Source organism: Anas platyrhynchos, chromosome 4 (assembly GCF_047663525.1).
Source record: "Anas platyrhynchos isolate ZD024472 breed Pekin duck chromosome 4, IASCAAS_PekinDuck_T2T, whole genome shotgun sequence".
NCBI classification, from domain to species: domain Eukaryota; kingdom Metazoa; phylum Chordata; class Aves; order Anseriformes; family Anatidae; genus Anas; species Anas platyrhynchos.
Window position 1 is genome coordinate 38,401,272 of NC_092590.1, and position 144,179 is coordinate 38,545,450.

The 144,179-nt window shown below is 37.2% G+C and overlaps 1 protein-coding gene across 1 annotated transcript; it reads right to left on the reverse strand.

Moving 5' to 3' along the window:
• Window positions 1-2,445: 2,445 nt before the first annotated feature.
• On the reverse strand, window positions 2,446-81,474 carry HHIP (hedgehog interacting protein). Its single transcript, XM_027455772.3, has 13 exons — window positions 80,544-81,474; window positions 73,919-74,114; window positions 66,440-66,596; window positions 65,649-65,850; window positions 29,963-30,114; window positions 29,349-29,522; window positions 28,124-28,267; window positions 27,093-27,214; window positions 25,038-25,161; window positions 24,214-24,344; window positions 23,536-23,617; window positions 13,145-13,293; window positions 2,446-10,657 (listed from the first exon to the last, which is right to left on the reverse strand). The coding sequence occupies exons 1-13, from the start codon at window positions 80,808-80,810 to the stop codon at window positions 10,464-10,466; spliced, it is 2,094 nt and encodes a 697-aa protein (XP_027311573.2). The 5' UTR covers window positions 80,811-81,474; the 3' UTR covers window positions 2,446-10,463.
• Between the last annotated feature and the right edge of the window lie 62,705 nt (window positions 81,475-144,179).

Consider the following 144,179-nt stretch of genomic DNA (forward strand, 5'->3'; position numbering starts at 1 on the left):
GCATACTGCTAATGGAGAGGACCAGCATTCAACTCTTACATTCCTTTCCTCAGTTAATCCATCTCCGAGTAATCAAACCTACATAGTGAACGATGAAACATTTAGAAGTGTGTGTGTAAATAGAGCGAATTCTGCTAGTACAATGACACTGGCTTCATTGTGGGAAGTACAATGATGGTACTGATATCAGCAAATTTGTATTAATGTAAGATGAGTGACAGTTGGAAATCTCCTAAGTAATAAAAGATAAATTTTAAATGCTGAATGTTCAACCAGGATAGGAACCCTTCATTCAACTGTTTCAGCCCAAAATTTTGGATATCAGACAAATGCCAGCCTAGCTTTGAAAAACAAAATCTCAGAAAAAAAAAATTAAAGAAAAACAGAAACCACCCCAAACCAACCAAACAAGAAAGCCAGTGTTCAGTGAGGTTTTTCAAAACCAAAGCTATGTCCCACTTTGCCCAATTCTGCCAGAGATGTATGTCATATGTAGACATGTCATCAAACATGACTCAAACCAACCCTTCCCCCAAAATAAATAAATGTAACCACATAGACCAAAATGATTCATTGGCATTTTAAAGATTCTACCCTACTTGCTTGTGGTGCATTTTTAATTTTGAGTTAAAACAGGAGTTGATCTCTTACTTAGTATTTTTGTTAAAACGGAAAAAAACAACCACTTATGCCATAATCAATCTTCTTAAAAACTTGTAAGTATTTAGTAAATTTATTGCAATGGAATGGAGCAGAATGTCTCTATAAGAGAACAAATAAGAACAAAAGAATTAAAGAATGGAGCTATATGTGGAAATAAAGAGAATGTAATAAAATGAGAGAAGCTAATTTGAAGTATATATTTTGGGGACAGTGGTTAAATACTGAAGCAAAGATATTATTAGTGACTACATTACTAAAATGAAATGCTTCAGAATTGTGCATTTAAGGACTGAATTCAGTTTGAAAGTTGTGATGACACTGACAAACCACACAAGCCACATTCAGGGGGCCAATATTTCATCTAATTCGTTTAACAGCAGAACAGAATTTAGCCCTTTATATTTAGGATGTCATCAGAAGCTCTAGATAGAATTACAATCTTGCTGTGCATGGTTGAGTATATGTAATTCTTTATATAACATTCATGTGTTATGTGTTGTAAAAGAAATGAAAGGTAGCTGTTAATTCCAAGGCTTATAAATATGTCAGTGGGTTTTCATAATGTCTTAATAAATTATAAGAACAAACTGAAATGACTCATGATGTCACCAGAACTACATGCTGTACTGTATTTTTTTACAATTATGTACTATACCTCGCAGGATTCTTTTACTTTCTACATGAATATGTAGATCCCACTGAAAAGATAAAACAATCCTTGTTGATTTCTTTGTTCTTTTTTATTTGCCATCTTTTGGCTGTTTTCTTGTTCTGAGCCCTTCTTCAAATTACAAAAATTAATCTCTTTATGAAGATGTGTTTAAAAAATTATTGCTGCAACTGATGTATTTATTCATTGAGAAACTGAAGTAAAATACAGTTTCCAAATATCCTCAAATTTGGGTGAAGTTCAAATTTTCCTTGGATCTTAGTTCTCTGGCTGGCCACCATTCTGTATCACTAGTGGTATAACTAGCTGAAAAGAAACCCTTGGTTCTTTAGTGCTCCCCATTTAAACTCTCACAGGTATAAGTTACAAGTGCAGTTTGCAATTATGTGTCCTGATTAAATGTTCCTACATAAAAAAAACACATATGTATATATATATAGAGAGAGAGAGTGATCCTGCTCCCACTGATATGCTTAGCTGTTGATTCAAAGGAACAGAACCTGTTACTTGAGATGGGGAGAAATGGAAAGAATCCAGTATTACTTTCATTTTTTGTGACCCTTACTTAAATCACTGGAAATGATACATCTGAATTTAACATATATTTATCTGATGACTTGCTTCTCTGCAGAGAGAATCTTCTCTGAAGATATTAAATAAAGAAAGCAAAGAAATATCCTCCAGTGTTTCTCTTGTATGTACTGAACTAGTTCTTCAACATATATATACTCAAAAAGCCTGTACTGGAAATTCCCTTGTTCAAGCTATCTGTCCGTTCACATACTGCTTGCAATGAAACAGGTATCTTTTCAAGATGGAGGTCTTTTTGCTCTCATTTATCCAGAAGCAAACAGGAAACCCCATTCCAAACTTCCCATTCCAAGAATAATAGCAGTGTTCAGTCACATTTTATAAAAGCATCTTAGAATTTATATAAATAAAACTAGGGTACATTTCAAAGAATATATAAAATGCTGGCATTTAGCTTTTACTGCAAAGATCAAAGAGCCGATTTAAAATTAAAATTGTCATGAATTTAAATTATGCATTTAGTCATAATAAAAAATATTAAAGAAAAAAATAAAGCAGCACATATACCTTATATTGTAAGATAAAGTTTAATATATTTTATTAGCTTAAGGGACACAGAATAACTATCTATCCAGAACTTCAGGCATGCATTTACATAAATATATTAAATTAAGAAAAGCAATTATACACTTAAACATCCTTTTGTCTAAAAAATCATTAAATCCACAGATTAACAATAAATCCAACTCTATGCATTTATCACTTCCAGATACAACTGTTCCATTTCTCAGATATTACACAAATACATTTGTTAGAATTTATATGCATTATACATATATTATATATTACATAATAGTGTGTATACATACATGGTGTTCAATAATATAATAATAATTTGTACTTTTTATAGCACTTTTCATTTGAAGAGCTCAAAGCGCTTTACAAAGATTGGTTTCACTAATTTTTAGATGGAGAGTGGAGACACAAAGATGCAATTATTTAAGGTTATATAGAATTTGTGACACGCAGTAACTGAATTCTCTTGCTTTGAACTTCAGCCATGCTGTCTCCCTAAAAAGAATACACATATAGCATACGTAATCTACATAGGTAGACCTGCAAAGGCTTGTAAGGTCTCAAACCAAGAAAGCACTTAATTATATTAATAATGTTAAGCACATGACTTCAGTGAGATTCATATGCTTAAAATTACTTGTGTGTTCCAGTGCTCTGCTAGATTGGTGCCTGTATATGCTTAGTAGTATAGTACAGTCTATAGAAGATAATTAAACATAGTTTGAATGGTATTTTCTAAACTAGTTTCCCACATTTCAAATGTACATACAGTACCTGATGGCTACTATAAAATAAAACTACTTGAACAGAGGAATATCAGAACAGTTATGTTCTCAAGTGACAGATTTTTGTTATTTCCTTTTCCTTTCCTGCTTGGCTCCCATTAAAATCTAATTGTTCTCAAAAGGGAATTGAAGTTTTCATTCTGTAGTATATTTTGTGGGGGACAGCTAATAGCATTTCTGGATAATTCACAGGGTAGAATTACTGCTTCTGGTATTAACGGTGACCACTACAAGATACATCTGGTGACTTCATACCAGATGGTTTCTGGTCTCAGTATATCCTGATAGGAATTCAGAGCATTTTGCACACCAAAGTTGACTCCACCTAGAGTGTTTTTCTTTTAGTGACTCCTCTTAGGAGCATTCAGCAAATGGGATTTGGTTGTCACTGCCTCATCATGCAAACCTCCTTTTTCTTGTACAACAAAATGCATCCTACACACAAGAACACAAAAACCAAACAGCCACCTCTCTGCTTTCTTCCCACTCAAAAAGATTATGAATGCAGCCACCGCATATATTCACATGCTTTAGCTGGCACCTTCTTTCTGAAATTTCCAGGAATTTAAACATTTTTTATTGAAAGATTTTTTCACTTTTCTTTTAATTTCAAAATGAAAATAAATGGGGACATCTCATTTATTGTAAATGGAACTTAACTATATGATATGTGGCACCCTACTGATCACTTGTAACAGATGGAAAGTTGTTTTTTTTAATCATAGAAATAAAACTCTTTTCCAACAATGCGACTTGCTGTTTGAGCACATTCTTAGCAATAATTTCCAATATTTTTGGTTGTGGAAGCCAGTGTGTGTACAGTATGCAGTAGGCAAAAACACACATTAAATTGATATTATATAAAATAGTAATTTTTGTGACTTCCTATGGCATGAAATGATCACTAGAATTATGTGGCTTTGGTGCGTGGAGTTCTGGTAAGCAGGTGTGCTACTTGGCTTTCAAATCAAACTGTACAGTATAAAGTAAAGAAAAAGCTCCCATGGAAACCTGTGAGAGTTTTATTTGGGTTAGGGGATAACACGATAATCCTTTCCCAATATGTAGACCAAATTAGTAATTATTAGTAACTCATGAGTGAACTGAAGGAAAAAGGTTGATGTGTCCGTTGAACTATTTATACAGAGCTATAAAATAGTAATGTTTCCCATATGGAAGATAAGGCATTACTAATACTGTCCGATTAGTCAATCTACACAGTGTAAATCTATGCAGAATTGCCATATTGTTTTCTGTTGTGTATTTTACATCATGATAAATCCCTAGTGCACAGCCGTAACTGAAGTCAATGAGTACAAAGGCAAGCAGATAGATCCTTTGCCTGTAGAATACCTACTCAAGTCTAATCCTGCACTTGCTTACATCTGTTATTTCACTACTTTGAGTAGTGTCATCGCTTTCAGTATTGCCATTTTTATTAGTAAGGATGGGAACAAAATTTTTTGTTGGATTAAGGTACAATCTTGATTGAAATATTACCCACTCGTATTTAACATGTGAAGAAAGGTTTGAAAATATGCCGTATGTTGAATGGAGCCTTTGTAATACTGGACTCAGAACAGTTGCAGGAACTCATCCGTTGATGTCTGTGAGCACTGGGATCCATCCCCTCTGTGGGGGCACTCTGGGGCCCTGTCTTATTATGTCTATTTCATAAAATGGGACCACTGACTTATTTAAATTCCTTTCCTGCTTAGTGGCATACACTTAAACATTTGAAATACGCACATACGTGTGAAAGAGAAGAGATGTGAGCTAATTGCTCAGCGCTTTTGAAGAAGTAACAAAATGTTTGGCAGATTTAACAGGATGCTTTGTGTAGCAGTTGGCAGTACCTGTAAGGAAACTCAACAGGATCGGATATGCTCACTACTTAAAGACAGGCCTGAAACTGCAGTCTTACTCTGGAAAACCTGAGTGAGTCTAATGACTACAGATGCTGACAGAGAGGCAATGGGTGCAGTGATGTCTGTAGCGAAGTTCTTCTGCCAGCTAAGTGTCCATCTTTGAAGGACATTATCCTATAATTAACGAAGTCAATTGGAGATTTTCAGTTGACATCAATGGACATCAAGTTGGGCTCTCAAAGAAAGTTTGAGGTAATCCTGCACTGAGCTTTCAGGTAGCTTCTGCTGTTTCACACCTATATCCTGTAAAGTAAGCTAGTAGTATTTCACTGAATTGCTACCCTTTTGAAAGCAAGGAAAATTTTAGCAAAACTTTTTTTAGCGTTTCAACATCATTTTTCTGTGAAATTAATGGAAATATTTATCAGGTTTTTGTAGCCCAAATTCAGATTATTTGGTAGGTCTTTACTGCAAATTTGGGTCAGAATAAATTTAAGATGTTGACTGCCTTTTTGGCAAAGTTCTTAGTGATAATACATATATTTTTTAATTTGACAAATGTGAAATGTTGGTCATTTTTTAGTATAATGAAAAGGGAAAAGTTAGTTTCGATTTACTTCATGACTCCCTTCCCTTTCTTCTAAGACACTAATCACCCTGGCCAGAAGATCAATATGGTATTATTCCTAACTGAACTGATTCACAGTTAAAATAAAGGATAGTAGATTAAAATACTTCAGCATCTTTTAAAGGATTTATGCAGTTAAGGAAAACTAAGCAGAGCAGGATGTCCTCAGAACTATTTTTTCCATGTGGGCCCAATCTTCTAAATGCCCATTTCATAGATGCATGTAGAAATCACACATATGAGTATTTTTATTTTAATGGGACTCCACACCTGTGAAAGATTACTTGAGCTGAAGTGTTTTTAGAATCTCACTTTTGCATATTTGTACATGAAAAAGTCCTCATTTCTGATCCCAAATTAGAGAAAGAGTATAATGAAAAGCAACATTTCATCATCTTGGGAATGTTGTTCTGCTTTTTACTTGAGGCATCTGGTTACTGTATTGAAATTGGTAACTTTCTGAACAGTGCAGTCAGTGACTGTATAGTGAACAATGCTTTCTCCCTTCTTCCATCTTCAGTATAGCTGATGCTGAGCAGCTGGAGGCTGTTACTTCTGAATCGTTATACACAGTTAATGGCCAGTCTCCAGCCAAACTATGGCATTAGAAGTCACTATAAAATGACAAGATTCTGTGGGGCAATCAAAAGATAATAAACTCAGTCTACTGGGAAGTCCCTTTGATGCATATATACAGTTTGGGAAAAAAAAAAAAAAAAAGAGAAAGAAAAAGCAACACCTGCAGCAACCAATTATTGATCTTTGCTATAGTTCTAGGAAGGAAGGAGATACAAAACTGAAATGTAGAGAAGTGAACAAAAGGAGATAAACAAAGAGCTGTCATGGTTGCCAATATAGAACTTATATTCTTATTTATACCTAGCTTATACTTTGGATGCATGAAACAGAATAACTTGTGAGGCTTTAAAGGTACAAGGAGTCTGTATCTGTGTCCCTGACTGTTAATAGAAGAAATACGTTTCCTTGAGGGGAAGGGTTTGGGATAATATTTCTTAATGGAAACATTAGAAAAGTGTGCTTAATGTTTTTTTGATAGTTTGTTTGTTTGTTTTTCTGAAATGGAGTAAACCAATTTGGAGCTGATTTTGCATCTTTTTGTCTCAATACTTATCTATGGACTAAGAACGTTTCTCCTTATATTCAAATAATATGCCTTTTTTTCTGATCGGTAGCATCTTAAAAAGAGAAGGATGAAGGCTTACCATCCTGAAATAATAAAATGAGGGTTGAAAACTAGCATACATCAGGAATAGAATTACTTTTTTTGCAACAGGTATATTTATTCTTTTTTTAACAGTAGAAAGCCTGAAAGAATGCTTGAAATGTACCATGTATTGGGACACAGAGAGGGCAGTATCTCACAATAAAGGAAAAAGTGAATGGAATAAAAGATTAGGAGAGAGAGAGACAGAGGCAGAGACAACTTGAACACATACATAAAATCCTTTCTGGAGGCCCTTATCTAATTGCCTCATTTATCTAGTTTCATTTATAAGCTCAGTTTTATTCTGGGACACTCGCAGAGATTGTGTGAGAATGGCTGTAGAATGACCTAACTGGCAACAGGCTTTCTACAAACCTTTTTTTTTTTTTTTTTTGTATGCCAATTCTCAGGGCAATTACTGCAGTTGCCCTTTTTATATTAGCATCTTGGGTGGTTAGGCCTGGGGTTTACTCACTCTTTTTAATAGTATAATTTCTTTTGATAAATAAGCAGTTGGGATTTTTGTGTCTTTTTTTTTGAGAATACTTCTTTTCCACTGGGACTTCCTATGTATCCATGTGGGCTTAAAGCAGATGCCTGCTTTCACATGATACAAAAGATGATTTAAAAATGAAGCAGAACACTTTCCATAAGCTATTTCCCCTTTCTCTCTATTCTTCACTTAGATTACTTCTTAGTTTTGAATTTTTGATTGAAAGACTGAAACATTTTATTTTTTTTTAAGAAATCAACTGAAATATTTGCCTCAGTTTTAAAAGTGATTTTGTGGCTGCAGTGCAGTTGATGAGAGGGTTTTTTTTTATGCCATTGATTTGAATGAGCTCTGGATTTAATTCTTAACCTTTAATGAAGTTTAATTTTCTGATTCCACTAGTAAACTAAATTGTCTTTATTATGAAGATGAACTGTATGTTATCCCTTCTTTTCACAACTGTGGCATATACTGGCTATATACATGACTATAGAATATACATTACTGGGGATCTTCAATTTAGGTGGTACAGCCCACATTTTTTTTTTATTGTTTTTTTTTTAGTCTCTAGGAACGAAGCAGTGAGAAATGAACTATCACATATCTCCCTGGCCAGTTGTTGAGAGTATTATGAACTAAAGTGGGGTATATTTTTTTTAATATATTCATTAAAGAAAGTGTTAAAGATGTTATCTCTGTCAGATATTTAAATGTTGCAAAAATACTTGAGTGACTTTCTTGCTTTGCTGATTATGAAGAGTGCAATAAAACTGCACTATCTGACAGATTTAGACAGCTGGCTCATTCATGAGAAGTTCACATTTTTGTCACCCACGTTGAATAAGGGAAGATTAGATGGTAAGGTCAATTTACAAAAATGGTTGTCAGGACATTTTTTAATTGTAAAACTTTTTGTGATGGAATTCAGGAAAAAGACTAAAGGCAGAAAGCAGTGGAGACAAAGAGCTGCTATTAACCTACAGATGCTACTGCAGGGTTCATTTTAAGATTGGTCACACTGCTTAGCCAATGAAGTGTTGGTGTGACTATAAGGGACCACCCTTTTCTGGGGTGAGAGGGCAATTTGGTCTTCATGCTCATTTAATCCTGAGACGTCTTTCAATGGACTGTCAGTTGAATCTACATTGTGCAAAATTATGCATGCACTTTTTAATGCAGACCATTGTTCACTAAGCACTTAACCAAGATCTCTCAACCAATTTCCATTTGGCATGAGGTCACTAGAAACCCAAGCAAACATATATGGAAGGCAAGTGTAATTTTCTGTTCCTCTCAGCAGGAATACTGAATAGAGATAAATACAAGTAACAGTTTTGCTGTACTTAAAGATTTAATATTTATTAAATGAAGGCTGACAACTTTCCATAAAGGAAAATTCATTACATGTCACTACCCTGGAAAGAGAATTTTGCTACTAGAGAGCAATATGGCTAGAATATGCTATAAGTTATTGCCTAAAGTGTTGTAAACTGTTGACGCATGAGTAGCTGCATGTAAGAACCATTAGCGTGTGCATGCTGTGGCTACTCTACTCTTTTTTTACAGGCAAGTTTTATAAAAGCCAGGTAGTGCAAAGGAAATCTGATAGCTAGAAAACAGTGAACAAAGAAACTGCCAATAACGTCCCAGAGCTCGCCAGCTCTGGGCATAACAGGGCACCGATTCTGAAGATACATCTAATTAGAATATTAATACTTTAGAAAACCTGACTAGAGCATGTACACCATATTTATTGATACATTTACAAAAATTCAATTTTATGTTAGCTCTTCAAGGAACATTTACATTTAAAACCATATTTGGCAATAATTGTTATACGTTTTGTACAAGTGACATCTTACACAGCCAACACGTGCTAATGTGAGCTTTTGTCCAGTGAAGTTCCATTCAGTGTGAAATCTGTAGCAGTCTAATCATGTATAATCTGGCCCGTCCTGTTATAGTGAAAATCACTTTATGAACACTTCTAACATGTGCTGGAATTTTATTAGGACTGGTTGGTGGTTGTTTTTTCATCCGTCGTAAATGAATACAAGTTGACACAAGGATACATTTCTAGATTAGATCCACAACACAATAAAGAGTGTGTTTGCTCTCTCTTTCCCCGTCTTTCCAATTAAGTTGGTGAAAAATGTAACTTTAGTATTATACAGGACATGGCAAAGCTGTCTCATCTAGGTGATGTCTATATTATAAAAATAAAATAAAATAAAATAATATAAATATGTAACATGAACCCAGTGCCCATTGTTAAATAAAATATATGATAAAAAGCAGACCTTCTAGGATGACTGGTTTTGAAATATGCGAGTATAATTTAATTATTAAACACTCGAAACAATCTTGATATTAAGCTGCGATAACCAGATTTTTGCATCTATGCTAGATAAAGAAATGCGTAACATTCTGTAATAGAGTTACATTGATGAAGGTGAAGGTTACAGTCTTACAATGAATTGCCTAGATAGGAATGCATTAAGGAGATCTGAAATATTCTCTCATAACGTAGATCATTTCGCCTTTAAAACTGTTACAACTGGATTTCATTAAGTCCAGCAGTTTATACAGTGATGGTTCCAAACTGCTCTCTTATTGCTATAATCAGGCAGTTGCAGACACAAGGTTTCTGGGATGTCAGTGAATCCAAAATGACATCAGGAAAGTCCTTTGACGAAATTGTGGTTTGCAGTGGAATTGCTTTGTAAACTATTTCTCATGAAGAAATGTACATAAAAAAAATTCCACTACCTGTAAAACCGTATTTGTGATAGTGCCTGCCCGTGTATGCGTGCATGTATTGGGTATCTGTACATCAGTGGGGATGTACAGGAATATTTACACACATACAACAAATTTATTGGCACATTTCTGGATACTATATTTAAATTAATAAAGTAAATCAAATCACCGTTCTTTGCTGCGGGATAACCAACCGTCTTTTAAAAATGACAGGATTCAAAACAAATGCCCGTTGAAAGTGTAGTTTCCAAATAGTCCCAGAAACTATACAATATAGCTGGTTAGGTCCAGCAAATAGGATGTCATGTCTAGGATCTGATCAAGAATACCTGCCCTTGTCACTCTTCGGATGTTTCTATCCACTTGTTCACACTGGGGGCCGAGATAGCCTTTTTTACATAAGCATTTATTGGGCCTTACACAGACACCTCCATGTCGACACGCCGGGTCACACTTTGCTGTGGGTAAAAAAAGAGCAGTTTTCTAATTTCTTTCAAGTATCACAAAGCAAAAAGATACAATATGTATTCATTAAGAACTACTTCTCTGAACTTATAATGGTAAAGCACATAAATTAAAAACAAAATAGAAAGGATGAAATATTGGATGTTTCAAAACTGTATTTTTTAAAGTTGTAGAATAGTAGGGAGAGGAAGTATTTTTTTATGTCTGTTAGAATATCTCCCAGGACAGACTGTGAAAATCAAATAGCAAATTTTTGAAAATATATGATTCCTGTATTTGGGTGGGATTTTAGAGTGCATTGGCAACTCAACTCAAAAGATTTTAGGCTTCAAATATCATATGACTTAAAAGAAGACATGCAAAATTGCTAGAAGTTTAGATAGTGGTGGCCTACGTCATCTCATTTCTTATGATGGCAAGCCAAAAAATTACTGAAGTTGTAGAGACATATCAGCACCTGACCACATCCAAACTGGCAAGAACTATATCATAGATAAACTTCTTACTCTGTACATGCAGAGTTCTGTACTATGCAATTGAGGCACAAAATGGTGCCTGTTTGGCTCCTGAATAACTTAATCTTGGAAAAAAACTGAATTACCATTAAAAAAAAGAACAAGAATATATTTTACACGGCTTTTATCAGTTAAGCTTGGAAGATTCACCCTATCTCTTTAGTCGATATTTGACAATTTACCAGTAGAGTTCTAGGTCAATCATCTTGCCCAAGGTTTTCAGATTTAAATGCTATATCAAGTTGTAGTCAATGTTAGCAAAAACAGTATTCATAACTTCCAGTTTTTAAAGTGGTCTCTTCTATGGCACAGTCACTGCACTGTGATACAGGAAAGCTACAATATCTATTTACAAAGATTTAAAATACACTATACAAATCAAGTTTCATTATTCATGAATTTCTTAATTACCTTAGATGGAAACTGATGCCTTGTAACTATTTTTTCTTACTTATATTATGTTTATAGCTTGAGATTCAAGCTAGAACACCTCTGCTAAGTGCTGTGTGGGATACAATGATGAAAACTCCTTAGTCTACATGTTTTTTTGCAGCTTTCTTGTGCAAACCTGTATCTAACAAACTATCTATCAAAGAACAATAAGTTTTTAAACAAAACAGATTATTCAAGACACATTTATGGTCACACTGGAGATGTTTTTTGCTTTGAATTCCACTTGGATAAGGGCTGTAGAATGGACCTCATTCTCCAAATCTAGGCAATATCTGACTGACAAGTGGGGACAACCGAAGCTGGGCTATCTGGCTGGATTGCCTCATCCATTTCTCCAGCCTGCTTTTCTTGCACAGCTGTGTGATGCTCGGCTTATGCATCTTGTCAGTAGGATATATCGTGAGCGATTTCATCCATTGCATTTCAACCCAAACTACGTCACTCCTGCTCATCAGTAAGAACTGCAAGGCTGCTGGAATTTACACTCCAGTCTGTAAGGGCTGCATGTCAACCTCTGCAGGGCCCTCCTGAGTGCCTTTCCAACCTGAAGTATCCTGGGGTCCATTGCCAGATCCTTGCTTTGTCTTACTCTACAATTCTTTTCCTCTTTTGTTATACCTCTGCATATTGACATCTGGTCAAACTCTGAGCAAATATGAGTCAGAAGACTGTGCTAATACACTAATAGCAGCTTCTGGTTCTCAGGCTTGCTCTGGATGATCTGTTAGGCCAGAGTTACGTGGCTCAGCCACAGTAAGCACAGTCTCTGTGAGACACTGATAGCACAACTGTGGCACTCAAGGTCACTTGTTCGTTCCTCTCTCCCCTTTGGTGGCATACATCACATTTGCCATCCATCAGGTTTGATCACTGCCACTTTTTCAAGTGACTCTTCAAAGACAGCTACAGCAACAAGATGGGACTTAATGAAAGCACCACAGTTATTTATGTTGGATCACAATTACTTTCCAATTATTAGTTGCTTTGTGACAAGTTGTGCACAGAATTCTCTAGAATTCTCATTTTAGTCTTTAGGATCAAAACTAAGAATGTACCAAAACTAAGTTAGTTGTATTAATTCACTATGTGCAAAATATGCAATAGTGGCCTGCAGGCCTGATTTTAGTATCTTTCCTGACCAGGTACTCCTATTTGACACAGATAGTATAAGATCGCAGGCAGGAGCTCCATGTCCAACAGTGGAGCAATCAATATTATTGATTGCACTTCCTTTTATTTTACAGAATTGGTATAAAAATAAGAATGCCGCTGTCTGTCATACTTCTGCTCTTACCTGCATTCTGAGGTGGTTCCCATTGCATGAGACATTTTGATTTTAACTGTTGGACTCACCTAAAGACTTATTCTGCTCCTACACCTCATGAGATCAGTATCTCTTTTATGATGTCTGAGGACTAACTGTCAATGAAAATTTCTCCTAGCAAATTATTAAAAGCAAATTATGCCATGTCATTGCTTTATTCACTTGTTGCTATGAATCTATATACAAACCAGCTCTGCAGAACTCTCCTTCCCAGCCTTGATTACAGCAGCATTTTCCTGTGGGAGTGCAGTGCCCATTCCGACAGTGCCTTGAGCATTCAGATGTCAGTGTCTGTGCAGACTGAGCTGTTCTTTTGCATTCTTCAGGGACTAAAGGCCTGTATAAAAATATACGAACCAAGCATATAGTTAAAAGTCAGGGTCAAGGAGAAAAACTGCTTTTGCACATGAAATTGAAAGTTGTAATTTTCACTCAGTATTATTATAGTTGTTTTAAGTGGCTTCTATAGGAACATGTACAGCTTTCCACAGAAAGTATATTGATACAAAAGAAAAATCCAAATCTCATTTAATGCTCTTAGTTGGAAGCGTGCATACTTTATCATGAAGGACATTCATTTCCTTGTATTTAGAAAAATACTGGCAATGAACATAGAATACAAACTTTACTTTTTTATTGAAGGCCTGATTCTCATGCTATTATCAGCAGCGTAAATCGGTGTTCTTAGAGGACTTTTTTTTCTTTTTTTTTTTCTTTTCTCCAGGACACCAGTAAAATAAAGATGGTATGTTACATTGCAGAAAAATATGGTGTTACTTGCTATTCTTTCATATAACTGCCTTCAGAGGTCTTTTACAAGATTAAATAATAGTCCTTGAAACTTCCTGAAGCGTGAGCATGGTAAAAAGAGCATCCCGAAGATCTAATCATGGGCAGCATGTATCTCTATACATTCAGTTGGGAACTGAATTGCCTCTCGGCAGATTTCTTACGGTACTCAAGGTGTTGACTTCAGGCAGGCAGGCCCACAGTAAATGTTTGTAATAAACATGAAAAGCTCTCTTGCTTCCAGAGAACACTTTCACTAAGGGTAACAGCACTGGCACAGGTTGCCCAGAGAAGTTGTGGGAACAGCTCCCACCTTGGAGCTGTTCAAAACCCACCTGGACAACCTGCTGTAGGTGTTCCTGATTGGGCAAGGTGTTGGGCCAGATGACCTATAAAATATTTTTTGTCCTATGAGATATTTTGGATGTCCAGTAGCTTTTTTATTTACAAAAGCACAGCATTATATTCCTTAAAAATGAAGTAGCTGTAGCGCTTTAACTTAAGTCTGTCTTAACTGTTGATAGAATTACAAAGCCTTTTTTACATGGTTTTTGAATTGAGCTGCTTGTCATCATGCTGACCACTTATTTTGTTTGTGATTTGAATTCAGCAGCTAGAGACTGATAGGATCACCACAAAGCTACAGGTTCCAGGGACAGGTATCATTATTTGTCTGCGGCGTGGGTTTGATTGCACAGCAATAAATTGAGAAAAGAATGTCAGGATCTCCCAAGAGTTCTAAACAAGTAACTGAATGGAATTGTAATGGCAATTAAGTTAATTACTGACAAATACTAAATGACTCATTGTCAAAGAAATAGTTTGAACTACTGCCATGCATTCCTAAACTTGAAATTTGTAGGAAGAAGATTCTACCAGATTTATGGAGAGCTCAGTGAAACCTTGGCTAAGTGTCCAGCTAGAATTCAAAGAAAACAAAACAAAATTGTACAAGATAGTAAGAACAGAATAGAAGAGTACTAACATAAGTATTAAACCCCCAGCTATATGCAAGTAGCTGGAATAGCAACTTGTGTTCTGGCTACCCTATCAAATATTAAAAGTCTAGACTGAAACCCCTCTGTGAGCAAAGTGAAAGATCTTGATAGTCTTTGGAGTACGAGAAAGAAAGGGTGGAGAACAATGTGGAAATTAGTATGTGGAAAACAATGGTGGAAAAAAAAAAAACAAAACAGGAGGAAAATTGGGGATTCTTGTTTACTTCCCATTTCAATGTCAGAACTATTGAGGAAAAAAATTAAGCTCAAGAAAATAAAATGAACTAGTTGAACCCATGGCTTCTAAGGTATCAACGAAGCCCATGTTCTAGCAGCATTTTAAAAAGATATTTCTAAGCACAATGGGACCATTCAAGTATTATTAGATAGGGTAAAAATTTGTAAGAAAAATAAGCACATATACCTAATGTCACAGAATTCCCTTATTAGCTGACTGGACTTATATTTTTACCCTATTTTGGCATGCGGCTTTTTAATGGTACATTACAGAGTTTCTTGCATTCTTCTTTGAAACAGAATAATAGAGTACAGGATCACTGGTTTGTTTCACCCTAGCACTTTCTCTGCTCAGGCTTAATTGCTAAGATGATTATTTAAACATCCATTCAGAACTGGTTGCCCAATGACATTAAGGACAGAAAGAATGTGTAGCTGCATCTTTCAGTGTAGCACCAAGTTCTGATTTCAAAAGCACTTTTGAGAATCAGATTCAAGCTCCTGTATTATTTAAGGTCTTTGAAGTATGCTTTGACACCTTTCGCGCAGCACATTTGAAACCCTTTTTTGTGTTCATGTATTTCCACAGCTGTCTTTTAAATATAATGCTTTTTTTTTTTTTTGGACCTGTAAGGAATTTCACTTCTATAGTAATGAGTGCATTACATATGATCTGGTTAGGTAAGTTCCTACACTTAAAAATTATATGTGAGTTTCACAGACAGCACTGTTTTGGAAAGAGCTGTACAAAATGACAAGATTTTCAGTTGAGACTTACTGAGGTTTAAAGTAAAAAGAATCTGTCTTCTAATTGCTACGTGTGGAAAAGAAAGGTGTAAATTTGTGTTGATTTCTTTACAACCATCTGCATAGCAGGCAACATTTTTTAATTCATCTGTCTCAAAGCCCATTTCTTTCAGGTTGTTTTAAACGGAGTCTTCTCTTTTTCTTGCTCAAAGACAAGTACAGTACGGTGTTCATCAGGAAGAATAACTTCAGGTTCCTGGAGCATCTCTTAGAAAAGAGCTCCAGTAGTATATCTTCAGCAAAAAACGACCTCACAAGTCACAGAGGTATTTTATTTATGAAGACAATGATTTATTTTCTTAATAGATGCAAACTATTTATCTATGATAGTGCTGGAATATTTGGGTTCTTTCTATTCATATTTCATGAGGGAGGCAGAAATCATACTTTTTTTTTTTTTTTGTATCCAGCACAGCATGGCTGGCCACTTTTATGATTTAAAGCTTTCTAATGCTCGTGGTGCTTGTGAATATAACCTTGCCTTTTATTCTACCATCAATCAATAACTTGCACTCATCAGCCTTGGATAATATTTATTAAAGGTGGGGTGGAGTAGAAACAAAGATGGAAAAAATTCTGGTTGGCAGAGTGCCTTAGGAGAAGAGTAATACAAATGCAGCTGCAGCAGAATCCTTTTTGTGTGTGAGAAGAATTACTGTTTTTCCTTATTTGTACTATGGGAAAAGCCACACTTCTTTCTCAGGATTTGAATGCCATTCTGGTACAAACACATATCATGAGAAAGTCTCTGCCCCACAATACTTACACTTTGCATTCTTAAGGCTTAAAGGGGTGGAAATTTTCAGGCTCAGTGTAAGTGTTTTGAACTGAATCTCACAAAGATAACATAAATCTCGAAACTGACTGCCGGGACTTGATCTTTCCAGCACTTAGACAGCGTATGATTTTGTTTATACAACTAGTGCTTCACTCTGTCTCTTGACGTGGAAAATGGAGGGGAATAGATGTAGCCACACCATGGGCTGGAGAGAATTTTGTTACTTGTCTCCCTCAATCTATAAAACTCTAAAGGGTACAGCTTGATTACTCTTACAGTAAGCAGTATTTGGTCCGCAGAAAGTCAGCCAAAAATGTAGCTGATAATGACTATTTATATGGTCTGTACAATTCTAGTTATCTTAAAGAGCTGTTCATATATACAGTACAGTACAGTATATCTTGCTTGTTAAAACATGCTTTCATGAAACTGTGTAACAACTCTAAATGTATGGAACATGGAGGAGAAGTTGTACTGGGGGCTGGGGCCCTTGCTGGGTCCCTTCACTGCCATGGTTAGTGAACTGAGAATTCCTGACTGTGCAATACATAAAATTATTCTGACTATGTTACTGCAGCTGGTGTAGGAAAGTAGACTCTACTGTTAGTTTCGAGGCATACAAAAGTCTGACATGCTCTATTAGATTAGGGTTCATCATATAATTGCTTAGAATTCCATGCTTTCCTTCCTCCAGCTTTTCCCAGCTCCACTAAGCGTGCAGTGATGTGCTTGTTGTATGCACCAGCCTGTAACTCAGACATATGGAATCAATGCAAATGGAGGGTCAAATTCAGCAGTAATACAATGGTACTGAACACAGCATAATTCCTCCATCAGGCCTTTGACACTATATTGAAAATCTCTACTATCCTGCTAAAGCGAAGAAAAAAAAACACAACAGAAAAAGAGACAAAATTCCTGGATGTTCGAATTCGAACAAGAGACGTGGCCATAGAAATCCTGATTGTGGTACAAAATATGTGGAAGAACCTTATACTTCAATTAGCTGCACACAAGATACTAGGTATCAGAAAGATGCCTAAGTATATCACCAAAGCTTGTGCGCTAGTTTATTTTTTTTCCTTTATAAGGGAAAATGTCAAGAAAAAATAATTTTACTTCCCTGTAATTTACTACTTGTCATAGAATAAATATAGCATCTCTTCAGGTACAGTTTCTAAAATTAAAAAGTATACCTTTAGTCCTGGGAGAGATGCCAAAAGCTCGTTACTTGTCTCCAGATTTACTACATGGGAATAATGTGGAAAAAACTCACAGCTTTTAAGATTTAAACTCAGCAGCATATCAAATTTATTCTTATATGGTATACTTGTTCATGACCTCTAGTCTTAAGAAATTCTGTCATGTTTGAAAACTAGTCCCTAGTGAAGCCTGTATCAATGTTAATAGCTAAGAGGTCAATGCAACTGCTAAACAGTTTGTATTACTGTCAGGGTGGTCATGAAAACAACACCTGCTGCATGAGCACTTGGCAGCTGGGTCAACAGGCACTGTGGGAATTTATCAATTTAGGGGGCCACTTGCATAACACTTTGACTGATGAATTGGGAAAGACTGGCTTACTGGGCTAAAGCTGCTCTATTATGTATGACTTTCTTTAGGATGGCAGAGGCTTCCTGCAGGCTCCAGAAAATAAGCAAAAGATAAACTGAGCTGTTTTTTTTCCTTATAAAGTGATAAAAAGTGAGAACTCCTTAATAGCCAGCGCTAGAAAGACTTAGAAAAATGGAAAAAAATCCCAAACCAAAACAAAAACTTTTACAGTCAGTGAGCTGTGATGTGATTGAAAAAAATCCTTAGGTTTTTCCATCGTGGTTACAAAGGAGTTTTTGTGAAGTACTTCTGTAAAGTGAAACTCTCTAGACTGGTATTCGCAAAAAGCTCTAATTTCTCTTTAGTGTCTCTTATGGGAATAGTAACTGCATGTGGGTAGGTAAATGAGATAAGAATTTTGCATGCTATGGCTAAACTAAACATAATTAGACATTAATTCTGGCTTTCCATTCCCTCAAATGACTTAAGGGATAGTAACTTTCTGAACAGAAAGAAATCACATGGCCCACCTGGGTTGGTGAGAGCATTCAACAACAAAATTGGCTCATTCGACAGTCAGCTTTAAGTAGTAGCTTCACAATATTTCTATAACCCATCAGAACGATGTTGATGCAGATTAGTCTAGTGCTGTATGTTTCTGACTTGCCATTTCTATAGTAATTAAAGTCTTCAAGAAGGCTACACTTTCATAAATGCTGCTCTTACATCTTACCATCTAACGCTCCTGACTCATGCTAAAAAGTAAAATCACAACCATTCTTGTAAAGAGCCTGAACAATGTCAACATGAGATATAGCCTAGATAGAGTCCCTTAATGTTTGAAATCATTCTGTTTGGAAAGACTCTGGTAGTGGATATCCCAACAGTGGTGATGGAAAGGATGATAAATGGAATTACATACTCTGGAGGGGCATGAAAGAGGAGGGAGATGGTTTGAATCAAGTTCAAGTTTCAATCCAGCGGAAAGCAGCTATTCTGGCTGTTGATACAAAACATATTGAAATCCAGATCTATAAGGTGTTAAACATATGGAGAGGAAGAGGAATTCTTACACGTGCAAGGAAACTTACTAAGCTCCGCCTTCTTTTGTAAATATTAGCTGCTAGCTCCAGTGAGCCATGCTGGTCAAAACAATTATTCTTCAGCTTTAGAGTCATGGTATAGGCAGTGGCAAAAACTTGTAACTTCATAGGGATTACAGCGGTGCATGAGTGTCCTTCTAGCTTCTCTGGTTTTAGTCTCATCTTTTAAACAGAAATCTCTTGCATTGTCTGTCACTTTAACTATTCTTCTCTGAATCTTTTTCATTTTATCTAGAATTTGCTTAGAAGTGAACATGATCATAGTGTAAGTATTCTAACAGAAGACTTAAAAAGCCAAACTGTCACTGTTCTGCCAACTTCCCAACTTCCAAAGTTTATTTTCTTTCTATCTTTCCTTTTTTTCCCCCCCTATGGTTTTCATATAACAGCTGGTAATAAGTTTGTATCAGCTATAATTTAAACATTATCAACAGATATTTTTTATTTAAATACGCATTTTTAGTACTGCCTACATTTAATTTTCTACTCTCATGCTACATTTTCTTTCCTAATAGTTTTGTCTCCTATTTTCTCTATTACTGACTAACAAGAATATTTGGGCTTATATACATGTTCTATATCAATGTTTACCCAATAATTTTCTCTTTTTTTAACATAAATATTTTCTCATTCATTCCTAGCCCTTGAAAGTGTTTTACTTCTCACAACGTAGCATTTTTTGATAGTCATCAACTAATAGCTATATTTTTCAGAGGCATAGTTTTAACTTAGGAAATTTTAGTCTGTTGGTTTAACCAATTTACCTAATATTAAATGTTTGTAATCTTTAAGGTTTCCCTCATCTCCTGCAATCTGAGAGCTAAATATGGTATTACCTATGTTCTCCACTGTATTCAGTTGTGGTATTAGGTAATATATTTGTCATACGCCTGGTCTTTAATTTGTTTTTAATTTTTCTTTTTTTGACTTATCACGGCATTGCCTGATAGTTCCCACACACCAATGTGTCATTATAACAACCTTGCTTTGAAGAGAAGGATTATTTAATTCTGGGCTTTTCATGGGAGGATATTTAGTTATTGATGTAAAGTATTTGGAGACCTGTTGGAGGGGTGAGGAACTAAAAAGAGGTTTCCCGTGGTACCTTGTATTCTATGTTTCAAACCGCCTTGATGGAGGGATTCAGAACCTCTGCGTTGATCCTATTTATAATCAATTTTCATATACCACCTCAGTTTAACACCTAATGTTTATCACATCTGAAGGATTGTTTTAGGAAAGGACCTTCCTATTGCTAATTATTGAAGCTTCATGCAAAAGGTTCTCTGGATTACTCTCATTCTCTGATCTTCTAATGTTTTAAACATGCTATCTCTTTTGAAAATTTTCTACTGCTAGCAATATCAAAATAATAGGTTTCTTAAGCTCTGTTTGAGATGAAGAAATCAGGCTCAGTTATGTTTGAGAACAAGTTTGTTTACGCAGTGGTTTCCTACAAAGATCAAAAGAAACAAAATCCTGCACCTCTATATAACATTTATTATTTAGAATAAAAGAGTAATTACGTACTCTTATAGCAGCTTATAAGCACTAGCAGAAGATTGTTTTTTGCATGAAGTTTTAAATTTCCAGCAAGGGGTCACCACAAGGAATGATAATTGTATTCTGCACTGTCCCATGCATGGAAGGCTCACTCTGCAAATAGATTAGTCTGCCAGGGCCACCCCTCACTGGACTTTGTTATGTTAGTAATGAATTTCTACGATGTGACAAATCAATACCTTGATGATTGTATACCTGATGCGCATAGCCAACTTGTAGCATCTTCACTTTATGTTTTAGAAAGTTCACTGTGCTAGGGTTTGCACTTTTTTTTTGATGTAGTTGTATGGTATGTAACATGAGGAAGGCATTAAACAGCAAAGCAAAATAACAGTATGCAAAAAGTATTAGCATGTGATTAACAATTACTATTTTGCTAATAAAGCGTTACATGAACATTTGTCAAAGCCATGGAATTTTTAAATTGTTTATAAGTGTAACGTGAAATCAGCGTGAAATGGTAAGTAGAGCTGCTATGCTCTTTTGTGGAAGTAATTAGTCATCTTGCACTTAAAAATCATCAATAGTATGAGATTAAAAAACAGCGAAACTCAAAACTTTGGCTGAATGAAAATTGTCCCATGTTTCTAGAAAGTGTTACCAAAAACTATATCCCTTTGCCACAGTCTGTTTAATTTCAAAGGTATGCCAATTTACAAAAGTATTTTATAGTTTTCTGGTTACTTTCACCAGTAACCAAACACAGTCTTGACCCTTTTCCATACATGAAAACAGCCAACCGTGAGTGCAGCAATGGGAGGTCTGGCCTTTCAGGTATGTCAGCTGAAGACCACCCTACTGGAAGAGGTAACAAGAACAAAAAGCCGAGGTCAAACAAGGCAGCCCCATGTAATTAGATACTAATAGTGGATTTAGGGTGTAAAATTCACTTAAAACCATATACCAACAGACTAAACAATCCCAATAAGAATGGCAAGTTTTGTTCTAAAACAATGTTTTTAATACCAGAAAGCATAAATAAAACATACATAATAACCTTGACTGACAGACTGCACTAACCTGCAGTAACATCTGCTTCCAAACTAGTTGCCATAGGTTTGGGTAGCAGAATCAAAAAACTCTGAAACTCTACTGTAATTTACAGAACAGTGTGCACCCAGTTTCATGGGTTTATTATTGATTTCACATGTTGTTCCATAACAATTTTTAGAATTTAAATTCTGACAAGAAAACAAATTCCTCTCTTAAACAGTCAACAGCAAAATCAATAATGATGTCTGTATGTGATGTTAAAGGATAAACATGCTGAAGTAGGTACTGAACTAATAGACATACTAATCTAGGTTGTTCTCATGGGAATGATGAGGTCAAATTAATTATTTTAACAGAATTTATTTCTGTTGGCCCTTTAATTTTGTGTTAATTTTTGATGCTTTTGCAGGATGCATGTGGTAGCTTTATACGCCGTGAACTTGGTCTGATGGAGCAGAATGATCCATCATGAAGAAAGTGGTATTTCACCAGCCAAAGTAAGTGTCTGCTAGTCACTTTCTCTTATTACTGCTGGGCACACTGGACTGCGTATGGGACTGGCTTTGTGCAGTCTTTCCATGTCCCCTGGTATTTCCATGGCTGTAGCTGCTCTGCAAAGATCTTGAAGGTGATCAGACCTCAAGAAATTCTGGTTTGGTAATTTTCATTTATTCTCATTTTACAGCTGGTAAATTAGTTTAAATAACTGTACTGATCATATTAATTCAGCATCTTATAAATCATTTGGGTGTGATTCATAAGCTGTGGTTTAAGAAAAGTTAATGAAGAACATGAGAACATTAAGAAATAAGTAGATTTAAGAAATGTTAATGACTTGAGTGTATTTTTGGCACACAGTCCAAGGACAGAAGTTTTCCTTCCTTAGATTCTCTCTTTGTGCTCCAAACCTCCCTAAGGAGAGACAGGTGAGTGCTGGAATGTGGAAGGATCTTGAAACCTAGTAAGCAATAACAATGCACACCTGCTGACGATTCAGTCCTCTGTGTACTTCTCAGTTGGTGGTGTCTCCTATACAACACCAGAGATGTTTGGGAAAGAATGAATTTGTCCCTCAGATAAGTTTACTTATGGCAAAACTGAAATTGTGAGGAAGTGAGACTGGAACTGACCAGGTAGTAGCCAAAGAAATTACTGACCTAAAGCTAGTACCGTCAAATTATTTCTGTAGTAGCTTTTCAGTATGCAGAGTAGATATTGTCAGCCAGCACTAACCTTTTTAGCCAGCTCCCTTTGTGAACTGTCACACTGCAGTGGCAGCTAAGGCAGCAGCAGCACTAGGGGGAATTCCAGCATTCTGCCTTCCATAGACCCTGTATAACCTCTGTGGTACCTACAAGGCATTCGGTTTCAGAACTACCAGAAGCATCTTTTACCCTTACTGGTCCATATAGTTGCACTTTAAATGTGTCTAAACTTCTAAGAAAATATACAAAGAATGTGAATCTAAGAGGGAAAGTGGGCAGCATTTATCATAACGTTGAAGAGTAAAAATTAGTGGTGGCTACACTTCTACTGTTCAGAAAGTCACTTTCTATGAGACAGTGACTACTTTTAGTGAATCTATTTAGTTTGCTGCTGATGGTACATTGGCTTTTAGGAAACCCTTGCACTAAGAATTTTCCTTCTTATTTAATGTAAGTATTGCACAATACAGCTACATGAAAGAACTACACTTACCTTTTGGATTTTAACCTGTTGAAAGGAAGATTGATCTTAGGGAGTAGTGCAATGCTCACCTTTTCGGGTCAATGATCTTGTAGAGCTTTCCATTGTGAGACTGCGTCATACTTTTACTGCTTGATAATATGTAAATCTCACCTGTTAAAGAAAACAACACAATGAAATTGTTCCTCTTTCCTAAGATGTCAAACGTTTTTGTGATCTAGATGTGTTTGCAAGATGAGGTTAAAAAACACTTGGGAGACAACTCACCTTACTGAAATATACAACAGAATCATTGCTACCTGAAAATTTAAATAAGCACTTTTCCCAAATTGATGCTAAAATGTGAAATATACTTTATCATTAATGTTTTCTATTTCATATTGTTCATACATATTCATAAAATATATAATTGGGGAATTATAAAGAGGGATCCATCTGTTCATGCAATACCTTTACCCATCTGTAACATGGGGAATTAAAACAGGCATATGAGTTGTGTCATAGTGAGTGACATGGTTCAAAGAATGTGAGAGAAAATAAGGACCTTTGACCCTTCCAACAACCCTTTCTCTTCTCAATTCTTCTTACACAGCTGGTAAGGTGTAGCTGAAACAGCAGCGAAGAAAGCTTTGGCAAAGGAGAGCTAGCCTTCAGATTTCTTCTTTTGAAACGTTTACTATGATTTTTAATAGCTTAGCAGGCAATACTGATAAGACTTATAATTTAATAACATAGTTTTTTCTATTTACCTAATTCGTCTTCACCAAATCCCAAGACAGGGCCTGAAAAGAAACCTCTACATGAACCGCTGTTGCCAAGACAGAGGGGTTTCTCTTGCCACTGTTTAGTTGCAGGATTCTGTTGCAGTGTTAAAAAATTTCTATAATCAAAAATACATAAAAGAAATTGTTATATTACATTTTAAATATAGATTTTTCACTGTCCATATAAATAAGTACACATTTACGGGAAAAAGCTCCATAGATGCATATATGCAGTTCATCACATCTTATTTCCTGCCTGTTATTTTTCAGATGTTTAAAAAGCATAGCATTTCCCTTCCTTTCATTTAAACATTGCAAAATTGGGTTCAAGCCATACTATAGATAATCATTTGTGAATACTGAGCTATTTGGCATGGGAAAACTATACCCATTTATTTAAAAATACTTCTTTTGCTCCATCAATGATGTTTCCATAAAACCCCAGAAGTTCTCCTTATCTCATCATTTAGACCTGTTTGGCAAACAATTCCATGATTAACATTTATTCCCATTATAATGTAAATGATATATGTAAGTGTTTGTAGAACTAAAATCTTTAGAAAGCTGTGATGTTAGTGTCTTTGTCTGTACTTTATTCCAAGGATTAGACATGTTATGTATGCTGCCGTTCATTAGAATGTCATGCTGTTTGATTTCCAAATCTTGAATTTAATCTGTATCGTCACATTGCTACATGGGCAAAGTGACACAATTTAAAATGATTGTTGCTGTTCTTTTATACAAGAAGCTCATAACTAAATACACCTTATGTTCACTTTTGTTTAAGGCTGAGATTATAAGAAACCTACCCATTGCGGTCTCCAAATACATAACTTCCGTAGAGTCTTTCAGACTGGCAACCTCGATAGACAAATCCACCAACCAAGGCTCCACTGCTGAATGGTTTGAATTCTAAAAGTGAAGGCTCACTTTCTAAAAAGGAACTACCATAGCATTAGATCATATGCAGTTTCATATTTTGATTCATATTTATGAAAAGTATTATTACTTCAAGAAATAGGTTAATTCTCTTTAAATGTACTTTAAAATTCAAGATGTGTAGCTGGAAAGAAAGCATTAGGAAAATCAGAACATTGCAACAAAAGCTGTGTGTGAAACAATGAGTTAGGGATTTAGATAGGAGACACTATAATTACCTTCTTCCATGCACAAGCCAAGAGAATAAAACTGTATCAGGATTAGGTCAGACTTCCATTGAAGTTAATGTGATTACAGCTATTAACTTTTTTGTGTCAATACAGTCTACAGAATAGATCTCTTGAATGTCAGGAATATAATTAAACCCCCTTCACTGAAAAGGGTGCTCAGATTTTTTACCAGTACCTAAGAGCATGAATTCCTGTGATTTTCAGCAGAACTTATTTTCAAAGCTATTCAATGGTTTGAGAAAGTCTTTCAAAATCACAGTTTTAAATACAGTTTGTCTCTTACTTCCCATAAAACATTAGTATTGCTGGATGTAGCTACTTATGGTAATTTTTCCTGCTGCTATTATAATTTCAGTTCCTACACTTTTTTTTTTTTTTTTTTTTTTTTTTCAGAACTGCAGAGTTTAGTCACATCAAATCATGTCTTTGAGGAAGTTTCAATGCAAATGTTCCTATGCATGCAATCAAATATTGCTTAGGGTAAAAGCAGGCTCAGATTGAAATCCTAACTTCATAACTTTAAATTAAAGCCACAGCCAACAGACTTTTTTGTTTCATAGGAACTTTATTTTTAGTTGCAGTACTGTCTGCAGGTCTTTGATAAATGAATTTCCTAGATTATTCTACATGAGAAAGAGCTGAAATTTTAAATGTGGGAGAAAAGGATGATGAGCTCTTTTTATTTAAGCAGTCAACCCACAGCCTAGTATTAATATTGGCAAGCTGTTCTGGATAGACACAATATTGCTTAGTTTACTCTACAATAAAGATGCAGTCAAAATTCCATTGGAGCAGTGGTTTACCAAATATTATTCTTTGGTTTGGCTTTTATAAAATGCACACAGAAAATACATGCAATAACTAAAGTAGAACAATTGCATTACACGTTGAGACTGTGCTACTAGCCAGTGCAGCTGCTTTGCTTTTAAGTACAGTACAGGTGGAAGAACTGGAGATGTGAATAAAACCTGAAAACATTATGTTCCAGGAAATATGTCAGTCCTTGATCCCTTTAAACACCTTTGAAACTTACCACCTTTTACCACCATGTATTTAGAAGCTGGGAAATGGTCAACCAAGGCAGGGGATAGCTCAGAGTAACTACCACCTGGCTTCCCTGAACAAGCAAGTGATTTTAGTAGGTATCAGAGTTAAACATTAAATTAAAATTGTGAGTGGCAATCATACTGATTCAGAGAGCACATAAAACATTCTAAAATTTTAAGTTCCTAATTGAGTATGTTTATTCTATTGCAATCTAAACTAGTCTTTTATTATGAAGTAGTAGCATAGTGCATTTCTCTAAGTTGTTCATTTTTAGTAACATTTAAACAGAGCTCAGTCATTTCCCTGTTTGGTTTTGTTCTGTTGTTGTCTATCTCATTTTTTCCATTATAGAAGGCACATTACATGAGATTTCCATTCTGTACCTTAAAAGGTTATTTGTGAATGACTAAGAATACATTTTCATCACTTCCTGATATTCCAAAATCTTTTCTTTATGAGCCATCATTTGCAATTACAGTAAGATCTTAGAGAGACTAGCAACTAGCATATTTCTTGAATCTTATTTACATGATATTCTGCAAAAACAAGAACAAAGTTCAGTCATTTAAATTTTGTTTCATCTTTCATCTTTTATCTGCTTGTACTGTACTTTCTATTCCCAGTAGCTTTACCCTGGATGGAACTTACCATAGTCTTTACCCTTTATTATCTGTAAGATTCTTGCTGAAGATCTGTTCTTTCCATTTGAATCTGAGCAAAGTATTGTTAAATTGATGTTTACATCTGTTGGATGGCGATCCACAGCACAGCTGTAAGACAAGACAATAGAAGAAAATTCATGAGATACATGGATTCAGTAGAATGGCTTCAATAGTGTGAAGTGTCACATTTTGAGGGATTACTGTTTCATTGTGGCTTATATGCATTTGAGGGACCTGCTTCATAATGAGCCAAAATATCTGAGAGATGCATCAGATTTGAATATAAGAGAGAATATCTTTCCCATCCCTGCACAATTTTTATATAACATGGACTAAAACTATACTTTTACGTAGTGCTGGAATCTGCTCTGCTCAACAATGCTGGAAATAAGCAATACTTTAACCAAACTAAATGAGTTGACTTACATGGTGTAGAAATTTTTGATTTTTAAGAAGTCTGATGGTCAACTCTTGTCTGAACAGCTTCTGAATTTCTGATTTTTTTAAACCATGACTTTAAATGTCACTTCAGTACTACCACCCACCTAATTTGCTGAATTATGTGTTGTTTAGTTAAAGTGTTGCTCTCCTCCTTGTTATTGTTTAGATTTCACCAGATGTTCTCATTTGTTTTCTATGTGCCTTTTTTTCTCAATCAAGATTCTACTGTTCTAATTTCTCAGATTCCCATCGCAGCTGTGTTTTACCAGCTCCCTGCTTTAAGTTCTCGTGCTTCATAAAGAAAAAAATATAGAGGGAAAAAAAAAAAGCCAGTACGTTGTTTCTTCCATTTCAGTCTTGACTTGCAATAGCTGTGCATTCTCTTCTCCTTCCTTCCCCTTTTCCAATACACATTTGTTTCTAACTGTGACATATATGTGAAGATGGAGGAGTGGCTGTTAAAAAGGTTCATGAGTGCCTTTATCATGAAAATTTTGTTACCAGACTAGGTAAACTATTTCTGGCTGAAAACGGTACCTGCTCCAGAGTAATTCAATTTAACTGTAATTTACTTACCGGCCTGGATTGTGGAGTCCATGTGCAAAGATTTCTGGAGGTTGGTTTGTGCTATTAAAATGTGGGTTGCTCCGTGGTATGGAATAAGGGACACTGCACAGGTCAGTATTTACGTCAAGGCGTAATACAGAACCTGTAAAATCACTGAGAAAGTTGGAGGATAAAATAATTGTCTTTTGAAAGTATTTTCCTAGTATATTTAACCCATATAATACTACAGTGAACCAGCAAAAGAAACCATGTACTTTACTTAATATTCATGTCCAGACTGGTCTTTTATGGTATGTGATAGTCCTAAGAATTGTAGCAGAACCCATCAAAGATTAATTTTGGCCAACATGTTGCCTCGTTATATCTATACTAGAACTCCTCTGACCATTCTGCTGGGGTGCAACGTGATAACAAGAATAACTTTCTGTATCACAGCATCTGTTTCAGTCACCCCCCTTATTCTATATTAATTTAAAATAATTACTCTCTGGTCTTGGTGTTAAGGATATCCTCATTGTAAGGTTCAGGAGCATCTGCTATTCTGCTGAACCAAAGAAGCCTTTGAGCATAGCAACTACTTTTAGGTCTGTAAAGGCTCAGTTATCACGCTTTCTCTAAACTAAAGCAATATTGGGCCAACTCTTTGCAACTCTAACATAGGATAGGGCTTTGGGCAACCTGATCTAGTGAAAGGTATCCCTGCCCCTGGCATAGGAGTTGGAACTGAATCATCTTTAAGGTCCCTTCAAATCCAAATCATTCTATGATTCTATAATGTAATAAAACAGGGTCAAAGCTGGTTGAGAAAACTGTATAGGTAGAACCAAAGCAGGATTGCTTCATAAATTCTCTAGACATTTTCTTAAGGGATACAGTGTTGTTATTGACTCTGGTATGTGTCTGTTAGAACATTTGCTCAATAAAGTTGTCCTGTTCATAGAATAATAGTTTGTAAAAAAAAAAAGTCTAACTGCTGTTTAAATAGAATTACATGTACTGGTGATGATGAAACCCAGTATTTATGGGGTCTGATAGCACACAACTACAAGATGTTTCTAAGTAGTAAGACTGTTCTGAAAATTAACTGCTAAATTCAGGAGTTGAAAATACTGAGGTAATGCAGTAAAGAAAGTGTAAGATTTGTGCTGACAACTGTTGATCATTTTTGTTTCTGACCGAAATATTGTGCAAAAAGAGAAGACCACATAAATCTATACATTGGTGGTTTTTGTACCTTAATCCATCCATCTCTTCCATATCATCTAGAGTAATCATGCCATCTCCAAGAAAGATGTATAGGAAGCCATCTGGGCCAAACAGAAGCTGTCCTCCTAGGTGTTTTCGATGTAGTTCTGCTACTTCTAAAAATACTCTTGCTGTTCTCATATCAACTTGGTGTGGGTTTTTCCTGCAATACAAAGATATGAAAACAGTTTTCACAGCTCACTATCATAAGTTTTCTTTCTAAAAATAAACTGGAGTCATTCAAATTATACTTTAAGAGGCGGATGTTTTAACTTGGTAAAAAAAATGCCCAACAATAATTTCTGAGAAATTTAATTTTTCAGCATTCACAAAAATTATTTTGCTGTCCATACACAAGTAGGAAATAAATATAATTTTATAATGACAGAATAATTAAAAAGAAGTCTTAAAAAGCATAAATCATTATACTTACTGGTATTCCAAAAATACTGTTTGAAATAAATATCAGCAATAATTTTTCTGCAAGTGCCCAAGTATGTGCTTTGTACATGTAAATGAGTTCATTTTAGAAATAGGATACACAAAATTGAAGAAGATTGCTGATAAATACAAAATTTGTGAATTTTAGACTTCTAATGATACCTGGATACTGTGTATTCTACGACCCTAAGGATGTGATCATGAGGTCCAATAGCCCACCGTTCTTGGTTGGTGGTATAAGACACATACAGCTTTCCATTTTTCTTGTAATTGGGATGGAATGCAAGGCTTAACAGTCCTCTTTCATCTCCTCCCTGCAGTCAAATGAAAAACACAAAGAATTGTGAAGTTAATTATGTTCCTTATTGTGTTGCAGCTGGAACCCAAAAAAAAGTTTCTTTCTTGTGGATAATCTCTGCCCAAACTCTTTTATTTCTTTCCTGACTACTGCACAAAAAGGATTATAAAACATTTCACTTTGGAGAACTCTTTAAGAGTTAGAACAAGACAATTGTCTTATGTAGTTATCTATGCACAAGTCTCTTGCACCACTTTTGTGGAGTGATTTGTGTATGTAATCTTTGGGAAGCCATGAAGACAAGTTTAAGTGCTGCAAAGGATTCTTTGCTGGGTTACTAGGTTGCTTGTAATTCGTAGAGGACAAATAAAAAGGTCTATAATCAGCAGTCAGTTCTAATCCAAGTATCCAAAACCTAAAACACAGTGCTGGCTGCCAACTCCCACTGTCTTGGCAATATGTTTAGAAAACAGTTAAATTGCTTGTGTAATATGTAAACCTTTGTTTTACCCTGGAGGCAGCAACATCAGTTGTCACAACTATGGTGGTCTGTTCATCATAGCTAGTATACTGTAGGTAATAAGCAGCCTTGGTCTCTGTGCAGAGAAACCATAGTTTTTACATGTGGTCCTTCAATAGAAACGTTTTTGTTATTTTTTTTTTAAATAAAAATAGAAAAATCTCCAAACAACTTTCTTTTGTTATTACATTTGCCACAAAGATTAGTACAGTTATATGTTAAACATCAGATCTATGTAATGTACTGTGACAATGCAAAAACCCTGTGTACTTAAATAGAAGGCAATTTTCTCCTTTGGCTTCTAAAAAAGTATCAAATATTACTATGACTAAAATTTTAGTTGTATAAACTAAGAACAAAATTTAACTTCATTTGTTTCTCCAGAGGTAATATAGGGGAGGGAAGCTGAGGCATAGAAATAAAACAGAATATTTAATTAACAATTCAAATTCAGTTTGTATATGTGATTATTCACAAGCCGACAGTTGTTCTAGAGTTTAACTCAGGGTTTGCCAACCTCTTAAAACCAGTGACTCTGTTATAGATTTGAGCACTCCGACTGTACACATAAGCACACAACATTTTGCAACTCTACCACACCCATGATAACTAATTATGAAATTTTAAATTATAAGAGAGAATGAAGCTTTTAAAATGTATTTGCAATTCAGACTGATGGATGGGCCTGTCTTCCTGATGAAAGATGTCCCACAAAAGGCCTAATTGGGAAAGTGCACAGCTTTAATTTATTTTAATTCAACATGATAGCCATGCTTCCTATTTAATCACAACAACCAACAAGAAACATGATTCTGAAACGGAGATGTAAATAGGTCAAGAGATTTCCATACAAAGAGATTTGTGCAATGAAATCTGAATCCTCCTAATTTAGAGGCAGACAAAATTTGCTAATTTGTTTGCTTAAAAAGTTTAGTTTCAGGGGGTTATCAGAAAGGTTAGTTTTGAAAGTCTAGTTAGAGCTGCCAAATCAGTTGCAGTCATTGTGGATGAAGAGACTGGTAATCTAGCTCTTTCTCCTTTACAAGCCAAAAACAATCCTGCAGCTGAGTCTGAACTGATTGTAGATATTATTACATAAGTTTCTAAGAGTTTTGACCAAGTTACTCAGATAAAGTCTGAAGCAAACAGAGGCAAATCTGTTGCTTTGGGAACAGTAAGGCGTATTGCAAAGTTTCCTGATGAATGTTTCTATCTGTTGTGCCCAGACAAAGACAGTCCTATTTCTTCTCCTGAGAGTTGAGTTTGAGTCATTTAAGGGCCCAGGAATGTCAATGAGTCACACTAGGCCTGCCATTCAAGGTGAGTTATTGCAAGTATTAGTAAGAGAAGATCATTCCGTTATTAAGCTGAGGATTTTATTTAGCACTTGATGTCATGGAAGCAGTCTCACTGTGAAAGTGAAGTTGTTGATAGAGCAAACAGGTGAAAATTGAATTAAGAGCTTTTAATGAAGTACACATGAAGCAAGAACTTGACAAATGAATGAACCACAAGACCTGTGAGGTAGTTAGTATGGCCAGTTGCATTCATAGGATCAGGACAGTATTTCTACTAATTTCTGTTTTGCATTATTCCAGCAGACTGCAATATATTACTTTCTTTGTATCTAGAATGCATTTATACTTCCTGAAAAGTCATGTTGCTTTCTGTTTTTCAAAGTCAGCCAATTCCACTGTACTCTAAAAAGTCAATTTACTATTGCATTTAATAAAAACTTTTGAAACATTCCTCTAAGACATGGAAATCTGTGCAGCATCAAGCCATTAGGTGACTTACAATCAATTAGAAATCTAGCTTTTTCCATACTAATTTTTTTCTGGGTTTGGAAAACAATTGTTCATGTGGATTTTCCACATTATTACTAATTGACAAACCTGTTATTTCCAATTTCATCACTGCCACAATTTCCATAGCTTTTGAAATTATCCCTATTGTGTGAGAAAGTGTATAGCTTTCCATAGTGTTGTATCTCTTAAGTTGTGATAATTGACAGATAGCTTGTAAAATCCATTAGGAGCGTTCATTTCAGTACTGTCAAACTGAGTAATTGTATACCAAATTTCAGATTTTCCCTTGCAGAATTATTCTCGTTATTATTTTTAGTTATTTAATTTATTTAATTATGAAATTAAATGATAGATTTCTGATGTTGTGAAACCAGCAACCCAGCCTTTATATTTCATTTGTGGCTTTTTAGAATTGGATACCACATGTCCAACTTCTGTATCTTTCTCTTGACATCTTAACAACCTCCTGGCATCCTTCACTTTTTAAGTTTCCCCTTGGGTGAAACCAGCACCAAAAATCTGTACATGACATGTTAACTTGTAGGACATTCCGCACTACACTGTTTGAAGGAATAACCTTTAACAGTTATATAAGGAAGGGAGAGAAGAATGAGACATATCTTTTTATTCCATTGGGGTGTCTGCTGAAAACAAAGAATGATGGTTGGCTGAAATGAAGATTTATTATTCAGACTGTGACTTAGATCCCTGTGCAATCTCTTATCATAACTAAACCTGGAAGCTCACACTTCCAATGTCTGCCTATGAAGTTCTTTACCTTGAACTCTTTTCTACTCATGGTAATTGCAGATTTTGCATCGATCCTATATTTGTTTCAGAACTGATTTTCCTTAGGCCAGATTATAAACTTCAGCTAAGGAAAACACATTTTTAAAAAAACTAGTTTGATCTAATTTAGGATGACAAATATTTTAATCAGAATTACATTATTGTAAGTCAGTATGAAGCTGGGTAAAAGATTAATTGTAAGCATTGAACTTAAAATGTTTATTTATTTTTTATTTTCCAATGGTTGGTTACCTACATTATGTTAGCCCTATATTTCACCCATAAGTAGTGATATTATGTACTGGTGTTATATACTGAAGTGTTATTAAGGTATTATACTTTAATACAGAAACACATGCTGCAGTTATTCTTAAGAGATGCTGGCATTTCATTGTACCAATAAATGTATTATTTCCTATAGTATATATAATAATACATGGGAGTATTTTAACTGGTATTGCTAACTAGCTCATTTAAAGTAGATCGTATTTTAAGCATGACCCTTAATCAAGTAACCTTAATAATACTTCATTTTAGTATGCAAACCAGACATATCAATTTATTTTCATTATTCTGTATGGCTTCATAGTAAACAATATGGGTAGCAGATTCAGAGTATTCCTTTAAAATAGATTTCACAATTCATTCATTCATATAAAATTGTGATATTTATACATAATATCTTTTTCATTTACACAATCCCACATTCATGTTGTAAATGAGTAGCAGCTCTTTAAAAAGGCTTAAAGTGCCTTTTAAAACATGTTTCAAATATATATATTACGGATCATTATCATTGGTGGTGTAAAATATTAACTCTAATGTCTTTATATCATTTGTTTTCATCTACTGTTATAAAATAAATGCTGGGTAACTTGTTCAGGCAGTTTGATCACCCTTCATTTACTTTATTTCCTATGTAATAAATACCATAACATGCATTACCACGTGTTTGATCTTAAGGAGTTTTATTTGTTAAGGACATGGGGAAGAGGTCATGGAACATCTAAATCAGACTGTACCATATGAACTCTTCAAACAGATTTCTAATTAGGAGATCCCAAAAGGATCTCAGCTTATTTGAACCTTCCTTTACTGGACCTTACTATAGAGCTGAAGATCAATGTCAAGTATTTTTCTCAGAGGCAATTATTTGCTTAATTGACATGTTTTGGAAATTTGGCTCCAACACAGGATGGAAATTTGACTACAGCAAAAGTAGAAACTAGAAAACAGGTTTGCTGCAAGGGCACACCTTGCCTTTCAAAGCTTTATCAACTATTTTGAGAAAGACAAGGAGGAGTTCTCTCTGACAGGTGAAAGAGGACAAGAAATATAGAATGAGAAAAGCAGAAACTGGTTGGGCTGTAGCTATGGTACAGCAGTGGAGCTCCCATAGACCTCTTGGGTGTTGAAAACTCAAGTGCTTTGCTATCTGAACATCTGTGGGGCCTGAGGCCTCTGGCAAGGGAAGAATTTGTAACATAAGACATTTACCTTAGGGAAAAATAATTACACTGATGTCATGGCTGAGTATAGTGTATATACACTAGACCCTATCTCCAAAGCATTTCCTTTTTCCTGTTGTGCTGCAGGTTTGTTTTTTTTTTTTTAATGGGCTTTGCCGTTATCTAAGGATTTTTTGTAAAAAAATATTAGCAATATTTTTAACTGATTTAACCAATGCACTGTTTTAATACTTCAATTTAAAACAGTTTTAGATACAGAAACGCTTTACATTTATATTTAAACAGGAAAAAGAGGGCCATATTTGAGTTTAAGCACAAGTTCTACTGAAGCAAAAGCTGGTTTTTTTCCAGTTATGTGCAGGGCAGGATTTGGCTGAAAAATGATGATGGCCAAAGTGTACCCTCCACAAAAAGGAGGTTTTCTGCTCTGATGTCTTCAGTGTCATTAAAAAGCTCATTTTTTACAGGAAAATTGAAATCTCCAATAAAATAATGAAATTCCACTCCTCTAGTGCCTATCAAAAGGTAGTAAGATGACGATACATAAACATAATTCTGCATGGATTTTGAGTGGGGCTTTTCTGGAACTGGGGAAAAGTCAGAGCACCCATTTACAGGAATTATGCATGTGTATTTATTATGCAGGATAATTTTTCAGCAAAGGAAAACACTGGAGTGACGAGAACAGAAGTGACTTGAACAGAAATAAGTAAAAATAGTTAAAGATCTAAAGGTAGCACTGAAACTTAGAACTGAATTCTTACTTTCTTCTTACTTTTGTTGCAGCAAATACAAAATTTCGACATGGCCTTGATCATTTTTTCCTTTTCCTTACCTCCATAGTCCTTTCAAGAAGCCAGCCACTAAATGCAGGACCTTTCACAGTCCCTTTTTTTTTTTTTTTTTTTTTTTTTTTTTTTTTTTTAATTCCTCAACTCCAGAGTTTGCTGTACTGCTGGGCAAGTCTTTAGTTTAATCCAAATGAAAATCCTTGTCCCGTGATAACACAATTCTTTCTTCCCGTCCTCCTAAAGAAAGTATATGAAACTTATAAATGCAGATACCACCCCAGCACAAACCCACAGCTTGCCTCCTTCACACTCTTCTAGTAAGACATGAATCCTGCTTTGACAACTCTCCCAATTATTGGTTAGAAGCAGCTAAAAGCTTTGAGACTGCCAAAAGCCAGCCAATAATTGAGAGGTTTTGGGCAGAGTGACATACGACTGTGAGTGTGCTTGCAAGGAGGTGGCCATGAGCCCATGTGAGGTCTGCATCTGGACTGGGAAACTTTATGTACTGTACTACTTTAGGAGAATTGGAATAACAGAAGACAGTGGAAATCAGTCCCGGAAGAGGGAGATTCAAATAAAGACCAGATGATTATTGCATTCAGTAAAGCTGGCTCAAGAAGGTGTGAATTACACACTTTCCTGCACCACAGAGGCCTCTTGAGCTGTAAGCAGCATTCATCCTCTGGGAACACAGGTGGTGATTCCACCTCTGTCCCCAGCTGGATTTATTTTCAAGGAAGCTTTACATTCCACCAGCAATTCAGTGAGTGGTTCACCAGTGGAGGCCACTAAGGGAAGGTAAAAAATAAGCATACTCCTTCTTATTTCCCTGGCACTCCTCCATTTTCTGGTCATTATTTATTTATTTAGTTAGTCAGTTGGCCTGTCTCCTCTCCTGTACTTTTCATGTTCGGTATTCTTCCACTGTAGACTGTCTTCTCCTAACAGCTTTTTAGCTGCATTGGTTTGGTCTTTGTGCTGTAGAACCAGCCTTCTAGGAAAGTGATAAAGCTTCGTTCAAGTGAACAAGGGTGCAGTAAGTATTAAGAAATTTATTGACTAGAAAAATCCTTTATTAGTTGGGAGAAAAGACTTGATGACCTTTCCATTTTTTCTTGTTCTTTCTGTTACTTCTAGACTTTACACACGTTCTGTGATAAAGGCAAATTTTGCCACTATTTTTCAGTGGATAGTTCAATAAAATGGGTTCAGATGATACCCCAAAGAAAACAGACTACATTACATTAGCTTTCACAAATACATCACATGATGACAAAATGCTAATAATTTTTTTTTTTTGTTCACCAGTACTGTGACCTCTTTCAATCAAGAAAGTTTTTTTTCTTTCTTTTCTAACTTGGAGTTTTAATGTTTTAAAACCGTTTTAATGCCACCAAACATTATTTCTGTAGACACATAAACAATACCAATTAATCCTATTGGTGATTTACTGTTCTACCAATTCTTTTATTTGACCATGGTCCTCTCAGCCATCTCCTTGGGTAGTCTCATGTTCTCATTCCTTGACTATGTATCTAAAACATATCTTCATTTTTCAATAGCACATTTCATAAAATCTCCTTTTTGCTTAAAACACAGAATCTAATGACAGAGAGCTGTCAAAAAAAACTTTGTTAAGAATTATAATTCAATAGATAAGATGCTTTTAAATGGCATGACATTTCAGAAGATCAGTGCTGCTTTCGTCATTGCTGGAGATAAAAATATGACATGAAAAGAAATCTTACAATGCTGCAAAGATCTCCCTAGGCTGCTAAAGTAAGACTTTTCGTAAGTGTCCACAAAAAAGTCTACAGCACTTCAAACTGAGTTGTAAGACTTTTTGTGCTGAGAGAGGGAAAAAAAAGAGGATGTATGGTGACACATAGCAAATTTGACAGTGCTTATGTAAAATGAACCAACCTACAACAAATTCTATACTCCGATAATTGAAAACAAATTCATGCTGTTTTACCGTGACCACTTTATATGGAAATTTAGGGATATAATTCAGAACAGAATAACAGTAATTATCATACTCTCTGCATTAAATTAAAACCAGAAATGTTGATCTGTCTAATTGTAGACATTAAAAAATAACTAGTTTCAAAAAAAGAGAGATGCAAATGGAAAGATGCCCTGATGACATTATTCTGTCTTGCAAACAATTCGGCCTTTCTCCTGTGGCTCTTGGTAGTGAACTGTTGTCTGTTAAAGCAGGTACTTGCCTTTTCTCATAGCAAGGGGAATGCTGCACTCGTATGAGGTATATATTTAAATACTGTGAGGCAGGGGTAGAAAGCAGCAAACCACACCCAACTAGAAGGGAAAAGCTACAGATTTACATTTAGATGGGTTCCCATATCTTTGCTGTTGTATGTATGCTAATGTGTATTAAAACTTGCTCAGTGAGTTGTAAAAGTAAGTTGCTAGCAGTCTGCATCTTGCCAAAGAAAAAAAGAAAAAAAACACACGCACCTTAAAGAAGGCACCATTTGCCAGAGTATAATAGAGACTAGAGGCGCTTCTTTACATACACCCCATGTCCTACTACATTACTACAGTAATCACTCATATTTGCAACATAACCTTGATTTAACTGTGGTCCTTATGAGTATGGCTGCCACTGTTTTAAGAGAAGAGTGATTTCTGTGGCTTATAAAACTGATACTAATCTACAATGTACAATACAAAGGTCTTCTTCACTGAAGGTTATTTCTTTAGCAGATTTCTTTTAGGCTCTGAAGCTACGTAACAAAGGTAGGATAGTGTTTTCTTCAAGACAGCTCACAATGCCTTTCTTTTTATTTTTAGAAACTGGAAAATCTTATTATCTGAATATTTTTTGATTGGGAAATTGAAGGCAATTCATAGCAGAAAAGTTCAGGTGCCTTAAAAACATGGGACAGAGACAGGAAGCATATGAAAGGATAACTGTAATGGATGCTTATCTTGCACCTCTCCGCTTGTCTTGGATTCTCTCAAGACAGAACCACCATGGAAGAGTGTGAGGCTTTCCTGCAGGCACAGAAAATGGGAACACATCACTATTTTTCAGTTGCCAAAGAATGTGTGTTCAAATTCTAGAGATAAACCAAATGCTATTCTGTTCCCTAACATCCAAGGAACTTTTGGACTGCTGAAATCCAGGTGCATGGAAAGGGATATTTCAGCCTATATTTAGCATCAGCATCCAGCATAGTTTTGATAATGACGTGTCATATCTTCAAAGCAAATGCTGGTTGCATATGTTACTGGTTTTCTCAGTAGATGATTATGCTAAACATAATAGACAAAATCAGAATTTTTATTCTTAGAAGCTCTGTAAGTATTCTTCAACATTTTACCATCAGACATACAACAGATCTACTGTATGAAGTCTAGACAACTGTTATGTCTATTTACTCCAATTTTAATTTGTTTATACCTGTGTTCTTTGTCCATTCAGTTGTTTCAAACAGTAAACAATCTTATATTATTGGCACAAATGCAAACAGAAAAGAAATTTAGAAGCATCTGCTACTGAGTTTTAAGCTTCCACATGCTAGCACATCAGAAGAGTATTCGTTGCCCGAAATCAAACTGTTTGAAATATAAGGATTGCACTTGCTGGAGTCCTGATGCAAAGGCAGACAGGAAAAAAAAAAAAAAAGCTATTATTTCATCTTTTTTCAACAAAAACTGTACATGCGCATCATGTTTTGTATCTGGGTCAAAAACATACTTAAGTGACCGCACCCTTGTGTTCCTGAAAAAGTACTGAATGGGAGCTAAGGACCAAAAAAAAAAAAAAAAAAAGCATTCACATTCTCTGGGTACCATCTAAGCATTTTTCTCACTGTTATCTTGCCAATCCCATTGGCCTAGCAGCGCTTCAGGGATGGGCAGCCAGGGAGAGGGCAGAAGGGCTATCATGCAAGTTACCTAAATTGTTGTAGCTTAGCAAAAAGCTTGGATTTCAAATACTGACTCAAGTAATCAATAATTTGAGTTCTTTCAGTAGGTCTTAAAAAGTATATGTAATTTGCCAGCAACATGAAAATAAGGAGTAAATAAATCCAGAGAAATCCAGATTTTTTCACCAACATTTTGTGAGCATCAGGGCAAGCCAAAATAATCAAGTATTTTTGTGGATCGCTCATATAGATCTTGTCTGTACTTCTCAACTAAAATTGTACAAAAATATTAATAATTTGAAGACAGACATGAATATTTTTATGAAATGTGCCAAATGGAAAAACCAGCGTGGTGGAGGATATACGGTTTGCTCTTCATGACTAGAATCTGTACATAAGAGGAGAATGATGGCAATCCACAGCCGTGTTGACAATTCAGACATACAGGAAATACCCTTGTAGGAAACTAATACCATCTGGGTTTGGCCCAAGATGTGTGAATGAGAAATATGTTTCTTGTTGAGAATGCAAAGATAGTTTTGGACATTGCAGAGAAGGAATGCGTTAAGCATGCACAGTTATAAAAATGAAATAGGGTGAGGCATTGCATGCATATGGAATAATTAGAGGAATATGTTTATGTGCGTCAATAGTTGATGCAGACACAGAACTGCAGAATTCAGTTGTCCTAAGACAACCAGTAAATTATTATGAAAAATATTTTCAGTGTAAGTGGTCAGGAGCTTTCTGAGTAAAGGCTGTGTTTGAAAATGCTGATTTGACTAAGCCACTGTGTTCCCAGATAGAAAGGGAGGTTTGCTTGTGATAAGTTATATTTTGGGAAAAAAAGAATAGTTTTGAAATTGTTGAAACATCCAGTTCTAATATTTGTAAAAATGGGAATTTGGATTATTTTGGTGGGTTGTTTTCAGTTTGGAAATTAGTTTTAGTTAAAAGAATGTCAACACTGAAATGGAATATTTCATTTGGCCCATCCTGAGAACCTTTCAGTCCACACTTGGTGAGAGTATGTTTTCAAAATCTCAGAATATTCTCACTCCTCTCTATCCTGTTCTTGCATTAACTGTCTGAGATTTTAGTGTCTGTTCTTGGCATAGGAAAGCTTTCTGGTTTCTAACGAAGCCACTGCCAGCATTCTGAGGTTCCTGAGACTCGCTGCCTGCGGGATGGATTTTTGCCGCTCCCTTGACACCCTCATCTACTTGTGAAAGCCCTAGCAGTGCTGATTTTTTGGTTATTTGTGAGGCTAATGAATGCCTTGCATGGGCAGGAAAAAGTTCCAGGCTCTCTTTTTGGTGCACATTAGACTTCTCCAGACTAGCCAGGAGTACTATCATCCTTTCACTAAGTCCAGTCTCTAAATGCTCTTTTTAAAGGAAGTTATTGCAAATAAAAAGTTTTTCATGTTTTTCATGTCTATCAAGATCCTGGATTAACCCTGTAACAGGTTCAAAGACACTCATTAAAGAGGTTACCTGTTCCTTAACTGAGCAGTGCTCATACCATGACAGTAAACTGTCTGTTATTGTATCTTTGGTCTTCATTTGTTTTTCAGCAGATGTTTGACATACCTGCACAGGATTATTTTTATCACTGCCAAACACTGCTGAAGGCACTTATTTAAGATGTATTCATCGTTTTAGTGCTTACCTGCAAGGCACAATGCAAAAAAGGATGGAAAATCAAAGTGGCCAGTTTGAATCTTTTATTTTCCATCCATTCTTAGTATGTATTGAACCTGCGTAGCACCCAAGATCTTTGGACAGAATGATCAAGGTCAATAGAATAAAATGTTATTAATGCACCGATGGTGCACCATTGCATATCTCTTGACTGATGGATTACATTCAGGTTGGTACAGGCTACCTGACGAAGCAGGCAGGCTGGAGATGGGAATAGCAGCCCATTGCAGAGTTCATTACAGCTTCAAGTTTGAGCAGACCAGCAGTGTTGAGTTCGGTGCTTGCTAGTTAATAGACAATGAATACCTGACTTGATGGTAAATCCATTCCTTGTTCTTTCAAAATGAATTATTAGTACTTTTGCCTTCATTATAGAATTGTGTTATTACTAGTTCTAACTTTGCTAGGCTGTACTCAAAGCATTGCTTTCATTTCTATCTGCTATGGAACATGTGCACATCTGCCTCTCAAGTGAGAATTTATGCCTGTACAAGGCTTGAATTTTCCAAGTTGTTTATGCTTATACATATGCTCACTACATACACATATAAACATACACATGCATCCAGCATTTACGTGAACACAGAGTTGCTTGTCCCTATAATTTCCCCAAATTCTCCCTATATTTTTATATATATATATATATATATATAAATTGTCCCTATAATTGTCCCCAAATTCTCATCAAATTTGATTCTTTCTTGTTAACCCAAAAGGCTTAAGTGAACAGATACAAACCGTGCATACATTCTTGATTTGCATATCATAAGACTTAGATAAATGGTGTTTGAACTACCTAAAATAACTTATTTTATTGTATAGAATAACTTAACATTCTTAGGCCTAGGATGTTGAATTCCAGTGTTGGGGAAACATAGTTTTGAAGGATGTGCATTTCACGTATGTGCTTTTTTTTTTTTTAAAAGAACTCATTAAATTATGGTCATACTACTTATGTTAAATATTGACATTTCTGAGAGGGGTTTAATTTTTATTCTGCCAAGCGTTGTAAATTCGTGTTTTGGATCCTGAGGGTTTTGGTGGAGGTGGAAAACCACTAATAATTTCTTCTTCTTGTTCTTGCAACTTGTGTTCACTTGCATGTTTTAACTTGAAGCAGGCTTTTTCTGTTGATGCTGATAACACTGTTCTGAGTCTCCACTGGAGTAGTAAAGAGTCAAATTTCCTCTATGTAATGGAAATGATAATTACCTTAGTACAAAATTTTGCTTCATAAAGCTCTAATTCATCAAGTATTCAGGCACGTGCGCAAATTCCACAGATTTTTTTTTTTTTTCTGGTGCTAAAACAGGGTACCATGTGGCAGCTGATTCTTTGGAGTTTAGATGACTTTTGGTGCCAGTAAATGAGATCTGATACAATAGTGATGAGGGATTTTACCAATCAAGAATGCTTCTGATTGGGGGGAGGGAAATGACTGGAAAAAATTGAGATTTTTCTCTTAATGAATCTGACCCTGTGATTTCATAAAGATTTCTTTATGGTCTGTAGCTAATGTGGTGGTTATGCAGCTAAAGGCATTATCTTCACATCATTATAATGAAACATAACACTGGTATCCCTGACTTTATTAGCCAGGCTTCATTGGTATCTGACGTTATATATTTCCTATCATAAATCTAAATAAGAACTTACATTGAACTGCATTAGACCAAACATTAAACAATTTACTAAGATTACAACTTTGAAAGGGAACTTTTTTTTTTTTTTTTTTTAAAAAAAAAGTCTTTTAGACCACCAAGAAACAACCATAAATTTAAGGAAATATGAGGTTTCCACCATGTGACTTCCCCTGCAGAGTTATGCAACAGACTGCTGTTACTTAAAGGTCATACATAAAAAATTTATGGTACATTTTTTAAGAGATTTATAGTGTTTCTATTTATACAACTTATATGTCAACAATTTAAAGGTATAGTGTACTAAAATAACAAATTAAGTCTAATCCCTTTGAATCCTTGATAAAATAGAATGCTATGTCATACATATATAAGGGGGTTAATACATGTATCTATATTAATTGATGCGATATGTGTGATGTTATGATTAGCTGTTTATTATCTATTACAGATCATTTATGCTTACCCTGAAATTCATTTGCAAATAGAGTTCATTAGGGCAGCATTCTTTGTCTCATATATCCTTCTACTGTTGATATGTAGAAGCTCTTCCATCTTTGCAGACGAGCTCTGCAAATCATTCTCAGAACTAACTTCCAGTGTTGAGATTAATGATGCCGTGGCCACTATCTAGACCTCTTGTTTTGGGATGTCTTTGAACTCAAATACATATCATTTACCCAAGATGTTGCTGGATTCCCTGGAGGCAAAATTTTGTAGTGCTATATGAAGATACCACCTTCTTTGCTGAGCTTTATTCACTTTGCACTGAAATGAAGTGGAAGCAGTTGCACGTTTACTCAGTCTAAGCTGAGGCAAGAGAGAACACTGAGAGGGGGTAATTTCTCATATCAGTACAGCTGCTTTACCAGTAGTGTTTGGTCTCAGCATAGAGTCATGTTTTCAACCTTGCCTTTGCACACTTAATCCATATAGTTATGTATATTTACATGGGAGTTGAAACTGCAAATGCATCATTTAACTCCAAGAGTCTAAATCCTAAACATAGGTCTGTCAGTGATTATTGATGCTGAATTCATCCCTGGATTTTGCATATTGAAATAATGCATGAATGTGAAGACTCCATTAGAGCACAGTATTTTAAGCACCCTAATTTGTGTGAGCACTTTGACACCATAAATATTCATTTATTGTGAAAACAAGTGTTCTTAGATATATAAAGGTCCTAGTACGTGAAACCCCTACGGACATGCTCAATCATAAGCATTTTCATAAATCCATTGCCTTCAAAGTCAAATACAAACACCCTGCTTAATGAGACATAAGTATGTGGAGGAATATACTAACATGTGGTCATGCAATAAAGACAGATATGGTCATGGAGGTTTGTCTCTACCTGGTATTATGGCCTAATCTTGTCCTCAGCAAAGAACCTAAGAACGCAATCCATTGGTGGAAAGTTCGTAAGTACAGGGAGGGGAGTTCTCCACAGGAGACAACCTTTGGGTTGCTGTGCCAACAACCAGATTTAAGTTATGGAGTCTCTACTGTCTTGAATCATCATGTCGTGTCCATTGATGACCCTCACAATATTTTTGTAGGGATGCCCTTCATTTGGACTTATTTGGAAAATAATGTTCCTTACCTTGCTGTGGGAGATAATGTTCTGTTGGTCTCCCTGTCTACTGCTGTCTCCAGCTCTGAAGATAACATAAAAAGCCTAAGCAGCCCTTCAGAGCTGGAGCTGGAGTATTTGTTGGTAAGTGGTCCTCAGCAAAACTGTCCATTAAATGGATTACTTGGATTACTGCATTTTTGCTGTAAAACAGAATTACACTGGTTCTGTGGATTTTGTGTGTTTCTAAAGCTCTGGCACCCTGTGATTTGCCTTTGCTGACTGAAGAAACATATCATTATTCCTAGGCTGGTCATCACCCCTTCATCAGCATAATTCATTTCCATAGTAAGCGATTGTTGTCAAGAAATTAGGTTACAACTATTCCAGCAGAGTTTATAGGTTCACGGGCCAACCCAAGCAGCAATTAATTTAAAAGAAGATGTGGTCATTTCCTATCTTTTATGAGCATCAAATAACACAAATTCTTTTCGACAAAAAAAATTTGATACGTCAAATGACTAGAATAAGAACTGATCTATGGGATTTTTAAATACTAACATCTTTTACAAATAAGAAAATCATAAAATGATAGAAAAGAATAACAGGTACAGCATTTTACAAGCTGTTTTTCTTTATAACTGTAAGTCTAGAGTTTTGGAGAGAAAACACTAATAAAAATTAGTCAGTCATCATTATGATGTCATTCTCATAATTTCCCTTGAAGTAAACTAGCAAGTACAAATAATATTTGTAATGTCTGACATCATCTATGTAGCTTTCCATTGCTCAAACTTTGGGTTAAATTTAGTGATGTTTCCCATTTGTTAGAGAGAACACCTTCTGGGTGGAATGGATTCCATTAAGAAAATTTTTCTGAAGTTAAGCCATCTTTGTAAGTTGTTTGAAGAATTAAAAATAATAGTATCATGCCAGGAATGATAGGAGTACAGCGGTAGCAATTTGTCAAAAATGTAATCACCTGTAACAACCACAGTTTCAGTCTTGTTTTGATAAAGTCTGAGTGCTCACATGAAAAAAAAAAAAAAAAGTTTTTCTGTGATGTTCTCTTTAAAAATAAGTAAGCATCATCATAATTGTTTTACACAGGAAACAATAGTGCCTTCCATATGATGTATGTTTATTTATCATAGTTTGACCTGCAGAGGGTTATAATCACTCAAACTATAAAAATGTTTCAGAATAGCCCCTGACTCATGTTTTGTTGCTTCTGCTTTCAGATGTTAAGCATTAAAGGACATTTCTAAAAATTATTCCTTGTTTTTAAGGTTTAATTTAAAGAAGCTAAAAGTGCATAGGAACTATATATAGAAAGAGGGATCAATATTTCCTGAAAACTAGTCCCAGGCTGACCACAAACACTAACTCACATTTACAAATCTTAGTGTTATGTTTACATTAATTAGAATACTGTTTATAAAATAGCCAGCCACTGCCTTTCATATTCCTTTTTCATTCTTAAGTTTTCCACAATTTTAAAATGGTAATTTCATTTCACCATTGCTCTATTGGTGACAGGAATTAGATCAGTACCACAATATTATTGCAATTCTATGCAAATCATATGCTAATAACATGCATAGGTGGTGACAAAGGTGACATAAAACAAGTCTTGTTCCATTTGTGGAACGCACAGTCTTGCTCCTTCTGCCTTTTGTCCACTGTGTCCTTTCCCAGATGAAGGCCGGTGATGTCTGAGCCATCTCTCCAAGAAAGGAGCAGAGGAACAGGAGAGAGGTTGGTGAGACATGGATCCCCACTGCCTTGCCAAGACCATCTCTGCTATTCTGGTATATACCATCATGGGTTTAACAGCTCGTTTCTCCTTAACTTTCAAGCTAGACAAATAAGTACTAACTGAACTCATTTTAAATGAATTTATCAACTAGAATTATACTTTTCATTACTATTTTTCACAAATAAGCAGTACACAGATGACTTCTACCTATTTAATCCTAACACCCCTGATAACCTTTTCAAAATAAGCCATTGTAATACTTAATACAAACTTGAAAGTTATGAAAATATTGCTCATTATTACTGTTTTATTTTTTTTCTCTGCGAAGACTTGGGCATCTGTTTTAAATGGTGTCATTGTTTACTCTTGGTGTCTACTGAAAGGCTATTAGCTAAACATGACAGTTATTCAAATTCAAAGTAGAAAAAATGATTAGTGTCAGAATGTTGTGATAGTTTAATTCATTATTCTCTGATAAATGTTTCCTTCTACAAATGCTTCAAATGCCAAAATTTAGTATTATGCCACCACCTCCCAAAAAAAAAGAAATAAGGAATTCATCCATTTACAATCTATACTCAAGAACTGAATGGCACGTTTCCTTAAAGCAAAATAGTTAAAATAGCTAAAATATTCATAGAATCATAGAGTATCCTGAGTTGGAAGGGACCCATAAGGATCATGGAGTCCAGCTCCTGAATAATTTCTTCTTTAGAAATATGAGGTACGTGAGAATTAAAAGTGCTTCACTGAGTTATGAAAATCATATTCCCTTGGAAGAAAAAGAACAATGACTACTGAAAAAAAAATGACAGGTTATACACAATTTGTATATTTGCTGGAGAATACAAACAAATATATATTTAAAAAGTCATAAATTCACTTCCTCCACAAATTCATAAACTCAAAAATGTTTCCTTACAATTGTTCTTGGAACTGATAGAGGAAAATCTCCCAGGGACACATGAAATGTAACAAGTATAATATAAAAATTGCCCTTTCTCTTACGAAGATTAAAAAAAAAAAGACAACACAAACGTTCTCCAGAAAACCAGTAGGTTTCTCTGCTCATATGCTCTCTTCCCACAGTCTCAGTGCATGAAGGACTCATGAACTTCATCAGAGTTGAGTGTATGGAAGGAATGTGCACTCAAACTTTTGAAGGCATGCCACAGAACCTCAGCAATCCAGTCTCTTGTTAATTACAACTAATATTTCATTATGTTGTGGAATTTTCAGCTACGTAGATGTGTGTGCACATCTTAGTATGTAGTGTAGCCAATGCTTGCAATTATATTACAAGTCTTGCAAAGCATTTTCTTGAAAGCAGAAGTTAGAATAAAACATTGCAGTAGGTTTTCAGCTATTTAATTTGAAACTTTCAGACTTCATGATTGCAGGAAGAAGTTTGAGAACACAAATCAAGTGAAAGAGTGAGAAGGCAGTGAATTTCCACTCCCCTTGTTTCCAAATGGATTTTTTAAGCACATGGCTTTTAAGCCAATTTCATGATTTTGGAGTCTGCCTCATGAGTGTCTGAATGGACAGGATTGAAGGTACTTTATATGGCTTATTCAAAAATAACATCCTAACCCAAGCTATAAATCAACCATAAGTATTTAATGCCTTATGTATATAATAAATATTCAAGTCTAAGTATCTGGTTACAGCAGTGATTAAGAGTTCTGAAAATCAACCCCTTAAAAGTCACTCTTCAGTGGAAATGCTCGCAGTGGTGAGGCTTCTGTCACACCCTTCTATGTACTTGTACAGCTGGCAGCCAGTAAGTCAACAGCAGAACAACATCTGTTATTTCTGAGGTGCTATGTACTTCTGTACACTTGCAAATCTTATTTGAGTATCATTTTTTGAAAAAAAAAATTTAAAACCCTTATGAGAGAGAGGAGCCAGTCTGATATGGAGCAACAGCTCTCTATCTTACAGTGATTAAATCAGCTGGATGGGATTTTAAGCAGGAAGAGGGACAGAAGGGTAAGAAAGACATCTCAGGGGAGGCTAACTTAGATTAAGACTTTAATGAGAAAGCTCAACCTTCATTGAAGTGGGGAAGAACTACTTCTGGCTGCAAGGTAATATAGAGAAGGTATGTTTTTGGACTACAGATACAGATTTCTGCACTTTCCTTTTTCTTTTTCAAATCCTATTCTATTTGCATCAATGCAGGCAGAGGAGTGGCTCTGCTGAAAGGGACTTTGGGGTCTCAGCAGACTGAACATCAGCCAGCGGTGTGCCTGACAGCAGAGAAGACCAACACCCTCCTGGGCTGTAGTAACAAGAGCACAACCAGTAGAGCATGTGATGGCCCTCCCACTAGTCTGCACTCATTGTCTGCACCTAGAGTACTGCATTGGTTTATGTAGGCTCCGCAGCAGCAGAATGATACTGATACACCAGTATGAGGTCAGTGAAGGGTGGCAGAGGCTGGAGCATTTTTCCAACGTGGACAGACCAAAAGATCAGTGTTTGTTCAGCCTGGCAAAAGGAGGCTTTTGGAGCCTGCTTTGCAAGTGGAGCAGTAAAGTATAGCACCCAGTACAGATAATTACTAGTGATGGTCTAGGATTTTTGGCAAAACATTTCTGTGGTAGCTATTGTTGGAAAATCCTAGTCAGTCAAAGAGTTACTGATTTTGGCTATTGTTTGCAACTGTTACCGGAGTTCTGATAGTCCCAGAGTAGAAGACACATGAATACCTAATATCCCAGTACCTCCTGATTCAAACTAGATGGCTACACTTCCAGTTCACCTAACCCATGTAAAGACTTAATCTATCAAGTTATTAGTTATAGTAGTTATGGTGTACTAGACTTTTTTTTTTTTTTTTTTGCTGTTTTTACTAGAATTTCTACTCTTGACCTGAGAAGCTTTCTGAACAACAGTTTCCTTAACATTAAAAGAGGAATTCTGCAAGAAATTCATGGCAGGCACTACAATCTGTAACTTGCATATGCTGAATAACTTCCTCAATCAGCAATGAGTCTCTTTTACCAAACAATATTTAATTTCTTGCACACAGTAGGACAGCAGGTCTCTTTAAGAGCATTGACTTATATGTGCCTTTGGAGCTGCTTCTCTGAATTTCATGTATCTTACTGTATATTGTGTCCAGTATTTTACAATTTTACAACTGTCCCCAGAAGTATTTCTTGACAGTTCCTAGTCACAGTTGATAGCCTTGGAAATGCTTACTGTTGCATCTAACCCTCATATAATGCAGACTTTAGATGTGGGTCTGGCAGCCTAAATGAGTTCCCAAGTCACCCAGCTTTGCAGAATATTCAGAGTTTCTCATAAAAGATAATTTTGAGAGGTCTTAATTTTGCTCCCCACAGAAAAAAAAAGAAAAAAAGAAACATTCCAGACAAGGAATCTGAAGCACGTATTAAAGGTGATTGATAGTTGTATAGACTATGATACTAGCAGAGCTAGGACCTCCTTGCAGCCAGTTTTTATAGAATCATAGATTTTTTTTTATTGACATATGACCTGATTCCCTAACAGGAAGCCTACAATGGCCACTGTATTTTTTTTAGACAACGGGACAGTAAATTATGATAGTAAGAAAGCTAAAAGCAAATCCTTCGTTAATTGGTGTTGAATCAAAACTATCAAAGCAGCAGCATTTAACAGAAAAGTGATTATGTTGCTTAAGTGTCATTCCTTTTATCAGTGACATTTCCATTTGTTAAACTTTTCATCAGTGAAAATGAGAATAAAAATGCAATATTGCCTTCTCTGAAATTCATTACTTTACCCATTTCTGGTAGATCTTATTTTTTTTCCAACTTATATTTTTATATGCATTAAACAAGAACCCTTTTTAACCCTAGCTAACTTACTGAGTCTTGCTGAACTCCTGAACATGCTGCTGATTGTGTAGTGACAGTGTTCATTCTCCAAAGTACTTCAAACCCTATTTTATACTGCTTAATATCTGCTTTTTTTGTAGTTGGGTAGCTACCCTGAGTTGTCATTCATGCTTCTCAAATGTTTTTCAGGAGTGAATACAATAAGGTGAGAACTCTGTGTGTGTTTAAAGATTCTTCCTGAGGTACGTTATACTGAATGTAGTGTTGCATTTCATGACCTAGATTTATAAAATTTCTCTAGACTTCTTACGAATGCATACTAAACTTGTATCACCAGCAAATTCTGCCACCTAGTTAATCATGAACTCTTCAAATCATTAGTGAGCGTACTGAGAAGTACTACCCAATTTCTAGAAAAAGAAGCCTTGATTATGCATTTTTTATTTATTTCCAAGATATCTGTCAATTATTTCTTCTATTTGTTTTTCACCTCCTGATTTGTCAGTATGCCAATTCTGGAGGCCCGTGTGAGGCATTAGTATAGAGCTGTTCTTCCTGAGTGCATTCTGAATCATAACTAGCATGTTCTTATACTTCTTTATTCAGAGACACTGTATAAAAACTTATAAAAATCTAAACTATGTTATTCTTCATTATCTTACTAATTCTTTGACAGAATTATGTTTGTGGCAGCAAATTAACACTTAAGATGCTTTTCTGACTTAATTTTACAATTCCCTTAATTTTTCTCATGCAGGGTTTTTCTAGGTTCTCATTTCTTTGTAGTCTATGAGATGATCTTCAGAGCTCTTGTATAGCCAAGCTCACAGATATTGGTTATTTTTTTGTAAAAATAATTAGTACAACTTTGTTATCTCAACTGCTCTGATTTTCAGTTTTAATTTCCTTTACAGCACTTATTTTTTGGGTGTTTTCCACCACTTCTATCTCTCTCCTTTCTTCATGTCATCCCACAGTTAGAGAAACAGAAAACGTTAAACACAAACTATAGCGTTTGTCTTTCCCAGTCTCTCTTATGCAAGGAAATCCAGCTTTATCTTTTGCTTTTATACTCTGTTAGTCTAGTTAAGTAGCCTCTGCCAAAGACCGTCATCTAGGCTAAGGAAGTTCTTCTTTTATCACAATTTATTAAAAATTTCTTTATATTTTTCCCCATTTGTTCTTTAAATTTCCTCTCAAACCTCAGAATGTTGTTCTACCATAAATGTTTATGGGAAACTCCTACTTACTTTGCCAGTGAAACAATGGCAGGATATAACCCTTACTCTGGTGTTCTTAATTTATATTCTGCTCTATTAGTGTCGCTTGAGTTGGATTTCCATTTTATTATAGGATTATTATTTTTGGGGGGCCTGAACATTCCCTTGTACCTTGCTATATTTCTCACCTTCTTGATTCCTAATTGTTCCAGTATATACATACTTTCTCTGAGTCTAATAAGGTACTTTTAAACAACCTCCATGCTGCTTCTACGGATTTTAATTTCCTAACTTTCCCCTTCAGGCTATTTCTAACTTCCTCAATATAAAAATCTTCCTTTTTTGAAAAGTACTGTAATATTATTACCTCATGGTAGGATCCCACGGGAGGATGTTGAAGTTAATTATATTATGGTCACTTTTATTTAGTGGCTCAACCACGTTAACTTCCTGAATCAACTCATGTGTTTACTCAAGACTTGCATCAAGAGTAGATTCTCCCTTTCAGTATTCCAAGAATTTTTGTAACAAGTGATTGTCTTTGGTGTCTGCACGTTATTCCAGTAATATACTGAGAAGGCTAAAAATATGTGCCTGTGATATACATGAACAAGTCACCAGGAAATATTTGTTTATTCAATGCACTTTTAAGAGTGTAAGAAGTCTAAAGGGCTTAATTGTCAGTGAAACCACATAGAGTTTTGTAAATTCAGAATTTGTTCTGTGTGCATTAATCAATCTGTATATTTAGTAGGTCAGTTACACACCTCAGTGTTGAAATTCAGGTTTGTTCAGCATGAATGCTTACAGTTTAAATATCCTCTGATTATGTAAAGTCAACACATACAAATTACTGATTCTGAGAGCCTAAGCCCATTGAAACAGCTGTTGGTTCATTATGTTATTATTTTTTTCCCACGTAAACCTGAAACCCAAACTGTAAATCAATGATTTCATGATCTGTAGTAAATAGAAATTGTGACACCTTACAACTGAAAGCACATTACAGTGTCCAGCAATGTATCCCAGTTGTTGTTAGGCTAAGATTCAACTGTAAACAAAAGTTGGTAATGAACTATATGGTAATTCTGAATAGCAGATTGAAATAGGGTTTGTCTTTGAACTAGATCCACTGCTTCTCTGAACTTATAAACATGACTTTGAAAGAATGTACACTGTTTTCCTGATTAGAAGTCCCCTTTTTTTTTTTCCATTACTCATTTATTTCAATCCCAATTTTAAAATCTCACTCATTAGAAAAGCATTCTCTGTAACAGAAGTTGAAACAGAGATGTGTATTCTCATTCAGCACAGTACGAGACAGCTATTACTATTACATGTTACACGAACACTACTATTTGTAATAGACTAAATTTCTTTATTGTTTTAAGTCCAAATGTGATTACTCTTAAATGTAACCTTTACTTAGATTTGCCAAGTGAGAAATTTTTGCTTCATTAATGTTGTAACTTATGGTTCATGTTTCCAAAGAAAGCTAAAAATAATTTCTGAATCGGTGTGTCTTGCTGACATAAACACAGTTAACTTAAAGTTTTTGCAGTTTCCAGGATTGTTTCACTTTTATAAAGCAGTAAAAGTATTCCACTCTTTCCATTTTTCTAGTACTATAAGAACCAAGAAAGCAGGAATTTGTTTAGCTCATTGGCTCCATTTATCCTGAGCCAAGACCATGATCTTGGAAACCCTTTAACTTGGCTGAATCCAGTACAAAGTTCTTTTCAAAAAGCCAGTGCAATTAGAACAACACAGTGTATGTTCAGTTTCAAAATTAAGACGATAAAGTTTCAAACAGCTAGAACTGAAACACAGAGTATCATGGCTTAGACCTTTAATCAGTTAAACACAAACCCTAATTCCACCAGTTTTTGATCAAATGAAGAATTGTGTAGTTGAGAACAGCATTAAAAAAGCTCTATTCTACTTTTTGCAAATGGATAGAACAATTAACACAAAACCCAAGGAAACATAATGGAAGAGTAGGAGCTTCTGTAAATGCTTCAGACAGAATGATACTATAATACAAGAAATGTCTTTTGTACTCTATTTTGTCACTGGTTACTGCTAAATATACATTTGCTAACAAATTGGTACATTGCAGAGTCTTTTGAAATCTGGTGCTTCATTTTTGGAGTTTTTTTTTCTTTTTTGTTTTCCAAAACCTTTTCTTTAGTACATATCTATTATATCAAACGTGAATCAGATATGCTCTTCATTTCTTATGAAAACGTCAATAATTGGTATTTTTATGAATTACAGCACCTAAGAAAGAAATCAAATTCAGTACTAAGGATTCTAGTTAATTGTGTCTAATTTTGCCTTCTAAATTGTTCACCAGTAATAAAAGGTTCTTTTTTTTTTTTTTTCCTTTGAACAAAGGTAGGAATTCTCAGATCTTATAAAAAGATAAATTTTTAACTTTTAATAGCTCTACAATTGATAGTAGAGTAGTAGTTTCTTTCATGCATTTTTTTAAACCATTCATATAAAGTGATTCAGAAGCTACTAGTTAGTAAGTAGCTAATTAAACTAATTTCCCTTAGACATTTGTCAGTGTTTTTCACTTAGAATACTTCCTGGAAGTTGAAATATTTATGCAGAGAGTAAAATACAATTAATTTTATGCAAATTGATAAAATGCATATAGATTTTGTACAAAATAGTCTTATAACTATAACTATGCCCTGTTTGTTCTTTAAACTGCACAACATATATTCATATACTTAACACATTATTTCATAAGTGAAATTATTATAAGGTCTATGCAATTCATAAGGAGAAGGTATCCCTAGAAGAAATGCAAAATGTTGCAAGCTGCAAAATACTGGCATATTAAACTACAACAAAAACACAGTTTTGAATGCTTCTTCTTCAAGCACTTAATTTACTTCTAAACTAACTGATTTTTTTGTTTGTTTGTTTTTTACATTCAGAAATACAGGGATTTATCCATTTTAATCTGTGACACACAGGCCTTTGGAGAAACATGGCGACTGGCTGCCAAATGGTTCTAATTTACCCTTGCAAGGGGCAGACTAGTGGAGGGGGTAAAAACTGACAAGAGACCAGTTTCTATTAGGCAGTTCCCTAATATTTGCTGCTTTGGGACTTGCCTGTTGATTCAAACTTTTGAAACAACATTTGGAACTCTACTCTGTTTGGCAGGGCTGTATACTGTTTCAGTGACCTGTAAGTAACTGTAGGGGCAAATTTGTGTAATCTCATAGGTGGCTTGTTAAGTTTTATTTGATCTTACTGACTTATTTACACATGCACACACATGCTTTTTAGATGAGACCACTGATTCTTGCTCCTTCCCTCAAAAAGTCACTGTAGCAATATTGTCCCGTCATATCCTGTAAGACAGTAACAGGGGAGCAAAATTGCAGTAATGGATCCTGCCAACATTGTGCATTACCTTTCTTCTCGACTGAAATTCTATTTAGCTAGATCTGTAAAGCATTCAAGGTTTTATTGTCTGCATTAATGTACCTAGACTATGTTTTATACCTGATAAGCAGTCAATAGTGCTTTTTTACATCTTCAGCTAGGCTGCTATGAAGTGTACAATATTATTTAACATTTATAACGCGCAATTAAGCATTCAAAATGTAAGGGAGAGGCATATGTTTTCTATAAGGAAGAGCTTGAAATGATGACCTTAAAGGAGCTAACTTCCTTCTAACATGGTTTCTCATGAAAACTGATTACACTTCCAAAAATTATATGGGCAGTTCAAATTTAAGTAAGTACTACTTTTCTTACGCAGTCTGATATTAAAAAAAAAAATCTCTTCTTCATACTACCAATGTGACTCAGATCCATTCATCTATTAGCACTTCTGGTATGTTGTCTCTGGGCTGTTGAGAATCTAGCTGATAGAAATTCACAGATTTTTTAGGAATGACAAAATATAAAAGCCTTTGGTGAACTACTCCCTCTTTCAGGGCATTCAGTTAGCATAGAAGTAATGATTATTACATAAATTAAAGTTGCTGCAATTCAGCTGTAGGGACTGAGATTCAATGCCAGTGAAGATAGATCAAGGTTTTAAAAAATATCTGCTGTAAATTAAAAACAAATGGTTGAAAGTATTTTGCAGACCTCTCTCCCACAGATCGTATATTCCATTTTCCAAATTAAATCTAAGAGAGAATATTACTTTATTGAGATTTATGGAATAATTTCTTTTAAAATTCCAGCAATATGAGAATACAGGCAGACACTGACAGGGCTGACAAAAATAAGTGTCAGCTACTAAGTAGTTTCATCTTCTGGAGGATTTTTTTTTTTCAGTAATGGGAAAAATTAGTTCTGACTTTTTTAAAACTAAAATTATATGCAAACCATTAAATTAAGGACAGATCACTTTGTCCAATTTGAACTGCAAAGGGGATAAAATGGGTGGAAAACATGATAATATAGCAGTGATCCATTGAAGGAAGTGTTCCTCCTGCAGTTCAACTTGCTGAGCCTGTCTAAGGAATAGGACTTAAAAGCTTGTGAGAAAACGTGTAAGAGGATATAGAGGAAAATTGTTCTGTGGCATCTGGGAGAAGTACATGTAGGCAGAGCAGTTGGGCTGTATTAACTATGAAAGCATGTATGTTATTCAACTCTGGTTCTCTCTGAAGACAAAGAAATGACCTGTTTTCTATAAGGCATAGTATAAGGGGTATGACACCAGAGGGAATCACACAGCTCTGATGGACAGGAAGGTACACAGAAGTCCCAAGTACACTGGGTACTGTTTCTGAGAGCTCCAATCCGTATTCAAGAACCTCATTACAGAATTTGGGGTGTCCAAGAGCTTAAAGGGATGATGAATCTTGGAGCCTTAGTGGACTGTTAAGCCTCCTCCCATTAAAGAAAAACATGTGGTTGAAACTGTGTTGGCTAAAAACCACGGAATTTTCTGCGTAACTTTATTCCTTCTTTGCCATTTTGTGTTGGATATCATGATCTGCCTGTTGTATTTCAGCAAATGCAATAATTTTCTTTTAATTAGATAATTACCATGTTTCTCATTGGTTTTGATCACTTCTAAATTCACCTTTTGGTTTTAACAAATGCAGTTTCATAAGATGATGGATTTTTACATTTTTAAAACCGCTAAATGTTCAAAAAGGATTTGTACACATAACAAAATTAAAGTAGGGATTATCTAGCACTGTGTGTGGGATACAGCTATAATCTATACAGTGCATGGAAAAGAAACTGGCACTCTCAATTGCACTACACACATCTCAGTAATAACAGGGTATGAGGCATACAATTTCATGGAACACCCACAATGAAAATTATTCTTTCCAAACAGAGAATTGTTTTGGAATAAGTTAGGTTAATTGGCACCATGGGATTCCTCTCAAGGAAACACAGAACATTAAAATCTACACATGTGCATGTAAAATGATAAAGTATTATCTTCTTTCCCCTCTCAGCTCCTCAAATCTAAGACACGCTACCCAAAATCAACAGAAACAATTATGTTTTGTTGATTCAAATTTCCTTAGAATAAACTGGCAATTCTTCATCTGGTCAGCTTACAACCTGAGAGTCACTGCTGCACTGTTCCACAACTGCTAGCTTGGGTATGGTTATCTACTTCATTCTTTCACACAAAAATAGATGCCTCTAGAGCATTTGGCGCATGCTTTACAGAATTGTAAGAATCTTTATTTTCCTTGCAGGCGACATAGCTATATCATGATAAGATAACAGCCTCTTTCAGAGGACTATTGTGCGCCCTTTAGGATTAGAACCAAAATCTACAAATGGTTAATGGGAAATCCAGGCATATTTCACGGTCATTATGCAGTCCTCAGTTAAAACACTGACTGTATTTTACAGTTTCTGAATGCTGTTGGAAGTATATTAAGTCCTCACAAAAGTATTATCAACCTCTCAAAATCGTAATTATAAAAAGGACTTATGACTAATAAAGAAAAAAAATCCTTTTAATGGAGAAGGCTGAATTCTCGTGCAGGCTGTTAAGTGTTGTGCTGTGTGCATTTGACTATTTCATTAATGTTTAAGGTCATCATAAACGAGGACATTGGTTTTGGCTTGTTTATGTCCTTTACTTTGAAATTTGGGCATATGTACAACTCAACCATTATTTGTTTCCTAGCCTTCTACCCAAATTATGGTAACATATTTAAAACTAACTAATTGTGTGATTCCTAGTGGGCAGGTCACAGATGAGGTGTGGCCACAGACATGCTGTCTGTCTGTGTGTTACAAGTCTGGCTGAATCTGTTCTGGCCTCTTGAATGAATGAGAAACTGCTGTGTCCTGTGACCCCAGATGACTTCACATATAAGTCCTGTGCTGAAGAACAGCCTTCGTCACTTCCCAACCTGCAGTCTCCTAGTCGAAAATTGAGGTGTATAATGATTGCCATATCATTTTTTGCCCAGCCTCAGAAGAAAAGCAGCACCATGTACAACACAGCATTTCAGCTTCTCACCAAAGACATTCCAGAGCCTGCCATTACATTACTCTGAAATAGGAGTTCCAAGAAACCAAAGAATACCCCAGAACTTACCATTCTTCTATGCCAATAATATTATTTCCTTTGCCACTCTGCCTGGGCCTACTCACGTATCTTAACCCGACTTACTATTTAATTATTCTCTGTTAGGAGTAGAGGAAAAAGACAGCAAATAGAATTTACACTTAGCATAGGTGGAATTTATTCTAGAATGAAATGAAAATTAAATCTTACACTACCCATAACAGGATATATGTCATATTTATATTCTATACTATAACATTATTATTTTAGAAGACTATCCATGTTCTTTGTAGAGAGATGTAAGCTTGGTCTGGTAGACTGAAGTGGGTTTACTTTCCAGAGTTTTCATAGACAATGCTTCTGAATAACTCTGAAAAGTTGCAGGCCCACTGGGTTGCAGAAGGAAAAAATTTAGATAGGATCTCCCAATCCTCCTCCCAGTCCTAAAGTCTGGAGAGAAATACACCCTTTTCACTCCATGCACCAAAATAATCCCCTGTTTGAGAGTAATTGGTCACAAATTTAGTAGCCACTATAAATTTAGCTTTCCAGGGAATAGATGGCAGAAGATAACCTTTGCCAGGAGTATAAACTATTGCTTAATGAAGCAGAGCCCAGCTTGTTCTGTGGTGTCAAGGCAAAGATGAAGCTTAAGAAAGCTTCATTGATTACATCTTAATCCACACAAGAATTCAGAAGAAAATAAATTCATTAAAATTAATTTGTGTACAAGGGAGGATTACTGTGAATTGTGTCTTTTGTCAGTAACATAAATCCTGTCTATACTGATGGACAACGTATGCGCTAAGTGAGGTTTTGTGCCTCAACATGATGAAAAATTGTATATATCCAGTCTCAAGACTAATGTGTAGGAGGCTTTAGAAATGATAAAATTGAGCACAGAATTTAGCAAATAATACAGTCAATCTGATTGTATTCACACACTAAGGTTTAAATAAATGTTATCACTAGTTTCTTGTAGTTTTCTGTAGCAGCACCCCTCACTGCAGAGGCAGTGCAACCTATCGTAAGCTCTATGAAATATGTTGTGTCAGTGCTGGAGGTAGTAGTATTTTCTTTTCTGTGTTTTGATTTGCATTTTATACTGAATGATCTGAGTAATGTGTAATTATGTAATTAAAAGTTATGTTATGATGCAAACGCACTTGAAGGCATAGTAAAAGTTTCACTACTAATCCTGCATTCCTGCAAAAAGCTGCCTATGGTGACAAGGTACTCATTTCACCCTGAGAAGCTCTGGAATAACTGATGTTTTAGCATCACAGTTAGCAGATTTAGTACCTGAAGGGCTACTTTCATAGTCTTATACTGTCCCTGAAAATTATGGAAAATGGGTTTACTGCATGTTCCATGCCACTCCTCATTGCATCACCTTGAAAATCCTTTCCTGTATATCCACTCATAGACAATTCCTGTCTGAATCACTGGATCACCTATGAGGAAGACTTTGTAGGACTGCAAGTAATTATGCTCTGTTATAAAAAACAACCAACATACAGTAAGGAATACATCTTACTTATAACTGTTCTTGAGACTGTTACTCAGAAACTTGCTATGCATGTGCATACACTTAAAATAATGGTTGTTGATATTTCTACATATTTTCATTGTAAAGAGAACTGGCTGTTAAAATATTTACAAGGAATTATATAGGAATTTAAAAAACTTTGGAGATAAAAAAACACACCAAGTTAGTTTTACTGATTATTTGAAAGTAAGATAAAATAAAAAGGTTAATGTGGCTTAGGATTTAGGGGAAGTTTCTGTTAAAAATTAAGTGCTTGTGACTAGGAAAACCATAGTCTTAGAGCAGAGAAGGTGACTGAAGTCAAGGAGTCAAGTATTCTTAACATTAATCTTCAATCCTATTTCACTGAGGTTTTCTGTCCCTTCTCCCTTCCCTTCCTTCTCCTGCCCTGCCCTTTCCTTCCTCAAAGCCTTTGCCATTTATCACAATATGCCCATGAGATGAACTATGAACACTTTACTAGTTCAAGAGAGAAAAAAAATCCCTACACAAGTAAAAGTGGTAGTTCCATAAGGGCAATTTTAAGTTTTTACCCCATTTTGCAAGGGTTTCTACTCTAGGAATCATGTTTGCAAAGGCCAACAAATTGCAGCCCTCCTTGCTGGCTGTATAATCTGTGACCCCACAGACAGCAGATACACGCCAGAACAACACAACATCTACAGTTACAGGCAACAACAGTAACAGTATACTCAAAATTACTTAAGGATCAGAAATGACAAGCAATGAACATGAAGCCCAAGTGAAATACTGTACTTCAAGAACTAATTCAGTCAATGGATTTATAAATAGGAAAGTACCAAGTAGATAACAGGGACCTAATCTTACCATTGATGGTCATGAGATGTAAACTTGGCTCTTGTGTATGGTTCTGAGGTCCTTCATTTTAAAAGGATGTTGAAAAAGTGGAATGATTGTAGGGAAGGACCACAAAAAAGCTTTAATGACTGGACGAAGCTCTCTACAATGATAGCCCTAAAGGCACTTAGCTTTTCAGAAAGTATATTGATGGGTGATTACAGTGTGTGACTCCTAGGAGAAGCAGTAGGCTCTTCCTTTTTTGTTGCCAAATCACTCTTGGATGCTTTCCAAACAATATACTTTAGACCAATATATGTTATTGAGCTCAGGAGACAAGAGAGTGAGTGAAAATTAATGTAATAGGTTATGCTACATTTTATGGTGGCTTCTACTGATCTAATGGCTTCAATATCTAAGGAAATAATATGGTTAATAACATAAAATACAGCCACAGGAGTAAGGAAATTTGGAGAGCTGCTAGTGCATTTTTCAGCATTTTTCTGTAAGTTAGATATACTCTGCAGTACAAGGGGACTGATCTGATAATAACATGTTCAGCTTTGCTACAGCTCATTAAATTCAAATATTTCAAATATTTTGATGTATTTTTATTTTTTTTCTGCTGAATATATTATGGGCTAAATTCCTATTTGCTTGATGCATTTAATTATTTTGTTCAACATTTTGACAATATATTCAGATAATCAAGACTTTTTCTTGAAAGCTAATTAAGGGTTCCTTAAACACCTGTGAAATCAAAGTACTACCATTATTAATTCAACAGCTTTTCACACAAACTTTACACCTCCGTTCTACTTGGGAATAATTTAAGACAAAGAAAACTGCAGTGAAAGTCAGTCCAAAAGTATAATAATAATAATAATAATGTTTTCATATTAAAATTGTCTTTCCTACATAATTTTGAAGGAACAACTGTAGAGTATTGCTGTGTGACTGACACCTGTCTTCACCTTAACATAATGGTGAAGTAAATTCAACAGATCAAGGAAGCTGACTTTTAGAGTATGGTTATTTTTTCAAGTAATGCTTACCCTATTCCCCTTCATATATGCCACATATTGAGGGTACTTTGCAATGTCAGTGGGCACAGGTGATGCAATCAGAGAGTATTTTCTTTACTTTGCTGGAATATATATTCCTAAATGTTTGAGCCCAGATGGATGTCCTAGATTCAAGTTACAGGTGCATGCCCCTTATGTCTTTACTCACCTTTGGGGCAAGACTGAGGTACACAGCTCCCTCCTTTTCACCACATTCTTGAGATAGAGAAGAAAAGGCCGAAAGTGACAGGAGGGACTTGGCCAAGTGCCTAATCCATCTGCATGTAGTGCACCACTTATGTAGCCAGTGTGACCTAAAATAAGTTGGGGAGGGCCAAAGATGCTGAATTAGCAACTTCTTGATTAAGATCCATCCATGTGTTCCAACAACTCAGTTGAAAAATAAAAGATCAAAAAGGCATCCCTGATAACTGTGCTGTCAAGAGGGATTAGCAACTGGGAGATGTGCAAAGAAGAATTGTTTCTTAGAGCTTCAGAACATTTTTTTTAAGGGATTCTGCATCTAATTTCTGCTAGTAGGACATCCAGGAAGAACAAAATGCAATCATCAAGGCATCTCTCTTATGAAGTACTTCTACATGTTTGCACTAATTCCTCTGAGATGCTGACAACACATAAAATTGGCACTTCTTCTCTTTTACTTGAAATTCTAAAAATTGAATCACCTGCCAAGAATCACCTGCCAATAGGTTTTGTTGCAACAGTGATTTTTATGCAGAGATCCCAATGACTTCAATGGCTATTGGAAGTTAATGGAACAATAAAACATACATCAGGTTTTGCCGCTCTTCTTACTTAATTTCCATTTATATTCACATGGAATAGGATAGGACTATTCCTAAATTGCACCTTCACAGGAGCACTTCACTGCCAAGGAACAACTCTAGGTAATCCTATCTGTGTGCTTAGGTTAGGAAAACCAGGGAAGAAGCCTATGGAGCTCATTTGCAGCTACATCGGGGTTCCAAATGAATTTAATCAACACAGGGACCATTAGTTCCACTACAGAGACAAAATAGCATCATTTTATGACAGTATCATGGCTGAATCCTACACAATGCAGTCCCTTCTCTTCCTCTTTTCTTGGTATGCTGTTTCCTTCCTTATCTGACTGCCAGTGCTGTGATGAGGGAAGTGATGTTAATGAGGTCAGAACTAAAGGCCAACATTATTTTATGAAGGATATATCTTATTTTTGTTTATATCTGTCTGAAGATAGTTTTAAGAATATTTTTTGGAAAATCATGATGCAACAGACTTGGTGCTCTGTGACAATGTAATGATTTTATCACCCCAAAATTTCCTCTTGACATTAGAAAAAAAAAAGAGAAAGTCATCCACCACTATTTTACTCCATCCATCAACACAAGAAGTATCTTCTTGGGATAGCTGTCCAAAACACTTTTCAGAGGTATCAGTTTATATTACCTGTCATTCAACCATAGCTGTATTTTTGTTTTTATTTACTGGACACAACTGATATCTAAGAAAGTTTGAAAAAATATTTGACTATTGTCAGTAGAGTTAAGTATTTGTTAGTACTTCACATACAAGTACAAAATGGAAAGAAACTGCTACCTTTAATATGGGATATAAAAGAAAAATTACACACTTAAAGTCCTAACTCCATATTTTTATGGAAAAGGAATAATTTGCCTTGTCTTGCTAAGATTGCTCCAAGCTTTGAAAAAAGGTGAAGAGTTTTTGTTTATTTCAGTGAACAGTCTTGATGTTAAGTCAGGAATAATGTTGTGTGGATGATGTTACACAGGAACTGACTAGATGTTTGGATTAACATCTATGAATGTGTGTAAATGAAGAGAGAATTAAAAAAATACACAACATGTTACCTTGGCAAAACATTTCACTGCAACATATGGGCCAGAGTTTGACAACTAAAGGACTTTGGGGACAACTAAAACTTTGTTAATTTCATTTTACTTTTTCACTTGCGTTGCTATATGAGAATAAGGCATATTGGGCAAAATGTATGCATACAACTTAATCTACTTTACATTAGAAGCATGTCTGAACTAGACACAGAGGAGACATTCTGTGATTCGCACACCTTGCATGTGGATGCAATGTTTTGCATGGTGTCTTTGTAAATTGCTGCAGACTATCTTCACTGCCAGCTAGAGAATTGTCTATCCACATAGTATTCTCCATTACCAATTTCTAGTTTTAAACTGTATAAAAGGCAAATAAAATCAAATTTCCATCAAGTACTTTATTTTGATAAAATAATTAGAATAGAATAGAATAGAATAGAATAGAATAGAATAGAATAGAATAGAACAGAATAGAACAGAACAGAACAGAATAGAACAGAACAGAACAGAACAGAACAGAACAGAATAGAATAGAATAGAATAGAATAGAATAGAATAGAATAGAATAGAATAGAATAGAATAGAATAGAATAGAATAGAACAGAACAGAACAGAATAGAATAAAACAGAACAGAATAGTTCAGTTGGAAAGGACCTAGAAAGATCCCCTAGTCCACCTGTCTGACCACTTCAGGGCCAACCAAAAATTAAGGTGTATCATTGAGGGCATTGTCCAAATGCCTTTTGAACATTGACTGGCCTGGGGCTTGAACCACCTTTCTAGGAAGCCTGTTCCAATGTTTGACCAATTGTTACTTTCATCAAAGTGGTCTTGTATCCTTGTAGGTAAAGGACAATAATTATAGCAATCAGGCTGCAGGGGATAAACATAAAAATGTTTGAGAACCCTTGTTTTAAAAAAAACATTTGGGTTATGTGGTTTTTGTTTTATTCTATTTATTTATTTACTATTTTATATAATGTACTAATTCCTCAAATTCTTTTCCATTCCTCTTTCTACTTAAAAGCTGGTGTTTTGCTTCTAGGCACATTCCCTTTCTCCTTATCTGTGAAGTACATAGAGCCTCTATTCTTGCCAGCCTGCATTAAACACTGCAATACAATTATCCTTAACCACTGGACTGTTATCTGAGGGAACTGAATTAGACTTTCTAGCTAAAAGAACATCACATTATTTACACAAAATGTTACTGTTGAAACAGATTCACTTTAGAGTATTATATAATGGTTAGGGTAGTAAAGACTAAAAAGATCAGATCACTGATTTAAAACAGAACAAGAAGTTGTGTCTGAATTGGAGGGTAGCTGTTGAGGGTCTTCCCAACTAGGCTATTGCCTATTCAGAAGCATGGAAAATCAGTTTTGCATTTAGTCTTGCTTCTGAGTTCCAGCTGGAAAAGCTTCCTCAAGGAAGGTTTATTTGGGGCTGAAAGAAGTTCTGCAGGAAGTTTCAGTGTCAGTTTTTCACAAGCAAAAGCTATCAGAATTTTCACATAAAAAATACAAATCAGCTTTAAATTGGTTTTCAAAAAGATCCCTCACAGGATCTCTTTTGGTTTGGTATCTTGGACGTAATGGCAAGAGGCAGAAAGGGAAGTGTTCAAGAAATCACAGTGTCATATAAATTGCTTCTTTTCCTTTAAAAAGTGTAATATATTCCATTTATCTCTTGTTTCGGCATAGAAGAAAACCATTTCCCTCAGAAAAGGCTATCTTAAATTAGTTTAGTGATCTTATAGCTGAAATACAAAATAACGAGTTAGCATGTGCTATGCATTTTAAATATCTTGAATATAGTTTGCCACAAGTATTATTTAAAATTACTGTGTCAATAGTATGTCAGTATACCTTTCATCTATGACATCAGATTGTGACTGATCTATACAAAACCTCGTTACAATTTAAATTTGTTGTTTATATCTGCATTTTACTTGTATTACCACTCTAAAATGTGACAAGAAATCATCATGGAACAGCACTTAAGACATTTCATGACTAAAATATCAGCCAATATACTTAGGAGTTTTCCAGTAGAAGTCACCCCATACCTAGATTTGATTTCTTACCTCCACCCTCGTATGGATTCCCATCATTGCCCATTCACAATCACACCCTTGACCATGAAAGCCAGAAGCAGTCTAGCCATTAAGCATCACAAATGCTGTTTCACCAATCCACCCACATGTTCAAATTTAGTGTCAGTGACTTTTTATGAGCATCTCAAATATGAACTGTTTGGTGGCAGCCTCCCATCAAAGACAGCGAGCAGCCCTGCCCCTCTCCCAGCATCCCCAAGTGTTCCCCAGGCCCTCTCCTGCCCCTGGCTCCCGGGGCCTCACCGAGCACCCACAGGTCAGGTGATGCTCCAGGCCAAACTTGCTCCCACTGGAATCACAGTGAAACTCAACCAAATTCAGTTGAAATGAGCACATAGGGTGAAAATACAAACATAATGCTACATGTTGCCGGTGTTGCATAGTTTCTTCCAAATTTGAAGTGAGGAAAAAATGAAGGGAAAGATAAAAATGTGAAGACAGTTGCTATCTTTTCTCTTTGTGAATTAAGGAAGAGTTTTCATTTCTTTGCCAGATAGAGCTGTAGTGACTGTTGTCCTTACTCTTCTTTTTATTATGTAAATTAAAATAATTTCTGAATAAAAGTTCCTTCCCTTATTCCCCATATACAGGCTAAAATATAAACAGAAAGAGATAAGTAAAAATTCCAACCTTTATTCCACTCTGAACAAGCTTGTGTATATCCAAAAAAGGTTCCTTGATTATGTCTCCTTCAGGACTGAAAATCTTCACGTATCCTTCTTTTTCAAGTATAAAGAGGCGATGAGATCCATCCCCACAATGTACTGCTCCAACAGGCTGCCTTAGTCCACTCACAACCTCCTGAATACAGAAGCAGTTGTGCTTGTGTTTTCTAAAAAAAATTGAAAAAAACAGTGAGAAATTTCTTCTTTGTCGTAACCATGACACAACAATGTCCCTAAAAGATAAAATGACTGCTCTGTAATGATAGTACAAACACAGTCATACAATTCAGAATAAATTGTTTCCTTGAATGTATGCACACAGATAATACTGAAAATGAATTTATGCTTCACTCAAGCAAAATTTGGCTTGTATACAAGAGAAATTTAAGTCATTTTAAATCTAAAATGTAGAGGAATAGCTAAAACATGGTAAAAGAGAAAACAATTTATAAATAGAAAAATTCTACAGTACATTCCAGCAATTCCACAATTTGCCAAAATTTGGCTTTGAAAGTCTATTAACACCTTATTAGTAACTTAAATATCAAATGTTACTGAATGTTACTGCAATATTGAAGCTAATGTAACTTTCTCTTTGGACGTACGCTAGCTGCAGCAAAAGAAAGTACCATCTGGAAAACACAGCTGCTGAGCATAAGCACAGACTGAGCTGGTTCACTGTGAAAACCACAGGCTTTGGTTTTTGTTTTTGTTTTTTTTTTTTTTTCAGATTAAACAGCATTTATCTTTATGAACCTGCTGATCTCTTCCTCTTTGTCATATTCTTCCATGTGGTCCAGGGAGTTAGAAGCTGGCCCTCGCACTTGTTTTCTTGGAAAATCTGGAAAGCATGCACCACCATCTTTTCTTGCATAGTAAAAGCAAAACTCATCAGCTGTAGTTTGGAGAAAACCTTAAAAATGCAAAAGAGCATACAAATATTTAGTGTGTTGTCATGTCTGCAGTTTTGTGCCGTCAAACTAATCTTTAAATAGATTATATTCTGAGTGGAAAAATAAGTGGTTTTAAACAAAGTACTATCTTCAAAAAAGGCCTGCTCTGAATAAATACAAACTGACTATTACCTTTTATAGTTTTTAATTTGTATCTGTAGTAAACTTTATTTTCAGTGTGCATAAATAAGAAAAAAAACAATTAACTCAAAATGACACTACAGTTACTCATTAAAAAAAATGAAGGGACAAAGTTCAGAGTTAAGGCTGTCATATATTTTTTCCTGATTTTAACCCTACTAATGAAGTGTAATATATGCTGTAAAATAGCTTGAGCAACTTTCATATAACTTTTTTCTTGCTTTAAGCTTTGCATCTTATCGCTTTTATATTGCTTTAGCAGAACTCAGTATCTTTTGCTACTCTCTGTCATCCCCAAAATATAATGAAAATGGTAACTCTTCCCTGATTTAATAACAAAAAGGTGGCTTGTAGTAAAAACTTCGGTAAAAACTTCTGTAAAAGACATGCAGTAAAGACTTTGTGGAATGCTGGCACCAGACATCAGTCGGAGAGGTGAATAATTAATTGTCTCAGAAAGCAAGAAGTACTGCTTAAAACTGCACCTTGTTGACATGCAGCTGGCCTCTGGTTGACTCCTGACAGTGCCGTGGGTGAAGGCAGTGTCCCATCGCAACGTCTACTTCCTCGGCCCCCAACCCTGAGAAAAGGGACGTGTCTCATGCTGCATTGGAGCTGGCTTTAAGCTGGCTTGGATGAAGGGTGGTCTTTAGGTTTTAGGTTAAAATGGGAGGGAGTTTGAAGACAAGGGAAACAAGATGTTGGTAAAACAAAAGCCTTTGAGGAAAATCCCTGCCACTGCAGATACTATGCTATGTTTAATGACAGCAAAAATATCTTTCTGTCCAAAAACTTTTTTCTAGTAATTTCCATCCAGTTTTTAATCATTAATATTGAATCTAAGATAGAATTTGGCTAGTTACATATGCACTGTTTTACTAAAACAGATGTTAATACAATGTGTCTTAAGACACCTTTATTGCTCTTAGCGTTATTGGCACAATGTTAGGATGTACTACAGTCCAAGACCTAACTGATGGAATACACAAAATTAGCACTTAATTGGAATTAGAGGCCTAATTTATGCATGGCTTTACCACTTGTGAATAATGCAGTAATCCATAGATCTTGCCCATAAAACCTCTGGCTTACAACTTACAATAAGAGCTGATCAGGGACAGCTGTGATTCTTTGGAAAATGCCAATTTCTTAAAAGCAAAGGTTTTTCAGAAATGTTATCAGTTTTGACAAAATTTTAGTTAAAATGCTGTTTCTGGTCCAAGATGAAACTTCTGGTCTAAATGAAAAAGAGAGAAACAGACAGCAAAGCTCATATCACTATACTCCAATGTCTTGTAATTAGGGTGTTTCATTAGGAAGAGGAATATTCAGGTCAATGCCCCTCATCTGTCAGGCAAGAGTTTGACCCTAAGTCTCCCATTTCCCAAGTAAATGTCCTAACAACCGCTTTATTAGCTATCCTGGGGTGGTCTCTCTGTGGCTTTCTTCATGGAAAATTTCGAAAGAGTTCAATTTCTTCCTTATGTGGAATAGGAAAATTTTTTAGATCCCAGAATTTTTGTGGAGTGGAAAGCCTTTCCCACCCAACTATACTTCTTTTCATATGCATCTTCCTTTAAAAATATTGGACAAATAACATGACAAAGCCTGCCTTTGGCTTCTATAAAATAGTATCTGGAAACACATGGTAGTGCGCTGTGGTATAAAAGTTTAATTACCATGATTTGAGCTTCAGTAAATATCATCTCTGAGGAGCTGGTTTTAATTTATAGTAGTTATTTGGAGAAAATGTGAGATACAATTTCAAGTGGAACAACTGAAGAGGAACTCTGATATAATCATGGACTGGTATTCCAAGGCTTTGTAGATATAATGCCAAAATCAAAGGTAATCTACAATCTTGGTGCTGAATTATTTGACTTAAGAATACATAGTTTTCTCTTCAGTGATTTCTTTCTCTAGGCAAAGGAGATCATTACAGAAAATGCAATAAGTGGATTAGAGGTGTACAATTTCTGAGAATTTCTAGAATTGTCTAAGTATATAATCTACTATTTATTACAAATAAACTACTCTTGGCTGGAATTTTACCTTTAGTCTGAAAAACTGAGAGCATATAATGATCTTATTGTTTACTTAGTACATGTGCATTTCAAATAACAATCAGATGCAAACTCAATTGAGTAATTCATTAAGCAATGCCTTTTCTTGCATGTAAGACTAATCTGTTTTCTTTATGAAATATATCATGCATTTAGGTACATCTTGCACTACAGTGGGCTATAGTTTCTGCTATTTGGCAAACCCATCAGCAGATCTGAAAAAAGATAAGACTTACATTCCGATTTCCTTAGAAACGTTCTTAAAAACAGGTTTGAATTAAACTATGAAAATCAGTCTGTAAATCGCTAAATTGTTGCATTATTGGAAGGAATGTGACCTCTGTAAATACAGTTTCACCTGTGCATTAAGGATGGAATTTTGTTCTATAAAAAAACAGTAAGCTACCAAAAAAATCGTTTCTGTGTTCTATATGCTAGATTCACCATACAGTTTCAGTAAAGACAGTTAAAAAAAGATGCTTCTACTTTCCTATCTGATAGTAACTATTTAATGTTTTCTTTATTATTCTTAATTTGTGAGGTCTTTAGTTGAGAGGTTGCCATTTTCTTCAGTGTTTGTACAATGTCCAGAAGAATGGTCCGTGACAAGCACCCCTAAGCACTGGAATTATCTGGGGGGGAAAAATATTGTTTTTCTCAGGCAGAGTTTATTCAGATACAGCTCGGTCACTGCCTCTACGAGAGCTATGCCCAATAGAGATGGTGACATTTAGTCCTGTGTGAATTTCCGAACATATTACTTTATTTTAAAGGAGTAATGCATATCATTACAAATTTCCTAACAATTCCGTGTGTTGACAGAGCAGTTCCTGTGTTAAAAAGGAAAACTTAAATCACAAAGGAAAATTAAACACAATGTTTAAGTGTTGTATTTGTTGGATTTTGCATAGGCTTGCATTTCTACGCTTTTCAAATATCTTGCAAGCCAGAGTCGAACAGTTTTTGAGAAACAAACATCTCAGTTAAGGCAGTTACAGTGAAGTCTTTCTGTGTTCTTACTTGTTAAAATCTTCAGGGATCAGGTGCATGATTTCAAACTTTTTCAAAGAACTTTTGCTCTCATATGATCCTTACTTCCTCTCTCCACAAGTATTTGTGGTCAGTTATTCCTCACAGTGTATCTTGTTATTCCTATCCTACCTTCACTAAATTCTGCTTTGCTAAATTCCCTGCTTGACCATCACCTTGCCTCTTCTTTCTGATATACAACTTAATTGTAGCAGTTGTCTTGATCTTTACGACAAGGGAAGTTAGCATTCACTCCCTCATTTGCACAGCACACAGGATTGAATATCATCCACTTGTTTGCACAGACCTGCACCTGCTTAGAGAGCATATGGAAATCACGCTCACCTACTTTATTCCTGCTACATTGTTGACCTTAAGCATACAGTTCTGTATTGTATAGATGAGGCCTTTGACTGTTTTTTTTTTTTTTTTTTTTTTTTTTCCTGGTTTGCATTTCCGACAGCTAGATGTGAATTTTTTCACAAAAAAAAAATTTCGAAACATAACAGGCTTGGTGGTAGTTCACATCACCTCCTACTGGTTTTGAAGCAATTAATGGCCCTCTTGTCACACTGACACATTGCATGTGCCTGCACAAAGGCAGTGCCAGGGTTAATCTCCCTGCTGCTCTTATTAGCAGCAGCAACACTACTATTTTTCTCTTCAGAAATAGTTGACTGTGTTGACTGTGGTTATTAGCTGACTACATTAGAACTTCAGGAAGTGTTGAGTGGCCTGCAGAACTTCTCAGAAGACTTCTACCATTTGGGGCCGAGGTGCTCCTGTTTGGAGTTAAAAAATTCTTATCTAGCATCTCTTCTGGCAATGACTGCATTCAGATCTGGGCCTGGATCTGGATTCACACACCATCATCTGGAATCCATTTCTTCAAATGGAAATAATGGAGAGCACATCGTTCAAAATTTGTCCAATATCCTCAGGTGGCAGGGCCACACGTTTGTTGCTTAGAATATGTTGCTTCCACTGGCACAAATCAAGTTTCTGCTCATGCTGAAAGGGAGAATCAGCCGTGCCTTTCTTTACATGACCGTATTAATAACAAATATTAGACAGTCTTCTCTTCTGACCTTGCAAAACTTAAAATTCCTGTTGTTTAAAGAGACTTCATTAACTCCAGCTCCTCATCAGTAATCGCTGAAACCGAGGTTCGCAGTAATGATTGGATGAGAAATAATAAGAAGAGTCAGCCAGGATGAAGCAGAGAAGTTCTATATTCAGACATTTTGTGAAACATTGCACCCTCCTGCAGTAACAGATCCATAAAATCCTAACAGCTATTCTTCTTGTTCTGCTTCAGTTTTCAAGAATTCAAGAATTGATCCATTTATTCTTTGGATATTCAAAATTGCTAAAGAGGTCTGATACAGTCATAACTGGTGGGCAGACTGCTATCTTCAAAAGAATGAACCAAGAATCTACTTACAGTTTTCATCTTTGCAAATGTAAAAAGAACAATAAATGAATTTCTGGAGCTAACTCATCAAAAAAAATATGTATAATTTCTCAGTCTTCTTGGTTAATGTGTACTGTGAAAATTTCAGTTCTAGAAAAGATGCTTGCTATCTTGAATCACTATTAAAATTTCTAACTTATGCCAAAATTAGGGCTTCGGGGCTAAAATTATTTTTGTAGTCAGCAATTTCCTTAAAGTCCTTTGTATTGGTGTTCAGAAACAATTAGCACTCCTTAATGGAGGAAAAGTAATTATTTGAGTTTTTAACAAATGCACAGTGAATCATTGGCAGAGACCTCCAGTTCGGGGCATGTTAATTTCCAACTCTTTGTTTAATCCTCTAGGCTAAACTGAAAACATAGCTTTCATAATTTTTATTTTTATTTTTATTTATTTTGCAATAAATATTAGGGATATATGGGTCTCACAAGTAAAACATAAAACACAAATAAGCTGTCTTTATAATTATTCATATTTTAGAGTGCCTATTATACTATATTAAAACCCTATAAGCCGTCTTCTCAAAAAGCATGACATGAATCTTAATACCTTCATGAAATACTGGTATAGGCATCAAGAACCATGTGTACCAATCAGAAAACTAACTAAATCATCTCTGCTGGTGATGCAAGGACACAACAACTTGTTTTTAGTTCTGCCCACTTTCAGAACCACTATATAGAAAGATTATTAGCATCTGATTGATGTAGGAAAAATCCTATATTAACTGATGCTAAAGTATGTAAGCTCTTTTTCTGCAAAGCACAGTGCTCTGTCCAGTGCTAAAGTTATGCTTTCATCTGGTTATCTTTCAAGGCAACCTGGGTGGTCACAAAAAGCACTTGACATCTTGATGCACTTCAGCAGTTTTACATATACACAAACTTTGTAGAAAAATAAATTTGTCATTCGTCACCACATATGTTGATCTGAGGAGTGAGGTTCCTGTGGCTATAGCTCCTGTGCTGCTCAGCCCTTTCTCTTTCTCTTTCCCTCTCTACTTCTCCTCATTTTTTCTCCCTTTTCACCCTTTCACTTTTTCCAATTAAAAAAATTGTTCCCTCAGAAACAGAGAGTTTCACAAAACAACTATGAGGGACTTGCTCTGCTGAATATGCTAATCATTTGCATTAGTTACAAACTCGTGTCAAAAAAAAAAAGTCTTTGTGCTGACTTCTTATATGGGCCAAACATTTAGAATATCTAATCTATTATCACTGTTCAGCAGGCAGTCTTGGCAACTGTGACCTATTCTGCTTTGCTTTGGAGAATGTGATAAAGAGCAAGAAACAGCTGGTTTAAGAAAGCCTTAGAAACATCCCTTAGTTTATAAAGACAATAATAATATTTTCATATTTGAATGGGTTGAGATACATGTTAAACCACAGTAAAGGGAAAAAGTAAGTCAATTCAAAATGTTTTCTCAAGCCAATAAAAGAAGGCTGCAAAAAATCCCTGCACTCTTGGGATTTCAGAGAAAACAAGTACACGCTGTACACACGCAATTAAAAAACCCTCCTCCAAATCTCATCCACTTAAACTATCCCCTTTACTCAAATATGTTTATGTTCTATTACAAAGCTCCGTTCATATGTCAAAAATGACTATTCACAAATTCATTTTTCACATCCTTATTAACTCTGCTTTCCAGTCTGTGTTGCTAGTAAAAAAATCTTAGCAGTTTAATTATTTTCTCCTGTGTGACATTATTTATAAGTAGTGTTTGGAAAAGGAAAAAAGCATAGTTTAAAAATGACAGCCTTAAACATATAAATAATTTACTATTGAGAATACCAAAGATGTTATTTAATATAATAGTGTATTACGACAGTATTTCTAAAAGAACCATCTTCTGTGGTTATTTTGTTGATTTAGTTACAAGTGATAGCACACATTTGGTGACTGCCCTAGACAACACCGGTCAAATTCTGGTTTTGGTTATGTTATGTCCAGCTAACTCTACTGACTGCAGTGAGGAAGTGTTAGGTTAGTTAAGAATTTGGTTGTTAACAGCATGTTGGAACTGATTCAAAGATCACAGAAGTCTATCAAATAGCTCCCTTTGATTTCAATGGGCTTTAAACTCTGTGGAAAAATACACCAGTTTCTAGGGTAACAAACCCAGAAAAAACACTTTACTCATCAGCTTGTAGAGTCTACAGAGGACAACCAGCATCCTTTCTTTCTTGCATCTTAAAGCTGTATGTCCTTTAGAACAGCATTTTGGATGGCCAGATAATTGTTTACATGATTTGAATGACCACAGTAGCATAGCAGTAGAGGTAATATTTTCAGATATTTTCAGGGGCCTTTGACAAAAAGTAATCCTGAGTTTTATGGGTAGTTTTTCATGGAGAGTTTAATAGGAAGGTGGCAAGAAAGTGCTCAAAATGTTTACCTCCCCATGTAAAAATCACCCTGGACGCCCTGAGCTATTCTGTTTTTGCTTAGGCAAAATCTCCTTGATATCAATGGTGATTTTATTTAGCTAAAGACCTGGATCTACGACTGCTCAGGCAATATCAACATTTCAAAGCAGACATCCTTTAGTTCCGTATTTTGTTATAGGCTTTACCTGGTATGTGACCTCTGCAAGTATAATAGAATTCTTTACAATAGTCTTTGCACAGGTAGGGAAGAGTTAGCTCTCTTTCAGATGTTTCCCCTTTCTCAGGTGAGTGGAACAGATTCTGGGCATGAGGTGAGCAGTGTGCACATTTGATTTCCTCCAGTAGCTTCGCACATTCTGTGTTGTTCGTAACAGAAAGTATCTGCAAGCCACAAACCAGAGACAAATAAACACATGACCTGTTTCCCCATCTTACACACAAAAAAAAAGATTTCATGATCCAATGTAATAAATAAGGCTAACAGAACCAGTACAGTTAGTATAAATGCATCATGTTTCTCGTCACCATTCCAGAAGAATCAAGCGCAAAAAATTTTACTATGAAATGTGCAATATGCCATTAGAACAGTGAGATGTCAAGTGTTAGCTTCTCTTTCCCAGAGAAGAACAATAGTAGTCAAATTATTTTATGGACTCAAGCCTGCAATCTCGTATCGCATAGGCAATCTCTGAGCTACAGCAATGATTTGTATGAGGAGCTACAGCAGCAGGCCATCTGCCCACTAATGAGAAATACTTAAAAACATAACTTGTAGGGTAACCTATGCAAATATATAGAGACTAAAAGCTGCAATTCTACAACCAAAACACATCAAGGAAACCATATCTTGGTGTATCTTGAACTATGCCACAGTCCAGCTACTGAAGTGATTGCATTAGAGTTCTGCAGGTGCCTTGACTTGTTTTAAATGCTGCTTTCCTTTTTTACAGTCTGTAGTGCAAAATACTTGGTGGTGGGAAAAGCTGTATGTTTTCAAACATTTCATAAATGAAAAAACAGAATTTGTCCATAGCATCTTGATTTGTCTCAATATTGAAAGTGTAAGTTTGTCCTGAAAAAAGAGCATATATTACGCATAGTACTTGAAGAAGCACTAAACCACGATTGATGATGTGTTTAAGTAAACACAGGAGCCTAAGGAGCGCAATGTCATCAAATCGTGAAAAATAATAGAAAACAGCATAGTTGTCTTTATTAGTCTTTGAATGCAGTGCACTTTGTTAATCTATTGTTAACCACATGGATTGTTTTTTGATCATTCATCCCAATGGTGGATAATGGGAAATGTGTTCTCAGTTGAGAGGGACTGAATCTGATCCAATACAAAAACAAAGCTCAGGTTCTTTTTACAGTTTGTTTAGCACAGTTATAAACAAAGACTGTAAGACGCTTATTTTAAGAAATATTAATGCTGTAAGTATTTGTATTCTGTAAAATTTGTAAATATTTGTAAATTTTGCATTTGAAAATATCAAAACAGTTTTGCAGTAGTTCATATCTCTGAGTTGATTTGTAGCATGACTTTACAATGTGTCATTCCCTTGCAACATAACATTGATAGGAATCATCTAAATTATTTTGGATAAAAATTGTTATTTAATACATGAAGACTCTTGATATGTTGTAGTATGCTGTCTCATAGGTTGTCGGTCTTCTGGGATGCAGCGCTTTGGTAACGGTCCTGAACTCATTTTATTTACAGATCATAATTATATGAGCACAAAACATTTAAGAGAAATGCCCTCCCTGTTGTTTTAAACAGCTATGCATTCAAAATAGAATACAACATATGGCCTGTATAGTTAAAAAAATCCTAATTAAAGGAACATTAATTTAAAAGGTAAGCTCTTTCCAGGAAAATTCAGTCTTAACCATATATTGTCAAAAGGCCATCTGAAACGTGTAGTGAAGTTTCATGGCTAAGTTAGAACCCTGATTAGAAGAACACCATTTGGCCTCTAACCTTAATGTAGAAGAGCTACCACTGGCTTCAAATATAATTCCTCCAGATTTGCTGGGATCATTAAATGCAATACATGCTCTGTTCTTTACACTATCTGTTCTTAGTTCATCCTCATCATCATAGCACCTGCAATTAAGTAATGTGACTAATATGTACGGTTTATCATCTCCCTTCAGGTCTTCTTGGGACTCACACTGTTTCACATGTTTTTTGGCAAGGGCTTATCATTTGTCTTAAGCTTGAAGACTAATGAATTAATTGCGTGTTGCATGCACAGTGAAAAGTTTGCCTTTACCCTGAATTCACCACGGAATTCTTTCCACAGCCCCAGCTCCTTCTCTCCTGAAAAAAAAATCCAACATTCTTTTTGCTAGATATCTTATTTGGGCCACAGCTGCAGAACTATTAGTGGAACATGGTCTTAGTTCTTGAGTTTCAGGTGTTGTTCTAGATATGGCAGATTTGGGAAAAATGCCTCAAGGACAAGAACTAAAAATATAATGATAACTACAATAAGGTATGACCAAAATAAATAATAACTATAAGTTTGAACAAAATACTCTCTGGTAGTAGAGAACGGACTTCACAGAAGTCTTGCAGAACTCCACACTGCTGAGGCAATATGCTGCATGAGCTGGACCTTCTTAAGGGGGAGGATGGCATCCTGACTAGGTACCTATTGTTCTGATGGGAAGTAGCTTATACAATTCAGTCAAATCATTGCCAAATAGGACAATGATTGAATGCACTATCCATAAATGCTATTTTTAAAGAACTTTATGTCACTAAGAAGCTGGGAGGTTTCCTTAGTAAGGATGAAATGACCAATTTTGGTGTTTCCACCAAAGGAAAGCACACCTGACTACAGACTCTTACAAATACTTGCCTATATTCAGTAGTATCACCTGCTTTGCAAGAGTCTCATTTTTTTCATCAGTGGGTTGATCTCAGGCAGTAGGCTTTCTTGCGGTAGCAGTATGATGGTATGTTTAGAAGTACACGTAAACATTAGGTATTACTAGTAAATATTTGGTGTGTTTATTGAATTAACTCCACAGTGATGCTGATATAAAATTCTACTACTTCTGTTACTTCTGCTGGAAGTCTCCAGAAAGAAAGAATTGTGAACAGAAAAAAAATAATACAGGATAGCAAAGCTAATTTACTGTTTCTTGTGGAAAACGTAATTGACGTTGCCTGGTGATACAGGAGAAGAAATGCTTGCCAACATTTCAGTCCTCAAAGTTAAGACAAAAGGATCCTAATCCCCCTGAGCAGCTGCTATCCAGGAATTAACCACAGGAATTCACCCCCTCATGTCATTTCTGGAATGAATCTTGGTCATATAATAGCTAATCGGAAGATTAAGGAATCAGAGTCAATCAATTATCTGAAAATCAAGTATGTTATTTAACTTTTAGAATGCTCAAGCAAAATCGGGTGGTAACATTTGCTCTGTGTGAGGTCTGATGTATAACTGTACTGGCTCAGAGATAGGACAACAAATCGATAACGTATTTATCCTGGAGTATATTAAATCGTTTTTAAGTGAAAGCTGAAATACTTATTGAATGAAGCTTTTTCTGCTGGATCTCTACTTTGAGAATGACCTTACAGTTGACAATGGCTTTGGTCTTTTGAAGAAATGTAAACTAATTTCCTGCTTCAATTTTTAAAGTCGTGTGTGAAACCATCAAACTACAGTGGTTTAAACTAACTGTGCTCTGGAAAATATGTAAAACTTCCAAACATTTATTGCAACATGCCTAATAATGATTATGCCTGCTGCTGACTAATTTACAACATCTGTAAGATCATCCTTTAATCTCTAGCCACATGAATGTAAAACTGGTAGACTCAAGGTAAGATAAATCCTGGAATGTGCAGGACAGTATAGCATACAAAATTGGTTTATCATCAACAAAAAGAATAGTGCAAAGAAGAAGAAACAGAGGAAGATACAGTAAACAGAAATTCTTTACATTGAATATAGTCATCTGTTTTGTGTACCCTGTCATATCTAGTCTGAGAAAGGCAGTATAATTTTGATGTTAACAGAAAAAAAAAAATAATCAACCCACAGTGAAATAAGTCATTGCACTAAGCTGTATTAGATATACACACATTTATGTCTAAAAATCATATGCTTACGAGATTGTTCAGCTGTTGGGCTGAACATATGCTTCTTCTGTATTATAGAACTGGATTATGTCATTAAAGAGTTCGGTTTCAATTTTAGGGTAATATGTAAATAGATCATTGTACTAAGGCAGCTGTTAAAGGGACCCCAAGATGAGTTATTTGTTTAGTTGGATGTGTTCAACAATAGCCTTTGTTCGTGAAAGAGCCAGAGCAAACAAATGATTGTAAAAGGGCACACTTGAAAACAATTACTTTTCACCCATTCCTTGACAGCCTTGGCTGTGAAGCCATCCAAGGTAGGGAGGACTTCTTTGCCTGTCGGGCTGTAAGCAGACTTTTAGAAAAACTGATATTACAATATTTGACCGGGATGTATTAGTCCTTCCTAATCAAGGGGATAGATAGTGCAGTGAACTAGAAGACAGAGAGTTAAATGTCAACAAGAGTATGTAAAAATCTTACTTGAGGCAGTGCAGTGTGGTATCTGCTTATTATGGTAGCTCCATTTCTGCTCCCAAAACCACAGGCAACGGTAGCATTTTCATTATAAACACAGATCAATAATTTGGTCAAAAATTCTCAAAGACCCAGCATCTTAACCAAGAAGCTCTTATGAAAATGAAGACGTCTACTGAGCATGCTTGACTCTTTGTCTTTAAAGAAGCTAGCGTTCGCATTTCTGTTACTGTCATAGCCACTCCATCCTATGTATAGATATATGATGGAGTACTGCATTTAAATAAGCTATTGTTTGAACTGTAGTAGACTAGAGTTTTATAAATGTGCTTTTTGAAAAGGTCCATCCATGTGTATTCCGTAATAGTTTGCCATGTCTCTTATGGAAGACCACCTCATTCTGCAAAGTATAAGTGACATATTTTGACATTTTTCCCAAACAGATATTGACATGATAAAGCAGATGTGAGAGTTTCATAAACGTTAATCTATAGTGAAAAATCATCTGATTTTAAAATCCTGTAAAATTATATTCCTTAAAAAGCCCAACCAATGTTTAAAAAAAGAGTTTTGACAGCTCAGAAATAACTAGTGTGGCATATACGGTTAACACCTGACGTTTATGTGAGGTTTTGAGTACTGTTAGCCCAAAGAAATCCAAAGGGAATTAAGAGATATTTTCAAGTGATACTAAGAAGAGGGCAAACCATTCAACTGCCTGGAGATTGAGAAGTTACTGAAATGCAGCTTCCAGTTTACTGCATTGAGCCACTTACTACAAGGGTCTCCAAGCATTGAATAATCTCAGAAGCCTATATGCCACTGAGCCATTACAAACAGGGTGAATTAAGGACATATTTTCCAGCCCTTGTTCTTTTCTTCTTCTACTTCTTTTTTTTTTTTCCTTTCTTTTTTTTTTTTTTTTCTCTTTTTCTTTTCCTCTGCTAGATCTTTCAGGTTATCTGCGTGTGGTTAGTTTATAGTTTAATTCAATTATCACACAGGAGCTTAATGACACTGTCTCTAGACAACATGAAGAAATATATCTGCCTTGAATCTCAAACTGCTGCTGCATATGGTATGAATAAAGAGAGATCTGCAGCTGAAAACCTGCAGTAAGACAGTTCTCACTCATCTGGGAATAGAGGGGGTAGGACAAATGCTCCCTCAAAAGGCATGAACATTTGGACAGAGCTGGGGACTGAAGGAGAATGATGTTCTCCAGTTTCACCCATTAGTGAACCAACTAACAAACACAATGGTGTTGTTGTTATTCTTTTGCCATAAGCAACAGGACTCTGTGTGTGGGCAGCAGTTTAGTGGGGAGGAGGATAAGTCGACCCCTTTTTGTCCTATTGATTTTTTCCTATTTGCATGACTTGAGCAAATTAAATGATGCAATATGGCTTTTTGTTACAAAACAAAGTGAGAGATACCACCCAGACACATATGTTGATTCGTAGAAGCTGTTTACATGAGAATGGAGTGAAATCTACCGTGAACCGAGCATAAAAATTCGATTCAGGCTGGGCATTTTTTTTATTATGCCTGGGCCAGCAAGCCTGAAACGCAAGTTTTCCAAGAGTCTCGCAGACCTTGACAACTACAGAGTTGTAACCGAGGAATTCTTAATTAAACCTTAAACCGGGATGGAAAAGGGAGGGAAAAAGAGAGGAAAGAAAAAGAAAAAAAAAAAAAAAAAAAAGACACCTGATTGTTGATTTCACGTGCAGCGCTTCCTAATGCCGCTGCCCGGCCGCGGGAGGACGGGGGCACGGCGCCGGGCGCTGCGCGGAGCGGAGCGGAGCAGCCGGGCGGGCAGAGGAGGTGCCTCCCGCCCGGCCTCTCCCTCCCTCCCTCCGCATGACGGCGGCTCCGGGAGGCCGCCAGGTAGCGGGGGAAGGAGGGGCGGCCGGCACCTGGCGCCGGCACCCCCGGGCACCCCCGGCTCGTCCCCGCGCCGCGCTCCCACCCCAGACCTGCCCGAGTACACGCGGGGGGAAGCGGGCACCGCTGTTCCTTTCTCCCCCTTTTTTTTTTTTTACTTTGGAAACCCCAGCAAAATAAACCGCAAAGCGCCGCCAAGCCACTTCCCAGCCCCGCCGCTGCCCTGCGCACCCGTGGGCAGCCCCCGGGGCCACCCGCCCCGTCAGGTTAGCGCCGGGGCAAGCCAAACTCGGCACCCCCCGGCCCGCCGAGGCAGCCGCGAGTCCTCAGGTGGCGCCTACCTTGGTGTCGGCGTGCAGCAGCCCCGGCGTGTCAGCGCGGGGGCAGCAGGAGAGGCGCGGGTAGAGGCCGCGGCACATCGCCTCCCCGCCGCCCGGCGCCTCCGGGGCCAGCAGCCGCCGGTCGCGCTTCTTCAGCCGGCGCGGCGGGGTCCCGTTGAGGCACCTTCTCCTGCGGGCGCCGCTCTCCCCGAACTTGGCATCCCCCTCGAAGAAGCACAGCACCACGGCCACCAGCAGCAGCTTAAACGGCAGCATCTTGAGCATCATGCCTGAGGGAGCGCGTGGATGCACCCAAAAAAAAAAAAAAGGGGGGTGGGGTGGGGGTGGGGGGGCGAGGGGGGAAGGAGGGGAATCCCACTGACTTTGCTTTGCACTTCGGGCCGGGAAAACACCTCCCTCCCTCCCGCACGAGGGGGAAGCCTGCGGCCGCGCTCCGAGGAGGGCAAAAAAAATAATAATAAAAAAAATAAAAATAAAAACACAAAAAACCCAAACCAAAGAACCCAAGGGGGGGCGCGGACCCCCGAGCCGAGCCGCGCCGCGCCGCGCCGGGAGGACGGGATGCTCGGCGGCGGGCGGGAGGAGCCGCGCGGGCGGCACAGGTTCAGCAGCAGCGGCCGCTGCCGCGCCGAGGCGCCGGGGCTCGGGGCGGGCCGGGCAGCGGGCGGCGGCAGCCCCTCAGTCGCCGTCCCATAGGAAGGGTGTCCCCGCGGCGGGGCGGCGGTGGCCGTGCCGGGCGATGCCCCGTCCGCTGCCGGCCGCGGCTCAGCGGGGCTCTCATGTTTCGCTCCCTCTTTTCTTCTTCTTTTTAAGCCGCGCGCGGGGAGGTGCTGCCACCGCGCGCCCTGCACGTCACCCGCCGCCACCGGCCGCGCCGCGCCGAGCCGCGCCGCGCAGCCCGGGCAGGGAGCGAGCGGCGCGGGGGCGCGGCCGGCCCGGGGGGCAGGCGGCGGCGCCACGCCCGGCAGCGGCAACGGCCGCCCGGCAACCGCCGGCCCGTAACGGCCGCCCGAGGTGGGTCTCGGCCGCCGAGCCCCGAGGGGCGCCCCCCCGGCGGGCAGCGGGGCACGGGGAGAGCCCGCGGGGCGGCCCCGCCCGGGGCAGGTGCAGCCACCTCGGGGGGAGCGGGCGGCGGCGGAGCTGGCGCTGAGGAGAGACTCCTCACGGCGCCTGGGGAAGGGGAAGGGCAGGGGAGGGCTGCGGGCAGCTCCTCACGGGCAGCGGCGCTGCTCAGGGCGCCAGGGGCCGTTACTGTGCGCCTCACGTTTAGCTGAATCTCTTCAGGTGTAGTCTTGAACTCCTAAGCAGCCCGTTGTGAGCTAAATCGGACTAAATTTTTGCAAGGAGTACCTCAGGTAAAGCGTTGTGTAGACATAAAGATCCATAAAGATCTGTCCCCTCGCACTCAGTACGTTTCTTGGAGGCTGGTGGCTCCTGAACTCATGACCGCCACTTGACTTGCTGCTGACTCGTTTGGCCAAAAAAAACCGTTCCCGACCAGGGCCTGAGCCACACCGAGTGCAGCGATTGCGGGTACGGGCTGTAGGGGCTCTGGGACAGCGTGGCCCCAGCACTCGTGTTGGTGGGTGAAGTCAGCATGGCACCCTTAGAGCATCGCCAGCACTGGTGGTGATTCAGCTGTCCTGCCTTGTTGTTTTCGAAAAAAGCCCTGCTTGGCACTGGGGGATCGTGTCCGTGAGCGGCCTGGCTGGCAGAACGGTAGCAATGTGACTATACCGCAAGAGCCGTGCCACATTTACTGGGTTATTACATAGGTTGTTCTGAAAGGAAAGTGATTCTGGTGAAAAGCAGAGCAGCGATATCAGAAGTCATTTTTATTCCCAAGCAGTCTCCCCACGGAGGATTATGCTGGCAGAACTGTAGTGGCAGAAGTATGCAGCTGAAGGTCCGACTGCCTCTTTCCCCATGTAGGCAGGTGGTCAGACTTTTCAAACGGATTTTGCATTGCTTCTCCCTTACTGGAATGGGAAAGTGGAACTGAGTGGAAAGAAGTGACTGTGGGGCAGATACCCTCTTGAAAAAACAAATGTTCAGTGAAAGTGTCTGTTGAGCAGTTGCTGCCCGATCCTCACAGGTCCCGTCTCTCTGGAGGAAAAAGGGAGTGAGGAATATAAATCTATATGATCAAAGTAACGCAGCTATTAGTAAATAACATTTCTTCTTCCTTCAAGTGCTGCCTGCGTAAATATCCGTTTCTATGTATACCTGTACTGGTTCTCAGAGGAGGTGAGTTTGAGGTGTAGTAATTAAATAGAGAATGATTTCCTGAAATGGGAAGTTACCGAGCTAGGAAAGAGCTGTCAGCTTGTGAAGGTCAGATTCCACACAGAAGTTTTACACAGAAATTCTGTGGAATGGCCAATGTCTATTGACCTGGTATAACATGAAGTGCTCAAAACTTGAAGCTCTGTAGTGATAGAGGGATATAAAGGTGTATAAGTAAGACTTGAAGAAGGTTGAATGTTCTTTATAAGCTCTGAATAGAAAATGCTGATTCTTGGGGTTTTGTGCAAGAAGACATAATTTACTCTTATGTTCCTTTCCACACTTCAAAAAAGTTCATGACAGCTTCTTTAAGAAAGTCATATATATTTTTTCAAGCTGGTTGGTATAGGAATTTATTTATAAACCTTTTTAATAATGCAAAGTTAAGGTCAGTATTAGTATATGCCATTCCAGAGTGTCAGCTTCAGGTGTCTCTCAACCTCTGATAAACAGAGATAAGGGAATACTTAGGAAGTGGAAACATATACATAGGAAATATGGTTAATAAACACATCAGTCTTTTAATGCAACCTGGATTCTGTCATGTGAACTTCATTACTGGAAATAATTAAACATGGTAATGCCATAAGTAGAGGTGAATAAACTCTGTAATTTGTTTCCAGGATGTAGGCGAGAATCTTCCAGTTATGCTACAGTTATGTGTGAGAAGGATAGCAAGTTAAAAGGAAGCTACTACTGCTGTGGTATTGGAACATAGCTAGATTTTCTTCTAGTTTTATCCAGGAGATAAGCAGACTGTGCTTATTTATACCATTACCTTTACTATGTTTATTATTGTCTATATCGTAATACATCATGGTATCTGTATAGCATGAGTCAAATGTGTCAGAATACCCTTCAAATAACAACATAAGGCTAAGACAGTGGCATATGCTTGAACTTAACAGTTACTATTTTTCAATTGTGTTTGTTCTTTTTAATTTATGTGGCTCAGTAGTTGAATTCAGATTGTCATAAATATTTTGCAAGAGAATTTAAATGTACCAAGATATCTGCTTTCGGATTTAAAGTTAGTGAAGTCCTTAGTATTTTGAACAGAAGAGAAAATATGTGGAGCAACTAGTGTCAGTTTTGAGAAGTGCAGTTATCATCTAAGTTTACAGGTAGGAGCAGAAGCTGAGTGAAGGGATCTAATGGCATGATGAGGATTGTGCCTGATGGAAGTAATTGGTAGCACCACATTTATTCCTAAACCGCCAGCAGATGTTGTCTGGCAGTACACCTTTAGGTATTTTTGTGATTCACACAAGAACTTTGTGTACGGCCACCTCACTTTACAGCTAAGCTGTGTAAGTTTAACAGTACAGGTTTTTTCGTCTCAGCAGTGAAAGCAAGGCTACATTCTAGCCTTTCACACTGATGGATAATACTTAGCGTGCCATGAGGTGGAGTTCTGGAGTTCTGCAGCACTGGAGCAGGCTAGGAGACAAACCAATGCTCACCTTAGTTTGCATCTGAGAAAGTGCAGTATTTAAGACACTGGTACAGGAAGGTTGCACCCCCGCCACCATCGGGGACATTTCACTGGGTGAAGCAGGTGGACTTCAGCTCTTGGAGAGTGGCTCTGCTTTTGCTTTAGCTGAGTTGGACTTCTCAAACACAGTTCTGTCTTGCTAGTTATTTTAAGATAAAAAGCTTTCATTATCAGGTGAATTCACTGTCAGATGAAATGAGAGTGGAATCTCTCCATAGCTCATCAACAGCGCACTTTTCAGTGAGTCCTTAATAACATTATACGTGTTATTTAAAACACTCTCCCTAAACTGTGGGATGTGTGATTCTACTTTATAGCTTATTTATTCATCTTCTTGTTGGGGCCAGTGTGTATCACAGCAAATTCTGCATCAGAGAAACCACAGTGTGAGAAACACTCAGTCATGGATTCCCTAGTGTATACGCTCAAAGTTAGTGTTCCAATTCCAGAATAAATTCTGAGAAAAAAAAAAAAAAGCATTAAACTTTGAATTTTGTATCTTTCACTCAGAAAGGAAAGCAGAACAATCTTTCTAAAGCAGTCAGAAAATTCATTTACATTACTTTGAAACAAAGCTGAGCTTGAGAGTCCAGGATCAGAGGCTTCTGCCTAAGCTGTGGCTTCTGAAAGTTAATGGTCCCAGCTCCCTGTTTCCCTGTCAACTGGATGGACAGAGACCCAGGAATCTGGAAATTTGGAGTGAGAACTTGGGCAGGAATTTCAAGGTTTGGCAGTCTGAGCTTCTGTGCTTCTGGCTTTTTTTTTGGGTAAAAGCCTGACTGTGCTGAGAGTCCTGTTAGAAGTGAAGCTGAGAGTTTTTTCTGGCTCTCTGCTGCATCACCGGGGTGAGGGTTCCTGTGGCTTCAGGGCAGGGAGCTGGAATATCAGGAAGCCCTGACTCTGGGACAGTCTTTATGGCAGGAGTTCCCCACAGCTGTGAACTCTTCAAGTCCATTTGCCATAGCAGCTCCCCTGGTAATGAAGAAGGAAGACTGCTGGAGTGGTTTCATTAAAGCATCTTGCGGTTAGTCAGAAGTTTATAAAACCATTATTTTTTTGCTTATGTTTCTGCTTGTGATGTAACAGAAATTTTCAGTTTGGTCAGAACATTTCTGGTTGGTTCTCTCCACCATATACTACGGCCCACATCATTTCATGGTGTTGAGAATAACATGTTGCTTGTCTTTGCATACCACAAATACGAGGTGTGAAAGCTGGTGTAACATGAATGAACAGGACTTGCAAGGATATTTTTTATGGGAAAATAGGTGCCCAGACAGTCACAGACAAGTTTTTAGGGTATGTCTTTACCACAGAGTTCCCCATGGCTCTTAACAGAAATCCTCTAAACCAGCTGAAGCCACCTGGACCATTTGGGACTATAAACCAACGTGTCTGGTCTCTGAACATGACTTCAAAAAAACCTGAGTCCTGTCAGGGTACAAAAGCAGTATTCGGCTGATGTTAACTCCACTTGATTGGCCCATCAGGGAATATGAAGTACAGATTATTTTAGCACATCACGTCAGCTGCTAACACAAACCTTCAATTACCTGCGTTCAATTTTGCAACATAAGCTAGGCTAACTAGAAGGCAGATAAAGCAAACCATTTTGTGAAGGAATGAAGACTCAAGAGGCCCGCTTGCCTATGGTCTGCATACTTTTACTACCTGCTGTAATTCACCTCAACAACATGTCTCTATTTATGTTTGTTACAAAGAGACAAAAGAAGCCGCTGTGGAAAAAAAAAAGTCTTTCTTAGCAGGGACTGTAATAACCCCACTGCCGATTGCAGTTTACCAGCCATGTGTATGCCATCCCTTGCTCCAGAGCTTGGGGTGTCCTTACGTCCTCTAAGAACACTTTGTATAAGATGGCAATCGAGGAAACTCTGAAATGCTTTCAAGAGTTATCAAAGAGGTAAAGGTCTTTCTGAATAAGCAATATTGTGCATGACAGAGCTAAATAGTGGGCCTATATACTTCTGCCTCGTAAGATTTGTTGCTTGCCAAGGGCAGGGCTGGAAATGATAGCCCGGCAGCGTTAAAACCAAGCAGTCACAAAACTCTGCTGAGTAGCTCAATGACTGGCATGTCAGATAGGATTTCACAGATTTTCTCCGTGGTGGTGTGGTGCATGTGCAGTTCACTCTGTTACATAAATTGATGTGAATCAGTTCATATTTGATATAGAAGCTTTGGTTTGGGAAATTCTTCACAGTAGCTTTCACACAGTATGTGCTAAGGCACCATGTGCTGCATTGCTGCATACAGAACGTATATTCTGTATAAGCTGTGCTTTTCAAGGCTACTTTCCAAACAGTAAAAAACATTTTTCCCCACAGGTGGGAAATAACAGTGGAATTGGTAACCATTTGTCATTTATTTTCCTAGACAATGTATGTTCCATTCATACATGTAATTTAACTTGTAGAAGAAGGATTTATCTAATTCAGTCGCATAATTTGTCTTTAGGAAAGCAGGGAGTTCATCTCAAACAAATATGTTTCTCAACATATCATTCTCAGAACTGCCAAGTCCCTTGGCATACACAGGAAGGTGCCCCTGTACCTAGCAGTCATTCTCATGAGCGTTCTCTTATGAGCATGCTAACGCCATGCTCGAAGTCAGTGTTTTTGGCTCATGTTGAATGATTTCAGGATGGTGCCGAAAACTACCTCACACTTCTTGCATCACGCATACTTCTGGAGGTTTATGCACACTCCTGGGCTGTGTTGTCTGTGTCAGTGTAGCACATACCTAGTGCCATCTTTCTGAAGTGTCCATTTAGCCTGCGCTGACCTGAGGTTACAAATTTTACCCTTAAAGGCTTTTCTATAATGCTTCACTAAGGGGCATTGGGAGCATTTTGTCAGCAGCCTAAATCCTGACTGTATGAGATCAGCCTGGAGAGGATTAGAGCTATAGTCTGAGTCCCAGTCACGCACAAGAAAAGCTGGAAGAAGCAGGTGATTTTGTAAACAGCTAATTCTTATGGAGGCTGTTTTTTTGGGAGCCCATCATTCAAGTGACTGAGCTTGGCCTGGTTGCCCTCTCTCCTACGCCTGAGATGCACAGTAAATTTCAAGCACGTAGATCTTCGATTATTTACAATAGTCAGCCTTTGACTAGAAGTGGTGCTTAACATAGTTGTAATTAAAATGAAATACAGACTCCAGTTTGGCTACGAGTTAGCATGTGGTTATAAAGCCACTTTATGTGTGTAGATCACTGTCCAGCCACTAAATCTTGGAACTTCTGGCTCTGCAGGCTGATATTATTTTGCCAGGAATGTGGTTGTCAAAGACAGGTTGGACCATGTATGCTCTTCTAAACCTTGACATGAAGATTTCGTTAACTTTGGTGAGAAATGAATCTAAGTAGGTGGTAGGTTCACACACAGGTGGTGATGTGTGAATCATTTCTTTGATTTGACTGGAAGATGTATGGACAATGAAGATCCTTGGATGTAGATGTAAACTGACGTGGATGCCAGATGAACTTGGACTGAACTTAAGGCCAAAATATATTAAAAAAAAAAAAAAAGATGCAGGATAAGGAGAGACAGCAGCAGATGTTCAAACCGTATGTTCCTGGACAGGTCTAATAGAAAACTTCTTCCAGTCTATGTTGTGTTTCTCTCTTAGAGAGGCTGTGGTTTGCAAAAGAATAGGCTGCACCTTCTATGTGCACTTGCAGTCCAATTCTCTCAAGTTTTCCTCATGCAGGCAGGCACATAGGGCAGGAAATGTCAGACAGCCACAAACTGAGCTGGAGGTGTTTTTATTACCAGAACTGAAGAACAAAGCGCGAGGAATAACAAGACTCTGTCAGGAGTGACCAGTACACCAGCTCATTGTTGTCATCTCTATCTTCAGGGATCAAAGTTAATACATAGAAGAGCTCATTGCTTTAGCACAACATGGAAGCATTCCTTGGGGAACCTGAGAGTCCTCAGTGATAGATGCACTGATCATTCATGTTCGCTTCTGTCATAATAATGTTACAATGCTGTATCAAGAAGAAAATCCAACTTCTGTATCTTTCAGTTCTACTGGACACGTTGAACACATTCAATATATGTTAGGCCATTTCCTGGAATAGGGAGCAACAGTTGGGATCTCCTAATGAATAGAGCACTTCAAAATAATACAAGGTATAAGATACACAGTTCATTTTGTAGTATTCTCTGCATGAATGTGGTCGACCTGTGGTAAGATACAAATAATAAAGGCCCAGAAGTCCAGGTGAGCTGCCCTTAATCCCCTAATTTTTGTATGCAGCCTAGCTTCTACAGGATTTGAAATTCTGTGTATAATCAAGTGATTGAGTTAAGCATTGCATCCTAACCTTAAGGCATGTATTACAATCACTATCAAATGAACTTTAAGGATGAGCTGTACTGCTTCATGTAATTTGTTACAGATGTGAGGGAATCCCTAATTTCCCTAGGAATGGTCACTGCAGAGTAGATGTTGTTTGAATGATGCAAACAGACTGCACTTAACCCTTCCTGCAAAGGTTTGGTTCTGACTCTGGCAAAAACATGATTTAGAGTGATTGATTCTAGCATTTTGACCTTTCCTACTCCCCATATGACTCTTTAGGGTGGGACCTGAATGATGATTTAAGATAGGAATCATAGCATTCCAGGGATGGTACAAAGTTACAAATTACTTTGTGTGTCTGGGATAGGATTAGTAGGTAGAGGTCACCTCTTAGGTATGATATAGCAGCTCAGTGTTGACTTCCAAAAAGGATTATAATCAGCCAGTTTTGAGACCCATCAACTGTACTGTATTTTGGTATGGAAATACATAGTTTGCAGGACTAGTTGGTGAATTTTGTTAGCCAATCAGTCAAGTGTGGGTGGGAACCAAATATGTTTCTAGTGGCATTCAAGAGTCAGTTGACAGTTCATAAGGAATATTTCTAACAGTTATTGTTTTTCTAATATTAAGTCTGAGTTGCTAGCATTGTACTTTCAGTGGAACTGTTTCTGATAAACTTATCTGACTACACATAATGGTGGAAGGCCCTGAGGACATTCTGTGCCTCTGGCAGCTTGAAGGAACTGAGGGATTGTGGAGGCTCTTCTCTCCGGACCGATGAGTTTTTTATATAGCCTCACACCAAATACTCGGCTCTTCAGGGAGGCTTGTGTATCGCTCCACCAAGCATGGCTTTCCAAATGGTTTGAACTTTAACATCAAGGGCCCTCATTTGTCTCAGGAGTAGGTAATCTGTACAGGCAAAACTTCGGGTAACGCTTCTAAGTGACAGCTGTATGTTCCCTGAGAGTGCTGTTGTACCAAGAAATCAGTGAACTTGTCTGGAAATCTGCAGAATTGAATTGTTTTGACATAGCTGAGTGGACAGGTAATAATTCTAGAGTAGCCAGTTTTTGTTTGTTTGTTTGTTAGAAACAGTTTTTAAAAGTTTTGATAGTTGTTTTTAATATGATGGAAAAATGTGATTTCAAGCAAATGAGGTAGCAATTATGAGTTATTTATCCTTCTGGTTTGCTACAAGGAGGGAGTCATGTAAGACACACAAGGGACACTTCTAGGAAAACATTTTGACAGGCAAACAGTCCGTTGCTTCTTTTGTTTCTTACTGATCTTTGATTTAGAGATTTCTCAAATAGGATTCCACGCTGTGTCTTGAGATCCACCTACCTACGGCCACTAGGATGAGGTGGAGTTCTGAAAAGATGTAACATTTTAGTGGACTAAATATCCTCTTTGACATCATTTTTTTAAAGTAGCCAGAAATTCACCCACTGATGGGTAGAACTAGGATAAAAGCCTTTTCTTTGAAGAAAATAAAATGTTACTAATAGAAGGAAAATTAGGCTAGCACTCAAAAGTATAAAAAAATAATGGATAACAATTAATGACAAAACTGAGAAGGAAAGGTGAATAAAGAAATCAAGGTTCTGTCAGAAATGCTTTGTCATCTCAGTCATGACTTATTCTAGAGCCTGCTGTACCTGTTTCCCTTAATTTTTCAGACCTCTTGATCATTGCCTTGTTATTTATGACCATCTAGCCCAGGCCCAAACTTGAGCAGGACAGCACTTTGACACTTTATTCCTTGTGAGAGCAATGATCACCTACAGTATCTGTTTAGTTATGTACTTTTTTCATTGTTATACTTGTTATTAATATTACATTAATATGGAATACTTTCAGTCATGCATTGATAGGACAATGAAATTGGTTTACATGCCACTTAACTTCTGAACAATCAAGGAAACCATGGCTTCTGGTTAGCTCTGAAACAGAACCCATTTGCCTTGTACTCTTAATTCTTATTTGAGAAAACATTTTTTTTTTAACCTTTCCCATAGAAGGATGTTCTGTTTCAGTGACCTTACTTGTACAGTGAGCACAATACTTGCTTGTTTGGGAAGTATTGTGAAAATGCAAAGCACTACGTAAGTGCTAAGTACTGTTTATAATAGGATATCTTTCTGGTATTCTAGCTGCCATACTAAGGTCTTCCTGGAAGTTGGCTTAACCAGGCTATGCTGGAGCTTTCCACAATGTTTAAATGAGAATAATGAATGTTTCATTGCTTCATTTGGCATGTAAGATAAAGGCACTTACTGTCTGTGACACTCCATAAAGTAGAAAAGAACTGTAGCACTGCAGTTTATGTTATTAAATTGTTATATGTGATAAACATGCATTTTTCATCAGTATCGTGTTCTGTTCTAACACAAAGCAACAAAACCTGAGACATATATATGCTTTGTCATACAGGTTTAATGCTTTACGAGTCTGCATATTCATAAACATTTTGTAATGTCTATTATCAACCTGGTGAAAAGTAGCTGAGGTTCTGTTAGATCAATATATGTCAGAAGCAAGTGAATACTCAAGTATTCCTGTTCAAGTGACTTATAAAAATTCTTTTGTTTTGGTAGGCATAATTTTTCATTTTCCAAACAGGTAAAATATTCTGGAGTTTGATTTCTTGAATTTACTTTACTTGTGGAAGTAAAGCTTTGCTAAGAGCCATACTGCTTGACACTATAATTTTGTTTACATATCTCTAGAAAGGAGACAATTGGAAATGATGATATCACTGTTTTACAGGTAGCCAACACCCTTGGCTGTGTGAATTTTGGCTGAGATGGTGAGGAGTGCTGCCACCCAAGTATGATTCCACCGCCAAATCCATCGATGTTTCATACTGAGAATGGGTAATTAGTTTTCACTAAAAAACTTTAGTTGACAATTAAAAAATGCAGGTATTGCTACAGAAGGCTATTTGTAAAACCCATATTGAGTTTCTGGTACAATGTGCATCAAAAATAATTTTTGAATTATGGATGAAACTGTCTGAATCACCTAGCTTTGGGAAATTTACTGATTACAGTGATGATACTGGAATAAGGCACATAATGAAATAGCTGAATACAATTATTCTCAGAGTCTTTATTATCTGCCAGTTTAATATATTTCTAGCCTTTTCTTTTAAGCCTCTTGGAACTGAATCCACCATCTGTAATCTGTATTTGTTTATATGTTGCCTTGCACAGCAGCAATCTACATTTGATTTTGTCATCTAATTCATATTACGGTAGTCAACAGAGAAATATTAGACTATATTTTAAAGAAACTGCGGAAGTACAGAGATTGTAGAAGTAACATTTATTAGTGTTGTATATGGAGAAAATACATGCTTCCTTCTGTTACTAAACCTAAGTAGGTAGCAACTGAGACTTGTTGAACTCTGGTGTGAGCTCTGACCTACAGACAATATTCAGAATGGTTATTTCTTGGTTTTGTGCTATAAATAATTCAAAGTAAATGAGCAAAGATGTCATGTAATGAAAAAAGGGAAATTATAAACGAATACATTCAATCGTTTACTTATTGCTTGTCCAGATTCTAAAGTGAATTTTAAATTTGGAAGAAGAAATCATACCCCTTCATCTCTAACATCATCTCTAAGAGATTAAAATTTTCTAAGTTACTAAAAATTGAAAAATTCTAAGCTTTTGAAGTGTTCATGCTCTAACAATTAAAGAAGTAAAAATAGCTGTGTCTTGTTAAAATCAGTAGCACATTTGCTAAAACCTTTAGCAGAGACAAGTATGAAGCATGGAAAATCTGTGACGGGACTTTCTGTGATCCTTTTCTGACCATATTCAAAATCCACTCCTAAAAAAAGAAGAGGAGGCTCATCAGCTGTTTGAAACCGTCTTGTCTGTTGATTTCAGTTATGATAACTTCTACTACGTTGGAATCTGCCCCAGGTTCTTTCTGTAAAGACCCTTCAGTGCTGTCTCCTTTGAAAGGCAAAACCATACCTTTGAAACAACAAAAAATTGACTTGTGCTCCATCTTGTGCATTATTCTTTTAGAACATGAAAGTGTAGTGGTATGGTTTAATCCTGATGGTATAGTTTAATCCTGCCATCCGAAGGGGGATCCAGTTTCTGTCCACCATCTTTGACGGTCTTACAATGCCTTCTTTGCTAACCAGACTCTATTGTACTGAATTATTATATTTGTTGCTTTAAATTCCAAATATAGTAATATTATTATTACCAGTAAGGCAAGTGAACCAGAAAAATGTAGCATCCTTTTCAGATTGTACTTGTAGCATTAGGACTTAGAAAAAGGAATCTCAAGCTGTTCCACTGGTAAAATTAAAAGCTTTGGTACACAAGCACACTCACTAAGAGATAAAGATCACTGTCATTTCTGTGGCACCACTTAAGAGACAGCTGCCTAAAAAAGTGGTGACTTAAAGATGCCATGGAAATACCTAGAACTTTGGCTGTTTTGCTGGCCTTAACTGTAGGGAGAGTTCACCAAATCCAAAGAACTCCAAAGTGATACTTCTCCATTGCTGTCCTGGATGCTTCACATTCCATATGTCCTGCAGGAAAGAAATATCCCTTCCCCCCCCCCCCCCCCCCCCCCCAGGAACAAAGTGTTATTCAGTAGAGTTCACTTTGCAGGGCAGGAAGACTTTTTAAAGCTTCTAGCCTGCTGCACAAACATGTGCTGCATATGTTGTTTTCATTAGCAGTTTAAGTATCCTAGCAAGTCCTACTTAATAATCTATCTGATAAGGCTTGATTGTGCTTCACTGTGTTTAAATTTTTTGGGGAACTGTTTAGATAACAAAAGTGCTCCATTGCCCACATTTGTGTAAAACTCCAGAATAAGAAAATGCAGTCTTTCATATCTCAAGGTCTTAGAGGAGTAAAATACCTAAAGGAGTTGCATATTGCAGTATTTTATTTAATATCTCAGTATTAGCATACATGGTACCATGTTTAAATAATGTGTTTATTTTCTGTATTTTTATTGATTGAGTTTCATAGCTCTTTACAGTAGCAGTCTACGGAAGGAAAAGGTAGTGTAGATCATCAAAGTTTTCTCTTGGCAATAGAGGATTGTGCCCTGTATTTTTGAGAGATTCTTCTGACTTTCCCAGATTTGAACAGTAACATCAAATCATAGGTGATACTATTTCTATTTGGCATTACATTTTCATTAAATAATGTGTATTGAAAATAATGTGTCTTCACAGACAGACAGCATATTATATCCACATGGTAAAATAATATCCATTACATCTTAAGAACTGATACTGGATAACTAGTAAAGTGTTTATTATTGTTATTATTATCATGCGACAACCTTCTCCTGTCTAACTGCTCTCACTTATACAGCAGAAGTGATAGAATACAAGCTCCCAATGTCTACTGGGCCTGAGTCTTAATACCTCAAAGCTATGCCTTCAAGGAAGAACAACTGAAGCTACAAACCATAGCTGCTCTAACAAATAAGGATTCCAAAGGAGATTACAAGAATCTTGTCAAAGTTAACATGTTACAGATCTTCAGAATTCTATACTTCTGGACACATGCCTTTACCTTTCGCTGGAGATATTCGTGCATGGTTCTAGTGATAGCATTGTTGTAGCTGTGGCTGTTTAGGGGCTTTTTCTGTTTACATAGAACTCTTCCTTTCCCCTCTGCCCTGGCATTATTTTCACTGTTCCCAATGTTTTTACTTAAATCCATCATTTTGATAATTTTAACTGGACAACTCTATTTCATGTACTTATGGCCCTTCATGTGAAACAGTTCTGCCTTCATTTCCTGTTTATTTTTAGTTGCTAATTTTCAGACTTTTTCCATCCCCTTGGGTTTTTTAAAATCCTGTTTGGTACAAACCAGGGTGGTCCAACTGGCAGCCCAAGGAACAATTCCATCTGGCCTGCTGCATTTGCCAAGGAGGAGCTAAGAAATGCCTGTAAGGGTATGCGCTGCCCTCACAAGCAAATATTACCTATTGCTCAGATACATAACCATGCTTAAAGTCCAACTGTTGTGCCATGTCCACACAGAAAAAGAGATTGGGACTAGAATTATCCTTTCTCCTGAGCATAGCCAAATGTCTAGAGGGGCTAGCTGTTCTTTTAAAACAATCTTCAAAGGGGCTGCTACAAGTGCAAACTAGCACCTGTACCTAAAAAAGCTGGGCCACCATTGTTTTTCCTGGTTAGATTGACAGGAAAACCTAAGCCCCAGATCAGCTGGAGCTGATTAGAATTTCAGTATCAACCTCAACAAAACCAGTATTATTAATTCATGGTACCATTACTGGATTTGCAGTTGACTTCTACATGTGCTTTCTGTCACTTCACTCTATCTTTTTTCCTTAGGCAAGATGAGTATAAGGATAATAACCAAGCAGAGTGCATTGAAATCAGTGTAAAAACCAACTATATTTTGTCTAATTGACAATACAATGCAAAAGGATTTAATTTAGCTATTGTTTATTTACCTTTTTGTTGGAGAATATTCTATGTTCAGATGTACGTGGGTACCTCACTTGAATTAAGTGCATCTGTGAACATGCAATTCCTCATAAGAAGTTATCACACAAGCTGAACTTATCCCACGTACTGCATTATGTTGTACAAGAGTAGCCATTCTGTAGCAAAATGAGCATGACTAAACATGAGCTCTAACCAGTGCATCATAAAACAATAATATCATGTCTTTTGACGTGTATTCCATTTCCATTAAAAATATTTATAATGTTTAGCCGGAACAGAACAGACTACAGCTTGGCAAAAGACTGAAATAAGCAATCAGGAGCAATTTACCCGAGTGTACTTTTACTATAACGATATATCACTGAGTGATGACAGCAGAGCTCTGCCAGTTTAAGTATCCTGGTTCAAAACACTGTAGCACGTGGGGTTATCAAAAAGCATATAGTAGAAACATAAAAAAAATACATTATCTCAGTTTTATACTAATGCCTTTTAGCATCCTGCTACCTTTTAAGTTGTAGGAAAACACCAGATTAATGTTCATAACTTATAACCCCTTTCCTGTTTAGAGTGCACAACTGCTCTATTCAGTCTGTGCTCATTTATTTTGAAATATTTCTTCTGTTTATTGTCCTAGGCCCTCTACACTGGTCTGTAGTGTTCCCCATTCTACTCTGCATCTCCAATTTTGGTTAAAAAAATCCCTTATTTCTGATACAGATCATCTCTCCAGGGTGTTGGTTTTTTTTTTTTTTTTTTTGTCTTGATTAATCTCCTTTGTTTTCTGTCTCCTCTCTGTCTGTTCTTTCTTACTGTCTTCTGTCTTACTCTTTATGCTATCTATAGTTACTATGTTTTCCTTATGTCTTTCTTTCCTTTTCCTTCTTTTCCTCTTTAATGCTCATCTGGTGTCTTTCATACTGATTTACCTTTGTCTTTGGTGTTCCTTTTCCCCTCTCTAATTTTCTCTGTATATCTTTCAATCTGACTTTTTCTGTTTCTTTTTGCCCTATTCACTTTGCTTTCTGTCCTGCACCTCTTTTTGTTTATCTTTTTATCCCTTAATTTAATCTAACATCTGAGAGATGACTGATGATGACAGAAGAGAGGAAGGGAAGACAACAGCTGAAGGAATTAAGACATAAGCTAACTTTCAGAGAAGGCTTTTGTTCAGGAACAAATAATTGAAAAAAGCATCAAATGAGAACCGCAGAAAAAAAGAAAGCGTAATTGTTCATGGCTAATTATTCATTAGTGAAACTGGATTTTACTTGAAAATTGCAGTTGGTGATGTTGTAGAAGGACTGTGTGGCAGCTTACTTAAAAATAGATAAAGCTTACATAGAGGCAAAAAAAATGTTGCTATTAGTTGTAGGATGCATGTCCATGGCAATGTTTATAGAGAAAGAAATGGCACTGGAGGATAAGGAGAGGCTAGTGAAAGAAATAAATAGAGAAATAAGACCAGGAAACTATGTGGTCATACGTGAAGTATGAAAAGATGGTGAATCAGAGGCAATAAAGACTTGCATCAAGTATTTGGAACAGGTTGAAAAACAGAAAAAGTAGCACAGAACTGAGAACAAGCAGTGATTATTTTCTTACAGAAGATGGAAAAAACAGGAGCAATGGAAATGGCAGCAGAACCAGCCAACTGAGGGTATCAGACACACTATTCATTGAAGTAATTTCAAGCAGGACACTAAACTACCTTGATAAGACAGTGAAGTGCTAGGAAGCCAGTGGGCTTCAAAGGGGGTATGGTGCACACTGATTAAATTCTCCCTGGTCTGGATAGTAGAAAGTATTCAACTAGAGGAATTTAGGTCATACTTATCCATTAGATAATGGTTTCTCAGTATTTTAAAATTTCCTTGTGATAGTATCCAAAGTTTTTGTCTAGATTCTGTTACTTGTATTCATATTTTCTGAACAAAAATGCATTCACAGAATTGTTACCCTCATATAGGGAAATCCCAGCCACAGGAAGAATCTAGCCAGCCATTGCCATGGCTGGAGTAGTCATCCTATAAAAATGTAACAAGCTTTTCAATTGCAGTATGCTCAAGGAATCAACTTTCAATATAATTGTATTTTATTATCTTCTTCAGCATTTATAAAAAGCTAGTCATGCCTGTTTGGTTAGCAAAGGTTACCTTTAGGTGGTGTGCATTATCAGAGCGTATTGTTTGGTGAAAACCTGACAGTAACACCAATGCATCGTCTGTAGTTTCCCAGCAAAGTGAATAATTTGATGACATAACATTTGTGGCCAGAATGTTTTTCAGCTTGAAAGCCACATTTTCTGGAAATGCTGTGCAAGAAAATGGTGTAACACACCTGAGTACTGTGAGTTTCATTAAACGAAGATGAAAAAAGTGTATCCTTAAATAAAACATGCAGCAGTTGTAATAGTTAGCAGTTATTCTGAAACCCCTTTGTTCTCTTATCCCCTATTGACCCCTATTGATTTAAGAAGAGATTGGACTGTGCACTTAGTCACATGGTCTGAACTTTTGGGTAGACCTGTGCGGTGTCAAGAGTTGGACTTGATGATCCTTAAGGGTCCCTTCCAACTCAGGATATTCTATGATTCTATGATTCTATGATTCTATGATAAACAAAGCATGCAACATTTTAGAGAAAACCCAACTTAGGGGTGAAGATGGATAGAAAGGAAGACAATACATAGTACTGTAGCCTATGCTTGCTGTGCTGAAGAATTCTCACCAGTGTCTGTGGGACTTATACATAAAGAATGAAGAGTAATAAATATTTCTCTGTTAATTGTTTTCAATTGTTCTCTTAAGGAAGAGAAAAATAAAATGGATTAAAAATTTCTCTTTAAAAAAAAACTAAGGAGCATTTTATCTGGGAAGAGATTGCATATTGGAGGTTAATTACAGTAGTGTTATTTTAACATGGGAATGATTCAGTTTTATAGCAGTTTAAAGATGATAAGGGAAAAAGAACAGGCAGTACTGTACTTTGGATAGTTACAGGCACAGTAAGTATAAGCTGTCTCAGGATCTGATCGAACCATGCATGTATATCACTTATTACTATATAATGTATATACCTAAACAATTTTCATGACCTGTGAATCTGTTCAAAGCAATAGACACTTGATAGGGAAAAAAAACAACTTCCTTAGCCTGGATCAGGTAGGACAGGGAATGGTTACAGCAGCTCTCTGCTTTTTCATGCTGTTCTGTCCCCTTCCTTACTGTGCATTAAATTTTCTTTTAGAGTATATGGGGAGGGAAAATCCTCCATCATGGAGCTGTCAGCTTTTTTACAGATACAAGTAAGGACAGAAAAGATGAGTGCAATGTAGACCTCTCCTTTAAATTATGTGTTGGTTTATTTTTCCTTTATATTACTTCTATTACATGCTCATGGTGGTAGGAAAGAAATGAAGGGGATTCTCTCCCCCAAGTGAAGCAGATGATCTACCGAGCCAAGTCTGAGATTTTGTTCTTTGTAATGAAGCAGAGGGAATGCCTATTTATGGTATTTTGCAGCTGCACTGAAGGAAATATTCTCTTCAGATCATGTTGAGTGGTTCCATAGTACACAACGTTTGTGGTCCCTCAGTTGAGCCAAGACCCATGTAAGCAACTTCTGTGCAGGCTGGACCTTAATGATCCGATCCTCAGACATGAAGACAGTGCTTCGTAGGTTTAACATTCTGTGAGTTCAGAACTTTCTGCAATAAGCAGAATTCAGTCCTGTCCTAGTGACATGCGTTACTGAATCAGTTGCTGGTTGTGCTCTTCAAGTGTAGCTCTGCGTTCAAGGAGTTACAAGGATCTCATGAGCTCTCCAAAAGAGAAAGTGAAAATTGTAATCTATACTGTATCTCCAAAGTTATTCAAGTTGGAAGTAAAACATGGTGCAGTTCTGGGTTCTGATGCAGCGTCTTATAGTTTAGGCTAAAGAGCTAAGGGTTCATCTGCTTCCAAACTAAATGTGCAAAAAGGGAATAGTATTTGAGAACCCTATGCTCCTGGCTACTTCAGAACTGATGGTCCCATTAATGCACATCGGAGCTGGGGATGTCTTACTCCTTTTGTGTTCCTGTAGCCCTACATCGTGGTTCCTAGCATACACCTGTTATTTACAGGAATGTCAATAAATTCTGGACAATAAGTTTGCTTTAATGAATTCAGGAATGTTTAATCTTCATAGCTGTTGAGCAGTAGGGTGTTTTGGCCCAAAGGAAGCAGTGCATATCATTCAGAGCAAGCTTGTCTGTCCGTATATGGTACTGTGTTGCTCCAGTTAAATATACCTCAATTGAGTTGACAACACAGCATAACTTCTTGGTTGCATAATTAATGTTTTCCCCTTTTGCTTTGTTTGTGACCTCTAGCCAAACCCTGCTTTGAGTAGCTAATTTCCATGTGGGATTTTCTACGTGATTATTACTATATTAAATGAGTTCTCTGCAAACAAAAAATAATTTATTTTGTGAAATGAGCTGCTGTCTGTGTCCCTGCAGAAATATGCATGTACTTGAAACACTGAAAGATCCTCTTTGTCAAGAATGTCCACTGCTTAGAATTTAGGAGACTTTAGGCCTGATTGCTTATATGGTTTGGAGCTGCTTATAGAGCTTGAAGTGTGAAAAACAAAGCTCTTGTTGACTTCTGCTGCTGTTGTAAGAACTCACGTCTTCTGGCAGAGTTCAGAGGCAGAACACAGTTCCAATAAAGCAGCCTTCCATTGCATTAGTAAGACCTTGCTTTCTCTTCTCTTGTCTTTCTCTTGACAGACTCTACTCCCTCATTACCCATAGTGCTGCTCCTTCCCCCTGGATCACCTCCTGTTCAGCTGAACAGACTTTTAAATTCACATTCAGATGACAGGACTGATCTTTGATTTTGCCTGGTCCTTCCAGGGCACCGTCTGCCTTCTGGAGCAAATGAGGCCAATGTCTAACAAAAATATCCTTATTCGAAGCTTAAGTCTTAGTCATTCCACGAACAGTGTCTTTCCTGACTGTGGAATAATCAGGACAGAATATATTAATGTAAAAAATAAGTCATTATGCATACAGGAATCAAAGGTTGAACAGGTGAGCTTAATACTGATATGTTCTAAATTTTGAGTAAGACTGCAGCATGTGTCATACTTTGTACAGATTTTAATGTACCATCCTGTTTTACAAGGTAGAATAAAGTAAACAAAGTAAGACCTTCCTGAAAAACAGAATTGTCATTAGGTGGAACTATATGGACTGCTACATTGGTATTAACAGAGATTTTACAGACCTGTAGCACAGATTCTTGCATGTCTTCAAATAGAGTATCTGGCAAGAGTCATAAGCTGTAATGTCTTTTGTGGCTTGGCCACAGCATAGAGAAGATGCATGCAATTTAGCAGTGACTTTCTCAACCATATACCTACAGCAGAGGGATGTTGAAAATTGAGAACTGTGTCCTCTTTCAGGTTCTTGTGGGAAGTATTTGTACTAATTAGTTTTCTGCACACTTTTCCCACTACTTTTGCCCTTTCTGCTCTTGTCCATTAACGTATCTCACAGCAATCTTTTCTGGTAGTCCTTTGTCTGCTGTCAAACCCTCCCATCCACACTGATTCTCTTTTCACTCATTTTCTTATGAACACTGTCTTCCAACTCAAGTCATTCTTTTTCTGAGTTGTGTGCGTAACAAGAGGAACATTGAGAACACAGGAAGACTGTTCACCTCTTTTCTGTTCCACTGCTCAGTGCCCAGTGCCATAATTGTTTCTGGCAGCTATGAGGAGCTGTTGCAAGAAAAAGCTCTGTTCAGTTCTGGAAGACAAAATGGGAAGGCAGATTCCATAAGGGATGTTTCTTGATACCCACTATCAGGCTTTCATTGACCATGATATTTGTCAGAAGTTTATAGCTTGTCCAAACAGGGTGAGACTGCATAATGACAGTGAAAAACATCCTGCCAGATTTGAATTCCTTTCTTCAAAGAAAGAAGGCTGAAGACCCTCTCAGTGAAACAGCTGTAAGAATTTTTTAACACAAGCAGAACTGTATAATTTAGCCTTTTTATTGGTTCTTTTACAGAAATGGGGTTAAAATCATAAAATCAAAGTGTGTAATGGCATATATGTTTAGAAGACTCCTAGAGATCATTTGACTAACCATCATTTGACTAACAGTACAGACATTTCCAGATTTATCCATAGAACAGGAGTTTTTAGGAGAAGAAAACTTTTTTTTTTTTTTTTTTCCTGGAAAAAGAAAATCAGCTGAAACTTTCAATGTGTATCTGAGTCTTGACATAAAATAAAGGTCATTAAAGTTTCTCGTCATCATGTTTCTTTTGGGAACAGTGCAGCATTACAGTAGCTCCAAAATGTATGAAGGATGGGAAATGGAGATAACCAAACTCTTTGCCACGGTATGACCCTGGGTTTTTCCTCACACCAAATGTAAATGATCCTTATCAGGGATCTGGATCAGGGGATCAAGTGCACCCCCAGTAATTTTGTGGGCACCAGCAGGTTAGGCAGGACTGTTGATCTGCTTGAGGGTAGGAAGGTTTTGCAGAGGAATCTGAACAGCCTAGATTGATTGGTCCTAATTCTTCATTAGGAAGAATTTTTCACAGAGAGGGTGATCAAACATTGGAACAGGCTGCCCAGGGAAGTGGTGGAATCACCATCCCCCCAGAGGTATTTAGGAGACATGAACATGACATTAAGGGACGTGGTTTAGTGACGGAGCTCAGTAAGTCAGGTCAATGGTTGGACTTGATAATCTTGAAGGTCTTTTCCAACCTAGATGATTCTATAAACTGTACTGAACTGTATACTTCTATAAATTGCATTCAAATGTTTATTATTATCCCCCCCTGCTTGTACTATTCCCTTTTCCCTGTTGTGTCATATTCTTCGCTCTCTAGACACTAGTTTCAGTCAGCTCAGCTCAGTTTGCAAATGCTTCAGGAAGCTGTAATAACAGCTATGTGCTCTTTGCTACTAGGTAAATTAGTTCAGTTTGCTGTTGTGATAATTTGGATAATCAGGTGCCTCCCTTTCTCCTAAAGGAAATGCATTGTTTTAGTTTGTCTGCAATTAATAAGATTGTTTCTTTTCTGTTTGATTTTGAGATATTTGTAGTGAATAAAATGATTTTGATTTTAAGCAAAATCTTAGATGGATGGAATTAAATGATGACTAGCAGCAGCAGCAATCAGAGAATTACGGGCATATATGCTTAATACCTCCCCTGAGAGTAGGAAAATTCTTCAAATGTTGAAACTGGCTTAAATAATTTAAATTCATAAGATTGGTAAATTTTTTTGGCTGATAATGTTAGTCTGATTTCTTCACTTCCAATTTAATATAAAATATTTGAAATAGTCGCTAATAGCATGTTGATTTATTTGAATATCTTATTCAACAGCATGGTTTGCATTCTTATACTACTTGCATCTTAGAACTGATGAGGTGATTATTATCAAGTTGCTTAAAAAATTATATTTTTGTCAAGCAAACTATTAAGGTTTTGGACATACTGCTTTTTGACATACTGTTTTTTGCTTGGTATAGGAAGAACAAGCAAAATTTCTGGCTATTTTTCCTTTTTGTTTCTGTGAAAACTGTAGGAAATGATACAGTGATGATGATGATCTTGGCTGGAAATGCTAATTCATTAATACTTTTATTGGGAATGAGGAAGAGAGAAAAAATGAATGAAAAATGAATGGGGCACTGTGACAGAAGGCCAAGTTTTAAATCCCTGCTCTGACGCTAAAATAAAGGCAGACAGTGATGCTTCTTTGGTATTACTGAGTCTGTCTTCCTTGCTCTAATTTTATGGAAAAACTTTGAAACTTCTGAGGTTAATTGTAACATGGAGCAGAAATATTTTTGAGATTTCAGAATTTCACAGGAAAGGAACTGTTTACCGCCTAGCTACAGAGTCAACAAATATCATGCAGTAAAACAATTGTCAGCAGCATTCACTCTAAGTCAGCTCTTGTCCACATCTAAAATTTCTCATTCTTAGCCACAAGGTATTCAGGATATTAATAGGATGGTGCTTATGTTTGCTTTACAAAAATGAAGTTATTTGGTCTAACGGTAATGGAATCTTTAGGAATAAGAAATGGAGTTTTAGAACATGAAAGCTGTTAGGTAGTACGGCCAGTACATTATGCTTTCACCTCTTTTTTCCTTAGACCCATCAGTTTTCTTTCTGCATGATTTCAATACCTAATATCTCTGTACTTCAGCGTTTGTAGGACATTGCTATCTACCTTCTTGCAGACAGAAATAAGGAAAACTATATCACATGCCCATTTGATTCCAGTGGTTTCTGTTCATTATTAGTTCTATGATAGCTTGTTTGGGGATTTCCTGTGAACCTCTGCACTACCCCTATCAGCCCTGCTTTTCTTTCTTTTTATCCTCCTCCTTTAGTCAAGCAGAGATCAGGTCTTTCTCTTCTGTCATACAGTCAAGCCACATTACTATGAGTTTGCTTTATTATAAATACTTTTAAGTATTTATTTATTTATTTATTTGTTGTTTGAATTCAATTTTATGATAAGAGAAATCACATGCCGACATAGACACACACACGTGAGCTATATTTAAATAATGCTGTGGATGTTGTCAAGTTCAGCAATCACGTAATAGGAATTAATATGTTAACATGACCTGTGCAGATGGATTTGAGCTTCTGTGTATGCACTATGTTTAATTACATGACCACACACATTTTATCTGACAGTGCTCAGAGCAGGCAAACACATACTAAGGCATGACTTCTGCTGTTTTAAGCAAGCTCATAGTACTGCATGTTCCAAAAGTTGCTCAGTACAAGCTATAAGAAAATGATACTTTCCTTTTTGTTCTTTAGACAGTAACCTTAAATACAACTCTTGCTTTGTACATAAACATCCCTGCAGTGTTTTAAGCTGAAGGGATCTAGGTCCAGTCACTGGAGCAGGTCAGGGAAGCTGTTGCATATGCTCCTTCTTACTTCCATGCAGAACCCAGGAAACACGGAAGAGGAGTTGCCTTTTGGGGACATAAGCGGGGCGAGGGCGGGGGGGGGCAGGTAAACATATATAAATAAGCATATATAAATACAAGGAATGAACTGGGACAAGAGAAGAGAGGGATGGACAGTGGGGATAAAAGAACTGTGATTGTATGTGGAGAAAAAGAAGGAGAAAGAGCCTGGGAGCTTTTTTTGATGGAGTAAAGTTGGTCCCTCATATGTTTACATTTAATTATGAGATTACACTATTTTTCCACAGAATTCCTACCTCATGCAGGATGCACTTAATGAGCAGCTATTAAATATATTGCTTTACCCTTATCATGCATGGCCTGAAGCCCTACTTACTGCAGACATTTTAAATCCTCATCCAAAGGCAGAATTATTCATTTCTTCAGAGATTTTTGTAAGGCCTCTGTTGCTCTAACATTTTAGGTAGGGTTGCACCAAACAACCCTAAGTCCAGTATTTGCTAACTTTTCAGTAATTAAGGTTGTAGCCTTAATATTCTTTTAATGTCTTGTTGTGTATAATTATACATACGCATGCATATTTATACTGTATGGTGTGAGCAAACAAATTGGTCTTACTGAACAACATAAAATTTTCTTTTGTAAGCTGTGAGGAACACAAAGTTAGGTGAGGGCATGAAGAACTCTAGTAGTGACTGGCAATAAAAGAAAGCAAAGATATTCCTTACTATTTTTAACCATTGTGTTACATCATGTAATTTTGCAGCAGATTAGTCATCACATCAAAAGGCTGATGGAAATAATAGTGAAAAAGACTTGGCGGACTTTGAACATGTATGAGGTAACTCTGTAAGAGTGACAAATGACTTCTGGCATTTTAAGGTGAAATGGAAAAACTACAGCCAGAATGCCTCTTTTCTGCTGGTTTTTTTTTTTTTTTTTTTTTTTTTTTTTTTTTTAATGCCTGATTGCAGTATGGTGATATCAGTGGAAGTTTGGAGGCTTGTACTGGAATTGGGTAGAGTAGAAGTATGCCAGTTACTGTCGAGTAATTTTGTCATTTTTAAGTATAAGGTAGTGTGGTCTGGAGGGCCCAAGGGAGGGATAAGCAAGTCAAGGATCTTGATGGAATAGCTAGGAGTGTGATATTTAAGAGAAGGAAGGTAGTGATTTCTTAATCTCATCACTTTAATGGGACAAACTTCTCCTCAGTAATACGTAATAGCAGATAATAGTCTTGAATATTCTTTGAGAAAACTCACTTTGATTTTTCTACAGAGGTCTGCAATAACATTTTGTGGTGCTGATTTAAAATTATTGACAGGCTAAAGTTGACAGTCCAGAGCTGAGCTGAGCAGATGCCAGTAGTGAATCCCTGGAAATGCTCTATCTTGAGCACTGTATGGTTAACATGAAAAGAAAGGGGAAAAAAAGAATATGAACCTACTTAAAAAAATATTTTAGGAGCAAAATAGTTTCAAGAGATATGAATAGCACATTTCTAGAAAATTACTGTCCTGTTTCTCACTCAATTAAATTATTTGATTTGTTTGTCGTATTTTACATATCCAACATCTATGTTTACCTGCTGGGTTTTTCAGTAGGGCTAAAATGAATGGAAGCAAATAAAGCAAAACATATGGACAGTGAGGAAGTAGATGAAGCCTGCTCACGGATATATGAACGAATATTGGACTGATCAAAACAATATGTATCCCAATTTTTTATAAAGGATATAGCAAGTATGCATATAGTAGTGGTAATGATAATTTTTAAGGGAACTGGCTTGACAGATGATGAGGGTAAAATTTATTCAACATTTTCAATGTATGATGAAAGAGCAATCCCAGCATTTGTTGTTAGATAAATATTAATAAGAAGGTATAAATATTTATTGCTTGAAGCAGAAAAAAGTAGCTGAGCAAAAATATATCTAAAAGGTTCACTTTTCAGTAAGATTACAAAACAAAGATGAATATAGAGTAGTATGCATTTTAATAAGTTACATAGTGCTTCTTAAAATCATATGTTAAGAACTAGTCTTAGAGATTTGCCCTGTCTCATTAACAACTATTTAATTGACAGAATATTAGCAATATTCAAAGTGCCCTTTTGCCTGGATCAGTGTTAGCTCCAGTTTTATTTACTGTCCCCATTATTGAAGAAAATGGTGATCAGCGTGTTCGGTTATGTTACATGTGATTTTGAGGCTGCAGTTTCACAATCGGTGTAAACCAGTTTAAGTCTATTCTGCTACTGTCCCACCACTTTTCTGCTCCAGGCAATGGGTTATAATGCCTTCTGCTGGCACCAGCATTCATGCAGCTGTGTAATTGGTTGGATCTGAGAGCTGATCTGCCTGAAAACTAATTAATGAATTTTGGTAGTTTTCAGCTGAATAGAGTCAATCTATCTGATCCCAGCAACCTAGTACTGGCACAAAGGAGGGGACAACGGCTCAAGGAAATAGAGAGAACTTTCCCTTTTGGTGGCAGCATGGACGTGGATTGTGAAATATCCTAGTTGTGAAACTGTGCCTGAATTGTGATGAACAGCATGCTCTAGAGAGGATGGAGAAATAAAAAATGAACTAACAAGTTGTAAATGGGTACTGCATAATCAGGGGAAGTGTTTGTAGGAAACAAAACATTCAGTTCTGTTTATCATGGAGTGAGGAGGGATTGTTTCTTCTCCATAGGTCTAATCCAGTTCTCTTAAGAGTCCATAGAAAAACTATCAGGTTTTTAGTATAAAGTGGATTAATTCCTGCTTGATAGTAACATGTTTCAAAATGAATAGCTAACAGAAAAATAATAGCAAGAATTTTGCCAAATAAAAATTTTGTTACTGAATATGCATTAACAAGTGAAGTGATCTTAAATATAGTTATTTGAAACTGAAGCCAGTAACAAAGCATATCATAGGTACAAAGTATAGTATGGCTTGCTGTTTGAAAAAAATATTTTTAATTTTTTTTTTATTTGTCTAGTAGAGGTCAGGTAAGTTATACGTTATTACTTGTGTGTCCTGGTCAAATACATGCTGTAATTTGCTTAAATTCCATTTTCTGTTGCAAATACTTTTAAAGCGAACATTTACATTTTCATTTTCACCAACACTAAGTTTAAAATTAGTTCCTGGGCCATAGTGGCAGTACTTGCTCAGGTGAATGTAATACAGATGCAATCACAATTAGTTATTTTAATCATTCTCTATATCTTGGTGGAGAGAGGGAGATTATAGTATTTATTTAACCTGGAGAACTGCAATTCACTTCTAAGCACCAAATTTCCAGAAACCTTGAAGAGTACAATGAAGAAGCTGGGTTGCAGAAATTATGTAAAAGATAAGATTATATACTTTCAATGCAGCTGAGTGAGTAATTTGCTTTCCTGCCAAAGATTCTTGAAATTAACTTTAGGATTCTCTCATTTAGCTAGTTAGGTGAAGGTCAGTGGCTAAGCCTTGCCAGCCATGTTATCTACTTTCCTTTTTCCTCTTTTCCTTGATCCACCTTCCAAGGGTGCCCTACTCATCTGATAGCCATCCAGAATTAGATTTATAAAGTTCTCTGGCCTTCTCAGTTGCTTTTCTCAGATTCATATGATTCTCCCCTGCCAACTTAGCCTTCTGTCCTCCACCCATCCCTGTTTTGATTCATTTCCCTCATGCCGCGTGCCTAAATATTGCCCAACCCATGTGGAAAGTCCTTAATTCTTGTCAAGACAGGGTCATGACTAGCCCACCCAGGAAGATCACAACCAAGGCTCCCAAACTGGGAACAAGGCTCGCCCACCAGTATAAAAGCCATTATTCCCTCATGCTCATCCAGGCCTTTGGGTTAGCAGACATTTGGAGCAGAGGCACAGAAAGTATGTGTTAGGAGAGATGGGATAGACTAGGAAACAGCAATAGATTTATCAGGGACATGAGGGGGAAGATGTGAAGCACACAGGGGACAACCAGGGTGGGAGGACAGGATACAAGAGAAACTCAAATGAGGTCAGAAGTATGGGACAGAAAGGGCCGGTGGGTGAATAGGATAGAGGAAACCAGACTTACTTAGCCAGTATGTTTCCCCTTAGTTGTGTCTGGTCATTTGGAGGAGCTGGGGAAACAAACTTGGCAGGGGACCATCAGGCCACCTACTCCAGCTTTCTTAGCCTCATGGGGGAGGCTTGAATTGAAAAGAATTACTGAGTAGACTGAGGCTATGCAGTGCTTAGTTGTGGGACAGGCCCACCCTCAGTTCTGTGATGCCTTTGGCCACCTCCATCAAAGTCTTTGATGAATATTGCCCTTGGTCCACTGGCTTATTTAACTGTACTGCCTATCAGTCCACATTGACCAATCCATAGCCTGTAGGATACTTGGAAAATTAAAAAAAAGCTAGTAAATATTAAGAGGAACAAATCAAGTTCCTTGGGGACTTGGAAAACTGAGGTCTGGCTGTACAAGATTTTTCAGGCAACTTTTTGAGGATGGCATGGACGTGTAGCAGGATCTGAATAAATATTAGAAAGCTCCATTAACCCCAGCTGTGCCTTTGTCATGCGGTAGTAGACATATGGTATGAATATAATTACCATCTCTTGTACTAGCCTCTGTTTTATATACATCTGTGTGCCCTTTCTAGGATCTGCATACAATCTGTTTCCAGCCCATGAAACATGCTTGAGCCAAGGACAGTTCTCCAATAGTTTTATCTTTGCTAGTGCTTTCCAGGCAGCAGACATTTCCAGCTATTCTGCCGCTCTATTCATCTGCTCTCAGGTAGCAAAAATGTGATGTGTACAGCGGTATCATTTCCTAGGCACATTTTATTAGACAGTAGCTTCTGTTGCCTATCCTTGGAGTATGAACATATCATCCACCAGAACTATTCTTCACAATAGGCTACTAAAGACATACTTTCCTGGAAATGAATGGGAGGAGGCAATGGTCATGCTGGGAAAGCTGTCGTTATCTGTTAACGTAAATCTTTTTGAACTACATAAAATAGGGCAAACTGTGTGGCTACCTGCATTCATGTTGTTTTGCAGATATTTCTTATGTTACGTGAAAGAGAAGGCTTATCAAACATAGGAAAAACACCATTCTGTGGCCTCAGTCTTTTTTCTCATGCGTTCTTCCACCCATGGCATGAAGAGTCCCTTTTCTGGAGTTAAGTCATCACAGTAGGCTTTACACAGTGCTGCAAATTTCTGTTTCAAAGGCAGTTTCCTCATTCTAGTCAGGCTATGCTATTTACTCCTTTTTTTTGTGTACTTTATCCTATGGCATCTAGCCAAGTAGCATAAGTTCCTGTGACACCTTTTAAAGTCCTTGACCTTTCTGATGATTGTCTGGCAGTGTATCATGAACTGGAGCAGCTGGTCCTAAATACATGGCCCTCCTATGTGATTTTTGTGTCTTGGAGTTGTCAGCAAGGTGGAATGTTTTGCTGTGAAGTGGCTAATCTCAGTTTCCTGCCTGTGTTATTGGACAGAGTTGTATACAGACCATCATTTTGGTTTTCTCTGTGTTGTCAGTGGAGGATGTTCGTAGGAGTTTGTGTATTAATTAGCAAGTTTCCTTCAAGAACCCTCTTAGGCAAATGGTTACATCCACTTGTTTCCTCTCAGAGCTCACCGCCAGTTCATATGGAATTGCTACAGGGAAGGAACAGCAGAAACCAGGGTAAGACAAGGACGTATGTAAGCACTATGCATTGTCCAGAAGTAACGAAGGGCTAGGGAGAAGAAAGAGTGCCTGTGGCTCTGTTCAGAAGTAGGGGTGGGCTGTGACTCTGAGTTGACCAGTGAAAGAGCCTGGAAATCAGACTCTGGTGATGATTCACATCTTGGAATTGGAAGACTGGGAAATAAATTGTAAGTGGAGAAAGAAGGGATTTATTTGGCAGTTAAAAATGGCCTACTGTTTTAGTTTAAAAAGCTGTCTTAGTCTATAAAGCTATATTCTGTTCATATTGAGTCAAATCATCTCATCTACTTGAATCCTAACTGTACAGTAAGAATGCAATGCGCTTTTCAATTAAGATGTTTTAGGCACACCTAAGATGAAGGACAGCCCATTACCTCTCCCATGTAGCAAGCAGATAGAACTGGCATGATTTAGTCTGGGTCACTGCTGAGACAGGTACTCTGGTAGAGTTCCTAAGGTGAGCACTTTTGTTCTGGACTATGCATGCAAAGTGTAGTGAGAGAGGTAAATGGAGAGTGTCCTCTATATGTAGATGTTGAGGGAGCAGATAGCTTGAGGTGCTGAAACAACATTTTCATTTTAATGGGGTCCATTCCTCTGGCATATTTATAACTGACTTGGGTACACTGCCTTCTGTCCTGTTGAGCTTTCTTGATGTCTCAAAGAGGACTGATTTTACACAGTCTTACTGATCATATAATTGTATGGTTTATGTGGAACTAGGGCATGAAAAATATTTTAAAGCATATCTTGGGCATGTTACTTCTCCCAGTTAAATTGATGTTTGTCATAATTGACTTCAGTCCTGTTAGACTGGGCTCTGAGATTGTAATTAAGAACTGTAAGGGACTTATTTTGTTCAGGATTAGTTTTGAGACATGAGTGCAACATCTTCCATTCCTTGTAGCATGCCTTGTAGCGTGCTCTGTTTATATCATAGGACACACTGGTACTGTTTTAATTTTTATCTGGAAACGTAATTCTTGTTTCCTTTGGCTGAAATTGAACTGATGGAAATTACTGCTTGTAATGTCATGCAGTTACTAATTACCAGGGTAGACAACATTTCTCCAGTGTCCAGGAACTTGATGTATAGTTATGTCAAACAGTAAGTAATACTCCTTGAAGCCTGTTTCTTTATTCATGACTAGCAGATTCTAGCATGACTAGCATGATTATTTTGAGTAAGAACTTTCTGAGGCAATAACATTACAACATCCATGAGTTTTGCATCTCTTACTCCAAATCTTCATGTTGTGCTTTTGAAATAAATTGGAGTAACAGAAAATGACTTACAAGTTCTGTTTTGTTCATTTCACAAAAAATGCTACATTTGTTCAAGTCTTTAATACTTTCTTCAGCATCTTTCATACTTGCTTTCAGAAAGAGTATTACATGGTAAATCAAATTATTGAAGATGCCTGGAAAGACTATTTCAACTGACAAAAAGTTAGATAAATATTTATTTGGCTACATTATAAACAAGTAATTTGCTTATTGTTCTACAAACTGTGACAAGACATAAACTGATAATATCACTTCTTTGACACCAGTAAATGCTGCAATTCTATGTTAGTCCTTTCTCTGAAAACTTACCATTACTTTCTAGAATGATGATGTTTAAACTTGAAGAACCTGATTTCTTTAAAATAGAGCATACATTTTTCTGGGTGACAAGTTGGAAATAAAATCAGTTGGTTTTGTGAATGATCACATTCGGAAGCTTAATTTTTTGACTGTACTCATATGTTTTTAGCTTAAGTCCAAATATGAGCATTTGCACCCACGTGTTTCCAATACGCAACATGGTGCTAACTTCAGTAAAATTAATCTAAAAGCAGTAAGAGAAAAAACTAAAAGGTTTTGGTCACCTCAACTTCAGTCATGTTGCCAAGCTTTCTCCTGAAGCTAATACAATTTCTAAAGGATGCAGAGAGAAAAAAAAAAAAAAAAAAAAAAAAAGCTATATAATTAACTTGCTTCATCATAAAGAAAGAAGGGATGTCATCACAGGAACAGGAATTGCTGCTTCGTATTACTATGTTCTGTGACCATCGTGGGATTCACTATTACTTCAGACAGTCACCTTTAGATGTGTATAGATGTAGTGATGCAGGAGACTGAAATTGCTATTCCCCTGCCCCAAGATATAAAGCAATTATGTGAGTATGCAAAACAATAAGCTATGAATTGATAGTCAGAGACACAGCTGCTAAAAAGCAAATATATTTCATGTCAGTAGTAAGTATGCACATATACATAATGTGCATACTGTGTATATGTGTATACTATGTATACTTTCAAACATATTTCTACAACTCCACAGAGTATTTTTTAAGATCCATGAAAGCTCTAAACTAGCTATATTTGGCCATAGGAATGGCCCTTTATATAAAATATTTTGTACACTATTGTCTTCTCATTCTCTTTGTACCTGCTAGCATTTTGGAACTGCCTATGAGGGAACTAGCAATAGCTTTCTGAAAGTGCTGAACATCTTTAATCCACATTAGAGAAGTTGGTCCAAAAGATTGGACAACCTCTGAGCTCACAAAGAAATATACGTGCAACCTCAAGTGAAACACTTACATATACAGAGCTATCCTAGTAGATGAAGGATAGGAGGATTCAGCAACATGTGCAATATATATCAATTTCTGGTGGCAACTTTATGTTCTTCGTTTTGGGGAAGAAGTGACTATTCTTTAAAGAAGGACAAATTTCAGATGGCTTTCCTTCATCAAATGGTTGCAGGTGACAAGTAAGACTGATTTGCAAATATAATAGGTGACATTATTAAATAATGTATTAAAATGCATCTCAACAAATATATTTACATAAGAAGAGGTATTAGTATGTCTCAACTGTTTTTATTTCACTTGCAATGCAATTGAGACTGAAGAGGCTGAGGTAGTTTTTATTGCATTGGCATTTTCCAATCTGAGCTCCTGATTACAACAAATTTGTAAATATTGTACCAGAAGGAAACAGGAAGGGTAACTTCTGATATCTACTTATGTGACAAATATGAAGTAAATGAGATTTTTAGAAACATAAATTATTTGAAAACCATCATGGTTCCTCAAAAACATTTTCATGATATGTAATGTTCGGTTTTAAAATAAGCTGGAAAACCTTCTGCATTCCCTCTCTATTTAAACATTAAACTATATTTCCAGTATTCTGATCTCTTAAAATTGCTAGTATGATTCCTTATGCTTGTTCTTTTTCTGGTGATACTTGACTAAAAAAGAAAGTTTTGATGGTTTATTCTCATTGTATTTACATTAATGGTTTGAATACTTTGTAGTATTCTGTAACAGCATTACTTTTATTTTTTTCTTAAAAAAGAAAAGTCATATAAGCTTAAAAGAAGTATCACCAAAAAAATTTTATGTTGGAAGAAAAAGAAATTAAAGGACATGTCGACTGTGCTGTGCTATTTCTTGTAGCCACATTTAAAGAGTTTTTATAGATCATTGAAAATACAGAACTAAAATACATAAACAATTAATAAAATATGGAACATACCATGAATACACATCAGTGAAACTCTGGAAAATGTTAGAATGAATTATTTTTGTGCAACTTGGTGTGGCTTTTGCTTTGGAAATCAAGCATCAATTTTCTAGTTTTGACTGAAATAAGGACCACCCTGAAGCCAAGCTTAATTGAAATAAATCCCTTAGGAGAATCTATTTATCATTTTGTTATAAATTTGGAAGTTAAAAAGGACATAACAAAATATGCAAATGAGAGGTGGAATAACTTCTACGTTAAAACAAACACTTAATTTTTGGTGTTTTGAATTCACCACTGACAACGGATTCTTTGAGGTGACAGAAAATTACTTTAAAATACTTCTGAAAAATTGTCAGGCTTAACCAGGATACATGATACTAAGAGATGAGGGGCTTTAGTATACCAAATTTTAGTCATTCTTTCATAATGAAACACTTCTGGAGAGACATAAATATAATTAGAACCCTAAGTCCATTAATATTTACCAACATGTATAACTCTTTTCATCTGTTTCCTTGTGTTGATAAAGGAGATACTCTACGAATAATTATCTTGCATGAAAAAAATCATGACCTCATTATGTTTAGTATCCGCTGTTAAGAAGAGTTTTGAAATACTGAGCCAATCACTGTCAGGCAGTCTTTAGATTAGCAATTGATATGGAGTGTGATTTTAATCTCTGTCAGAATGCCTTTATAATGAATAATTGGAGTTTGGAACTGAAGGAAAATGTTATTAAAACTATGATATCACTCTGACTAAGTATCAAGGCAATGTTGGTAATAAATCATTCCAACTTTTATATCAGTTCATCTAATGGATGACCACTGTAGAGATAGAGGTCTTGCTGTTGTTGATACCTGCTGTTATTTTAAAAGCAAGTTGTGAAAGCATTGAACCAAGGTAGACAGTATTTTTAAAATGAAATTTTACATTTTCTTTCCATGTGTCAGCACAATTTTGCAGAACCGAACATCTTTTTTTGATCATATATGCATTTTGTATTTGTTTTTTGTCATGGTAAGGAGATGAACCAAGGTGTTGCCACATTTCACTTCTGTCGTGGTTTAACATGGCCAGCAGCTAAACACCACACAGCCGTTCGCCCACCCTCCCCCCTCCCTCTCAGGGACGGGGGAGAGAAATGGAGAAGCCCGTGAGTTGAGATAAAGACAGTTTAATAAGACAGGAAAATAATAATAACAAAAATAATAATAACAATAATAATAATAATAATACAATGGTGATAATAGGAAAATAATAATAATACGTACAAACAAGTGATGCACAATGCAATTGCTCACCACTCGCTGACCGATGCCCAGCCTAACCCCGAGCAGTCCGGCCCCCTCCCCCCGGCTAGCCACCCCTATATATTGTTTAGCATGACGTCAGATGGTATGGAATACCCCTTTGGCTAGTTTGGGTCACCTGTCCTGGGTCTGTCCCCTCCCAGCTCTTACTGCACCCCCAGCCTGCCCGTTGGCAGGACAGAGCAAAAGGCTGAGATGTCCTTGGCTTAGTATAAGCACTGCTCTGCAACAATTAAAGCATCGGGGTGTTATCAGCACTCTTCTCATCCTAAGCCAAAACACAGCATTCCACCAGCTACTAGGAAGAAAATTAATTCTGTTCTAACAGAAACCAGGACAACTTCTCACAAAGCTGTAATGTAACAAGAAGCTTGAAAGAATACATACAAATGAGTAAAAGCAGACAGCTCAGGTTCTCTGATGCAGTTGTTCTCAACTTCAGAAAGGCCCAGAAGGTGCAGAAATTCCTGTTCTTCATTGCTCAATAGGAAGAGAAAATTCTGTTTCCATGCTGCATTTGGCCTGTCATTAGGACAATGGTAGGTTTTTCTACTTTTCCTCACCCATCTTTCAAAGGGATATCACTTCTTGACCACATTTTTAACTGTTATCTGACAGCTAATTGTTGGAATATATTTTTGTTGATTCACTAACCCCTTATCGAAGATGTGTGAAATACGTAAATTGGTGGTCCGTGTAGAAGTACTTCGGGTATCTCAGAATATTTTTGGTATTTCTTGGCTCTGGCAGGATGCTATATTTTTCTCCTATGTGCTCTGATATATCTTGTCATGTTATGCACAGAGCTGTTTTTAATTGTGATATGTACCTGCACATTTTCTTGCTTTCAAGTAAAAAAAAATTAAAAAATAGAGTGAGTCCAGAGGAGGGCTACAAAGATGATCAGAGGGCTGGAACACCTCTCCTATGAAGAAAGACCGAGAGAGTTGGGGATGTTCAGCCTGGAGAAGAGATGGCTCTGGGGAGACCTCATTGTGCCCTTTCTATTCTTAAAGGGATCTTATAAAAAAGAAGGAGATGGACTCTTTACTCCTGTAGATAATAATAAGGCAAAGGGGAATAGTCTTAAACTAAAAGAGGATAGATTTAGACTAGACATTAGGAGGGAATTCTTCACTGTAAGGGTGGTGAGGTACTGTAACATCTCTGGAGGTGTTCGAGGCCAGGCTGAATGGGGCCTTGGCCAACCTGATCTAGTGGGTGGCATCCCTGCCCATGGCACATGGTTGGAATTAGATGATCTTTAAGGTCCTTTCCAACCTGAGCTGTTCTATGATTCTAAGCCTATGAAAAGACAAGTTGCTCTGTGCTTGTCAGAGGCAGATGGACAACAATGGCCACCTTTATATTGTCCCTAAGAGACATTTGTGGTGTGATTGCCTAAAGGGCTTGATTTATAAAACTCCCTTGAATTCTGTGATTAATCAATTCAGTACCTGAACCTTTTGATGCAAACACTCCTAATTTATGCTTTTGGTTTCACATATAAGTACAGGAGGATCTAATTCTGAATCATCTCACAGAAAGAAATAGCATTTGCAGTTGATCAGACATCTCTCTGTAGGAAAAGGTGATATATGGAAGTTGGTCTGGTAGGGACAGGCTGTTGTGAGTATAATGAATCTCCTGAGATGTGTAAAAACCAGCATGCTACCATGACAGGTACTTTACAGCCTCCTCTTGCTGCACCTTCCAGTCATCATTTTCTGTGGTATTTCATGGCCTTAATAAAATGTCAGGATTAAGGTGTTACATGCTTTTCATTTATTTCAGTATTTTAAAAGCAAAGTGCTGCACATAGTAATAAGTCCAAATTATTCACCTGAACAACCTCAGCACCATAAGTTAGAATTCCATGCAGTGAAATAAAGACCGTAACTCATCTCTTTCATGTGTAAGAGCATAAGCACTGGTAATTATTTATTGTTATGTATAATTTTAAGCTTGAAAAAAAAAAGTATTTTAGTGATGTTAAAATTTTTCTAAGGCTTATATCCACTAAAATTATGTGATCATTTTGAAGGAGGTTGTTTTGAAATTGGAAGGAAGGTGGCTTGAGAATTTGCAGTCAGTTCATCATTGGAATAATCAGTTTATATCTGTAAACTTTGATCATTATTTTCCATTCCTACAATTCTTCTAGAACTTAAATTTATTAAATTGCAGACTCATTCTTAGCAATAAAGAAATCTTTAAACAATGTAATGTAATCATTTGTAACTAGCATCTTAAGGATGATCCTTGTTCATTGCCAAGAGCAAGGGAGTGAGATTAGTCAGGTCAAACAAATCCAACAATGTCATCTTGTTAACAGTTCAGCTAAGTAAAATCTTCTACACAGATAGATTCTCAGGGGGAGAAGGCAACTCAAAATATAGCAGAGAAAGCCTTAAGCGTTTCTCTGTATTACACCTTATAGCATATAGTATTCTTTAACTCCAGGTTTCTGATTCAGCAGAGCTCACTGAATGTATGCTTGCATGATCAGACCAGGAAGAGTGCATTCAGATTTTACAGAGACAGAATGTAAAAGCAAGTGGTATGTTTATAACGAGCATTAGTTGGAAAATATTCTGTGCCCCCATGTGTTGCCAATTGCACTTGTTAATCTGTTCAACAGGAAGTTCCACAGTATTCTGTTCATTTCACACTATTTTAAGAATTCACATTGATAGACTATTTTCATACTCTACTGCTTTTTGATAAAGCAGATGGAATTAAAAGCTAAGAAATACTGATTTAAAAATGGCATAAAATGTTGGATATATTTCATTTGGATCTGCGTGAACAGGTTTGTATTGGGAACCGATTACATGAACAATTCCATTATTTATTATTTCTGCATCTTTAAAATGCTGACTAGCCTGCAAGCTGTCTTCATGGAAATCATAATTACACAGTTATTCAGTCTGTTTATAACATGTTTTCAATTTTCACTACATATTCTGCTGTCAAAAAATCCTCTGACATTTTGTTTTATGGAAATATTTAAATCATAACACCAAGCTACTGCACTGGAACTCTGGCTTTTGGAGACAAGGATGGGCTGGTGAAATTGTTCTGTTATAAGTGGGATGTTCACAAGAATTCCCAATTGATTTCAATAACAGATGAGTTAAGTCAGGGTGTATTTGTTTGTTCAGAACTTAAGTATATCTTTATGACCCAGAAGTTATTAAGCTATTCCTGCTGCTTTCACGTAGGCGCTTTTCAAATATTTGTTACCAGATCAATCTTTGATTGTATTTTTTATATTTATATTTATATTTATAAGGCTAATTTTTGCTCGCACAAAGTTTCAGTGGAAACAGCTATCCTTTTACTTTGTACTACACATTGATTTGTGTTTTAGAATCATGCATGATTTCTTTCCAACTTCTGACTTAATAAATAACAGCATGCAATATCGATAATGCCATTAAGTAAGGCCTTAAAAAAGGTACCTACAGACAGGAACCAGGCTTGAGTACTCTCATGAAATAGCATCTGTTACTACCATTGTTGAAAGCAGAACAGTGGCCTTGGTGGACCATTCTCTGACCCTGTAAAGCATTTTGTATTTTCTTGTGGTCTTATTGTTAGCAGCTCACTTCTGTTAACTCAATCTGAAGTTTTTATAGTCAAAGCCCTTAGCTTTTGCTACTGTTAATAGTGTATAATACCCCCATCCACTTGAGTTTTCCCCTCTAAAATCTTCTGAATATTTGTTCTGTTCAAGTCTAGAATTGCCTGAGTCTTGACCGTCCTAAATTAGGTACATTGTACCTAATTAGAATCATAGAATCATAGAATCATAGAATATCCTGAGTTGGAAGGGACCCTTAAGGATCATCAAGTCCAACTCTTGACACCGCACAGGTCTACCCAAAAGTTCAGACCATGTGACTAAGCGCACAGTCCAATCTCTTCTTAAATTCAGACAGGCTCAGTGCAGTGACCACTTCCCTGGGGAGCCTGTTCCAGTGTGCAACCACTCTCTCTGTGAAGAACTTCCTCCTGATGTCAAGCCTAAACTTCCCCTGCTTCAGCTTAACCCCGTTCCCGCGGGTCCTGTCGCTAGTGTTAATGGAGAAAAGGTCTCCTGCCTCTCGACACCCCCTTACGAGGAAGTTGTAGACTGCGATGAGGTCTCCCCTCAGCCTCCTCTTCTCCAGGCTGAACAGGCCCAGTGCCCTCAGCCATTCCTCGTACGTCTTCCGCTCCAGGCCTTTCACCATCTTCGTAGCCCTCCTCTGGACACTCTCCAACAGTTTCATGTCCTTTTTATACTGTGGTGCCCAGAACTGCACACAGTACTCAAGGTGAGGCCGCACCAGCGCAGAGTAGAGCGGGACAATCACCTCCCTCGACCTGCTAGCAATGCCGTGCTTGATGCACCCCAGGATACGGTTGGCCCTCCTGGCTGCCAGGGCACACTGCTGGCTCATATTGAACTTGCTGTCTACCACGACCCCCAGATCCCTCTCTTCAAGACTGCTCTCCAGCGTCTCATCGCCCAGTCTGTACGTGCAGCCAGGGTTTCCCCGTCCCAGGTGCAGGACCCGGCACTTGCTCTTATTGAACTTCATGCGGTTGGCGATCGCCCAGCTCTCCAACCTATCCAGATCCCTCTGCAAGGCCTTTCCACCCTCATTCGAGTCCACAACTCCTCCAAGTTTGGTGTCATCGGCAAACTTGCTCAAAATACCTTCTATTCCTACATCCAGATCGTTTATAAAAATATTGAAAAGTACCGGCCCTAAAATGGAGCCTTGAGGGACCCCACTAGTGACCGCCCGCCAGCCTGACGCAGCGCCATTCACCATAACCTTTTGGGCCCTGCCCGTTAGCCAATTGCTCACCCATCGTATGATGTTTTTATTTAGCTGTATGCTGGACATTTTGTCCAGTAGGATCCTATGGAAAACCGTGTCAAAAGCCTTGCTGAAGTCCAAAAAAATCACATCAGCTGGTTTCCCTTGGTCCACCATACGGGTGATCTTATCATAAAAGGAAATCAGGTTAGTTAGGCAGGACCTGCCCTTCACAAACCCATGCTGGCTGGGACCAATGACTGCTTTGTCCCCCAGGTGCGCCTCAATAAGTTCGAGAACCATCTTCTCCATGATTTTACCAGGCACTGACGTGAGACTGACAGGCCTGTAATTGCTAGGGTCTTCTTTCTGACCCTTCTTGAAAATCGGCACAACATTTGCCAGCTTCCAGTCTACCGGGACCTCTCCAGACTCCCAGGATCGTTGAAAAATAATTGAGAGAGGTTCCGCGATGACGTCCGCCAGCTCTTTCAGCACCCGGGGATGAATCCCATCCGGACCCATGGACTTGTAGGGATCCAGGTGGAGTAGCAAATCCCGCACACGTTCAGGGTCGGTTGGGAGTTTGTCCTCCCCACCGTCCCGGTCCTCCAGCTCAGGGCACCCTGGGTCCCAAAGCCCATCATCGGCATTGAAGACAGAGGCAAAGAAGGCGTTAAGCGTCGCTGCTTTGCCTATGTCATCGTCTGTGAGAAGACCTTCCCTATCAAGGAGCGGCCCTATGTATTCTTTAGTTCTCCTTTTTCCATTCACATATCTAAAAAAACCCTTTTTATTTTCTCTCACAGACACAGCCAGCTTCAACTCTAGGTGTGCTTTAGCCACACGAATTTTCTTCCTACAAACACGAACAGCATCCCTGTATTCTTTCCATGTCACCTGGCCCTCCTTCCAGTAGCGAAACACTCTCTGTTTCCGCCTAATCTCCGTAAGAATGTTCCTGTTCAGCCACGCCGGCCTCCTGCCGCGCCTGCCTGACTTGCGGTATTTAGGAATTGCCTGTTCTTGTGCTTCTAGGAGGCATCGCTTAAAGAGTGACCAGCACTGGTGGACATCAAGGCCTTCAAGAGCAGCTTCCCAGGGGACCTTGCTGACTAGTTCCCCGAGCAGCCTGAAGTCCGCCTTCCCCATATCTAGGGATGAGGTTTTGGTGGCACTTTTCCTTCTGTCACCGTAAATTTTGAACTCAACCACTTCATGGTCGCTATGACCGAGGTGGCCACCAATCACCACATCTCCCACCAGACCCTCTCTGTTTTCCAGCAACAGGTCAAGGAGGGCGCCTTTCCTAGTTGGCTCCGTTAGCACCTGCACCAAGAAGTTTTCATCTAGGTGCTTCATGAACCTCCTGGACTTATTCGTGTCAGCCGTGTGGCACTCCCAGTTAATGTCTGGCAAGTTGAAGTCCCCCATAAGGACAAGGGGAGTTAATCTCGAGGCCTCTCTTAGTTCTGTAAAGAATAATTTATCGGCGCTATCGTCCTGGCCAGGCGGTCTGTAATAGACTCCCACAACGAGATCCCCTTTATTCGTTCGTCCCTTGATCCTTACCCAGAGGCTCTCAACTTTGCCATCGCCGACCTGGAGTTCCACACAGTCCAGCCCCTGCTTCACATACATCGCCACCCCACCACCTCGCCTACCCTGCCTGTCCCTCCTGAAGAGCCTGTAACCATCTATCGCAACACCCCAGTCACAGGTGTTGCTTGTCACAGGTACATTGCTTGTGCTAACATCCCATCAGGATTTATAAAACAGTTATTGCTCGCTTTGTCCTGCCTCCTGGGCCTGAGAACCTGCACTGCCATTGGCATGGAGGGAATGGCATCTCTTCCTTGTTGAGTTCCACATAGTCTCTGGGACTGTAGGAACACTTTTTCTCACTTTAATTTTAAATGTTAATGCAAAGTGGAACAGGTTCAGTGAAGAGAGCGTACAAACACTCAGACCTTAAAAGGCTCTGGTGATTAAAAAATCTCCTGGGATGTGTATGCTTGGAGAGAGAAAGAGAGATAAAGTAATCTGCTGCTGCCTTTATCACTTTGTCAAACTGTTTCCTTTATTCAAAAGACCTTCTGAATGAGAACATTATTTCCTACATTTGTATGTATAATCTATAGCTACAGTCTCTAGACTTTTCTGTTCGTGCTTGGAAGGAATTGACCATTAATGACTTGCACAGTATGTTAAATGATTCTCAAAAGCTTATAAGATATATGCTCCAGAAAGTCTCACTTCTGAAGAGTCTTGTTAGTGTCCTGAATGACCAGACTTCTACTCCCAATATTAGAATAACTAATTTCAATAACTTCCACCTCATCTCTTTCTTAATGATTTTGCAGTAACTTGCAACGAGCAAGTACAAGCTAGCCACTGTATTTCCTGAGTGTCCCTTGGTCCCTATTGTATCACATGACTAGAAATATACTCCAAATAATGGTCTGACTCATTCCTTCCTGGCCCATGGTGGAAAATTAGGTCCAGGAGTGAATTTTGTCCAGTTGTGTAAGAGATGCAGGTGCAAGGTTGGTCTTTGCAATCTATGTACAATGATACAAACTTGGCACATGTGCAATGTATTTTACTTCATACACAGGAAAATACAATTTTAATCCAAGACACTGCTTGAGTGGACTTGCATAATCGGAAGGGTAATGATGATAGCATATGAAATGTCAGGAAGTGACAAATAAGATTCTTACTTCTGTCTGTAGGTTTTTGTATGCGTTTTTCTGCTTCATTAAATTTGCTCACACACTTCACAAGCTATTCCTGTGGATAGAGATGCTAGCTATTATTCTTCAGAAGTTTCTAGTGAGATTGCTGTGTTAAGTATACTATGGAAACTAGACAACAAAACTCCTTCTTGAATTTATGCCATACTTTCTACCCTATGTTTATTGTTCAGCAATGCAAAATGCTAAATTGCAGTGATGTCAAGTATTACCATTCATTTTGCTATTACATAGCCAGGAAAATATGTGGTAGATCGCTGTTATACAACATTGGAAGACTCTAGCCAAAATTCTGAGAACCTGTACTTCATGGATCTCACAATAATGATTTTCAATTATAATATTCAGTCATTTCCTTATTAGTGTATATAAAGAGCTCATAATCTCAACGAGTAGTTATATGGGTGATGTAGTGCTAACTCAAGGGCAGAGTAAGACAATACTAACTTCTTTTGCTTTTACCTCTGAGATTTCTATTGTTGGGGATCTTAACAAAGGCAATGTAAATTCACTGACAGGCAAGCAGGCAACTCTCTAAAATCCTGTTTTAATACTGTGCATTTCTTTGCATTCTTGGTCTCACTTTTTTTCACTGACCTTTTACTCCTTTCAGTTTGTGTCCAACTGCTGAAGTCATTGGCACTAAAACTTCCCTCTGCCAAGGTTTACTTCCTGATATTGCCCACATAAATATAGTTAAAAGACTTATACATAATAAATAAATAAAGAGTAAATGTTCAGGTTGTATATATATACTGGCTCATTTGCCCATTTTCATCTAATTTTCTAATAGTCCTGTTCTCTTCAAATCTTGTAAAACTTCAGATGTATTTAGTGTAGAGTCATGATGTAACAGAGTCTCACAGTTACTTCAGAGTATTTTGGCGTAAAGGTTTGCTTGCTCCAAATCATTTACATGACTGGGGCTTAAAACTATGAATTCTATAGGGCCAGAACATGTTCTTTTCTTACAAAACAATCACACGGCATAAAAAGGGTGTTAAGGTACTTGAAAGCATCCAGAGGAAGGCAGCTAAGGAGGTGGAAGGGCTGGAAGGACGTCCTGTGAGGAGGCTGAGGACATGTGGGTTTGCCCAGTGTGGCGCAAAGCAGGCTGAGAGGCGGCCTCCCTGCCCTCTGCAGCTCCTGAGAAGGGGAAGCACAGAGCGAGGTGCCGGTCTCTGCCCCTTGGTCTCCCATGACAGGACTCATGGGAATGGGGCAGAGCTGCCCCAGGGGAGGTTCAGACTGGACATTAGGAAACATTTCTTTACTGTGAGTGTGGTCAAACCCTGGATCAGGCTTCCTAGGGAGGTGGTTGGTGCCCCTGAACAGGTGAGGCCTGTCAGTGTTCAAGAGGCGTTTGGACAGTGCCCTCAGTGACACGCTTTAACTTTTGTTTGGCCCTGAAGTGGTCAGACAGTTGGAATAGGTGGTCTTTCTAGGTCCCTTCCAACTGAACTATTCTGCTCTATTCTATTCTGCCACTTTATTTTCAATTTAAAGATAATATTGATACAGAAAAGATAGGGATGGAGCTGAACTGAAGGTGTCAATGAAAACCCAGTGTTCAAAAACTATACTACACTAAAATATTTTTAGAGTTATTGTCTTCTTACAAGAGATGTTTTAAGACTTACCCTAGTGTCTAAGTTTTTCAAGTCATACATGGAAATTGTATGCAATGAAAAGAGACTTTGGCTATCAGTATAATATAATGGCTCACAGTCAGGTTCTTGTCATGGTTTTTTAGGACAGCAGATTTATTCTCAGTAGAAATACTTGCTTTATGGAGCTTCTACGAATCTTGGAAGTCTTGAAATTGGGAAATAATTTAGATGTTTCTGTATGATCTCAGAAGAGTGGCAGTTTTTGATGTCATTATTCTGATATTTAGAATTTTTTCAGTGTCAGGATTCAATGTATATTTTAAACGTAGTACAAAGTCTTCCCATTGTAATAAATGCTTTGGTTTGTTTAAATTTTTAATTGACAAAAGTCTTAGTATTAAAGCTGTCTATAAGGTAGCATAACACAGGACAGTAGCAGGCCAGGGCTGTCAGTTTAGTTCCTCTGAGCACTGAAATTGAATTGCTGGCTATATTTATTGCTAGCTTTGTAAGTTCCTTATTTTATATTCTTAACATTAAGTACTGTTAAAGTGCTTTTTATTTTGGGGAGGAAGGGTAAAACGTCTGCTCTCCCTTAAAACAAGGAAATTTGAACCCTGTTTTCAGTGCTAGACCAGAACATTACGTGGATTACAGTGTTTCTAGTAATGGCTCCCTAATACAGTGGTGAAGAATTAGCCAAAACAGTGGCGTATGAGCACTTCCCCAGTAGTTCTACCCCAGCCCTCTACCCCAAAAAGTAATTAGCACCTGCACCAATGATATCCAACAGGAAGCTGTTTGCTGCTAGTGCTTCTGTCTTCCCAAGGCAATGAAGAAATAGTACATAATTTTTACATACACAGTCTTTAAGTGGAGATCCCCCAGGCTGCCCTTGAGCAGCAGTGCTAATTTCAGGTCTGTCACCTGAATCACTAGCTAAGTAAGTCACCTAATACAGGGCTGTATTCGGTCTCCCCTGAAAACAGTTGGAATTGAATCCCTTTAGATAACAAGTTGATCTGGATTTCCTCAGAAGTCTAAACTGGTGGCATTCACCATATGGAGTTATTAAACTGTATCTGCAAAAGCAGGGGGATTAATTATGGCCAGGCTCCAGGTTAGATTTGCCTGTGTGCATCCCCTTTTTAGTTTCAGTTAAGTTTGGTTCTTTGCTTCTTGTCTAAACTTTAAAAGTGTTTCTGAAGCTAACCACTGTTTAACAATTGCCACATTTCCTCCCACAGGCAGTTATGTTTCACTTGTGGTTTAAGTAATCCATAACATATTATTGGTTACTATGAGTTTGTCAAAGCATTAGTATTTTTTGAGTTACTAATATCACTGAGAGACAAAGAAAATCTCATTCATTTCCAAAATTGAGTACTACTGGCATAGAAACTTACTAACTGCCAGTAGTTTCTCTATGGCAAGGGACTATTAAAAGAGAAGGATAGAGAAAGAGAAATATTGTTCTGGAATGAGATCCCGTACTGCGTCACTGCTCTGGTATACCATCAGAGAGAAACATAGCTAAAATACAAACAGAGACTGGGATTTTTAAAGAACTTTTGGCCACAATAAATTTGGTTTTGGAACTGAAAAAAAGAGGTGGAAAGAGAAGACATGCATGCCTAATACTGAAGGAGAACTTGTTTGTATCTAACATATTGGAGAAATTGTTTGAGAACAGTTCATTCTAGTGAAAATATTACTTTTGTAACACTGCCAAGATCAGTGTTTTCTCATTCATGAATCAGAGTTCTTGCTCATTTGCGGTTGCTTTCTTCTCATCCTCTTTCTGTTCCTACTGTCTTTTTAGAGCAGAAAGACATACGGCTGCCCAGCTAACCACTTGCTCAAGTAAATATCAGTTGTGAGGGTCTATAGAACAAGTTAGCCAGGCTTCATGCATTTACACAAAAGCACCGATGTTCTCTTATTTGGGCGGTCTACGCAGCCCTCTGATTTTGTGCGGACACACCAGGATTCTTTTGCAGTTATTTAGCTCTGCTGCAGAAGAACTCGTATGTCTTCTGGTAAGAAGTGTGAACAAGGTATTGGAAGGCCATCCTTACTGTAAGCATGGGGGATCCAGCACAAGCAAAAGCACAGTGTGATCTTTAATTCTTGCCACCAACTGCAAGTTAAGCCTGGGTTCAAAGAGCAAATGAGCGCATACTTTAAGATGTGGAGGAACTGGGCAAAACCACAGGGGACTATACAGGTAACACAGGTGTGGGCATCTCTCTTTTAGTAACAGCTGTGCAGTGCCTAAATGTCAGTATAGGTCTGTCACCACAGGCACCTAGGGTTTCCTTTACTGAGATGGATTTGCTGGTTCGATCTAATCCTGTTCATATGAAACCTGGAGACTGCTGAGGGTTACATAGCTGTGGATGTTCTGTGCAGAAGAGTATCGGCTATTTCATTATAACAAATCCAACTAAAACAAAATGATAGTTGGGGAAAGAGTGAGGGAGAGAAGGGAAATGAAGGTATTATTCCTTACCACAAAATGTTCCTCTTTCTCTTCATCCCCTAAGCAAATTAACAGACTAAGTCCTTTATACATGCAGGCCTGTGCAGGAAAGCTACTGGAGCACTGACACAGAAGGAAATCATACAAGATATTGTACCTGGCTCCAGTAAAACTTGAGTGTGTGGGTGGCATGGAGTTTAGTTCCATGAGCTTTCCACCCCACAGGCAGCTCCACAACTTCCTGTTGTGGAGGTTTCTCCTCTTTCATATGTGGCTTTGTGCAGTAGGCTTGCCTTTCCCTTCCTTGACGTATTTGCAGCCTGTGTACAGTAAGTAGCCTTGTGCAGTTTGCTCATCCAAAAAGGCTGCATATAAATTTGACTTATGAACTCTGTAGGGTGGTGTTATGGAGAATTATCTCAACTAAGGATATTTTTTTCATTAGTTAAACAGGAGATGACATAGTGAATGTTTTGTTGTTTGTTTTTTTCTTTTTTTTTTCCCCAGACTTTCAATGTGTCCCATTCAGGAATCAGGACCAAAGACAATGTTATTTTAGTTCTTTTTGGAATATATTTACTCGCTCCCAACGTGTTCTGTCCTTTTTAAAATTACACATGTTTACTCAGAAAGGAGTATACTAATCACTATAATGGTGTATTTTCTGTTAATATGAAGTGTTTTCTGGCAGCCTGAAAGAAAATTCTGAGATTAAAATCTGAGCTCACAGTCAAAGTAATAGGTCAGGGTTTTAGTGATTTATAAGCAGAATTATACAGCTACTCATTTTGCTTGTGAGTTTTCAAACTAAGGGTCAACATGAGGTCAAACTGTATCTTGCTAAAATATAGACAAGTGTGACTGAACCATTAAATGTATTCATTTTCTGAGTCCTCTTGATTTATTAAGGGAGAACATGGCAAAATGAATAGAAGGGTAGATCAGAACAAAGATCTTCATCTTCACTGGGAATCAGATTTGGATAGCAAGGCAAATGTTTTGTGGTTGAATGACTGTCAAGGAGTACTTGGAGAGGTAGCTCAATGTAATGGCCATTTAAGTAATTTTTTTAATGACTGGAAGTCTAAGTGTTTGACCACTAAAATGAAGAGGTACAGAAGCCAATTAGATATTATAAGACATGGATAAAGAGGATGGGGGGCTTACAACATTTTATGTTGGAAATATTTATCTTTCTGTATCTGTCAGTCATCATCAACAGGCATTCAAAATCTGTTGACACAGCAGTATTATAGTTGTTTCAGCTTTGGTAATGTGAGTTTATTTTACATTTCAAGGGATTTAGCTAAAAATTAGTAATGAAAACATAATACATATTCCCATTTACTGTTTTGGTTTGACTAATATAGGTCAAACAGCTTTGTATTTTTATTTGTATGTGTAGAGTATACTATTGGGTTATTTCATGGTTAAGACAAACTAATGTTTTCCAAATTGAAGGCAATCACATTAATTTTTTATGGTGTAAGTAGCATCAATAAAGCTTGAATAGGCACATATGTCAATTGCTTCATGTACCAGATAGTTTAACCAGGGTACTCAAGTTCAGTAACAGCTTGGCTGACTTTGAGGAAACTATTTCATAGGTTTAAAGAACGCATGTACGCTCTTTCTGGGGAAACTATTGGTATGATTTGAACACATAAAATAGATTGTGTATTGTGTTTTACCATTTATCTTACTAGCAGAGTTTTCACTTGTCTAACTAGAATTGTATACAACTTAAATACAGAATATAAAAAATACCAACCTCTGGTTTAACAGCGATATTAACTGTGTGCTATTAAGTCTATTTTTTTAGTCGATTAAGCCTTTATATAGTTCAAGTAGGTCTTATATTAAATATTTTGGAAAGAATGAGAAAGTGTATAGATTTTGATCCTCAGTGCAAAATCTGTTAGAACATTTTGTTTAGTCACAAAATAGAGTGCATTTGGTGGGTCCAAGCACCAGGCACATGAGTCCCAACTGGCTAATTTCTGTGGGAGTGTGGGTCTTGCATCTCCACACCTCATTCCAAGCCACTATTTTTTCCCTTTATCCAATCCTCAATAAGCAGCTGCATACACATTAATTACGCTGCTGCTTGGAGAGCAAACAAGTAGTCTTTCTGTTTCTACCATAAATGCCACTCAATGAACCAGCCACTAGGTCATGCTCAAGTGCAATGGAATCTTGTTTTTTCCCTCCCAAAGATCTAGCATCACCTCCACTGTGACTTAAGCTTCTGTCAGGCCAATGAAGTTGTTTCACAAATACACTTATTGTGGTTGGTACAAAGGAAATTTTCAAGGATGAGAATATATTAAACTTATAAACATTCACAGGAGTGGAGTGTGGAGGTAATTGCGGAATGAACCTTTTTTATCAAAAACTTTCCTCACATTTTAAAAATTACTATTTTGTAAAATTAAACAATACTGTAAAAAAACTCTGGAGATTCAGCTTCTCTGAAACCACCAAAGAAACTGTATCACCAAGTATTTTCTCTCTCATGAGGAAAACATAATTGAGACATAAGATTCTTTCTTCATCAAAAGAGATTATTAGTTACCTTCCAATTTTGTTTAACTAGGTCCTTCTTCAGGATTATACATCAGAAGAAATATTTGGTGAAGATCGTTGCCTCTGAAAATGGCTTAAAATACTATTTTTTCATATTTTCAGTATAAATATAAATTTTAATGGCAAAATGTGAAGAGTCACTAAAATGCTCTGAAACAAACAGAAGTTTGTGGAAGAACTCCATTAAGGAGAAGTTGTAGATTTTTTGAGAGTAGTTCCTGAGTCACTACTATGAAAAGGATCTTTTATAAGGAGAAGATTATCAGGCATATCAGACTGAAATGTAAATCCATTTACTATATATGTGTTATAGCTTTGCTTATAGCCTTTCTGGAAATTAGAGAAGACGTTCACTTTTAAATAAGATACTTTCTGATTGAAGACTTTTATACCAGGAAAATGGTGCTTTAGTACTTGAAACCTATTTTGAAGTATATTGCTATCTAAAATGACTGAGAACTATTGGCTTAAATAGACATTACCTAACCCCGAAAAGTCTGTGTTTGTGGAATTTGATGAATATATGGAGAAATACATTTAGTGCAGCACTCTTTCCACTGGCTTAATCAGTCCTTACGGAATGACCTCACCTTGATGACTTTTTCTCCAGCAGCTTCCTTTTGAAAAATTTCCTTGCTTTTGGGCAATACCACAAATGTGACAGTGCCGATCTCTTCCAATCACTATTGCCTGTTTCTGTAGCTTCTACCACTCATTTGTGACCTGTTTACGCTGTGTCACTTTGTATGCAGTCTTGGAAACAGCAGAAAAGTTGAAAAAAAACAGTTAAATAAGTGTTTTCTCTTTAAGCCGTAGTACAGAACTTATGCTCTAGACAAATCATAAAAGAGGGAGCCAAGAAATGAGGAAGTTCATCTAGCATATCAGGTATAGAGATAGGATTAGAATGTAGAATCAGAATCACAGAATATCCTGACTTGGAAGAGACCCACAAGGATCATTGGGTCCAACTCCTGGCTCCATACAGGACCACCCAAAAATCAAACCATGTGACTGAGAGCGTTGTCCAAATGCTTCTTGAACTCCGTCAGGCTTGGTGCCATGACCACTGCCCTGGGGAGCCCGTTCCAGTGCCTGACCACCCTCTCGGTGAAGAACGTTTTCCTGACATCCAGCCTGAACCTCCCCTGTGGCAGCTTCATGCAATTCCCTCTGGAATGAAAGACTCCTGAATCATGGTTTTAGCTTCTTTTCACTGTATCACACTTCTTTTGTGAGTTCTGGTTAATTTTTATTGAATCTTATTACTGATATGCAGCTACTTAGCTCTTACATAAGAGCTACTTAACTCTTAGCATCTGGCTATTAAATTTATATTTGCAAGCAAGGTGAGAAGACTGTTAGGTAAAGTGGTGAGTTAATCATGTATTTCTACATAGGATTGTGGAAAATGAAACTCGTGGTTGGTATTTATCATCAAAAGTTTCCATAAAGTTGCTTGCTAGGAATCACCATGGAATGAATATTTGTCTGACTGCCAGCATTTGGTTGAGGAATGGTGGGATAGAATAGAGAGCTGCTACCCACAAGGAATTTTGCTGATCTCCATTGGAGGCTGCAGGAAGGGACTTTAAGAATGCTAGAGACTCGTCCATTAAGGATGTTAGACACTGGGCTACTGGGAGGATGATGCTGAAGAAAAGATCAAAGAGTATAAAACCCAGTAACTTCTGAGAAGGAGGATTAAACTGACATCTGCGATAAAACTTTTCTCTGCCCAAGAGGTTCAAAGGAAATCTCCAATGAAAATTATCTAATCATGACTTCTTAGCTGTAAATAGTAAGTAAAAGTTCATTAAGTTACTCTAAAGGGGATCTACAATGACAAACTGTGACTGGAGACTGTCTTGAATTTAAATGCAGAATTAAATGTGGCAGCAACTACATGAGGCATGGGCAGGAGAGACATGGGTTGTTCTTTTACCTGATGTAAGAGAGCCATTCCTGCGGTGCACTGAAATAACCGTTTCCCCCTAAGCAGACCTTTGTATACCTATTTGGTGAGAATGGGGAGCTGTAGTTTGTCCAGCACCACCAATCAGTATAGTACCATGTGGTAGATGCCAATGAGAGGTCATGCTGTGCCCTTACATACAGGTGGGGGCTTTACTGGTCCTTGTTCATAGCAAGCAGCGTTGCAGGAAACAACAAAAATAATGGCTATTTTGGCTATTTTGTTGATGATACAGGGAAAAAAAAAAGTCTTGTAAAAGTCAACTGACATTTTCTTTAATTTTACTTGGGGAAGTATTTTAATATCTGTCTTCATGGTTTCAGGGAGATTGTAAAAGAAGCTATGAGGCATTTTCTATCTTCTTTTCATTTTAAATTAAGTCTGTTGCTCATTGCTTTAATTGTTTAGCAGTAATTAAGATACAGGAATTTTGCTGAAAGTGCCCAGTAAGTTTGCTGTTCTTTTCTAGTGTACACAAGAACCATTTCACTGCATTACAAGAGGGCAGAGTATGATTTCCTTAATATTCTGAGCCTTGCTTTTCCATTTTTCCATGAATACGAATTCAAGACAGAGAGATTCTTAAACCTTATGTTGCAGTTCCATCTTTGCCATCTTTTTCCCCTTGGAGATACCCATTGACCTTTGCTACTTATTCAAGAGGAAACATATTCACATTGAAGGCTTATTATCTGAAAACACTGTCTGGACTCCATCTGAATAAAGACCTATAGACTGATACAGGTATAGGGAATTACTTTCTGCTTTATTACAAAACCCAACCCACCTGCTGATTCCTTTTTGACTCAAAAGCTATTTGACAGTTTATGCTTGGCATGAGGACAATTACTTTTTACTCTGCCTACCTCTCAAGCCCCGTTTCAACCTCTGAAAAAACAATGAACTTTTTTCGTTTTCCTGAAAATAAGATAGCCACCCTCATGATTTCTGTGAAAGTAATGAGCTCATTCCAAACTGAGATTTGCATTGCCTTTGATTTGTATATATAGAAATTATCTCAAAATAAATAAATTTAGATAAATATCTGAGGTAATAGCTGGAGGTGGCTGATCCCTGCAGGCGAGTCGACAGCATTCTTTGGACATATTTTGAATTATAAGGCAAAAATAAATTAAATCATTTCAATATTGGTTTAATTTCAACCATTGTGGAATATAAAGCTAGCCATTCTGTTACTGATATTTCAAAGTAGTGTGTTTTCTTCCTGATTTTACTCATTTGCTCCATCTCAAAATGGATATCTCAGGTTAAGTTTCACTTGAACTGTCTACAAAAATCATAATGTGAATTTTTATTTTATTATTTGAGAATGTTTATAGATATTCCCATTATATGTTTGTGTTTTAGCAAATATTCTATAGGCATTCTTTCTATTCTCAATTGCACTGAATTCATTCTGCTTAAGCTGGGGTTAGATCTCTTTGGAATGAAGGAAAATTTTACTTATGTTTTAAGTTTATTCATAGTGTTACCTAAGATCTCAAAGAGTGGTAGGATAAATCATCCTGAATCTATTAGAAATAGAATTCAGACTGTAAATTTAATCTAGATGCAGTGTTTAGAATTAGGGGGGTGAATTCCATCCATAATGTTTTGAAACATTAAAACACATTTTAATAAGTATCAAAGGTTTATTGTTCTCATTTACTGGATTACAGTAGACAAGATCATATTCTGCTGATCTTGAGACCTTAGGGACAGGATCTTTTGTGTTTTGTTGTACTTTCAGTACTGAATGTATACATGGTATTTAATATATACTGAGTGTGATACCTCACATTATGTAATAGCTTAGTTGTTTTTCTTAGACTTACACAAATCACCCCTGAGTAAATTAGATAAATACATGTAATAATTGATAGATCACTTTGAGAAGGGAAAGTCACAGGAGATTAGTTGAAAATTACTGGTATTGATCTGTAACACAGCACTAATTGATAAAGTGGGCTGGCATATACCACCCTCAAAGCTTTTTCATCTGTTCATAACTTTAACATGCAATGATTCTTCCAGTTAGAAACTATGGTACTGTTACTGTGCTTAAACTTAGGCCTACTGATGACATTTCATGGTTGAGTTGTTTTTTGTTTTGTTTTGTTTTGTTTTCAGATAAATTTATGGGACTTGTGGAGCAATTGCAGTTGTGTTAGTAAGGCCTTCAGGTTTTTAGCCCAAACAGATATAGTTGGGAAAAAAAAACCAAACACACATAATAACAACAACAAAACACACACACACACTTTATTTGCTCTTTCTACAGCATTTCCTTTGGCCAGTTACTGTAAGCATTTCAAACTCAGTATTTGATTACCAGTGCCATTATTTTAGGTGCCTTGCTTATTGTTCGTTTTTTCATTATAGCAATATGGAGGTTACTGATGTTACTATTGTATTTTCAAGTGACATTCAGCATGTTGTCTAGAAACAGCAGTTACATTTAGAGGTAACTCTTTCCAGCACCTGCATTATAAGTACAACAGGGTACTTTGAATGCTTTGGTACTGAATATGGGGGAAAAAAAAATAAAAAATAAAAAAACACACCTGAAAATGCCATTATTTATTTTGAAATTGACTCTGCTCAATTTTCAGGCTAACACCCAGATTTATCTGTGTATGTCAGATAATCCAACGCATACACAAATCAGCCTAAAATGTCTTTTCCTTCACCTCTGTTCTATCCATTTAATTTTTGGAAAAGGTGAAGAAAACATAGATTGAGAAAAAGAAATCAATGAAGGAATTTTGTTTATTATGATTGGACAGCTGCAGTTGGTCCACTAAGGATCACTTTATGTTTTATTTTGATTGAGGAGATACCAGTCTGCCAACCATAATTTGTACAATGCTCCTATTGCAGTTGAAAAGAGATGACCTTTTGCAGCAGACAGTGGTACTAATGAAGGTGTCATTGCTTGACAAGATTTTCCTTACATGACATAATCAGTGGAGTTTTAATTTATTTAATTATTTTATTTCTGCATATTGTTATGTTGCCAATTTAAATAAGCCTTTGTGAAGATATTTTCCCCCTTCACTTGCAAGACATTTAATTCTTATCTTGCTCTGCTAACCATGTATTTAATAAATGCTGCTGAATAGCTTTCACATATTTTCAAAGTTAATTATTTTGCTGAATATATATATTTTTTCACTTAGTTGGAGAATGAATATTTGTCCAAATAATACATTTTCTGATTCTCTTAAGAAAATAATGGTATTCTTTTGTCATATTACCATCTTCACAGAGTACATTTCTTGCACATCACATTCTTGGATCTGCAGACTTTGCCCAGGTGTTTATGTATCTTTTCTAGCCTTTGTGCTGTCTCTTAATACTGCAGGAAGACATAGTCATCTTCAGTTTGGTTTTCATTTCACCCATTTTTCCATCTCAGAAGATAGATATGGAACAAAATTATATTGTCTTGTCAAACCACTGAATCTTGTCAAGCCACTGAATCCAGTGATCATGTTTTTCTTTATCTGTGCCTCCACCCCTGATTATATTATTATTTTCTCTGTAAAAGAGAAAAGTAAATCTCATTCCGCAACCATCATGTGGATTATGCCTTGTGTCTGGATTATGTGAATTTATTTTGTACTGGGGAATGATTTCGCTCAAATTAATGTCCATACAGCTATTTAGTTTAATAAAAAAAGCAACCGATACAACACTGCATGTCCAAGAAGAAAGTATGATACTGGTTTCAATTTATAAAAACCATGAGTATAGTTCCAACACCTCTTACCCTTTGCTGATTTTCTCCAAATACCAGGAACATGTGAGAGAAATGTTGATTTGTTTTTCATTAAACAAGTCTCAGATGTGACAAATGAGCAGGACCTAGCCTTTCATGAAGTAGACGTCTGCTAGTGGCTTGAAGGATTCTGGTTCTGGAATTTGCCCAAATGGACTTCAGATTTATTAATGTGTTGGGCATGCTCCAAAAACAATTGAAACATACGTTATGCATATGAGAAGTAATTATATATTGGAAAAAAAAAAAAGGACAGTAGGATAAGACAGGCTTGGTGAAAGGTACTCTTTAATGGTCTTTACCAGTTGTCAGCTTTAAGGTAATATTCTGTTTTTATTTAAAAAAAAAAACTTTAAAAGATGCTGTACAGCAGTTAGAGAGCAGCAGAGTAGCATTGTTGCAATTCTACATCCAGATCAAGTGAGAAGTAAAGCAAAAATGCTCTCAGAAACCAGAAGTTCTGGATCACTGCACCACTCTGTAGTGTTTGTGTACAAAATGCATTTTAAAATATCCCTTTTTAGGTGCTAATAAATCTTGTTCATCTGATTTTAGCTACACTACTGAATTTGATAGATTTTTAATTTTTCTTTATAGGATTTGGTCTTTACTTTTTCATCAATAATTATTTATTTTCAATTAAATTTTGAAACACTTTTCAGTTTGTTTATTTTTAAAATTTCTCACTAGCAAAATTCTCAGTAAAACCTGCAAGTTTTGTTTCACTGAATCCTTTATAAAACAGCAAGATTTAAGAATTTTATTTTAAGGAATAATAATACGAACTTCTGCTTTTTCATATAGGATACTAATTTTTTCAGTGTTCTAGACATATTCCTTATCTGAAGTACTTGCAATCAAATATAAAATAGGGATGCATGGTTTGGAGAATGAAATAAGGAAGAAATGCATGGCTTACAAACACTATCATATAGTGTTTATTTCTTGTATTTAAACCATCAGACACTGACCTCTATGGATTTCAACACTGGAAAGTATTAAAAGATTGAAGACCTAGAGGAGTATTTACTCTTTTTTACATTGTACTGCCTCTGTCTTTCCTGTGACTGTCAAATAGTTGTATTTCCACCAAATGTATCAAAGTAATACTATTAGCTTTGATACTTTATAGAGAAGTATTGAAGGTTCTCTCTTCAGCACTAACCAAGGCCATTTAATAAAGCATGTATGCAAGGATCAGATTAGCTTCACTGAGATCACAAAATCAAGCCTCGAGTCACTTGCTTAACAGAATAGGTTTCTAAGGTAATGCTGATGTGTTTGAATTTGCAATTTGGACAATTTAGATGTAGTCTGGTTTTGAACTGTTTGTTCCTGTGAAATACTCAATTCAATACAGTTATTTAAAGTATAAAGATTCTAAAAATTCTCACCTCCATATCCCAGTTTTGGAGATAACTGAAATGGAACCACTGTCTCTCACTATTGTCTGTGCCAAATTACAATGCATTGTAGATCATTTGAGACTAAAAATGTTGGTATAAGGAATTCCATTTTTCTTGGCAATGCGCTTATAATTCTTGTAGTGCTAGGGCAACATATCAGACATCTCATTTGTGTTCATTTTGAGAGATTATTTGCTATGATGCAACAAACACAGCTGACGTGATAATTTAAAATCAGTGGCATTCCAGCAGTTTTACGCTAGGTTTAGGCTTGCCAGAAAAGCATAAAAATGACATGCCATGCAGCAGTGAGATTTTCAAAGACAAAGAGGCAGCTGTAGCTGGAAGTGTGCCAGAGTGCTTTCTTCAAAGGTCTGCACATGTCATTGCCTGGACCGTTGTCCTTAGTTGCTGTATGTTGTGGGGACCGTGACTGACTCAGAAAGTATTTTAGGTTTTCTGTTGCATTTGTGCAACCCATCAGTTTTCAAAGATGGCTCTGAATAGGAGCAAGACAAGGCCCTATGTCTTTATACGTTGTTTCACTTCACTGCAACTAATTCCAGTAGCTTTATCATGCAAGACGTGATGTAACAGGGAAAGTACTCAAATTACAGACGTTCTTGATCTTTTTTAGGAACATGCTGATTTGCTTCCATCATGTACTCTTAAGTCTAGTTGTGTAATCACTACTGTGTCTATTAAGTTTTGATCAAATACTTTGTAGTCCTGACTTTATCAAACTACTAGCAAAAAAAAAATAAAAAAAATAGTCTAGATCTATACTTCAGCAATGCAGAAGAATTATTTCATGCCATCAGCAAATTCAGTCTTTAGTACTCAAAGAAATCTGCAAGACGACAGGGTTGGACAAGAACCCTGCATTTTGTTTGCATGATTTTGAAGAGAGATCTGGTCATAAATACAATTTATGAAAGAAAGTAAGTTAGCTATTATTCAGAGGACAATGAAAATGAAATGACATACCAGTAAAGTAGGCTTTACAGGAAATAATGGGTTTTAAATTCCACCATGTCTGTGTGAAAAAAATAATAATCACAAGATTGACCATAATTACAGCTCATAAATTTGACTGGAAACAAGGGGTTAAATTTTTTATTAACAAGAGATTGATAGGTTGGTTTTGCTTTCAAACAACATTGTGGTGATCTCTTCCTTTTCCTCTCTAAGTATTTCATTGTACCTTGTAAATGTTGATCCTGTGCTGGCTGGATGCTGTACCAGGTCATGTAGGTGTAAGGCCATGGCGTATCATGACGGCTTATTTCTTTGTTGTGGATGGCAGATATTGTCAACATACAGTTTTTTTCCTTCATACGAAATAATAATGACTGCCTCCGAGACACTGCATAGGAACAGTGAAAAATTAGATTAAATAAGACAAATCAAAAAGAGAAAAAGAAAGAGATTAATGATACTTAGAATGAACCAAATCCATGTACTGTATTTGGTCATCTTTAGTAAACGGACAACTTAATGAAAAAAGTCCCCCAAGATGTCTTTCTGCTGTTCTGGGAGTGCCTTTTTTCATCTCTCTGACTGACCACCCCAACAGCACTGAGCACTGCTCCTTCTGAGAGCACATTTCTGAGCAGAACAGTGACAAGTGGGTGAAACAGAAGTTTTTTAAGGAACCCCTACTAACAACCCAAAGCAATGTACACACTGAAAATATCCACACTTCTAAAACATCAAATATGAGGAAAACTTAGGAATGAAGAGAGTGCTCCAACTCATTCCCAACTGCTGTTAGATCTATTATCACTCGTTATTGCCCACCCAGTTTTCAATGCGCACTTGACAATTTCTTATTAATATTCATAGAACTACATGCAGAAGTCAAAACCACAGATTACTGGGATATTTATTAGGAAATTAGACTCCTGAATAAGAAATGTGATTCAAACAATCTTCAAGCAATATATTATCTTGATCTCTGCATATACTTTTGCCAATTTTGTGATGGAGCAATGTTAAATTGAGTGGGTGGTGTAAGCTAGGAAGTATTATATGGGCCGGAGGGAATAGATCCTTTTAATGTTAAGTTCCAGACTCTTGTAAGTTAAGGGTTTTCACAGGACAATAGTTTTAGAACAGTACATGCAGTACTTGTTTACAGGAGTTAGCTGGACTTCACTGAAACATATGTTCAACTTTCCCTCATTTTTGAAGAAAGATTTCTGTTTCTTCAGCCCGGTTTGTGTAAAGATGCACTAGATATGTAAAGTGAATTGTGTGTAGGGTATGTGGGAAGACCCACACAGGGGATGTGTGAAGTCCCGTCTTTGAGGCCTTTCAAAGCAGGTTCTTCCAGAGAATTGTGGTGGGTTGTGGGAACAAAGGATGGTGAAAGGGAGCTGGCAGACATATATTCACATGGAATATATTAAGCGCATTCCAGTCACTCCTCTGGGTTTCCCCAATAGCTTGAACCTCTGCATCTGACTTTCTTGGTTTTATGACCTCCTGTTGCCCTTCATTCTGTGCTCTTGATGTTTCTTTTCCTTCATCATGTCTTTGTCTGCCCACACAATTTGTTTCTGTAATTTGCTTCCTCTTTTTAGTAGTTGAAAGCAATGTGCTTTCCATCTACTATTCATATACCCTTAGTTCTCTTCCCTTGTTCTCCACCATATTTTGCTGGCAGAATTTCATCATATTAGTGTATCATGGAATAGATACGCAGTGGTTTTATATTTAATGTCTTTACATATATTTGCCAGCTGATTCCTGAATCATCTCTGAGTATGATTGTATTATGAACTGTAATGGCCTTTTGCCTTCTGAGTTGAATTCACATATATATTCACAGATTCTTTCCCTGCATTTCTACTATTTATTTTTTTTTTTTAAAGAGTAGTGAGTAAACTAGTAATCCTGCTCCACATCAAAACTGTGCGATGGATTTCAGAATACCATTTGTAATTACGCTTGTCATTCCACAGCACTTGGCGTGCTGCTGCTGGTGGCCTAGTTGTTGACAAGTAACAGATTTTGTGACAGGCCACACAATATACCATAAAATACCGAGTATCAACACTGGGCAATCAATCAAACCAGCTTAGTAATACAAAGAGATTATTATTAGAGGAATACTAAGTATTCTTAGGACCCTACCCAGAGATGAAGGTGTCTTTGCTGGCTCACACTGCCATTAGACCAGCCAGGCCTACTTGTCTCAATACAGGAGAAAAAAAAGTACTTTTGTGTTTCTATCTTATTAAAGTAGATGAGGGAAGCCCTAAGTAAGGGGATGAGGGACAAAACTGGCTGGTCTAGCAATGAAGAAGCTATAGAGCAGGCAAGCTCAGGAGATTTCTCGAACTTTGATTGAAACTTTGCAACCATTGCTGTGTGAGTTTGCAAAAAAAAAAAAAAAAGACAAGGCCCAGGGTGGGAAATATTTGGACTGTATTCACTGGATGTAGAAGCAGAATGAGAACTGAGCACTCCTTTTTTTAAACCATATTAAACAGGATAGAAATGACTTGCAGTGTCTCAGCTAAGCTTCCATAGGACTAATGTATCCCTTAAAGATACAAATTTTCAGGCAGCTAGCTGACTTGAGATCCAGCGAGACATTCATTTTAATTAAAATGTTATTTTCAAAGACTGTGTGTTTCATAATGATGATGTGCTAAGAACAGCCTCTTACACTATGACAGTTCACATGGATCTTCTGAATAAAATGTTTGCCAAACCCAAATATGATGCTGTACTTGGAGTTATGTCTAAATTAGCCCCCATTGATTCCTTCGCTGGCATTTCTGGAGTGCTCACCCTAGCACTTTTAAGGTGAGCTCATGCATATCTGCATTGCAGTCAATACCATGTTTTGTATGATGGCAAGATTTTTGCCTTTTCAAGTGTTCAATAGAAAGTTCTAAAAGTTCTAACCTGAAAGTTCATTAAAAACAAACAAAAAATGTGGGAAAGCACTTGAATTATGAGTTTGTGAATAAAGAGGCTGAATGATTCTGGGAATTAACTGTAGAAGTAGTCTATGTGGAAAGAAGAGACACGTTAACCATGGAAGAGGATCACAATTTAAAAATGTCTGTTATTTAGTCTGAGCTGCAGATGTCCACAATGTTTTTCTGTTGGATAATACTCCAAATCACTTTAAAATGGAGAGAGATGTACACACTGATGAAGAACTAGTCCAAACTCTGCAAACTCTGCTTTTAGCAGCAGCGTGGAAATAGCCAACACCTAAGTGGAATCATTAGCTGCCTTGCGTGATTTTCCAGAGATTATTCAGCAAGACCAACAGCTCTGAAGAAATAAGTTGGTCTTTGCACACGCTGCCAGGAACACCCACTATGTCATAGTCCTCAGGCCACCGTGCTACCTGAGTATGCAGCCAAGCCTTCCCAGATGACCAATAGGTAGTTACATTCTTCAGCTTTGGTGGAAATGCTCCGGAAAGCAGCTGTCTTTTTCAGAGGAAATTTTAGGGGATAAAGGACCACTGCTGATGGCAGCTGGTACAGGAACACAGTGTCAACAGTGAGTGACTGGGCGAGAGAGAAAAGGGAAAGACTGTAAAGACTCACAGTGAACAATGAAAGCTTGTGGTCCTGACGGCCTGTGTGTTTTTCACTTAGGTACCTGTAGCACTTACCAGGGGCAAGGTACACTTGTTCAGCCTCATAGATGGCAATTGTTTTACAGCTAGACCATCATCTCCAGTGGTATTGGGTTATATATGGGTAGCCTTAGGAATCTCTACCTATTGGTACCAATTTTGGTGAAAGGGTGTAGTGTGCTAGGGGTTTGTGACACAGACTGTGAGAATGCAGTTAGTATTCTACACACCAGTGCAGAATACCTAAACACCAGTGACTAGGTGCACAAATATTAGAGTTTACCATTTTTCTTCTAACAATCCAAAAGACATATTGGCCATTTTGTAGGAACTCAAAACTTAGATAAGAGCCTGTGAGAGTTATTCTTGTTTAGCCAGGGGTGCGTGACAGCTTCCAGAAAAGGGTGTGTATATTGGGTTCAATACAAATTGCTGCCCAGGGCCTACTAATGTTGCTGTCTGTGAGTGGAAAGGGGATAACAGGATGAAGAGGGCAGGATTCTCATTACACAGCAGTCATTTATATGCCCCATCTCAATGTCCACACAAAGTCCCAGCTTTTATTGTGATGTAGTAGAGTCCCTTTCCAATAACATCATCATACTTTTTTGGGAGCTGGTAGATGTATACAGGCACAAAGGTGTTAGGGACAACTGATGAACCCAAATGGAGCCCTGCAGTATTATGTAGATGCAGCTGATATGATAGACAAATAAAGCCTAGTGGTCTGGAAACTATTGGTTCAAGCCAGTAAACATGAGCCTGAAGTCTGACACAGCCACTAAAAGAAACTGAGTTGTAGCCAAGAAGATCCTTTAATGTCTTTATGGAGACTCAATCCTAAACTTTGAACACAACACTTTTTTTTTACTTTTTTTTTTTTTTTTTTTCCCTTCACAGTTCTCTGAAAACATCATTCAAATAGTTTTAGAGAATTGATGTCTTAGGTTCTACCAGCTTAGGTTCAGCTAAAGATTTATGGTTCAAAATAAGCCCAGATAAATAAATATCAATGGGAGTTGCTGCCTGGCAGTGTTTAATTTTAGATTCATTTAGAGGTGACCAAGAAGTAAGACATTTGTACCACAGGAAATATGAATACTTCGACATCTGCATTTCAGTTTTCATTGAAAAATACCTGTTTTGGTTCTGTGCTTAGTTAGAGTGGATTAGAGCTCTCATTGAGAAGACCTTTACGATTTTTTTTTTTCTCCAAAAATGCTATGTGTTAAGTGATTTGAAAACTCAGCTTCTTCATATAAACTGTCACCTTCTTATATTGAAATTAAGCAGAATGCCATATCTTCATGGCATTTCTGCTTCAGTTTCCATTGAAGTTCAAGCAGTATGTCCTGCTTGAGGGAAAGGGAAAACAAGGTCTGACTCCTGGGTACTTTCATGCTAGCCAAAATCTTGGAGTGTTCAAAAATTTTCAAATAATATATATAATTATGTATATATAAAATTATATTTTTTTAAAATAATTTTCACACCAGTAAAAACTGCCTTAATAAATATTTGGCAGTTGGCATGGAAATAAAAGCAGTGCTATTGCAATTACACTCACTCAATATTATTAATATGTGCTTGCTTTGAATAGAAGAACTCTTCGATCTTGTTTTTAAAGAAAGAGTTCTAAAATATTTACTGGGGTGTTAATACCATGAGGGAGGTGTGTGCTTGCTGTGATCTTGACGATGTAAGTTTGAGAAAGCCTAAACATGGTGATTAAAATCTGGCTACTAGACCATCAGGTTTATAGTGAATGCCTTAGATTCTCATCTCATTTACAAATTAGCACTTTGTTATCCTTGTGTAATGGTGTTTGCCTTTTCCTGAGCTACTACTGTGAGAAGTGGGACTGGGTTTGTCCTTGCCATTTCACTAGGGAGTTATCTGTTAATAGAGAAAACAGAAGTCACCTATGGGAAGGAATGCAATAAAAGCGTGCAGCAAGAAGAGATTTGGAGGTTGGAGATGGTTAAGGATAATTCTTTTGATGACATATTTGCATGTACATTGAAGCTTTATAAAACGGTACTGCTAATGTGGGTTTCTTCCTATTATTTGATCTCATACTTTGGGATTGCTTTGTTTCTTAAAAGGTCAAATTTTAGAATTTTTACTTCATAAGCCAAGTAACAGATCGGCTTGTAAATATCCAGAATACAGGCTTTCAAAGAATAAGTGCTATCAGTGATCCCATAAAGCATTTTTAAGGAGGGAAGTGGTTACTTTAAGGACAGAAATCAACTCAGCACTACTGTAGTCAACTAGTAGAAGGACAACTTCAATCTCAGTAATTGAGATTCAGTTTTTCTAGCCTGACTCTTGAAGGTTTGCACTTCCTTCTGTAAACAGGGTACATGAAACCAATACATGTCAGGAAACAAAAAATACTACTTTGAGTATGTCACAATAGGAGATTTAATTTTTGTGTTTGCAAACCACGTGTCGTCCTTTAGATTCCTTAAAGCGGTTGACTCTTCAGGTTAGTTGGGACAATTAAGTAGGGTTAACTAATTGATACAGTTATTTAGTTAATTAATACATTAATAAGGATTAGCATGTATATAGCAGAGAAGAAGAAACTGTCAATGCTAAAATAAAGTCTCATACAGAGGTCCTACCGGAGGCCATTGGGAAATATGTCACTAGGAATTACTACTGCTTTTGCTGGTAGATAGTTTCAGCAGCACAATACAAATTTTCTGGCAATAAAGTTAGCCAGAAAACATGGTTAATAGTTTCAAAGCTTTAGAACGTTTATCATAGTACAAAACAAAAAGAGGAGCTCTCAGTATGTATTGTGAATGAACACAGGAGAGTCATCCATACCAAACCAGCTATTCACTAGGCCTCTGGTGTGACAGACACTCAAGTTTGAGTTGTTTTCTCAGTGAAAACATGAGCATGACGTCAGGGTTCTTTCAACCTAAGAAAGCTTCTGTGCTTACTAGTCCTTACTCTTTGTTTCTTTTTTTCTGCGTCCTATTTGCTTTTTCCAGAAACCTTGCAATAACTTTGCCAGGAAGGACTGATTTGGTGTTGCAGTAGTTAGGATGTTCTGCTGGAAATCAAAGTTGTATTCTTCAAATTCAGCAAACCAGAAATTTGAATCTGTGTGTCCCACATCGTGTCTTAGTGCTGTAACCTTCATGGTAGGTGCAAGAACGATGCTTCTGACCTTAGATTTGCGTGGACATTTCTGCCTGGCCAGGATAGAACTTCCTGGGGAAAGTTTGGTACAATTCTGTGAAAAAAGTTTGTGCTGGTGTGTGGATAGTCTGAGTTAGAAGACCAAAATTTATGGGAGGCAGGGGAAGGAAGAGGAGGGGAGGAAAAAAGAAATCTTGGCCGGTCCTGTGCAGAATTTATCCAAGTGAGATTATTTAGGGCATCTGCCCTAGTGGGGGCTTGCTACATTCTTCACAACGGTAACTCTTTAATCCTAATAAGAGATTGTACCCCATCTTGGGTGGTTCTTCCAGTCAT

Coding starts and splice junctions, on each gene's coding strand:
- HHIP (XM_027455772.3), bottom strand. CDS start 80,810: ATGATGCTCAAGATGCTGCCGTTTAAGCTGCTGCTGGTGGCCGTGGTG. Junction 66,597..73,918: donor TTGCAGAGGTCACATACCAG/GTAAAGCCTATA, acceptor TGCATTTTTAAG/GTTTTCTCCAAACTACAGCT. Junction 10,658..13,144: donor AGGAGAGTTCTGCAGAGCTG/GTTTGTATATAG, acceptor TTTTACCCACAG/CAAAGTGTGACCCGGCGTGT.